This window comes from Bos grunniens, chromosome 5 (assembly GCF_055505025.1).
Source record: "Bos grunniens cultivar Pamir isolate PY7600 chromosome 5, Bosgru_T2T1.0, whole genome shotgun sequence".
Classification (NCBI taxonomy): Eukaryota; Metazoa; Chordata; class Mammalia; order Artiodactyla; family Bovidae; genus Bos; species Bos grunniens.
In genome coordinates, this window is record NC_141169.1 from 35409452 (window position 1) to 35531880 (window position 122429).

At 40.6% G+C, this 122429-nt stretch overlaps 1 long non-coding RNA gene across 6 annotated transcripts; it reads left to right on the forward strand.

The window, feature by feature from the left end:
• Window positions 1-29118: 29118 nt before the first annotated feature.
• LOC147371763 (uncharacterized) lies at window positions 29119-121009 on the forward strand. Of its 6 annotated transcripts, XR_015164823.1 has the most exons (4): window positions 29119-30880; window positions 31951-32077; window positions 33472-33557; window positions 119971-121009. It is a non-coding gene; the product is annotated as an uncharacterized LOC147371763 (long non-coding RNA). The 6 variants fall into 6 exon arrangements; XR_015164827.1 differs by lacking the exon at window positions 33472-33557 and having other exon boundaries at window positions 29121-30880; XR_015164822.1 differs by lacking the exon at window positions 29119-30880 and having other exon boundaries at window positions 30912-32077.
• The last annotated feature ends 1420 nt before the right edge of the window (window positions 121010-122429 follow it).

Consider the following 122429-nt stretch of genomic DNA (forward strand, 5'->3'; position numbering starts at 1 on the left):
GGAACTGGTTAACTCATATCTGCAAGATTGTGACTAGATAGGGTGCCACAGTTTAAGAGGGACATTGACAAAAGGAGAGCTGACCAGAGGAAGGTAATCAAAATGTTAGAAGGTCTGGAAACAATCATATGAAAAACAGCTGTAAGATCTTGGTTTATTTTGTGTGGAAAAGGGGATGGTGGGGGTCTGTGTTTACACAGGGAGATAACATAATGTCTATAAAGAATTTAGCACAAGGCACTATACATAGTAAACACCCAATAAATGCCAACTGTAATTGTGATTCCCGTAGAAGACGACTGTTCTATGTAGTCTCAAATAGCAACCCTAGGAACAATGCAATAACAATTAAGGGAAAAGCGAGTTACTTTGATATAGTGAAGGAAGAACTTTTTCTCAGAACTATACAAAGATTTAACCCATTGTTTCATGAAATAGCATAGAAATTTCTATTTTTATAATAGCTATAATAAGCTAAAGAGGCAAAACTAGTTGATATTATAAATCACCTCGTGGCTTCAAATCTAGACCATATTCTATCAATTGGCCGTTTCTGAATTACAAGCTTGCATACTAATAAGACCCTTCACTAGTAAGGAATATGTTTGTTGGCTGAGTGGGAGACATTTTTGCAGAAGGCATGACATTCTTTTCTATTTTTTTGGTCTCACCACATGGCTGGCATGATCTTAGTTCCCTGACCTGGGATTGAATGTGGGCCCACAGCAGTGAAAGTGCTGACCACAAGGGAACTGGACCATAAGCGAACTCCCATGACATTCTTTCCTTTCCTTTTTTTTTTTTAAAGGAGGAAAATATTTCACAGGAGAATGTTAGGATCATTAACACCTGCATGTGTGTGTTCAGTCACTTAAGTTTTGTCCGACTGCAACCCTATGGATTGTAGCCGACCAGGCTTCTCTGTCCATGGGATTCTTCAGGCAAGAATACTGGAGTGGGAAGCCATTCTCTTCTCCAGGGGGTCTTCCCTACCCAGAGATCAAACCTGGGTCTCCTTCATTGCAGGCAGATTGTTTACTGATCAAACCAGTCAATCCTAAAGGAAATCAATCCTGAATATTCATTGGAAGGACTAAAGCTGAAGCTGAAGCTCCAATACCTTGGCCACCTGATATGAAAAGCCAATTTATTGAAAAAGCCACTGATGCTGGGAAAGATTGAGGGCATGAGGAGAAGGGGGTGGCAGAAGATGAGATGGTTAGATCACATCACGGACTTAATGGATGTGAATTTTAGCAAACTCGGGGAAATAGTGAAGGACAGGGAAACCTGGCGTGTTGCAGTCCATGGGGTCTCAAAGATTCTGACACGACATAGTGACTGAACAACAACAGCAACAAAGCCCATAAGGACCTAGACAACAGAGTGAGTGAAGTTGCTCAGTCGTGTCCAACTCTTTGCAACCCCATGGACTGAAGCCTAACCAGGTTCCTCCATCCATGGGATTTTCTAGGCAAGAACACTGGAGTGGGTTGCCATTTCCTTCTCCAGGTGATCTTCCCGACCCAGGGATTGAACCCAGGTCTCCTGCATTGTAGGCAGATACTTTACCCTCTAAGCCACCAGGGAAGATCCAAGACAACAGAAGAGAAGAAGAGATAAGAGATTCAGTAAAAGCCTAGAAGATAAAAATTAAGTGGAAAAATTTTAATTAATTTAACAGAAGAGAGACAACTGAAAATGAAACTTTTATGGAGGGAGATAACCAAAAGGAACCATGGAACCAGAGCAGGGCTTAGACTGAGAGGCACCCTGGTACCAATAGAGTAGTGGTGACAGGCAGAGCTGACAAGGAAGATTAGTGAACATTTATATGAGAAGTATTTAGACCCGGGTTCCCTTCCACCTGGTATAGCTGGCTGGCTACCTCTTCCACACTCTGACAGATGACTGAAGGTTTATTCTCTCAAGAAATTGACCTAGCACAAATAGTAGGGAGATGCTAGAAGAAATATAGAGAGATGAAGTCATAGTAGAAAGGCAGCAGGCAGGAGAAAGCTGTCTGGATCTGTTGAAATGTTTACCAGATAAAGACAACTGAACTAACATGAGGAAGCACCTTTCAGAAACCCCAGAGCATCTCAGAAGCATTAAAGAAGCCTGTTCCTAGAAAAACCAGCAGCAATGGTCCTTGGAGAATCTGATAAGGGTTAAGAACCTTCAAGCTGAGTAGAAATGGAGAAAAAAAAAATGTAAGTTGCTGTTTAAATAAATGAGTATTATTGCTTTTAACCTCTACAAGCATAACTAGGTTTGGAATGAATGTCCTTCATCTACAGATAGTTCACAAAAGTGGAAATGTGAGTGCTAGGTAAATATAAGAAAAAATTTTCAGACCCACACATAGGCAAAGGAGATGCACATATAAACAAAGAGATGTCAGTTTGAACTGAAAATTAGCAAAAGAATAAGAAGAATGAGACTATCCAGCGCTGGCTAGAGCATGTTGAAATAGGCTCTGACATACTCCTGGAGGGAGTATAATAAGACTTTTATTTGAAGATGACAGTATGAATCAACATATTCGTATTGAATATGTTTTGAATATATTCATTCCCTTGGTCCATAAATTCTGGGAATCATCTAAGGAAGTAATTACAAATGCAAATAAACATGAATGATAGAAGATGTTTAATATCCATTAATTTTAACAATTAGAAATTTTAAATAAATGAAATGGTCAACAATAATATTCAAATAAATTGTGTTACCTTGCTGCAATGAAATCCAATGCAACCATTAAAGTTTATGTTTACAGACTTTGTAAATTTGAAATATTGATGGAATCATTTTAAACAGCATAAGCATTGTATATATTGTATGTTCTCATCTATGTGAAAAAACATTTGAAGGAAACATTCCAAAATGTAACAATTTACATGAGCATTTGGATAATAGATTTTGTTTTTGTTTTTTGAAAAATTGTTAGTTGAATTTTTAGATATTCTAAGTAAATTGGACTGCAAGGAGATCCAACCAGTCCATTCTGAAGGAGATCAGCCCTGGGATTTCTTTGGAAGGAATGATGCTAAAGCTGAAACTCCAGTACTTTGGCCACCTCATGCGAAGAGTTGACTCATTGGAAAAGACTCTGATGTTGGGAGGGGTTGAGGGAAGGAGGAGAAGGGGAAGACAGAGGATGAGATGGCTGGATGGCATCACCGATTCGATGGACGTGAGTCTGAGTGAACTCCAGGAGTTGGTGATGGACAGAGAGGCCTGGCATGCTGCAATTCATGGGGTCGCAAAGAGTCGGACACGACTGAGCGACTGAACTGAACTGAACTGAACTGAAATTTTTTAAAGGAAGATCTTTTGGAGGCTGCGCGGGCAGCTGCGACTGGCGCCTTTAGCGCGGGCGGCTGTGGCGGCTACCCCACGTCCGAGGTCAGGGGCAGCCCCCGAAAGTGTCAGGCTGTGACAGCGCAGAAACAGCCTAGAGGAGCTACCCCAGGCCCGAGGCCAGGGGCCGCGGCAGGGAGGAACGACCCCACCTCCAAGGAGCGGTGGCTGCGCGAGCGCAGGAGGGCCTAGAGGAGCTATTCCACGTTCAAGGTCAGAAGGGGCAGCGGTGAGGAGATACCCCTCGTCCAAGGTAAGGAGCAGCGGCTGCACTTTGCTGGGGCAGCCGTGAAGAGATACCCCACGTCCAGGGTAAGAGAAACCCAAGTAAGATGGTAGGTGTTGCAAGAAGGCATCAGAGGGCAGACACACTGAAACCATAATCACAGAAAACTAGTCAATCTAATCACACTAGGACCACAGCCTTGTCTAACTCAATGAAACTAAGCCATGCCCATGGGGCAACCCAAGACGGATGGGTCATGGTGGAGAGGTCTGACAGAATGTGGTCCACTGGAGAAGGGAATGGCAAACCACATCAGTATTCTTGCCTTGAGAACCCCATGAACAGTATGAAAAGGCAAAATGATAGGATACTGAAAGAGGAACTCCCCAGGTCAGTAGATGCCCAATATGCTACTGGAGATCAGTGGAGAAATAACTCCAGAAAGAATGAAGGGATGGAGCCAAAGCTAAAACAATAACCAGTTGTGGATGTGACTAGTGATAGCAGCAAGGTCCGATGTTGTAAAGAGCAATATTGCATAGGAACCTGGAATTTCAGGTCCATGAATCAAGGCAAATTGGAAGTGGTCAAACAAGAGATGGCAAGAGTGAACGTCGACATTCTAGGAATCAGCGAACTAAGATGGACTGGAATGGGTGAATTTAACTCAGATGACCCTTATATCTACTAATGCAGGCAGAAATCCCTCAGAAGAAATGCAGTAGCCATCATGGTCAACAAAAGAGTTCAAAATGCAGTACTTGGATGCAATCTCAAAAATAACAGAATGATCTCTGTTTGTTTCCAAGGCAAACCATTCAATATCACAGTAATCCAAGTCTATGCCCCAACCAGTAATGCTGAAGAAGCTGAAGTTGAACAGTTCTATGAAGACCTACAAGACCTTTTAGAACTAACACCCCCAAAAGATGTCCTTTTCATTATAGGGGACTGGAATGCAAAAGTGGGAAGTCAAGAAACACCTGGAGTAACAGGCAAATTTGGCCTTGGAATACGGAATGAAGCAGGGCAAAGACTAATAGAGTTTTGCCAAGAAAATGCACTGGTCATAGCAAACACCATCTTCCAACAACACAAGAGAAGACTCTACACATGGACATCACCAGATAGTCAACACCAAAATCAGGTTGATTATATTCTTTGCAGCCAAAGATGGAGAAGCTCTATACAGTCAGCAAAAACAAGACCGGGAGCTGACTGTGGCTCAGACCATGAACTCCTTATTGCCAAATTCAGACTGAAATTGAAGAAAGTAGGGAAAACCACTAGACCATTCAGGTATGACCTAAATCAAATCCCTTATGATTATACAGTGGAAGTGGGAAATAGATTTAAGGGACTAGATCTGATAGATGGAGTGCCTGATGAACTATGGAAGGAGGTTCATGACATTGTACACGAGACAGGGATCAAGACCATCCCCATGGAAAAGAAATGCAAAAAAGCAAAATGGCTGTCTGGGGAGGCCTTACAAATAGCTATGAAAATAAGAGAAGTGAAAAGCAAAGGAGAAAAGGAAAGATATAAGCATCTGAATGCAGAGTTCCAAAGAATAGCAAGAAGAGATAAGAAAGCCTTCCTCAGCAATCAATGCAAAGAAATAGAGGGAAACAACAGAATGGGAAAGAGTAGAGATCTCTTCAAAGAAAACTAGAGATACCAAGGGAACATTTCATGCAAAGATGGGCTCGATAAAGGACAGAAATGGTATGGACCTAACAGAAGCAGAAGATATTAAGAAGAGGTGGCAAGAATACACAGAAGAACTGTACAAAAAAGATCTCACGACACAAATAATCACGATGGCGTGATCACTCACCTAGAGCCAGACATCCTGGAATGTGAAGTCAAGTGGGCCTTAGCAAGCATCACTATAAACAAAGCTAGTGGAGGTGATGGAATTCTAGTTGAACTATTTCAAATCCTGAAAGATGATGCCGTGAAAGTGCTGCACTGAATATTGCTAGCAAATCTGGAAAACTCAGCAGTGGCCACAGGACTGGAAAATGTCCGTTTTCATTCCAATCCCAAAGAAAGGCAATGCCAAAGAGTGCTCAAACTACCACACAATTGCACTCATCTCACATGCTAGTAAAGAAATGCTCAAAATTCTCCAAGCCAGGCTTCAGCAATATGTGAACCGTGAACTTCCTGATGTTCAAGCTGGTTTTAGAAAAGGCAGAGGAACCAGAGATCAAATTGCCAACATCCACTGGATCATCAAAAAAGCAAGAGAGTTCCAGAAAAACATCTATTTCTGCTTTATTGACTATGCCAAAGCCTTTGACTGTGTGGATCACAATAAACTGTGGAAAATTCTGAAAGAGATGGGAATACCAGACCACCCGACCTGCCTTTTGAGAAATTTGTATGCAGGTCAGGAAGCAACAGTTAGAACTGGACATGGAACAACAGACTGGTTCCAAATAGGAAAAGGAGTATGTCAAGGCTGTATATTGTCACCCTGCTTATTTAACTTATATGCAGAGTACATCATGAGAAATGCTGGGCTGGAAGAAGCATAAGCTGGAATCAAGATTTCTGGGAGAAATATCAATAACCTCAGATATGCAGATTGATACCACCCTTATGGCAGAAAGTGAAGAGGAACTAAAAAGCCTCTTGATGAAGGTGAAAGAAGAGAGTGAAAAAGTTGGCTTAAAACTCAACATTCAGAAAACTAAGATCATGGCATCTGGTCCTATCACTTCATGGGAAATAGATGGGGAAACAGTGGAAACAGTGTCAGACTTTATTTTTGGGGGCTCCAAAATCACTGCAGATGGTGATTGCAGCCATGAAATTAAAAGACACTTACTCTTTGGAAGAAAATTATTACCAACCTAGATAGCATATTGAAAAGCAGAGACATTGCTTTGCCAACAAAGGTTCATCTAGTCAAGGCTATGGTTTTTCCTGTGGTCATGTATGGATGTGAGAGTTGGACTGTGAAGAAGGCTGAGCGCCGAAGAATTGATGCTTTGAACTGTGGTGTTGGAGAAGACTCTTGAGAGTCCCTTGGACAGCAAGGAGATCCAACCAGTCCATTCTAAAGGAGATCAGCCCTGGGATTTCTTTGGAAGGAATGATGCTGAAGCTGAAACTCCAGTACTTTGGCCACCTCATGCGAAGAGTTGACTCATTGGAAAAGACTCTGATGCTGGGAGGGATTGGGGGCAGGAGGAGAAGGGGACAACAGAGGATGAGATGGCTGGATGGCATCACTGACTCGATGGACATGAGCCTGAGTGAACTCTGGGAGTTGGTGATGGACAGGGAGGTCTGGCGTGCTGCGATTCAGGGGGTTGCAAAGAGTCGGACACGACTGAGTGACTGAACTGAACTTTGGAGAAGATCTGAAAAATGACTATTTTAAAAAATTAATCAATGTAAAATTCATCAGGGAAAGCAGATGTAATGAATTTGTAGAGGTATGATATTTTAAAATCTGGATTTTTTGGGGGGGAATTAGTATACAAATTGTAGTAAGCAGAATGATGGCCCACTCCTCCCCACCCAACCCCCCCACCACCACCAAAAAAAAATGTGTTCACCTGCTAATCCCCAGATCCTGTGAATGTTGGTTACATGGCAAAGGAGAATTCAAGTTGCAGATGGAATCAAAGTTCCTAATCAGGGACTTTCAGATGGGAAGATTATCCTGGATTTTCCTGGTGGCTCCAATATAATCACAAAGTTTCTCTTAAGTGGTAGAGGGAGGCAGAATGCAGAGAATGAGAGGAACGGCACCATGAGAAGGATTTGGCAAGACCATGCTGGTTTAAAGATGCAGAAATGGGATCATGAGCCAAAGAATGCAGGCGACCTATAGAAGCTAAAACAGGCAAGCAAACAGCTTCTCCCCTAGAGCCTTCAGAAGGAACTATCATATCGCCAACTTGATTTAGCCCCGTGAGAACCATTTTGGATTTTTGACCTCCAGAATTGTAAGACTACATTTGTGTTATTTTAAACCACTAAGTTTGTAGTAATTTGTTACAATAGCAATAAGAAACTCATACGCCAAGCATTACACCATCACTATGACAGAAGCCAAAAACACTACTAAAATAATAAGTTTGTAGGCAATATTTATATAATGACTTAAAGTATACAAAATGCTTTCAACATGCGTTAGTTCATGTGCTGCTCAAAGTAATGTCACAAAGGAAGAAATGCATCCCCCTCCTGATTTTACAAATGAGAAAACCAAGAGTTGAAATGGCAAAACAATTTGTTAGAGGTTGTATGGAGCCGGAGTTGGGATCCCAAGCCTGGTCTCTGACCCCAAATCCCGTGCTGTGGTCTATTTCTCACTATGATCCCCAAATGAGGTTAAACAAAAAGCAGCAGAATGTTTTGTAAAATGTGGGTCTCTACTTCAGCCTCAAGTATAGAAGAGAAAAAGAATCCTGTGAATAGCTGGTGGATTAAATTTATGGGATTTATTGTCTACAAAATTTTTGAACAGGAAAAATATAACCAAACCCTAAAGTAAAAGATAAAATTCAATCATTTCAAGCCTGTGATCCAAGTATTTTTTTCTTATCTAAATGGATAAATGGGGGAAATTCTTGGCGTCTAGGTGGAGGATGTCCATCTGTAGCTTGGTTCACCTGTCTGCTCACTGACATCACTTTGCCCCTTTCCTCTTCATGAGTTCCCCATCTTCTGCCATCAGATGATGGCAGAAGAAATAAAAGAAGATGAAATTCCAAAGCCAGACACATAGATCAATGAAATAGGATAGACAGCCCAGAAATAAACCCATGCACTCATGGTCAATTACTCTATGACAAAGGAAGCAAAATAAGGTGAAATTTAAGCCCTTTGTGGTGGTTAATTTCATGTATCAACTTGACTGGGTCATGGGTACCCAGACACTTGGATGTGTCTGTTGGGCTGTTTCTGGAGGTAATTAGCATTTGATTTGGCAGAATCAGTAAAGCAGATTATTCCTCCCAATGTGGACTGTTCTCATGCAGTCAACTGAATAGAAAATAAGGCTGAGTAAGAGAGGACTTAACCTGCCTGATGCTTGAGCTGGGACATCAGTCTTCTGTCCTTGAACTAGAACTTATGACTCCTGATTCTCAGGTCTCTGGACTTGGGAACACCACCACCAGCTCTTTGGGATCGCCAACTAAGCACTGGATCTTGGGGCTTAGTCTCCATAAGTGAGCCAATTCCTTATCATAAATCTCTCTCTCTATTTTTCTCTCTATTTCTCTGATGATCCCTGACTAGCACATCTGGGAGTAACTGAACATTTTTAAGAAGTCTAAGTGAGGAAAACCAGAGAAGGCAATGGGACCCCACTCCAGTACTCTTGCCTAGAAAATTCCATGGATGGAGGAGCCTGGTAGGCTGCAGTCCATGGGGTGGCTAGAGTTGGACACGACTGAGCGACTTCAGTTTCATTTTCACTTTCATGCATTGGAGAAGGCAATGGCACCCGACTCCAGTACTTTTGCCTAGAAAATCCCAGGGACGGGGAAGCCTGGTGGGCTGCCGTCTGTGGGGTCGCACAGAGTCGAACACGACTGAAGCGACTTAGTAGTAGTAGTAGTAAGTGAGGAAAACAGGTTCAAGTCCCAAGTAAGCTAATTTGATCTTCCTGGTTCCCTCTCGACTACTCCAGAGGGGCTGTGCTCCTGACATTGAATAAATCAAGGATATGCACCAAAAATGGAACAGCTGATGCTTTTTTGGAAAGCAAGAACAGACTGCCAGTACTGAGTTTACTCTACGAGGGCTTAGCCAAAACCTCCACTGCAGTTGTAGCCAGATCCCAAGGGCAGGAGTCTGGACCTGAGGCAAGGGCAGGAAAGAGTGTCTGGGGCAGGGTACCCCTCCACTGGGTAGTGGGGAACTGAGCCCAGAGTGTCTGTTGACTGATGTGTTATTGCATGTTTCTCACTCTTTCTTCTAATATTTTCTAATTATAGTCTCAACAACCATCATGGCCACATATTACCTTTTAATAAAAGATTGCAGATTCACGTGAAGAAAATGGGTCTGAAAGGCTGCTCCCTCTACTGTTTCCCTGCCTCCCTGCTGCCAGTCCCCTTGCCCTCAGTCTCCAGCTGTATCTCTGCCCTCCTGACTCTGCAGGCTTAGATGGTATAAAACTTGCCCTTCTTTCCCTCTCACATCTGGTGTGTGTGTGTGTGTGTGTGTGTGTGTGTGTGTGTGTGGTGGGTAGAGTAGGAGCCTCCTTCCCTGTTGTGTGGAATCCAGATGTGACTTTCCACTGATGATCACTGGGTTCAGCCATCTTGCTCTGCAGGGTTCTGAGGAGCACACTGCCTCACTGAGTTTCACTCCATAAACCCTGAAATGCTTCTGACCCATTCTGTAGGCCTCTGACCTGCTTTCTCCATCCTGCCCCATATTTGGAGGACCAGGTTTCTATGTAATGTCTAGCGTTCCAGTGCCCAGAGAGGACCAAAGCCATCCATCCCTGCAGTTCTCCTTGAACCACCAACCTAGGGCAGGACTTCCGGTGCCTTTGCCTAGACATCAGAGATATAGGGTACTTGCTGATCTGGCCTGATGTATTCCCAGTCTCTGCATATTTCTGCAATTGTAGAGACTGCCCAGGATGGCTACCATGGCAACCATTTGCCTGCACTGAAGCTTTCAGACCTTAAGCTTTTCCAGCTGATCAAACCTCTTGCATAAACCTGGCTTGTTCCCGGTACCATCCTGCCTTCTGGTGTGGTGTACTGGCGGTACCTTTTCCTTCTCCTGTCTGTTTTGCATCAAGCGTGGAGGTGAGTTAGAAATAATTGCTGAAAGTTTCCAGGAACATCATACAGGTCTAGAAAAAACTATCTCAGGGGAGAATTGGGCCACAGTCTGTCTCTTCCTGGAACACTTCTGGAGAACTAAGAATGTGTCGTTCCTGGAAACAGGATTTCAAAGGCTGCTATGAGGAGTGAGGTGGCTGTGAGGGTGGAGGAGAAGGACCAACAAGTACTGACCAGCTACACTTGCTAGGAGCTTTATATGTTTTGATTTGAACATTTTTCAGGGTACCCAAACGAAGCAATGGATATCATTTTATTTTACAGATGATGAACGTGAAACTCCGAAAGAGTGAGTAAACCAGCATGCTATGGTGTCAGGATTCAGAACTGCGTATTCTCTCTCCTGCACTTGTCCTTCAATTGTGTATTACTTGAAATGCAGGCTCTTACTTTTCTGGCTATAGGAGATGATGTATTGAATATCTTTCTCTGGAAATGGTAGAAAAGTGTTTTTCCTGATGTTTTGAGTTGGGGAAAAAAGAAAAAAGCTCCGACCACACTCTGGGAAGGTACCTTTTTAGATACACCAGGAGATTTTAGTAGTACAAAGAGCTAGCATTTGAGTTTGACACAAAGGAGAGGAGAGGGGAAGGCATTTTGTCTCAGAATCATTATGAAGTACAAGAAAACAATTGTACCATCTCAACTTTCCTACCTGGGAGGAGGGAGTGCCTAGTGTAAACTTTCTATGGGCCTGTCTTGCGAAACAACTCAGCACGTGATCTTAAATCACAAAGGCAGCTTTGTTGCTTTCTCGTGTGCCCTGCCGCCCCCTGTCGGGCCTGCCAAGCCGTGTGGAGCATGTTCTCGTCGTGCCTGTGCAGGGGCTTGCTGCCAGCACCAGCAGGTGGAACCCACTCCGAGGCCTCCCGGGGCTGGCCGTATGTCATCGCAGGTTGTCTGCTCTGAATTGATGAACCTTCAGTGAAGGCAGATGTGTGGCTTTTTCCAGGCCTTTCCAGAAGATAGAAAAAACAAAGCCTTCTATTGATTACGGTTAAGTCAAAATGTGTTTCACCTGGAGACAGTGGTTTGTCCTGAGCTTGTAATGAACATGATCTTCTAATCCAGTGTTTTTTTAAACCTTTCTCAGATTCCATATATTTTTGAAAAGCTGATAAAAGTGATTGAGCATTTACTCTAGGAAAAAAATAAACATGTGTCCCTCCAAACAAAATTTTATGTTCTTTCAAAGCATATATGAAGTCCCAGGGGTATCCGAATTACCCCCTCCCTCTAGTATATATCTATTCTAGTTTTCTTCATTTGTGAGAACATGATGCCTTCCTGAGTTTGTGGTTATATAAAACTCTATATTTATTTTGGCATTCATAAAGATGAAGCCTATCTGGGATACCTCTTATCAGTTTAGGACTCTACTGCATAAAATTCACTAATTAGGTTGAACAACTGATCATCTGTTTCAACAATTGAGGCTTAGTTATTTAGGTTCCTCCCAGATGCATTTTGCTGTTGTCACCACCGACTCTTGATCTAGTGGTTTGGGCGTGGTAGGAGAGGGAGAGAGGAGTCTATATCCGAATCAGTTGAGAGAGGGGTCTGTATCCGAATCAGTTGGAGAGATTTTCAAACGATGACCTTGTTCATCCTTCCAACACAGGACTCAGAGTTGCAGGCCAACCAGCCATCTTTGTCATGCCTAGTGGAAAGAGGAAGATTTTCTAGCAGGAGGTACAAGCTCTATTATAATTTGTGTTCCTTACTACAATTTTGTGCCCTAAGAGAGGGCAAGTGGTTCAGAAGAATCACAAAATCAGAGAACATTACACTTGGGGAGAACAAGATAAAAGTTATGATTGGGACTGGTAGCAAAAGACACATTGTCCATCTTTTTTTTTTTTAAAGGGTGATGTTTTTATTCAACAAAAGCGTTTTTATTCACTACAAAATGACCAGGATACATTGGCAGCAGAATCTGGAAAAACCTCCACCTAGCTTCTGTGTGAGCCAGCAGTCCCTCCCACACAGCCCTTGTGACTTAGGGTAAGGTAGCAGGCACAGCTCTGCATAAGATGTCTGACCTGAGGGTGGGAGTGTGGACTTGGCTAGTCCTGACCACACTGAACCTCCCCTCCTCCCTTTAAACAGCATGCTCAGGTCAGGTTTTCCAACATCCAGCATCTCCACCCCTGCCCCACCATTGAGGTCCTCAGCAGGACCAAATGTTCTGGCAACTTCTAGGAGAAAGTTGGCCTGGAAGCAGTGAAAATACATACACACACTATGTAAATATGAGTTGTGCAAAATAATGCAATGGATTGCATTCTATTTTTTCTATTCTCTTTTCCTGTATTCTAGTACCATTAAGTTAATGAGTTATGACCATAATTCAAAAAACAATTATGCAGGCTAAAGGTTTTCAGAATAAATTCTTGCAGTTCCTTGATGAAATGTCTCAGGGCTGCCTGTGGTGGGGGTGAGGGTGAGGGTGAGGAGGTGAAGGAAAATGATAGGAGATGATAGTGCATTTAACTCCCAGTACCTCATCCACTCCCAATCAGAGGAACTCCATTAAGCTTTTAAAAAGTTGTACTGGGATTCTGTATAATATTTTATTCTAAAAACACTGAAAATCACTGACTTAGCCCATTTTACAAATGAGAAATTTAAATCCAAGATGAGGTCACGTGTTCAAGTCATGACAGTACATAGTGACAGAGTCATACTGTGATTATTTTTCAATTTTTTGATCCATAATTCTTTTAATATGTGTATGTATTTGGTAAGATATCAGATGGTTTGGCGGAACTTATGAAGAAAATTAAGAATCTCCCACCCCTCTGTCTGCTTCCATTTTTAGACTTTCCTCATTATTTCTGTAACTCACATATCATGTTTGTCTGTCTCCTCCTTTCTTTATCACTTTCTGATGACCCTATTGACTCCCCACTATGAAAGGATGCTGGTTTAAGCTCCATTTTCCTATCACCCATCTCCTCTTTTCTTCTCCCTTCACTTGCATTTTCTAGTTACAGTATTATTTTTAGTTCTATAGTTGATTACCTCTGTTGTTTTAAGTAAAAACCATAACCCTCAATTTCTTTTTTAAAAATTTATTTTAATTGGAGGATAATTACTTTACAGTATTGTAAAGTAGTGTATATGTGGTTTTTGCCATACATCACCATGAATCGGCCATAGGCATACATGTGTCCCCTCCCTCCTGAACTCCCCAACCCTCTATTTCTTATCATACCCTGATCTTCTCGCCCCTGTTCTATTGCTTTTTCTAATGCACCACTTGCAGTACCACTAAAAACAATACCAATACTGAGACATTTTCGTTGACAGTAAGACGAATTAAAGTGTGATGTGCCTTCTTCCAGAAGCTAGAGAAAATTTACACTGTACTATTAGAGATAAAAAGTCAATGAGCATAAAGTTTGAAATAGGTGAATCCACAGGAGAATTTCTATAACTCTCTCACACAATTAGTATCTGGTCCCTAGGAATGAAGAACAGAATATCTGCCTCTTTCTACCCTCTGTCACATCTGGCTTTGTGCCTTCTGTTCAGCCACAAGGGTAAAACTCAAACTAGTGAATGAAAATTTGGACATGCCAGGTCTAGGTTCAAAATAAGTAAAAGCTTTCTAATAAACAGCCCTTCAAATATGGTTGGCGCTGCCATGTAAGCCAGTGAGCCCCCTGTCACTGTAAGAGTTGAAGCACGAGAGAGAGGATCGCTTGTCAACGCTTTTTCAGAAAGGGAAATGACCTTTAGGTTATTTTCATCCCTGAGATTTTGTGATTCTGTGAAATTAATGATACATCTCACAAGGTGAGTGAAGTTACCCTGGATCATACCTTCTCAGGCGGCAATATTGTCACCAATAGGACAAAACTTGGTTTGGGGGATGTGTGAAAATAGCTTCAATATTACAGGGATTTGTGGCCACATAAACAGGTATACACTGTATCTGTGGTATTCAAAGTTTATGAAAGGTAGGAATCAGCAATGAGAAGTCTACAAAATCTTGTGGACAGGGACAGATAGTGGCGGAGCTGAAAATACTGAAAAATAGGTTAAGGAGCACTGCTAGGCTCCACATTCCATTGGTAAGACAGTGTTGGTTGTGTCCCCTCCCTTGGGATGTCTTCTCTGAACCTCATGCCCTTTTGTCACCGTGTATAACAAGTAGCCCTCCTGGTCCCATAGCCTGTCCTGCAAGTTGTCTTAAGAGAGGCAATTTAGGGAGGATTGGTTAAGAAACCAGGCATTGCCTAGTTTGTATGACCACTGATGAATTTATGTAATCTCACCAAGTCTGAGTTTCCTTCTCTTTAATGAACGTAATGATAGTTCTTTGCATATGGGGTTGCTGGAATGTTTAAATTCTTAAAACTCAGAAGTGCGGTTCTAGAACCATTGGTTTAGCATCACCTGGAAGCTTGTTTGAAATGCACACTCTCAGGCTCCACCCCAGGTTTACTGAATCAGGATCTGTATTTTAACAAAATTCCCAGATGATGGCAGGTACATTAACATTTGAGAAGGAATTCGTTTAAATAAAGTAATGCTTGTAGAAGAGTTTATCCAAATACCTGGTGTTGAATGTTATTACCACAAATCTCTCCCTCCTGCACTACACTATCAGCTCCATGTCAGGACTTTGTCCTATTCATCTTTATGTCCCTAGCACCCAAAGCAATGCGTGGCAAGTTAATACATTGATTGAAAGTCTGTTAGATGAATAGATGAATGAGAAGCATTGTGGGAGAAAAGACAATGCTTTCTTCCTGAATATGGCTGGAGATGGTTTTCCTGCTCGTGTGTCCTGTTATCTGACTGACAGCTACTTCCCCCTTCCGTCTGTAAAGAAAGACTTTCTCCACTGGAGACTTTCTTCTTTTTGGTTTCCAGGGCATGCACATTTAATTAAGAAACTTTTACTGAGTGCCTTCTTTGTGTAAGTCTTGTGCTATGTTGAAGAAAACAAAGATGAGTAAGACACATCCCCGCCCTCTGCCACTGTGTGTATATTTGTGTATTCTATCACAAATCTCTTGCAATATACTCATTTCAACCTTATCTTGGCTTGAAAGATAAGGAGAGAACCGAAACATATGGGGTTTGTTGGCACACTGGGGCTGAATTATGAATACTGTCACAGACACAGGAACCAAAAGATTCAGACAAGAAAAACAGGCTTTAATAAAAGGTTCTGGAATTGAGACACCTTTTTCTGCACTGCCCCCCGACCCCCCGACCCTTGATGAACCCCTCTGCCTCCAAAATAAGCTTTCCTGCTGCAAATAGCCTTCAAGTTGTGGGAAACATCCTCCAAGTCACGTTTCTTTTTTTGTCCGTTTGGATGATTCAACACATTTGCTTCTTTTGTATTTGCTGTTTGCAGATAATTCTTTCTTAGAATAGGTAAGCCATCTGTTAAGGAGCTATCCTTAGCCCTCTGTGCAAACCACACACCTCCTTCGTAACAGTATCCACTGCAATGGGAGAAAACAGGCTTTCCTGCTCTCCTTTTCACTCCCTGTTGGAAGGTTTGCATCACTGGAAACCATCCAAGTTTTGTTTTTTTTTCTGTATAAAAGAACTTTCTGTATTGACTAATTTATTTGAAGTGATGTTTTCTCCTCGGGTACAGAATTGTATCAAAAGTTTACTGCTAATTATGCGTGATTGATTCCCTTTCTGAGGGCATTTTAGATCTCACTTTAGGGAGGAGCTGGGTCAACTCATGAAGAGGAACACGGAAACAGATACCCAGATGCCCTGGTGAGAGCCGCAGTAGTTCAGGGCACAGGTGATTCGGGGTGCCAGCCTTCCCTCTGAGTCAGCAAGATTCACTCTGTGGTTCTGTACCACCTTTCATCTAGGAAGTTGAAGGCTTGCCACATATGAGATCAACTGCTAAGACATTAGTATTATGAGTGTGCACTCATAATAGTGTACACTATTCTTTGCACTTAGAGACAGGTTAGAGGAGACAGGTTAGAGGATCGGGTTACTGCCCAGGTGTGCACAGTGGCTTAGAGCTCCCAGGAAGCCCTGCAGCTTTGCCTCTGAGTGTGGCTCCTGCATGGTGGAGAGACGTGGATTTTGGAATCACTTCCAGCTTACGATTTGGATCTACGTCTGTATGTCCCATTAGCCCCTAGTTCGACAAGTGTCATGAGTACTCCTGTTCCTTCTCCAGATTTCCTGTCTCAGTTGCTAGCATCACTGTACACCCAGTTGCTAAAGTCACCTGGATTTTTAACTCCTAATACAGTACCTGGCATGTTGTTGTTTAGTAACTAAGTCGTATCCAACTATTTGCGACCACCAGGCTCCTCTGTCCATGGAATTTCTCAGGCGAGAATATTGGAGTGAGTTGCCATTTCCTTTTCCAGGAGATATTTTTGACCCAGGGATCAAACCTGTGTCTGCATTGGCAGGAGGATTCTTTACCATTGAGCCACCAGGGAAGCCCCACAGTACCTGTCATATTTGGGGCCTACTCACAATATCTTGGGGCTCCCCGGTAGCTCAGACAGTAAAGAGTCTTCCTGCAGTGCGGGAGACCTGAGTTCGATCCCTGGGTGGGGAGTATCCCCTGGAGAAGGAAATGGCAACCCACTCCAATATTCTTGCCTGGAAAATCCCATGGACGGAGGAGCCTGGCAGGTTACAGTCTATGGGGTCCCAAAGAGTCGGACACGACTGAGCGACTTCACTTTCACTTTTTTCACAATATCTTTCCTCTTCTCCCATTTATACCTAACTACAAAAATTTCTTGATCCTCATGTTTAACAAGATTCTATAAATACAATACCTTAGATAACCAACTTCATTGATAAATGCACAATTATGCCTTATCAACATAATGATAAGTGCCATAAATGAGCAACATAATTTTGAAATCTATACAAATATGGACATAATATGGAATATTAAATATTTATTGTATAAAGTAAAACAAACTTCCAAATGAAATAGTAAAATGCTACCCTAAGACAGATATTATAATTTTTGTGAGCTTTCTATACTGTTGCTCAAATCTGAAGAGTTTATGAGATCAAGTCAGCATTCAAGACTGGCATTGCCCAATAGTTCTATTGCCCAAAAGAGCTTTCTGCAATTAAGAAGATGTCCTACAAATCCATGTGGTCTAAGTCATTTGTGACTATTGAGTACCTGAGCCTGGGCTAGCACCACTAAGGAACTGAGTTTTATTTTAATCAATTTAAATTTAAATGACTACATGTGACTGGTGGCTACGGTAATTGGCAGTACAGCTCTAGAAAGTCATGTAACTCTAGATAACCAAGGTGAATTCTGAGGACGAACTTTGAGAAAGTAATGGAAAATTTCCCCCCTCACTTTGCCTATAAGAATCCCCAGAATATGCCCCCAAACTCTCACATTTTGTAGATTGTAATGCACCATTAATTCCAAAATGCATTATTATTTTACATACTATTAAGAAGAACTTATATGCAGAGTACATCATGAGAAACGCTGGACTGGAAGAAACACAAGCTGGAATCAAGATTGCCGGGAGAAATATCAATAACCTCAGATATGCAGATGACACCACCCTTATGGCAGAAAGTGAAGAGGAACTAAAAAGCCTCTTGATGAAAGTGAAAGAGGAGAGTGGAAAAAGTTGGCTTAAAGCTCAACATTCAGAAAATGAAGATCATGGCATCTGGTCCCACCACTTCATGGGAAATAGATGGGGAAACAGTGGAAACAGTGTCAGACTTTATTTTTTTGGGCTCCAAAATCACTGCAGATGGTGATTTCAGCCATGAAATTAAAAGACACTTACTCCTTGGAAGGAAAGTTATGACCAACCTAGATAGCATATTGAAAAGCAGTGACATTACTTTGCCAACAAAGGTCCGTCTAGTCAAGGCTATGGTTTTTCCTGTGGTCTTGTATGGATGTGAGAGTTGGACTGTGAAGAAAGCTGAGCACTGAAGAATTGATGCTTTTGAACTGTGGTGTTGGAGAAGACTCTTGAGAGTCCCTTGGACTGCAAGGAGATCCAACCAGTCCATTCTGAAGGAGATCAGCCCTGGGATTTCTTTGGAGGGAATGATGCTAAAGCTGAAACTCCAGTACTTTGGCCACCTCATGCGAAGAGTTGACTCATTGGAAAAGACTCTGATGCTGGGAGGGATTGGGGGCAGGAGGAGAAGGGGACGACAGAGGATGAGATGGCTGGATGGCATCACTGACTCGATGGACGTGAGTCTGAGTGAACTCTGGGAGTTGGTGATTGACAGGGAGGCCTGGTGTGCTGCGATTCATGGGGTTGCAAAGAGTTGGACACGACTGAGCGACTGAACTGAACTGAAGAAAAAAATGCTGTCAGTTATCATTGTAAAATACCATTGACTGTCAGATATATCCTAATCAGAGAGTTTAAAGTCTTGGGAAAACTTACTCTTAGAATCAAGGAAAAATGGTACCTTAGTTATTTTGATGATTTCTGGGAAATTTCTTGGATGATTTTCAAATGTCAAAAATTTTTCCTATTAACTTTGAGTGTAATTTTGATCAATATTATAGAGAGATAAGATTGGGCAGTATTATTTCTATCTCAGTTTAATTTTTAAGGTCAAAATATCTGATAGTAGGAGTTGAAATAATAACCCCAAACATTAACAAATTGTTCCTAAAATGTTCATTCATTTCAAGAAATGATATATGTATGTTAATATTATGGGAGGATTTGATATGTTGGCACTTATTATTTTTTCACTTATTTCTCCCTAACATTTTTTTTACTTACTTTTACTGTTTCCTTTATTGAATATATTATACACCTTGCTAAGTGCTAGAGTGTGTGGTATGGTTAATACAGAATTCAACTGGCCTCAGATCTAAGTTATTATACATTATTTTACTTGTGACATTGTGGTATCATTTTTAAAGAATCCTAAGTCTTTATCTTTTAGCTCAAGGTGGTTTGAGGGGAATTTTTATATTCATCTCACCTTTTTCTCTAACCTTTGTTGAGATTCTCTGTAGTTCCCCCTTCCATTTTGGTGGTGGTGGTTGTTCAGTCACGCAGTTGAGTTCAACTCTTTGTGACCCCGTGGACTTCAGCATGCCAGGCTTCCCTGTCCTTCATTATCTCCTAGAGTTTGCTCAAACTCATGTCCATTGAGTCGGTGATGCCATCCAACCATTTTGTCCTCTGTCACCCCCTTCTCCTCCTGCCCTCAATCTTTCCCAACATCAGGGTCTTTTCCAATGAGTTGGCTCTGTGCATCAGATGGCCAGGGTATTGGAGCTTCAGCTTCAGCATCAGTCCTTCCAGTGAATATTCAGGGTTAATTTCCTTTAGGATTCACCTTCCATTTTAAAGACATCTTGAAAACCAAGGCAAAAATCTGGCTTCCATCATTAGAACCATCTTTGACTTTGAAGTGATTTAAACCCAAATGGCACGTCTTTTAATATTTAGAGCATTAAGCCCTAATCCATTCTGTTTAATGCTTTCACTGTATTTCTTAAGATGCAAAGAAAATGCCCTATCCTTCACCCAGCTGCAACAAATTAATATGTAATTTCAACCAAATAAAATCATTTTCTCCTGAAACTCACTCCAAATTCTCCAGTGCCTTGGATTTTTAAAAAAATTGTTAAAATGTGTGTGAGGTTTAACTAATATCTAAGGTTTTGCATTCAAGATGACCCATGACATCTCTTGGTGGCATTCTAAAACTTCTGCTCAACAAAAGTATTCTTTCATCCAAGAGAAAATTAAACTTTAGAACAAACAGCACAATGTTTGGGAATGATTACTTAAATCCCAGAATAAGGTGCAAGTGATAGAAAGAGGCCGCCGATGCGGCAAAACTGGAAACGTTTTGAAAATGAGTCATAGCGCTTTTGAAAACATAATTTGAAGAAGGGAAACAAGACAAAACAAAACAACACAGAGAGCCTGGAATGCTTTATTATAAAGGCAGAGAGCCAGTTCTTCACCCACTCTGACAGGACTCATGACAGTGAAAACAATACCTCCATACAGACACACACACGCCGCACAAGTTAAGTGTTGCTAATAGCATCAGTTGTCTTCATTACCGCACACCTGACGAGGCATCTTGAAACCCTCAGTGGTGCTGGCCCCTGTAAACGACCCCAGCAGTCCATAGGCAGCCTATTTTACTCCCTCAGAGAGAGTGGATGCCTGGCATATGCTAAGTAACCCTGTTTCATCCTATAATTAACAGAACCACAGTAAGTATCACTTCCAAGTACCTCAGGAAGAAAGACCATTTTGCAACAATTTCTCTCCCCTTACCATTTTCTTTTAGGAAAGCACTACTGTATTATATCTTGCCTTTTCTTTCTAATGTAGCAAGTGCTAATTACACCTCTTGGGTACACCTTGGCTGCTGTGTTAAACACATCTAGAGTTGTTTTCTTATTACCATGAAAAATACATTTGACTTGAAAGACAACCTGGGAAGGCTCTGAGGGCCATTGGGATAAACCTCCATAATTTACAGGCTGAGAAATTCAAGGAGGTTGAAAGATGGGATTGTGCTCAGAAAGAGCACAGAGTAAAGTCCCTATTGTGTGAATTTGTTTAAATGAGGAGATGAAATCAATATGATGTAAAGAAAAATGCCTCTGAAAGTAAGAGCGTGTGAGTGTGTGTGTGTGTGTAGGGGAGGTGGAGACCAGGGCCTTCCCAATCCACACTTCTCCAGCTCCTTTGACAATTAACCCACATTCCTCTCTGTTACTACTTAAGTGGGCTAGATTTTCAGTCCACTCACTCAGGTGTACAGAAATAACCTCTCATCATTTTTCTATAACCCAGTCACTGAAGTTTAATCTTAACGACTCAGCCCCTTTCCCTGGGCAAACTTTGGGGTGTGTTGTATTGGCAGCTAAGGGCCATTTGGCCTTTGTCAGCTGTCGCCCCAGGCATTCAGGCTGGTGTTCTTGTTCCTTTCGAGCTGAGCTCGTATGGGTCCATTTGGGTCACTGCTGCCGCTCCACCAGCCATGAATGCGCTGCTCTTGGGCACCTGAGAGACATTCTCAGCCTGTCCTGGGTGCTCCCGCTTAGCTGCTCCTGCAGGCCTTTCCTCTGCCCCCATCAGGCTGGCTTACAACAATTCTGGGGTCTACATTGGAAAGAAGGGCATGGGGTCTCAGAACCTGTCTGGAGCTGGTAGCATTGCCATGTGCCTCAACTCTACCCCAGCATCCTGATATCTGGGTTCAGGAAAGTGGCAGAAGATGGACTATGCATGGGCCCAGGGTTCAAGGCCTCTTTCTTAGGAACAGAATTATTTTAACTTCCCTACAGCCCCCATCTCCATTGCTCCTCCAAACCCCCACCCACCTCAGCTTTACTTGGAGATCATTATATATTTTTCTGATCTTTTGCCTTGTGCCCTGAGTTTACTCGGGGCTTAGGTTTATAAATTTAAAAAACAAATCATCTAAAATGCAAACGCTTTGGCTTTTGGCTGAATCTTCTTGTCCCTCAGGGAATAATGCTGCTCACCCAATGGGTGAAAAAAAGTTAGGGGTACTAGGAAATGATGGAGAAGGAAATGGCAACCCACTCCAGTATTCTTGCCTGGGAGAGCCCATGGACAGAGGAGCCCAGAGGGCTACATTCCTTGGGGTCGCAAAAGAGTTGGACATGACTTAGCAACTAAACAACACTAATTGAAAGACTTGTGCGCGCGCATGTGCTCAGTCATGTCTGATTCTTTGTGGCCCCATGGACTATAGCCTATTCCCTTTTTCAGGGAATCTTCCTGACCCAGGGATGGAACCTATATCTCCAGCACTGGCAGGCAGATTCTTTACCACTACCACCACCTGGGAGTCTGCGCTTGAGGAACTTGTTTCAGGGATATGTTTCAAAGCCTAATTTCTCTTGTGTGATCTTGGGCCATTTGATATATAATTTTCTGGGAATTATGGCAGTTGAGAACTTTTACTGGTAAAAGAGGAAATTGGGTGCTAAGCTTAGTGTGAGGATATTTCGGTACATAAGGGAAAAAATGGTCTTCCCTGGTGGCTCAGTGGTAAAGAACTTGCCTGCCAATGCAGGAGATGCAGGAGACACAAGTTTGATCCCTGGGTTGGGAAGATCTCCTGGAGTAGGAAATGGCAACCCACTCCAGTATTCTTGCCTGGGAAATCCCATGGACAGAGAGCCTGGTGAGCTACAGTCCAAGGGGTCACGAGAGTCGGATATGACTGAGTGACTAAACCAGCACCACTAGGAAATGAAGCGGATCGGTAACAGGAAGAATCAGAAAAATCTCCAAACATCATCCCATTATATTTTTCTTCTAAAACCATATCCTTTCCTCTCTACACAGAGTTAAATTCACGGAAGGCATAACGCAGCACATGCGGTTGGGACATATGTTCACTTGTGGAGAGGAAATATTTTGACTCTGTAGTTCTGGGCAGGCTCAACCGCTTGCCTCACCGCTCACAGACAGCAACTTCCCCTTTCTAAGAACATAATTACCAAGCCCTCTTTGTTCAAATCTCTGCTTGTATTTTATACTTCATGGAGTCTTTCTGGACTGAAGTCACCCGGTTTCACCCCAGGAAACTCAGTACTCCCGCTCCTGCTCGCCTTCCCTTCCTGGGGACAAGTTTAGTGCTGTGTCTGTGTCCCTTTGTTCTCTTCTGAGCACCAGTTTCTCTTTGGAGAACTGGCTACTAACAAGGACATGTGCATCACACTTTACAGTTCATAAGCCTCTTGTGCCTGGATAACGATCTCACAGGACAACGGCCCTGTGAAGCAAGGATCATTATTTTAAATGTGATTCATTGGAGGCTTTGGGGGTTATTAACGGGGTCTTTGTACTCAAGGAGGCAGGGGCTGGGTCCAGGCCTTAGCACTCAGGCCTCCTGACATGGGGTCCTCCTGTTTTCACTTGTATCAACCAAGGCGGATGTGAACTTAAGTGAGATCATTCATTCATCCAACAAACATCCACTGAGTGTGTCAGACCTGTGTGAAGCATGGGGTTATAAATGGTGATCAAAATAATTTCAGACTTTGCCCAGCTTATAATTAGAAAGAGACATGAAAAATAACCACACATATGTGTGTGCATGCTAAGTCACTTCAGTCGTCTCCAACTCTTTGCAACCATGGGAACTGCAGCCTGCCAGGCTCCTCTGTCCATGAGGTTCTCCAGGTAAGAATACTGGAGTGGGTAGCCATTCCCTTCTCCAGGGGATCTTACTGACTCAGAGATGTAACCTGCATCTCCTACATCTCCTGCACTGACAGGCGGGTTCTTTACCACTAGCACTACCTGGGAAACCCAATCACATATACATATTGTTTTAAAATGTATAAGGGCCTGGAAGGAAAATCATAGAGTTATGATTTTCACAAAGAGTTGCACATGACTGAGCAACTGAGCACATAGCAAGTGGGCCTGATCTAGTTAGGGATGAGAACTAGATCCCTACACGGAGGAAGATGGGAGATGTTGAGAAGGGTGAGAAGAATTTTCTGAGGAAGGGATATTTAAGATGAGGTCAGTAGGCACTAGCTAGGCAAAAAGAGTTTGCAGCTAGGATTCCAGCATTTGGAAAAAGATCCTGAGGCGGGAGGGAACCTGTTCCTTGAAGGATGTGGTCAGGCTGGCAAAGAAGGGTCAGTCTCTGAGACTTTGAAGAATATCTGGATTTTATTCTGAGTGCTATGGGAAGCCAAAGATGGGTTTTTAAACAGAAGGGAGTGTCTTGTGGGTGGAGAATGGGTTGAGAGGGAGCACCGGTGGGTGTGAGCCATCACTTAGGAGGTCACTGCAGGAGTCCAGGCGAGCTTGGATTCAAAAGGTTAAAAAAAGATTTGGAAGCTACAAAGAGCTGCTGCTTTCATTATGAATGTATTTATCTGTCAGGGTCTTGGGCAGGAAAGAGACTGCACAATCAAGTGGGCTAATGTGTTGGTAAAGGGACTAGTTCTGAAGCTGCGGTTGGAGCTGGGAAATGCATTGGGACTCAGTGCCCGGGCCTCTGGTTGCACCGCTAGGACTGCAGGGGCTGGTGAGGGGATGGTTCCAGAAGGTCAGAGGCACTGCAGGACACAAGCTGTGGCCTTCAGCAGAGGGATGCAGCCAAGCCACGGCACCCTGCATATATAAACATCTTCCTGTGTACCCGTCCTCCAGCACCTGTCAGTGTTCTTCACCAGCTTTTCCCAACTAGGGAGGAGGCTGTTGATGCAGCCCATGAGGGCAGGCTCCAGGGGGCATAGGGTGAGGGGCAGGAGGGTAGAGAGTAGGAGCTAGGGGCAAATAAGTCTCGCAACCACCATGCAGATCATGCATTTTTTCCTCTCCTCTCACACTTCCTCCCTTGCCAACACCAACAAAACGATAGATTCTTTGTAGGTGGAGATTGTTTTCTCTTTCTTTCTTAATGCATGACTGTGTCTAGTGATAGTACTCACCTTTGAAACAATAGGAAATTTTTCTTTTGATTTTTTTCTTCTTTTCAAGTATAATCATATTTAGTTTAATAGAATCCTGTGAAAACTTATTTTTTCACAAAGCCACAAGCCCCTGGCAAGGGTTTAAAGAAAGTTCTTACAAGGTGGGAGTTGGGTTCCTCTACCATTCAGATTTCCACTGGAGGCCAGTCCACTGGAGCAGCCCTCTGTGCCCCCTTGCTCACCTCTCCTTGTGTAGAATGGGCGCCTAGCCTGATACTGGACCGCAGCCTCAGATCCATGACTAATTTATTAAAAGGCTGAGAGCGTGAGAGGTTTGATTTCTTCCTCCTCTTTGCCCTGGACCAGCCCAAGGCTGCCACCCCCAGTAAGTACATCTGCCCGGTAGTCCCAAGCCTCCCTTTGGCCTTGGGTCCTGACATCTGGGGCTGGGAAGGGGACACTGGGTGCAGAGAGCTTGAGTGAGCCTGTCCGATTACATTCCTTAGTTCTGTCCTCTCATGCAGTCCTTGGTAGTAGAGCTGACTTTCCTATCTTCACCAATTCCTGAGTCGGTCTTCTTAATTAGTTCTAAATCTGAGTGGGGAAGGCAGGTATTTTTAATTGGACCCTCTAAAACCTCAGTGCTGGGCCCTGTCAGCCAGGAAGAAGAAGGAGCACTGTGGCAGGTCCAGATCTTTTGTAGGTAGCATAGAGAGAGCTCACAGGCTGGCTGAGACCTCAGGCTCTTGGAGACTGCAGGCATCACTTGGAGATAAGTAGTATCTGGGTTGTAAAACATCAGTCCCTATGGCTTGGAGAAGTGTTGGGAGTTTGGGCTTTTTTTTGTTGTTGTTGTTGCTTATTTTTTTTAATTAATTTTATTTTATTTTTAAACTTTACATAATTGTATTACTTTTGCCAAATATCAAAATGAATCCACCACAGGTATACATGTGTTCCTCATCCTGAACCCTCCTCCCTCCTCCCTCCCCATACCATCCCTCTGGGTCGTCCCAGTGCACCAGCCCCAAGCATCCAGTATCGTGCATCGAACCTGGACTGGCATCTCATTTCATACATGATATTTTACATGTTTCAGACAGACCAGTGCTTGAGTTTTGGCTCTAACATGCTGTGGCTGTGGGTCTTTGGCAAATTCCTTAAGCTTTTTGGACCTTAATTATCTCAACTGTAAAATTGGAATAATTACTAATATCTCTGTGGGAGAGCTGTTGTTAGGATTAACAATAACAATGTCTATGAAGTTCCTGGAACATAATAATAGCTCAATAAATTTATGGTCTTTACTTTTTATTATTGTCACAATTTAAGTAGTTTTCCTAAAACAAGCATAAGGTCCCCCTCAAAAAGGCTAAAAGGGCCCAGTATTCTTTTTCATGTTGCTAAAAGTTCAGGGTAGGAAGTTCTCTGACACAAGGAAAGAATATTCTGGAATACATACCTAAGATTTCTAGAACTTTTACCTCTGGTAATGAGATCTCGGACCACAAGATCAAATAATTGAAATACATCTCCTTTGTTATTAGGGGAGTTACTGGAATCTATATACTCTCTATTGTGCTGCACAACTTTTGATATATGTTATGCAAATAATAGCTTCTATGATTTCCACATGTATGTGTCTCAAATGGGACTTTGAACAAATCTTTTACGCATTGCCTAATTTAGCTGCTCTCTCAATTATGTGTCTTGTTATGCCTAGATGCGGAGAAGGCAATGGCACCCCACTCCAGTACTCTTGCCTGGAAAATCCCAGGGACGGAGGCGCCTGGTAGGCTGAAGTTCATGGGGTCGCTAAGAGTCGGACATGACTGAGCGACTTCACTTTCACTTTCCACTTTCATGCATTGGAGAAGGAAATGGGAACCCACTCCAGTGTTTTTGCCTGGAGAATCCCAGGGACGGCGGAGCCCGGTGGGCTGCCGTCTATGGAGTCACACAGAGTTGGACACGACTGAAGTGACTTAGCAGCAGCATCGGCAGCATGCCTAGATGTGCACCCAGGTATAAATAAATGAGTTGACTCTACTGCAGGGTTTGATCTATTTATTTGGAAACTTAGCCTTTTGTAACTTTTTACTTTTACAACAGTTACTTTTCCTACATTTGGTAAAAGTTACTAAACTGTGAAATAATTAGAAAGCAGTTGTCTAGAACTAAGAGAATAAAAAGGAAGCACAAAATCATTTATTCAGTTGTTTAATCAGTTCTAAGCAAGATTTTATTCTATTCAGCAATTGATTGCAATTTATGATTTATATGCTGATGAAGGAAAAGTTAATGGAGATTTTAATGAAAACAAATTGGTAAATAACAGAATGGGGTGTCTAAGGAGTTAATGCTCCTCGTATTGTACTTACTGAGTTTCTGGGATTTCCAAACCAGAGGATAGTTAGAAAAAAATCTGTAAAATAAAAAAAGGCTCATAGAACATAAAATCAGAAATAAGACATATAAGAGAAATAAATGAATGAGTTGTGTTGGGGGGGAAACATAATTGGCAACTGAACCATCCCTTTTATTGGCCCTATAAAGGCCATGTGGAAGGCCTGTCCTTACCCCCTAGAATATGGATACTTCTGTCATTTGAAAAATTTCTTTTATCAAGCTCACAGAGCCTAGATAATTTACACAGGCTAGCCATCAAGTAAATACTTGTTAATTTGGTAGATCCAAGTATGTTCTTGGGGAGGCTGATCTTTTGCTACTAGAGAAATAAGAATGGTGTTTGAAGGTAGGTCAGACCTGACCTGCTCATATTCTCTTAGCTATGGTTTCACTTTTTATATATTTAGTCAGTTAACACAGTGATTCAGTATATGTATTTGGATGTCTTGCTTGGTCCCAATTCTTTTGGAACCACACAAAATTCCAGAGAAACTTCGTAGTGGAACTGGAGAATTTGCTTCTCTGGCTACCTGTAGGGTCAATCAGTACCTAAAGAGGACGATTACTAAGTCATTAAAAGTGCTCCTGAAATTACGCTTGGTGAAATCTTACCAGTTGTCTGTGGAAGGGTTTGCTTTTGGTGGGCTGACTGCTAGTTAGTCTCCAAGATTCAGTAGAAATATCTCCTTTCTGAAGGTCTACCAAACTCTCCCTGAGGTTTTTGTTTGTTTCTTTTGTTTTTAATATTGTGCCGTTATTATCTGCTTAGACATTGTCATATTCTTTTGAACTTATTTGTCATCTGACTCAAGCTCCTTGACATTAGCCATCACTGGTCCTCAGCTTCATGCCTGGTAACCAATCAGGAATCCATCAGTCCTGGCAGGTGCTCTGTAGGGACTAGGCAAATAAGTGAATAACAAGAGACACAAATTCAATTCTTAAAGATTCACTGTAGTTATACAATACTCCACTGTGTGCATCTGAGAAACACTTCACTGGAATGAATGCCTACCTCCTGAGTTCTGTTTGGAAAACCATATCCAAGTGACTATTCTGGTTTTACAGGCTCAGGTATGTTAATAAGCGCTAATTTCCTTAAACTGTGGGTGGACCTGAGCTGTAAGGAGGTGTGGAGTCTAGTAAACCCCTCCCTGCCCTCAGATTGGGCATTTGAATTTTGGAAGTGAAAAATGGAACCATACCGTTGATGCACCTCTCAGTCAGTCCTGGAACTCCATCCACCTTTTTTGGGGTAGTTTAAGATTTTAATTAGAAAATATATTTGCTCCCTTCTTGCTCTCTATACACATCTCTGTTTAAAGCAATCACCCTGCATACAGTTAATTATTTGCCTCTGTGTCTTTAGGCCAGATGAGACTGTGAAATACTTGAGTGTGAGGCCTCTGTCTCATTTATTTTGATTTTTCTATAGTCGATGCAAGGCTTGATATATAGTATATAACCAAGAAACAGTTTTTGGTGGAAATGAATAAGGGCAAAGAGATTGAGAATAACTCTCTTTCTTTGTCACTGATCTCAAGTGTGTTTTCTATATTCACCTAGAATTTGAAGTTCTGGATCTCAGTCTTTCATCCAGAGTCAGGCTTTTACAGACAAACATTTACAATCCCACAAAAAAACTATTAAGCCTTTTGATAAATATTTATTGAGTGCTTGGTACATGCCAGGTGGTTTGAATACAAATATGGATGAGGCATGGCCCTGACCTTGATGAGTTCACCATATCATTAAAGAGCATATAATAGCAGTTATTAGTTAATGGTCATCCAGGCTAATGGCTTACTCAGAATTCAGCTATCACTAAGCTCTTGGGCACTCTGAGAAATTACTGGGATGGAGCATATACTTGTGTAAATCATGGCTTAAGGGGAATAAAGTGCCATAACCTTTTTCCATAATGGAATCGTTTTCCAGAAAAGTATCAAGTCTCAGAGTTATGAATATTGGAAGTTTTACCAATACAAACACTTTGGGAAACAAAAAGAAAAAGGAAAGGTATAGTTCTTAGTGTTACTCGGGCTTAAACAGAGTTTTTTTGTGTGTAACAAATGTCAGGTTGGCAGATCAATGGCAACAAATAAGAGCTTTTCAAGTTATGTTTTAAAAAGCACAACACATATGGAAAAAAGTTTATATTTAAAAATAACTTTTCAAACACTGAGGCTCTCTGGGAAGAATGATGATAACGTCATATTGTAGATTCAATTGTATTCTCAGGAGGGAGACCATAATTGCCTTAATGAAAGAAGAGAGGGGAAGCGTGTCCCAGCCATAATGTTGTAGCTGAAGTGCACAGCAGATTTCCCACTGATAACGTTAGTGCACGTCACTCTGATTAGTGGAGTTACATCTTAACGAGGGGTATGTCTAAAGACGGCAGGCAAGGTAAGCATTTCATCAGCGTCATCCTTGGAAATTCCTTAGAAGCTTAGTGTTGGAGACGATAGCGGCTTCCCAGTGCATCAGTTCTGCTAAATGGAAACTGCTTTTCCTGGAATTCCCATCCACGTCTGCTTCTGGATTAGGGTTGGCCATTGTGATTGCCTTGCATGTGATTTGAAACGCAGATGAGAGATGGCAGCCATGATGCTTGTGAGGGTGAGTTGAGGCCCTGGTTGCCATAGCAGATTATGCTTGCTGTTGCTGTCTACATCTAATCTTGTTGGCAGTGGGGCTGCAGCTGGGCCTGTGGCCCCTTCAACTTCACCCAGATCTCCATTAGCTTCCCTCAGTCCTGGACCAAATGATCCACAGTGAAAGGCACCACCTGCTTCTACGGATCCCCAACCTCAAGTCTAGAGATGGTAAGAGATAGATAACAGGTTCCATCTTGTTCTTTGGGTTCCTGTTTACCCTTGTAGGGTCCAGATTATCCTTGCCCTCCCTCACTTCACATCCAGTTTTCCTTCTCACTGCCAGTCTTCCTGACCTACAGCAACTTCAGACCCGTTTCCCGATGCCTGGACAACAGCTTTCCATAAACCTTTTACCAGCTTCCATAATTGTATAAGGTCTAATGCTTATGTTCCTTATTCTGTCTCACAGATGGTGGTTCTGCTCATATGCCTGCATCCTATCCAATACAGAGACTAACATACATCTTTTATTTAATCCACTAATAGGATTTCCCTTTTTCCTCCACGTCCTTGACCTCCATCGCATTGGGCATCTGGTGAAGTAGTTGGCTTGAATATAAGAACTATGTTGTTTTAAAAAATACATATCTTTAAAGCCTAGATTCATATTCTGTGCAGTCAGATGCACACTGAGTTCATTTCATTTCTTCATTTCGAATCTGCCTGCAATGAAGGAGACCCGGGTTTGATACCTGGGTTGGGAAGATCCCCTGGAGAAAGGAATGGAAACCCATTCCAGTATTCTTGCTTGAAGAATTCCATGGACAGAGGAGTCTAGCAGGCTACTGTCCATGGGATCGCAAAAGAGTTGGACATGACTGAACGACTGACACAGATGCACCCACAGTGAGAGACACGTACAAGCCCAGGAAAAACCAGACTCCTGTTGCCCTTCTTGGTCTCACTGCAGAGAATGGTTCATTGAGCTGGAAGAGTGTGCAAAATCAGCTGTACCTACGTAAGTTGTTTCTCCCTCTTTCCCTTTATCTATGTGGTTTCCTTTATTGCATGTGGTTGAACTTCAATCAGTTAAACACGGATATAAGGCAATTCCACTGTAAGCATACTGGCTTCTGCATCAGATGTTTTCTTCATTTCATTTCTAGTTTTAGTATGGATGACTTGTTTTTTTGCCCTCAGTTATTTCACCCTTGGGCACACTTGCTCCACAGAAAACTGCATTCCACTCTTTTCTTCAGTCTCCTCAGTCCCCCTTTCATCTTTTTTTGCTCAACATCTACAATTTGAGATTTGTGTGATTGCTGCTTCAAAGTTGAAAACTGAGCAAATTATAGCTGTGGATTTTGTTCCTGAAGTGACATGAGCATGTCCAGGCCATTTGCAGACTTCATGGGAAAGACTGGCAATCCTAAAAGTATTATAGAAGGATCATGATTTATCCTATTGTTTAGTAAGAAGAGCAGAGTTTCTTGGGAAGAGGATGTATTTCCATATTGTCACTTAAGAATTGTGTAAATCTTATAATGGGCTGTGAGTTTTAATTAACAAACTGCTTCCATTCAGGTTGGAATTCCTGATTTATTGAGGTTCTGTTTCACCTGCATTCCACTTAACTAAACCCATAAGCTTCAAGCTTGATTTACTGTCTCGTTTCCACTGAAAACACACTTCTCTTACAATATTTATAACTTTCTTAATAGGATAGTTATTGAAAAACAAGCCTTTGTTCACTCTGATGATACTCAAAAATTATAAAAATTCAAAATCTTTTTTTCATCTCCTCATTTCTCTGCGTGAAAGCCCACAGAGGTTCCCCATTGCCTAGAAGAGAACGTCTCAAATGTTTTTCACCTGATACATGTGCCAGCAATTTCCACTTGGCAGACAAACTCCCACAGAGCCTCTGGTCCCGAGGAGGTATACTCTCTGGATTATGTTTGTAACCCATATCCCTCTGGCCTCACCAGTGTAAATGGGGTCATGGTTTAACCTAGTGCCTCCTGATTGATAGTCTCCACCTGTGTGAGGGCAGGTTGCCCTTCTCAGGTTCCTTCTAATTTCTTCCAGGGGGTCTTCAGGAGTGCTTTACATGGGCTCCCAGCCCTCTGCTTGTCCTCTGCTGTCCTTCAGTTGCAACCCGTTTATCCCTGTCCTGGACACGGATTGATGCCACCCCTGCCATGCTGACTTCAAGGTGAGTTACTCCTTTATTACCAGATGAAGCACCGACACAGACCTTTTACTTAATTCCTCCCAGTTACACTGAAACCAGATTTCTGCTTGTTTTTTTTTTTTTTTTTCTTTTAATTGGAGGATAATTGTTTCACAATGTTGTGTTGGTTCCCACTGTATGGCAATGTGGATCAGCCATAAGTGGACATACACCCTTCTCTCTTGAATGTCCCTCCCACCCCACCCAACCTACCCCTCTAGGTTGTCACAGAGCACCGGGTTGAGCTCCTTGTGTTATCAACTCCCCACTAGCTATCCACTTGACATATGGTTAATGTAAATGTTTCAATGCTCTTCTCTCAGTTCGTCCCACTGTCGCCTTCCCTGTTGTGTCGACAAGTCTGTTCTCCATGTCTGTGCCTCCATTCCTTCCCTGAAAGTAGGTTCACCAATACCATTTTCCTAGATTCCATAGATGATATTGTTAATAGATGATATTGTTTTCTCTTCCTCACTTGCTTCACTCTGTATAACAGGCTCTAGTTTCATCTACCTTGGTTCAACTGACTCAAATTTGTTCCTTTTTAAGGTTGAGTAATATTCTATTGTGTATATGTACCACAACTTCTTTATTCATTCACCTATACATGGATATTTAGGTTGCTTCCATGTCCTGGCTATTTTAAGTAGGACTGCAATGAACACTGGGGTACATGTGTCTTTTGAATTATGGTTTTCTCAGGGTATATGCCCAGTAGTGGGATTTCTGGGAAACCAGGTTTTGATGTTAACCACAACTTTTACTAGAAGCCCAGGAAATAGGAAATGAAAGCAAAGAAATTTTATTAAATATAGAGGCTCTTGGAGCCATCTATTGCAGCCCACCATCATTTGGGGATGTCTTACTTAATGATTCCTTGGCTGTAGGGTTTCTTTTCCAACCAGCTGCCGGCCAGCTACCCTGCCAAGGATGCCAGCTGCCTTCACTCCCATGCAGTCTGGATATTCGGGTCTCCACGCCTGAGAGTAAAGCCATAAGAAGGAGTTTCCCCCTCATCCCCAACTTAAGGTCTGCCTTCCCTGTTATCACTCTCAGTCCCTGGATCTCCTTTTTCCCGGGGCGACTGAGTGGGAACGTCCTCTGCTAACAGGAGAGACCTCAGTGCCTACCACAGCTGGAGCTCTGCCTTCAAGGAAACCATAGCAGAACCCAACTGTCCCGCTTTGAGCAACACACACAAAGAGTTTATGTTTCCTTATGTTTTCCTTATGTTTCTATCTTCTGAATCATAGAGAAAAGAACAGTTTCCTCTTTTCTAATTTCTCAAAGTTTGTGTTGAGTAGTTTTAAACATGAGGTAAGTTGAATTGCACCAAACCTCATCAAGCTTCTCTTCATGCTTTTCCCATTATGAAGGAAAAATCGGGCCGACGTGTTTTTCCCATGGTCTCAGCTTCTAATGTTCTACTAGCAACTCCTCAGTCACAAGCCTACATGTCACTGTAAGACAAATAGCTTCTTGATTTTATTTGAAAACTTTTTTTTTTTTTTTTACTGAAATATAGTCTATTTACAATGCTGCATTAGTTTCAGGTCTATAGCAAAGCGATTCAGCCATATAGATATATGTATACCTACTATAAATATATTATTTTCAAGACTCTTTTCCATTATTGGTTCTTATAAGATATTGAATATAGTTCCTTGTGCTATATAAGAAGTCCTTGTTTATCCACTGTATATATAGTAATGTGTATATATTCTTGTTGTTTATCCATTGCATATATAGTAATGTGTATATATTAATCCCAAACTCCTAATTTATCCCTCCTCCACTTCCCCTTTGGTAACCATAAGTTTGTTTTCTAAATCTGTGAGTCTATTTCTGTTTTGTAAATAAGTTCATTTATAACATTTTTTAAGATTTCACATATAAGCAATATCATATATTTGTCTGTCTGACTTCACTTAGTGTAATAATCTCTGTCCATTTATTTTGCTGCAAATGGCATTATTACATTCCTTTTTATGGCTGAATAATATTCTATTGTATATATATCACATCTTTACTCATTCATTTGTCAATGGACACTTATTTTGCTTCCACATCTTGGCTATTTTAAACAGTGCAAGCAGCTTTTTCTTTAGATTGCAAAGTACAGTCTAGACCCATACTTAGAAGGAAACCCATCTCCAGAGGAAGTAATGTGCAGAATATAAATTTACTTTAAACATATAAAATCTTTTACTTAGACCCACAGCTTCTCAATGTTTGCATGTCATTTTCATAATAAAATAGCTCATTGATGTGTCAGTCAGTACAGACTAGGTTATGCTGTAATAACAGATAGTCCTGAAATACTGACTTAAAGATTTATTTCTCACTGATGCTACATATCTGCCTGAGGTTGGCATGGAAGCTTTTTTGTTGTGATTATTCAGGGACCTTGGAGGGAGTCATTTTCTTCTCAAACATTACCAGTCCCTCAATGCCCCAGGGCAAGAGGTTCTTGCACTGCCTATTTATTAATAAGTACTCCAACTTAGTTACACATCCCCCACTCAAACACAAGGAAGCTCCATCCTACAATGACCCTATTCTTTTCCTGACATTTGAAGCAATACACTCAGCTGTTTTAACATCTCAAAGTCACATAATAGTTCCAAATAAAGCCCAGATGTTGTACTAAAACAGAGCTCTACATGTGCAACTAATTTTAATCTTAATAATAATTGTATGAAGGAGGTACTATCATTAGCACCATTTTATAGATGAAGAAACTGAGATCCAGAGAGGATGAATAACTTATTGTGGTCATACAGCTGTAATGGTAGTGCTGGGATAGATAGTTTGACTTCATGGGCCATACTCTTAACTACTACACATCCAATTCAACTTTCCTCAACTGAGCTTATCATCTGCCTACCACGTTCCCATAATCCTGCATTTATTCTTTTTGAATTTTCCTAATTTAGGTAAACGGCACACTACCAGCGGTCTTGTTGTAAATGTCACCAATCTGGGACTTGTCCTTGGTTCCTTTCTTTCTGTCAAGTTCCATGTCTAGTTCAAACTAGCTCTCAAGGAAAGCTGATCTTTGCCACCCTCTTCTCTCTTCCTAGTACTGCAGTCCTTCTCTCAGTGATCTCTGGCATGCTGCCCCTATGGTCTATTCTCCACCAAGCAATCAGAATGAATTTTTAAGAATCTATATCTGAAGAACTTGATGTGTTATTCCTTTGCTAAAAATGCTACAACAATTTCCCAAGACATAAGGTATGATGTTTTATTATTGTTCCTTCTGCTGCTGAAACAGCGCCTTCCCCAACACACACACAGTCACACACACACACAGCTAATTACTGCAAATTTCAGCTTAACTGTAACTTCTTTACAAAGGCCTCCTTTTTAAATTGAAGTATAATTAGTATAATGTTGTATTAGTTTCTGGTGTACAGCAAAGTGATTCAGTCATATATGTGTGCGTGCGTGCTTAGTTGCTTAGTTGTGTCCAACTCTTTGTGAGCCCATGGAGGACTGTAGCCTGCCAGGTTCCTCTGTCTGTGGGATTCTCCAGGCAAGAATACTGGGGTGGGCCATGCCCTTCTCTAGGTGATCTTCCCAACCCAGCGACAGAACCTCGGTATCCCACATTGTAGGCAGATTCTTTACTGTCTTAACCACCAGGGAAACTCAAAAATACTGGAGTGGGTAGCCTATCCATTCTCCAGGGGATCTTCCCAACCCAGGAATCAAAGCAGGGTCTCCTGCACTGCAGGCAGATTCTTTACCAGCTGAGCTACCATATATACATATGTATATATACTCTTTCTCCAATTCTTTTCCATTACAGTTTATTAAAGGATATTGAATATAGTTCCCTGTGCTACACAGTAGGTCCTTTTTAAAATCTATTTTATATACAATAGTGCATATAGGTTAATCCCAAACTCCTAATTTATCCCCACCTTGCCCCTTTGGTAATCATAAGTTTGTTTTCTATGTCTGTGAGTCTATTTCCGTTTTATAGATAAGGTCATTTGTATCATTTTTTTAGATTCCACATAAAAGTGATATTATATGATACTTGTGTTTATCTGACTTACTTCTTATAAGGAAAGAGCAAATTAGCCAAGATGGTGTTGTCAACCTCTCTCGCCCCATGCTCTCTTGCTCTATGTTTTGTTTAGTTCAGTTCAGTTGCTCAGTCGTGTCCGACTCTTTGCCACCCCATAGAATGCAGTATGCCAGGCTTCCCTGTTCATCAACAACACCCAGAATTACTCAAACTCATGTCCATTGAGTGGGTGATGCCATCCAATCATCTCATCCTCTGTTGTCCCCTTCTCCTCTAGCCTTCAATCTTTCCCAGCATCAGGGTCTTTTCAAATGAGTCAGTTCTTCGCATCAGGTGGCCAAAGTATTGGAGTTTCAGCTTTAGCATCATTCCTTCCAATGAATATTCACGACCAATTTCCTTTAGGATGAACTAATTGGATTTTCTTGCAGTCCAAGGGACTCTCAAGGGTCTTCTCCAACACCACAGTTCAAAAGCATCAATTCTTCAGTGCTCAGCCTTCTTCACAGTCCAACTCTCACATCCATACATGACCACAGGAAAAACCATAGCCTTGACTAGACAGACCTTTGTTGGCAAAGTAATGTCTCTGCTTTTGAATATGCTATCTAGGTTGGTCATAACTTTCCTTCCAAGGAGTAAGCGTCTTTTGATTTCATGGCTGAAGTCACAATCTGCAGTGATTTTGGAGCCCAAAAAATAAAGTCTGACACTGTTTCCACTGTTTCCCTGTCTATTTCCCATGAAGTGATGGGACCACATGCCATGATCTTAGTTTTCTGAATGCTGAGCTTTAAGCCAACTTTTTCACTCTCCACTTTCACTTTCATCAAGAGGCTTTTTAGTTCCTCTTCACTTTCTGCCATAAGGGTGGTGTCATCTGCATATCTGAGGTGATTGATATTTCTCCTGGCAGTCTTAATTCCAGCTTGTGCTTCTTCGAGCCCAGCATTTCTCATGATGTACTCTGCATAGAAGTTAAATAAGCAGGGTGACAATATACAGCCTTGATGTACTCCTTTTCCTATTTGGAACCAGTCTGTTGTTCCATGTCCAGTTCTAACTGTTACTTTCTGACCTGCGTACAGATTTCTCAAAAGGCAGGTCAGGTGGTCTGGTATTCCCATCTCTTTCAGAATTTTCCACAGTTTATTGTGATCCACACAGTCAAAGGCTTTGGCATAGTTGATAAAGCAAAAGTAGATGTTTTTCTGGAACTCTTTTGCTTTTTCGATGATCCAGCAGATGTTGGTAATTTGATCTCTGGTTCCTCTGCCTTTTCTAAAACCAGCTTGAACACCTGGAACTTCACAGTTGACATACTGTTGAAGCCTGGCTTGGAGAATTTTGAGCATCACTTTGCTAGTGTGTGAGATAAGTACAATTGTATGGTAGTTTGAGTATTCTTGGGCATTGTCTTTCGGTGGGATTGGAATGAAAACTAATCTTTTTCAGTCCTGTGGCCACTGCTGAGTTTTCCAATTTTGCTGGCATATTGAGTGCAGCACTTTCATAGCATCATCTTTCAGGATTTGAAATAACTCAACTGGAATTCCATCACCTCCACTAGCTTTGTTCGCAGTGATGCTTCTTAATGCCCATTTAACTTCACATTCCAGGATGTCTGGCTCTAGGTGAGTGGTCACACCATTGTGATTATCTTGGTCATGAAGATCTTTTTTGTATAGTGCTTCTGTGTATTCTTGCCACCTTTTCTTAATATCTTCTGCTTCTGTTAGGCCCATACCATTTCTGGCCTTTATCGAGCCCATCTTTGTATGAAATGTTCCCCTGGCATCTCTAATTTTCTTGAAAAGATCTATAGCCTTTCCCTTTCTATTGTTTTCCTCTATTTCTTTGCACTGATCATTGAGAAAGGCTTTCTCATCTCTCCTTGCTATTCTTTGGAACACTGCATTCAAATGGGTATATCTTTCCTTTTCTTCTTTGCCTTAGTTTTCTTTTCTTAGCTATTTGTAAGGCCTCCTCAGACAACCATTTTGCCTTTTTGCATTTCTTTTTCTTGGGGATGGTCTTGATAACTGCCTCCTGTACAATGTCACAAACCTCTGTCCATAGTTCTTCAGGCACTCTATCAGATGTAATCCCTTGAATCTATTTGTCACTTCCACTGTATAATTGTAAGGAATTTGATTTAGGTCATACCTCAATGGTCTAGCAGTTTTCCCTACTTTCTTCAATTTAAGTCCAAATTTGGCAATAAGGAGTTCATGATCTGAGCCACAGTCAGCTCCCTGTCTTGTTTTTGCTGACTGTATAGAGCTTCTCCATCATGGCTGCAAAGAATATAATCAATCTGATTTCGGTGTTGACCATCTGGTGATGTCCGTGTGTAGGGTCTTCTCTTGTGTTGTTGAAGAGGGTGTTTGCTATGACCAGTGCATTCTCTTAGCAAAACTCTATTAGCCTCTGCCCTGCTTCATTCTGTATTCCAAGGCTAAATTTGCCTGTTACTCCAGGTATTTCTTGACTTCCTACTTTTGTATTTCAGTCCCCTATAATGAAAAGGACATTTTTTGGGGGGGGGGTATTAGTTCTAGAAAGTCTTGTAGGTTCAACTTCAACTTCTTCAGCATTACTGGTCAGGGCATAGACTTGGATTACTGTGATGATGAATGGTTTGCCTTGGAAACAAACACAGATCATTCTGTCATTTTTGAGATTGCATCCAAGTACTTCACGTCAGACTCTCTTGTTGACTATGATGGCTACTCCATTCCTTCTAAGGGATTCTCACAGTAGTAGATAGAATGGTCATCTGAGTTAAATTCATCCATTCCAATCCATTTTAGTTCCCCGATTCCTAAAATGTTAATGTTCACTCTTGCCATCTCCTGTTGACCACTTCCAATTTGCCTTGATCCATGGACCTAACATTCCAGGTTCCTATGCAGTGTTGCTCTTTACAGCATTGAACTTTAGTCCATCACCAGTCACATCCACAACTGGGTGTTGTTTTTCTTTGGCTCCATCTCTTCATTCTTTCTGGAGTTATTTCTCCACTCTTCTCCAGTAGCATATTGGGCACCGACCAACCTGGTGAGTTCATCTTTCAGTGTCCTATCTTTTATGTTTTGTAAATAATGACTATGTAACAGCTGAAATCTCTTATAGTACTGTGCATGCATGTCACAAGGTACTTGCCTGATTACAGTCTACTTTTATTCTGTAAGCACATATAAGCTCCATCTGAAAAAGCCTTTGGGGCTCTGTTATGGCTGCATTATTGTTGAATTTTGGTGGTAAGGTGGTATGGGTGTGCTACGGCTGTGTCTGCTGGGTCAACAACAAGAGGAGAGAATGCATCGTGTCTGCTGTTATGGCTGTCATGCCAATCAGGAGAGAATAGATGTGTTTGCAGTTCCTAGGACTCCTTGAGTTTTCCTCCAGGTTCCCTTCTTATGCCTTGCCTACCCTGGGTTCAGTGAACAGTGAGAAACAGCAAGACTATTGGCATCAATTCAGTTCAGTTCAGTCGCTCAGTTGTGTCTGACTCTGCGACCCCATGAATCACAGCATGTCAGGCCTCCCTGTCCATCACCATCTCCTGGAGTTCACTCAGACTCACATCCATCGAGTCAGTGATGCCATCCAGCCATCTCATCCTCTGTCGTCCCCTTCTCCTCCTGCCCCTGATCCCTCCCAGCATCAGGGTCTTTTCCAGTGAGTCAACTCTTCGCATGAGGTGGCCAAAGTACTGGAGTTTCAGCTTTAGCATCATTCCTTCCAGAGAAATCCCAGGGCTGCTCTCCTTCAGAATGGACTGGTTGGATCTCCTAGGCATAGTTGGCAGAATTAGCACTTCTCTTAGTATGATAATCTCTAGGTCCATTCATGTCGATGCAAATGACATTCTGTCTTTCTTTTTTTATGGCTGGGTAATATTTCATTGCATATATATATACCACATTTTTTTCCATTTATCTACTGATGGACATTTAGGTTGCTTCAGTGTCTTGGCTATTGTGTATACTGCTGCTATGAACATGGGTGCATGTATCTGTTTGAACTCGAGTTTTGCCTGGTTGTATGCCCAGGAATGGGATTGCTGGATCATATGGCATCTCTATTTTTAGTTTTTTAAGGAATCTCTATACTGTTTTCCACAGTGACTGTGCCAATTTATATTCCCACCAACACTGTAGGATTCTCTTTTCTCTACACTGTCTCCAACATTTGTTATTTATAGACTTTTTAATGATGGCCATCCTGACTGGTGTGAGGTGATAACCTCATTATAAACTTGATTTGCATTTCTTTAACAATTAGAGATGTTGAGCATCTTTTCATGTGCCTGTCATTATCTTTTTTGTCTTCTTTGGAGAAATGTCTTTTGAGGTCTTCTGCCCTTTTATTGATTGGATTAATTTGGTTTTATGTTATTGAATTGTATGAACTGTTTGTATATTTTGAAAAGTAATCTCTTGTTGGTTGTATCAATTGTAAATATTTTCCCCAGTTCATAGGTTGTGCTTTCTTTTTGTTTATGGTTTTCTTTGCTATGCAAAAGCTTTTTAGTTTGATTGGGTCCCACTTGTTTATTTTTGCTTTTATTTCTATTGCCTTGAGAGACTGATCTAGGTAAGCATTGCTACAATTTATGTCAGAGAATTGTTTTGCCTAGGTTCTCTTCTAGGAGTTTTATGGTATCATGTCTTATATGTAAGTCTTTAAGCCATTTTGAGTTTATTTTTGTGCATGATGTAAGGGAGTATTCTAACTTTATTGATTTACATACGGATGTCCAGCTTTCCTAACACCACTTGCTGAAGAGACTTGCTTTTCTGCATTGTATATTCTTGTCAGATACATACCCTTTTTAATGCTTCTGCACCGTGATGTTCTTCTTTCTAAACAGGTCTCAAGCATACATATATTGACTTATTCAGTGCTTATTTTCATCACTAGAAAATAAACTTCATGATGGTAGGGTGAATGTTTGTTTGCTGTATCTGTGGCAACTTAACACAGTGCTGGCAAACAGCAAAGAATTCAATGTGTATTTATTGAATGAGTGGATGAATGCATATTACTAGCAACAAATTGCTTGCAATTCACTTCAGAGTAGATGCTAACACTGCAGTGGAGAACCTCTGGCTGGGCATTGCTGAACTTCTTTTGCTTGCAAAATATATGATGCAGTGGGAGAAGTCTGGTTCTGATCTTAGATCTGAGTTCGGACAGCAAGTTACCATTGACATGGGTGACTGCAGGAAAGTTGTTTAAATGCTGTGTTAATACTTTCATCAGGAAACTGAGAAGAATGACCTCAAAGAATTGGCCTGGAAATTTAGCCATGTAATGTTGGTTCTCTTCCTTAGACTATTGGCCTAGAATCTCTCTGCAGCAATTCACTCCTTGCACTTTTCTAACGTCATCTTTTGCTGAAGACCTGAAAATGATAGTTCAATCTGTGTCCCTCTGCCTACCAGAAACATCATCCCTGTTATTTCTTGCCAATATTTGTCCATTCTTTGAAAATCCAGTTCAGAACTCACCTTTTAAAATAAAATTTCTAATATGCTTCTTTCTTCTTCTTCAGCATTTCAAGAGAAATTTGTGCTTGATCATACCTAGTGTTATGAATATTTCCAGTTGATTACCTGGATAGATTGCAACTCCCTGGTGGTGGCTTCTTTGCTTTGTATGCTACGAAGTCCTTTGTATGAAGCAGACAAGCAAAATGTTGATCCATTATTGTTTAATTAATTCATCTAGGAAGTAGGAGTTGTTCTAATCATATTTGTTTCAGGCCAAGTAAGTTGTAAGTTTCAGCCAGAACCATCTTAAACAGAAGAGAAGGGGCTTGTGTTGACAGGTTATGATGCAGTGACTTTTAGTCTTTATCTTCTTTGACATACATACTAACCCTGGGGTGTTTTTTTTTAAAAAGCTCAGATTTCTCAAAGAAGTTTTTCCAGTGAGACAGAATAATCAATCTTCTTTAGTCCATGTGTTAAAGCTGAACATACTTTAAAAAAAAAAAAAAAAAAACTTTGAAAAATACAAACTAATAGCAGGAAAAAAAGAAAAAAAACTCAACAAAAAAATAAATGAATGGGAATAATCCTGTATCTGTAAAATAAATTGACTCTACAGTTAACCCTCCCCCCGGCCCCCCAAAAAATCCTCCAAGTCAGATTACTGTACTGGTGAATACTACTTAACATATTCTGCTCAAAAGTCTTCTGGAAAGTTGGAGAGGAGCTAATACTTCTCAACACATTTGTGAAACCAGCATTATCTTGATAGTGCTCCAATATTCCTCACAAACACACACATCTGAAAGACCTTAACAAAGTAGTCACAAGTTGAGTCCAGCAATATAGAAAAAGACTAATAAAACCTAATCAACTGAGGTTTATCCCACAAAGGTAAGGCTGGTCCAACATTTGAAAAATCAATGTAATTCATTACATGGACAGTCTAAAAGAGAAAAATCTTATTATCATTTCAATAGATGTAAATAAGATTGATAAAATTCAAGATCTATTCATCAAATAAATAAATAAATAAACTCTTAGCAATCTGGGAATAGAAGGGAATGCCCCAGCCTGATAGAATACATCTACCAAAGAAATCTACAAAAAAAAAAAAAAAACACTTAATGGTGATTAACTTTTAGATCTTCCCACTAAGATCAGAAACAAGAAAGAATTTCCATTGCACTAGAGTTCTAAAAAAGTATAATAAGGCAAGAAAAGTAAATAAAAGATGTGTGTTTTGGAAAGGAAAAATTAACACTGTTTATACTCTCAGATGACATGATTGTATACATAAAAGATCCCAAAGAATCTAATTAAAAGCTATTAGATCTTATAAGCAAATTTAGTGAATTCTCAGGATACAAGAGCAATACATTTAAAAACCCAGCTGTATTTCTATACCCTAGGAAGGAACAATTGGAAACAGAAGTTTTTTGAAAGTACATTCAATTTACATGTGAAATAAGTACATTTAAAATAACATCCAGTACAGAGAATACTTAAACCTAACAGCAGACATAGAGAATAGACTTGTGAATACAGTGGGGGAAGGAGAAAGTGGGATGGACTGAGAGAGAAGCGTTGGCATGTATACACTACCATGTGTGAAATAGATGGCTAGTGGGAAGCTGCCGTGTAGCACAGGGAGTTCAGCTCAGTGCTCTGTGATGACCTAGAAGGGTGGGAGGCAGGCTCAAGAAGGAGGGGATATATGTATACATATAGCTGATTCTCATTGTTATACGGCAGAAACTAACACAACATTGTAGAGAAATTATACTCCAATCAAAAATAAATTTAAAAAGACAAACCTAACAAAATACATGCAAAATTTGTATGCTAAAGCCTAAAAATCATTGATGACAAAAACAATAAAAATCTAAATAAAGTGCTGTCCTATGGATCAGAAAACTCAGTTTTGTCAAAATGTCAATTTCTCCCAAATTGTTACATAAGCTAAGTATGCTGCTACTGCTAAGTCGCTTCAGTCGCGTCCAACTCGGTGCGGCCCCATAGACGGCAGCCCACCAGGCTCCCCATCCCTGGGATTCTCCAGGCAAGAACACTGGAGTGGGTTGCCATTTCCTTCTCCAATGCATGAAAGTGAAAGTGAAGTCGCTCAGTTGTGGTCGACTCTTAGTGACCCCATGGACTGCAGCCTACCAGGCGCCTTCGTCCATGGGATTTTCCAGGCAAGAGTACTGGAGTGGGTTGCCATTGCCTTCTCCAAGCTAAGTATAATTCCAATCAAAATCCCAGGAGACTTTTTGTGGAAAGTAATCAACTGATCCTAAAAATTATATGGAAGGGCAAAGGATCTACAATAGCCAAAACAATTTTGAAAAAGAAAAAAAGTTGAGGGACTAACTGTACCTGATTTTAAGACTTACTATAAAGCTACAGTCGGAGAAGGCAAGTCTGGGGTCACACAGAGTCGGACACGACTGAAGCGACTTAGCAGCAGCAGAAGCAGCATAAAGCTACAGTAACCAGGACAGCATGGTATTGGCAAAAGGATAGGCATGTAAAGCCTATAGAGAGTAGAGTAGACAGCACAGAAACAGACATAAATATTAACTGATTTTCAGCAAATATGCCAAGGCAATACAATAGAAAGGATGGCATTTTCAGTGAATGGTGCTGGGATATTTGAACATCCATTTGTAAAATATGTCATCCATATTGATAGTGCCTCATATTTTATTCAAATGTTACCTAGAAATGGATCAAAAACCTAAATTTAAGCTTAAAACTATAAAATCTCTAGAATAAAACACAGGGGAAAATTCTTCATGACACTCACTTAGGCAAAGATTTCTTAGAAAGGGACACCAAAAAATCCATTTAAAAAGTTGATAAACTAGATTTTATCAAAATTTAAAACTTCTGTTCTTAAAATGACATCACGAGGAGAGAAAAAGGACAAACCGCGGGACAGGTAGAGGACTGGTAACCAGAATACACAGGGCTCTCAAAACTCAAGGAAACCAACAAACCATTACTGTGGGCAAAAGGTTTGAGGAGATACATCATCAAAGAAGAGGTACACACAGCAAATAAGCGCATGAAAAGATGTCAGTGTCATTAGGTGGCAGTATCATTAGTGGGTGGAGAAATGTAGTTTAGAAGCACAGTGTGATACCACTGCACATCTGTTATAATGGCTCCAATAACGACAAACTGAAAACGCAAAATGCTGGTGAAGGTACTGAGTAACTGGAACTCTCGTGCATACGCTGGTGGAAACGCAAAATGTACAGCCTCTTAGGGGAAGAGTTTGATAGTTTCGTATAGATCCACAGAGAAACCTTTTCTCTTTTTAAAACAGTTTTATTCATAATAACCCAAGCTAAAAACAACCAAACAGCCAACTACTGTACGGGTAAATGAATTTTGGTACAGTCTTATAATTATAATGGAATATTATTCAGTAATAATGAGGAAGGAACTGATAATACACACAACATTACTGAATTATGTATTTTTTATTATTTTTGACTGTGCTGGGTCTCCATTGCTGCACACGTTTTCTCTAGTTGCAGGGTGCAGGCTTCTCGGTGTGGTGGCTTCTCTTGTCGTGGAGCACAGACCCTAAGGGCACATGGGCTCCAGTAGTTGTGGCTGGTGGGCTCTGTAGTGGCTGTTCCCAGGCTCCAAGATGAGGGCTCAATAGTTGTGACACACGGGCTTAGTTGCTCCCGTGGCATGTAGGATCTTCCCCAACCAGGAATGTGATCAGTGTCCCTTGCATTGCAAGGCAGATTCTTAACTACTGGACCACCAGGAAAGCCCAACATTATTGAATTTAAAAGCAATTTGATAAGTAAAAGAAGTCAGACTCAAAAGGTTTCAAATTGAATGATTCCATTTATCAATATGTGACATTCTGGAAAAGGCAGAAATACAAATTAGATCTTTGGTTCCCAGGGGCTAGGGTAGGACTAGGGATTGATTGCAAAGGAGCATGAAGGATCTTTTTAAGATGATGAAAGTATTCTCTACCTTGATTGCAGGATTGGTTACATGATTGTATAAACTCTCAAAATACAGAGTACCTTCTGAAAGATGAATAGTATTGTCTGTTAATTAGACACCAATTAAAAAAAAAAAAACATTTTACAGGCTTCGTAAAGAAAGCCAATGTGAACGAAATGATTAGAGAATCAAAACCAGCTCAGTGTGACCATTCCAATGTCTCTTCTGCTCCAGTTGCTGCTCTAAACACCTTCCTGCCTGGAGCTGGGCTTATGGTCACGAGCAGGTGGATTCAGGAGGGAAGGAGGAAACTCTGCTTTCTGAGCATTAGCTCAACACTGTTTGGCTGGGAATGCCTTGCTTCATCCAGGGAAGACAGCACCAAAATTTTAAAAAGTCCCAAATAAACAAAAAGCCAACCCCAAACCCGGCCAAACACAAAACAACTACTCTGCTTAAAAATAGTAATTAAAAAGAGAAATTTTCATCACATTTAGAGGGATCTGTCTGACTTTAATAGTTTTTAATTAACCCAGTTTGCTAATGAGTTAAAGCCATCTTCAGAAGGGATGTTTCTCTTTTTCAATTTTCACATTTCATTAAACCCATAAATTCTGCATCTTGGATGTTTTCTTCCCCACCTCTCAATGTGTGCATTTCAAAAGAAATAGTCTCATCCTTGAGGTACGAGGAAAACTTCCAGCATGTCTTGCCAAAAAACCCATTTGTTGGGGTAGAGAGCAATTGCACAACAATGAAAAATTGTGAGGTAGTACTCAAGAGATTTTTGCAGCTCGCCAAACTAGTGCAACAGCTGCAAAGGCATTCTAAGTAAAAGAGTGCATGTCAAATAGTATCCTGAATTTTACATTTTGGAAGACTTAGTCTTTTTCCCCTCTAACAGTCTCAGTACAAGATCTCATCAAGCATACTGCATATACATATTGCCAAACACATCTGAAAATTCAAAGAACAGCACCAAGGTGTTTTATTTCAGATGTTGGGCCCCACCATTTCCCATAACAGTTGATTATTTTCCCTTCTGTGCTTGAGGAACTGAGTGGAAATTTGGGTGATTCCCATGCCTTAGGATCTGGCATAAAAATATATGACAGCCATATTTCTGAGAAGTTTTTTTTTTATTATTTTCACAATTAGTAACTTTTTTTTCCCTGTTGTCAAGTCTTGTTTCCCATACTTTGACAGAGAAATACAATTGTTCTATTTAGAAGGGTACAGAAAATTGGTATAATCAGATCTCCCCAAAAGTCCTTGCTGGTTTCCAACAAATCACACCTTACCTGTACCAGATCCATTATTTTCTTATTTTTGTGAGATTAGTATGATAGTATTTAATTGCATGAAAGTTCTGGGAGATATGTGATTGTATGAAAAATAAGTCTTGAAAATAGCTACTGGACAGAATTACTGCCAGACACCCCACAGAGACTGAGCTAGAACTGTGTTGGAGTGTCTCCTGTGGAGGTAAGGGTCAGCAGTGGGCTGCCACAGGTGCAGGGGCTCTTGGTACAGCAGACCTGGGTATGACATAAGCCCTCTTGGAGGAGGTCGCCATTAACCCCACCACAGAACTGACAGAACTTATATTGGACTGGGGAAACAGACTCTTGGAGGACACAAACAAAACCTTGTGTGCACCAGGACCCAGGAGAAAGGAGCAGTGACCCCAAATGTGACTGACCCAGACTTGCCTGTGAGTGTTCAGGAGTGTTCGGCAGAGGCATGGGTCGGCAGTGGCCTGCTACAGGGTTGGGGGCACTCAGAGTAGCAGTGCATGCATGGGACCTTTGGAAGGAGGTCACCCTTATCTTCGTTACCTCCACCATAGTTTGGCCTCAGGTCAAAAAACAGGGAGGGAACACAGCACCAACCATCAACAGATAACTGGATTAAAGATTTACTGAGCATGACCCATCAACATCAGTTTCTTGCCTCAACTGCCAGGCACAGGAGAAGCTGTGCCACATCAGGAAATCTTGAAGGAAAGTTCCTCCAGCTTCCCCAGTGCCTGGCAGTTGAGGCAAGAAGCTGACATTGATGGGACTGAATTTTGTAGGACCTTCCCTTGGGAAGACCTTCCTAGGGCCGAGAGGAGCTACTCCACGTTCAGCGTCAGGAGGGGTGGTTGTGAGGTAAGGCGCAGCGGCTGCATTTTGCTGGAGCAGCCGTGAAGAGATACCCCACGTCCAAGGTAAGAGAAACCCGAGTAAGACAGTAGGTGTTGCGAGAGGCATCAGAGGGCAGACACACAAACCATTATCACAGAAAACTAGTCAATCTAATCACACGGACCACAGCATTGTCTAACTCAATGAAACTAAGCCATGCCCGTGGGGCCACCCAAGATGGGCGGGTCATGGTGAAGAGGCCTGACAGAATGTGGTCCACTGGAGAAGGGAATGGCAAACCACTTCAGTATTCTTGCCTTGAGAATCCCATCAGTATGAAAAGGCAAAATTATAGGATACTGAAAGAGGAACTCCCCAGGTTGGTAGGTGCCCAATATGCTACTGGAGAAATAACTCCAGAAAGAATGAAGGAATGGAGCCAAAGCAAAAACAATACCCAGTTGTGGATGGGACTGGTAATAGAAGCAAGGTCCGATGTTGTAAAGAACAATGTTGCATAGGAACCTGGAATGTTAGGTCCATGAATCAAGGCAAATTGGAAGTGGTCAAACAGGAGATAGCAAGAGTGAACGTCGACATTCTAGGAATCAGCGAACTAAAATGGACTGGAATGGGCGAATTTAACTCAGATGACCATTATATCTACTACTGTGGGCAGGAATCCCTTAAAAGAAATGGAGTAGCCATCATGGTCAACAAAAGAGTCTGAAATGCAGTACTTGGATGCAATCTCAAAAACGACAGAATGATCTCTGTTCATTTCCAAGGCAAACCATTCAATATCACAGTAATTCAAGTCTATGCCCCAACAAGTAATGCTGAAGACGCTGAAGTTGAACGGTTCTATGAAGACCTACAAGACCTTTTAGAACTAACACCCAAAAAAGATGTCCTTTTCATTATAGGGGACTGGAATGCAAAAGTAGGAAGTCAGGAAACACCTGGGGTAACAGGCAAATTTGGCCTTGGAATACGGAATGAAGCAGGACAAAGGCTAATAGAGTTTTGCCAAGAGAATGCACTGGTCATAGCAAACACCCTCTTCCAACAACACAAGAGAAGACTCTACACATGGACATTACCAGATAGTCAACACCGAAATCAGATTGATTATATTCTTTGCAGCCAAAGATGGAGAAGCTCTATACAGTCAGCAAAAACAAGACCAGGAGCTGACTGTGGCTCAGATCATGAACTCCTTATTGCCAAATTTGGACTTACATTGAGGAAAGTAGGGAAAACCACTAGACCATTGAGGTATGATCTAAATCAAATCCCTTATGATTATACAGTGGAAGTGACAAATAGATTCAGGAGATTACATCTGATAGACAGAGTGCCTGAAGAACTATGGATGGAGGTTCATGACATTGTACAGGAGGCAGTGATCAAGACCATCCCCAAGAAAAAGAAATGCAAAAAGGCAAAATGGTTGTCTGAGGAGGTCTTACAAATAACAAAGAAAAAAAGAGAAGTGAGTCAAAGGAGAACAGGAAAGATATACCCATTTGAATATAGAGTTCCAAAGAATAGCAAGGTGAGATAAGAAAGCCTTCCTCAATGATCAGTGCAAAGAAATAGAGGAAAACAATAGAATGGGAAAGCCTAGAGATCTCTTCAAGAAAATTAGAGATGCCAAGGGAATATTTCATGCAAGGATGGGCACAGTATAGGACAGAAATGGTATGGACCTAACAGAAGCTATTAAGAAGAGGTGGCAAGAATACACAGAAGAACTATACATAAAAGATTTTCATGACCCAGATAACCATGATGGTGTGATCACTCACCTAGAGCCAGACATACTACAGTGTGAAGTTAGGTGGCCCTTAGAAAGCATCATTACTAACAAAGCTTAGTGAAGGTAACGGAATTCCAGCTAAGTTATTTAAAATCCTAAAAGATGATGCTGTGAAAGTGCTGCATTCAATATGCCAGCAAATTTGGAAAACTCAGCAGTGGCCACAGGACTGGAAAAGGTTAGTTTTCATTCCAATCCCAAAGAAAGGCAGTGCCAAAGAATGCTCAAACTACCATACAATTGTACTCATCTCACACGCTAGCAAAGTAATGCTCAAAATTCTCCAAGCCAGGCTTCAACAGTACGTCAACCATGAACTTCCAGATGTTCAAGCTCGATTTAGCAAAGGCAGAGGAACCAGAGATCAAATTGCCAACATCTGCTGGATCATCAAAAAAGCAAGAAAGTTCCAGAAAAACATCTACTTCTGATTTACTGACTATGTCAAAGCCTTTGTGTGGATCACAACAAACTGTGGAAAATTCTTAATTTTTATAGATAGGAATACCAGAGCACCAGACCTGCCTCTTGAGAAACCTATATGCAGGTCAGGAAGAAACAGTTAGAACTGGACATGGAAAAACAGACTGGTTCCAAATAGGAAAAGGAGTACATCAAGGCTGTATATTGTCACCCTGCTTATTTAACTTCTATGCAAAGTACATCGTGAGAAACGCTGGGCTGGCAAAAGCACAAGCTGGAATCAAGATCACCAGGAGAAATATCAATAACCTCAGATATGCAGATGACACCACCTTTATGGCAGAAAGTGAAGAGGAACTAAAAAGCCTCTTGATGAAAGTGAAAGAGGAGAGTGAAGAAGTTGGCTTAAACTCAGCATTCAGAAAACAAAGATCATGGCATGTGGTCCCATCACTTTATGGAAAATAGATGGGGAAATAATGGAAACGGTGACACACTTTATTTTTTGGGGCTCCAAAATCACTGCAGATGGTGACTGTGCAGCCATGAAATTAAAAGATGCTTGTTCCTTGGAAGAAAAGCTATCATCAACCTTTGCCAACAAAGGTCCATCTAGTCAAAACTATGGTTTTTCCAGTAGTCATGTATGGATGTGAGAGTTGGACTGTAAAGAAAGCTGAATGCCGAACGATTGATTCTTTTGAACTGTTGTTTGGAGAAGAGTCTTGAGAGTCCCTCCAAAGGAAATCAGTCCTGAATATTCATTGGAAGTACTGATGCTGAAGCTGAAGCTCCAAAGCTTTGGCCACCTGATATGAAGAACTGACTTGTTGGAAAAGACTTTGATGCTTGGAAATATTGAAGACGGGAGGAAAAGGACAACAGAGGAAGAAATGGCTGGATGGCATCACCGACTCAATGGACATGAGTTTGAATAAACTCTAGGAGTTGGTGATGGACAGGAAAGCCTGGTGTGCTGCAGTCCACGGGGTCTCAGAGTTGGACATGACTGAGAAACTGAACTGAACTGAACTGATTACTGGACACGAGTTTGAGTAAATTCCAGGAGTTGGTGATGGACAGGGTGGCCTGGCGTGCTGCGGTTCATGGGGTCGCAAAGAGTCAGACACAATTGAGCGACTGAACTGAACTGAAGGAGCAAATATCTTTTCTCAAAATATCAGAACAACTTTTATTATAATCTATTTGTCTCAATTTCTTTTAACTTTTGCTTGATTTTTTAAATGTAAATTAACTGATCTGAATTATATTTGGGAAGACTTTCTATATGAAACAATCAAGAGTATGATTCTTACCAAGAAAATCTGATTACAACATAGAACACAAGGAAAGCTTCGATAACATAGGATTTACATATTCTAATAAGAGAGGGACCATGGCAATAATATCTCCCTTTCTTAGATATTTAAACTCAAGATTTCCAAGACAGAACACTTGGATTTAACCCTCCTGAACTTCTTTCTCTGTTATTATGTGCTTATGTTTAAAGTCATTTCCCCCTCTTTATTTCCTTCAGCTTCCAAATTTTACCCATCAACATATCTCAAATATAGCTCAGATCTGTCCAGTTTCCTACATCCCTGAAAAACTAGTCTAAGCCACTATCTTCTCTTTTCCAAAGAAGGGGTTGATATATTTGTTTTGAAAAGGGACAGATAGTTAATATTTTTGCCTATATTGACCATACATTGTCCATGGCAACTGCTCAACTCTGCCATTGTAGCACAAAGCAGCCATAGGCTACACATAAATGTAGCTGAGTTCCATTAAAATTTTATTTATAAAAGAAGACCATTGTAAGCAGTTTGCAGACAACTGATCTGGACAACATCAATAAGCTTTTCACTCTCCACATGCACTCTAGCTCCCCTCCTATTCCTTCATACTGCAGCCAGGCTGATCCCTTCACAACTCAGATCTGATCACTTCACATCTACCAATGACTTTCCATTGCCCTAAAGGTCTAAAATTCTTATCATGGCCAAAGACCCTGTACTTTCTTGTCTGACTACTCCAGCCTCATGTCTTTTTCACTTTCCATATTTCATTCATGAGGACCATTCTCCTCCTTGAAAATCTCTTTTCAACTGTTTCCACTCAGTTAACTCCTATTTACCCAAGTCTCAGTTTATATATCATTTCCTTATTAATAAAAAGATATTTGGCCACCATCTTTACTTGGGCTAATATAGCTAACTCAGCACTTACTTCATAGCAGATGCCATTAAATCATTTTGTTATTATTTACTTAATGTTTGTCTCATTAAATAATGTTATCTGAGTCTAAGGACCACATCTTGCTTACTGCTGTATTTCCTGAGTCCAATACAGTGCTAGATACATAGTACATATATCCTAGTAATACACCTGACTGCAAATAACTGAACCTGATTGCAATACCCAAATGAAATAGAGGTTTATCTTTGTCATACAGGATAAAGGCTGAAGATAGGCAGTCCTGGGCTTGTATGGTATCTCCATAATATATTCACATCTCAGTGTTACATGTCTTTTTCTTTATCGCTGTATCCTCTTGGTTGCAAAATGGCTGCCATTGTTTCAGGAATTGCATCTTCATTCCATACAGAGAAGTCAAAGATACTGCCAAATGACTCACTTCTTTTTTCTAATAGAGTGACTGTGTTATTGTGTTGCTTTAGTTGCTAAGTCATGCCTCACTCTTTTGCAACCCCATGGACTGTAGCCCCACCAGGCTCCTCTGTCCATGGGATTTCCCTGGCAAGAATACTGAAGTGGGTTGTCATTTTCTTCACCAGGAGATTCTCTCCTCTTTTTAAAAAACAAATTCTTCCCTTTTCCTTCTTAATGTCTAGACCTGATCACATGGTAACACCTAGTTGCAATTGAGTCTGGCAGATTACTATTTTAGCAGAACACATTGATATCTTGAAAAAGATGGGATTGTATTAGGAAGGATCAAAAGGAGAATGACTATCAAATAAACAAGTAGTGTCTGCCCTACTAAGCCTTCCCTGATGGCTCAGCAGATAAAGACTCTGCCTACAATATAGGAGACACAGGAGACTCAGGTTCAATCCCTGGGTCAGGAAGATCCCATGGAGAAGGAAATGGCTACTCACTCCAGTATTCTTGCCTGGAAAATTCCATGGACATAGGAGCCCTACTAGGCAAGTTCAATAAATATTTTTGAGTCACCTAATGATCACTATGAACAAAGCTAGTGGAGGTGATGGAATTCCAGTTGAGCTATTTCAAATCCTGGAAGATGGTGCTGTGAAAGTGCTGCACTCAATATGCCAGAAAATTTGGAAAACTCAGCAGTGGCCACAGAACTGGAAAAGGTCCGTTTTCGCTCCAATCCCAAAGAAAGGCAATGCCAAAGAATGCTCAAACTACTGCACAATTGCACTCATCTCACATGCTAGTAAGGTAATGCTCAAAATTCTCCAAACCAGGCTTCAGCAATATGTGAACCGTGAACTTCCAGATGTTCAAGCTGGATTTAGAAAAGGCAGAGGAACCAGAGATCAAATTGCCAACATCTGCTGGATCATGGAAAAAGCAAGAGAGTTCCAGAAAAACATCTATTTCTGCTTTATTGACTATGCCAAAGCCTTTGACTGTGTGGATCACAATAAACTGTGGAAAACTCTGAAAGAGATGGGCGTACCAGACCACCCGACCTGCCTCTTGAGAAACCTATATGCAGGTCAGGAAGCAACAGTTAGAACTGGACATGGAACAACAGACTGGTTCCAAATAGGAAAAGGAGTACATCAAGGCTGTATATTGTCACCCTGCTTATTTAACCCTTATGCAGAGTACATCATGAGAAACGCTGGGCTGGAAGAAGCACAAGCTAGAATTAAGATTGCCAGGAGAAATATCAATAACCTCAGATATGCCGATGACACCACCCTTATGGCAGAAAGTGAAGAGGAACTAAAAAGCCTCTTGATGAAAGTGAAAAAGAGAGTGAAAAAGTTGGCTTAAAACTCAACATTCAGAAAACGAAGATCATGGCATCTGGCCCCATCACTTCATGGGAAATAGATGGGGAAACAGTGGAAACAGTGTCAGACTTTATTTTTTTGGGCTCCAAAATCACTGCAGATGGTGATTGCAGCCATGAAATTAAAAGACGTTTACTCCTTGGAAGGAAAGTTATAACCAACCTAGAGAGCATATTCAAAAGCAGAGACATTACTTTGCCAACAAAGGTTCGTCTAGTCAAGGCTATGGTTTTTCCAGTGGTCATGTACGGATGTGAGAGTTGGACCGTGAAGAAAGCTGAGCACCGAAGAATTGATGCTTTTGAACTGTGGTGTTGGAGAAGACTCTTCAGAGTCCCTTGGACTGCAAGGAGATCCAACCAGTTCATCCTAAAGGAGATCAGTCCTGGGATTTCTTTGGAAGGAATGATGCTAAAGCTGAAACTCCAATACTTTGGCCACCTCATGCAAAGAGCTGACTCATTGGAAAAGACTCTGATGCTGGGAGGGATTGGGGGCAGGAGGAGAAGGGGACGACAGAGGATGAGATGGCTGGATGGCATTACCGACTTGAATGATGTGAGTTTGAGTGAACTCCGGGAGTTGGTGATGGACAGGGAGACCTGGCGTGCTGTGATAAATGGGGTTGCAAAGAGTCGGACACGACTGAGCGACTGAACTGAACTGAAGGAAGACTTCAAAACTGATTCAAAGTTGAAATAATTTTACCATAGAAAAAGAATGTGAATAACAGTGGCACTTTGACCTATATAAATTTTCTTATTTTTAACAAATTTCACACTTGTGCTTTATTTTCTAGGTCTTCATTTGCTGTAACAGTTTTCAAAGTTCAGGAAAAAGGCATTTAGAGGGGCAAAATCCAAACTTCTAACAATTGTTTGATGTTTTTGGCTTTTGCTTCTGCAGAGATTTTCAAACAACACTATGCTGGAATGGCTTTACTAATAGATGCACTCTAAGCCAACATTATTTTCTTTGGAAATACCTTATTACAAAATTATAATATATAAATATTTTAGCAGTAATAACATGGGTAATAGTCCTTAATGGCCTGATCTGCCTATGAGCTTCTAGTTTAAGGTATGGTGTTATTTTCAGGCAACACTATAAAATTCTGATTTTATGTTGTCTTGCTGTGAACATCTTCAAGTCAAATAGCAGTAGTGATGCTCTTCCCTTATTTAATTTTTTAATAGCTCCCTAACCTACATTCAGGAGAATCTTTCTATAAAATGTTACCAAAAGATAGCAAATCTTCTGCTGTCTGTTTTCCTTTTACTGCAAGCTTTTTTTTTTTTTTTTTTTGCAGTTCTGATTCAGTTTAGAAAAGTGAAAATTAGATTTTCCTGAGGTATTAAAGAATAGGAGCAAATGTGGTTTTAAGATCAAGGTACAGTATTAAGAATTTTACAGTGCTTAATAGCACTTGAGAATTTGTTATCTGGAAAACTGAAATCCTTTGAACTGTCTCTTGGTTAATATCAGTCTCTTGGTCAATATCCTGGAGCCATTGACCTGCTCAGCTCCCTGACCCCTTTTCCTGGTGAGTGCTCCCTGATTCTCTTTTGGGGAACCACCTCTCCCATTTTGTGCAGATGTGGCAGGGTTGCTAGGACTCAAGCCAGCACTTGGAGTCCTCTTGTAAGATTTTGCATCACATCTTTTGCGGTTGGGGTTCGTTTATCAAATCCCTGTCACCAAACAAGACCACTCAGAGGGTGTCCTGCTTCCTGTCTTTCTATGACATGACTCTCCAATGTCCCTTCGATTCTGTGAGCTGGTCCACATCCTTCGAACAAATTCCTCTTCGGTTGACTCCAGTGGTTACAACTGCAAAACCCTAGTGATACAATCCACTAAACTGGAATATAAGCTCCATGACGCAGGGGCTGTGGTGGACACTGCGAGAGAATGACCCAGTGCCCTTTCTCCTTTACCAGCAGATTTCCAGTTTTATTTGGTGTGGAAATATGTCCAGCAAAAATGTTCACCCTGACATTGGTTTACAGCTAGCAGTGACGCTGTTACAGCCAGCTATAGCTCTGGTCAATGACATGAGCAGAAGTCTGTTCGAGATTTCTGGGAAGCCTTCACTTTTCTAACACAGGCATTGCCACATCCTTCTCCGTTCCTCCTGCTTGACTGGAATGTAGATACAATTCCTGACAGCGTGATCATGATCATGAAACAGCAAGCAGGCATACTAAACCAGCCTGATGAGGAGCTGACCAGAAAGGTGGAAGGAAACTGGGTCCCTGATGGCTTCACAGCACATCCTACAGTTCTGGCTGTCTCACTTGTGATTTCTTAAGTGAAAATCATGGAACACTCTTTGGTAGTCACTGGAGTGGACTTTCCATTCCTTAGAGATATTCCGGTTCCTAACTGTTAGGGGTGCTTTGTCTACTTCTTTCAGTGTTTTAACCTCTGGCCCTGAAACAATATCTGGCATAGGGTCGTTGTTAAAATACATTTGTTGGATGAATGAATGATAATCACTAATGAGAACCCTCATTTCTGTGGATTAATCATCCCAATTTCACAAATGGGGAAAATGGTACATACATTTAATAGACTTGCAGTTAGTGGCTGTATCACTAATTTGTCCATCCTTACGCATGTAAATTGCAGAAAATAAAGCTGTCTGAAGAGAAAGAATATATGTAAAGAAGAGGATAAATCACTACTTATTACTAACTTCTGAGCCAGGAAATATGGAAAAGTGAGATATTTCAGAATTTGAGGCTCTATGTTGGTCCTTCATCCCATTGCCCTAGTATGTTTCTGTCAATAATTGTGCCTACTAACTTAAGCTTCGTGCTCGGTTGAATGTACAATACCTTGTTCTTCAGAGATAAGATAGAACACCTGGTCTGCAATCTGTGGGACATAAACTCTGAATTATTTCTCCAACAGCCATAAAACTTCAGGGCAGATCCACCTTTGTTACCTTGTCCAATCCTTCTTGTCATCATATTTGTTATGAATCTGTTTCTAAGCTCTACCCTTTGACTCTTGGCTCTATGAAGCTGGGGCTGGGACTCTGCACACCACTTTTTTTCTCCACCAGCTGGCTCCTGTTGAGTCCCACCAACAGGAGACACTAGAGGAGACTGGAAGGCAGGAGCAGGAAAGGGGGACTTGGTCCTTCTGTCTTTTTTTTTTGTTGGTACCACCAGTATCACCCCAGCAATCGCCCTTCATCCTCTCAATGGAAGTTTGTTCCAGTCCCCAACTTTGTCATTGGCTCCCCCGGAACTTGCCTCATCATCCCACATCAGAGGTACTAGGATCGTCAGAGCAGAGTCCCCTCCCCTGAGGTCTGAGTACCAGCTCCGTGGGGTGCTTCTTCCAACAGCAGAGGCTTTAAACACTCCCACCTTCTCCCTTTGTTTCCTGAGCCCTAAGGGAGAGAAGTTACCCTCTTTTGTGTTACCTTGGATTCCCTTTTGCCTTTCAGTACTCCAACACCATCAAACCAGGTCCTTATATCTTATTTTCTCAGCTAAATTAATGAGGTAGTTTCTCTTTACATAGCTTGACATAAACTGATATGTGTATCTTGTCTAACATAGCAGAATGGTGGCTGGTAGGCCTTGCCTTGTGTGAACAACCTCCTTTACATTGGTCTTTAATCACCTATATCCAACCTTCTTCTACCAAAATAGCTCCTCTTTATATAGTATTTGGCTTCCATGTAAGATTCTTGGGCCACAGGCTCAAAAAGGTTGGAAATCATGAAACTGAGCTAATTGATCCCTTGATAACTGAAAAGTGATTTAAGTAAAGAACTTAAGATATGTGTAGTTCATAAAAACTTTAAGTGGAAGTCGCTCAGTTGTGTCTGACTCTTTGCGACCCCATGGACTGTAGTCTGCCAGGCTCCTCTGTCCATGGAATTCTTTAGGCTAGAGTAATAGAGTGGATAGTTGTTCCCTTCTCCAGGGGATCCTTCCAACCCAGGGATCTTCCCAACCCAGGTCTCCCACATTGCAGGTGGATTCTTAACCATCTGAGCCACCAGGGAAGCCCAAGATTACTGGAGTGGGTAGTCTATCCCTTTTCTGGGGGAACTTGCCAACCCAGGAATTGAAGTGGGGTCTTCTGCCTGGCAGGTGGATTCTTTACCAGCTGATCTACCCACTGTAGTAAATAAAACTGAAAGCACATTAAAGAATATTAAATAGTTAATAAAAAACCAATACCTGTTAGGCTTTTGAAATCCAAAGCTGTTATCTCCTCAACGTCCTCCTAACTGGTTGTAATGATTTTGCCCCATGAAAATCCTCAACATCCTTCAAGACGCAGCTTTACTCCTATTCCTGTCTAGAGAGCCTCCCCTAACCTCCCCTAATAAGCTGGCATTCATCGCTCTCTCTGTAAACTTTGTGACAGAGAGTCTATTGACTCCATTATGTATGGCACTTGTTTTTGCTCCACAATGAGAGTATGAGTCTTTAAGGCAGAGAACAAGGACTTTTCAGTGGCATTTCCTGTTAGAGGCGGTACTTGGTTCTGTCTAACTAGATAGCAGGAAGTAGGGGAAAGAGCAGAGAATTGAGAATTAGAATATTTGATCTGATGTCAGGTATGTCGTTCATTCATCAATGTGCATGGAGCACCTTCCTAATGTTAAATACTTTTTGGGGTCTCAGTTGCATCATCTGTGAAGTAGAGAGAATAATGCCCATCCTATAGGTTATGTTTGGAGAAGGAAATGGCAACCCACTCCAGTACTCTTGCCTGGAAAATCCCATAGATGGAGGAGCCTGGTAGGCTGCAGTCTATGGGGTCGCTAAGAGTCGGACATGACTGAGCGACTTCACTTTCACTTTTCACTTTCATGCATTGGAGCAGAAAATGGCAACCCACTCCAGTGTTCTTGCCTGGAGAATCCCAGGGATGGGGGAGCCTGGTGGGCTGCCATCTATGGGGTCGCACAGAGTCGGACACGACTGGAGCGACTTAGCAGCAGCAGCAGCAGCAGCATAGGTTATGTTGGGATGTTTATAAAATAATTCATGTAAAACTGCTCTGTAGCTGTTAACTGTTATATCATAGTAAATGTTCTAAATGTACTTGTTGGATAAAATGTTATACGGTCAATGCTCTCAAGGCAATTACTCGAACAGATCTGAGTATTTTTTCTTGGTCAGTTTATCTCTTTAGGGCTTTATGATACTCTAATTTTGTTGTGTCACTCACAATTGTTAAGGGACTTAAATGTTCTCAGGAATGCTGGCTATTACCACCACATCATTGGACATGCAGTCAAATACCTGTGATATGGCCAGTACAAATTGTCCATCAGCTTTTGGAACTTTGCCAGGACCCCATTCAGCCAAAAAGCTCAGGCTTGAATTGATCAGACATCCAAGAAGTTACATAGAAAATTCCCTTAAAGGCCTGCAACAGAAAGAATTGAACAGGGATCAGTGATGACCTGACTCATCAATGCTGAATATGGGAATAATGATCCAGGTTGCTGAAAGCCTTGGCTTCTCTCTGTTTTGTCTCTTCTCTCCTAATTTTAAGCATAATTATTTCCTAACATCTTTTTTAGGGGTTCCCAGAATATAATGAACATTCTTTTATAAAATGTCCTATCTGAAAATGTTCTCTCCTTCCATTTAAAATATCTTTTAATGTAAAATAAGGATAATCTGATTTTGCTTTGCATCAGGGACCACCCATCTGAAGTGGTTCCAGTTTATATTTCTGGAAATTACCTAGAGCTAGAGAGTGGAATGCCTTAATGTGGGTTGCCTTGAAAGCTGAGCCTGAGATAAGGAATTGGATGCAGGTGGTTTGTTTAGGGGGTGATCCTAGGAAGCAGGAGTGAGGGAGTTGGGCATGAGTCAGGAGAGGAGGAGTAGTTTGCTGGGAGCATTGTGAGGAGGACAGTTCTACTGAGATTACCTAAACAGATAACAGAATGCCACCCAGAATTGTCCTCCTGAAAGACAGTGGTTCTTGCTCCCTATCAGTTGAGGGTTTCCTCATAAGCTCTACCTGCCCTGCATGTTCAGGCTGTATTCCTCATGCCCAGACAAATAAGCTTCAAAGTATAGTGCAGAATGTTGAATGCAGAGTCCCATTTGAGATGGAATACTTATAGCATGAGGTGGGAGAGCAGGCATGTAACCCTCCATAGCTGATGTCAGAGGTGGACGGAGAACATGTGGCAAGGACACAGAAGGACCCAGAAGTTACTTTTATGGGTACAGATTATCCTGACTATGAAATATCTACATGTAATTGGTAGTTGTTACTTTCAAAAACAACAATAATAATATCATCTAAAATGTATTGAGTATTCTGAATGCTAGGCTCTGCAACAAACATTTAAAAGTATTTCCTCCAGGTAAATATCATTTTTTATGGTTATTATTAAAATAACTCAGTGATATGAAATTAAATGTAACTATAATAATTTTGGCTAATTTTGTCATTATTTCTAGTAACAAAATATGTACATGTCCAATGTAGTCAAAGCCTGACTACTGAGTCAGGTTTTACTTTTAAATATCTAGATATTATGGGAAATCCCATGGATGGAGGAGCCTGGTAGGCTGCGGTCCATGGGGTTGCTAAGAGTCGGACACAACTGAGCGACTTCACTTTGACTTCTCACTTTCATGCACTGGAGAAGGAAATGGCAACCCACTCCAGTGTTCTTGCCTTGAGAATCCCAGGGATGGGGGAGCCTGGTGGGCTGCCGTCTATGCAGTCACACAGAGTCGGACATGACTGATGCGACTTAGCAGCAGCAGCAGCAGCAGAAGAAAAGAAAGGGTGGAGTTATATCCAGAAACCACATTCTGTGCAGAAACTTGTAACCCACTGTGACTAAATGTTACACATGGGACATGTGTTGGAAAAAAAATCAGGAATTTTTACTTTAGCCTACACCTGCTTTTCTTCTTCCTAATTTTTTTAAACCTTATACTTAAAAAAAAACCTCAATAAATGTTCTTTTTAATATCATGTATTTTTAATTTGCTGGTAGGAAGCATACTATTTCTGGTCATTTTGAATATTTTCACTTAACTCTTAACTATGGACTAAACCTGTGGACTAAGCCTACGGACTGGCAGTCTACACAACTGAAGGGCAAATGGCGTGTGCAAAGATGTTCTGCCTTTCTAATTATTCGGCAAATGTTTCCTCCACCTTCAAAGCTGGTAGCATAACATCTTCAACTCTCTCTCTGACTCTGATTCTCTTGTCTTCATCTTTCAGTTTTAAAGACTTGTGATTACGTTGGATCCACCTATATATAATCCAGGTTAATCCCCTGTCCCAAGATTCTTAGTTCTATCACATTTGCAAATTCCTTTCTGCCATGTAGGAAAGTGTATTTACATGATCTGGTGATTAGGATGTTGACATCTTGTGGGGTGGAGGTGTTGTTCATTCACACCATGTAACCTATAGGACACAGAGAGTCCTTATACAGTATACAGGTGGCAGCCCAATTGCTAAAAATTTCCCTGTTGGCCACCTGGTGAATGGGAACACCCTTGACGTGTCAGATGTTTAAAATGCAAATAAGGGCATTGGCTATGGTTGATGTTTAGAGGTTGTATTAATGCTCTGCAGAGATATGAGAGGCTGAGGGTTGTTAAAACTCTAAAGGCTAAATGCGAGAGCTTGAGGGCCTCTCCGTAGAAGCTTTTTGCGGGTTTGGAGAGGCCAGTGGAAGTGGAGATGAGAAGCAAGTGCAGAACTTGCTAGTTAAAATCAAGGAGCTTGGTAAACCTTTGGACACTCAACAAGCCAGGTCTATAGCACTAAGGGCAGAGTTGGGAAAGTTTAGGACTCTGATATGAGTGACAAGGACATCTAGGTGGAGGCTCACAAGGATTCTTGCCCTGTAGACTCCTTTGAACCCACAAAAGTTTCGGCCTACCTGTCTCTACGAAGGGAGCAAGCCCTTCCCTGTGTGGGAAGACACTGCAGAGACTCGCCTCAACAAGGCAGCACGTGCCTCTCTAAGGAGTAGCCCCTGCTGCTCTCCTGAATGCCAGTGTGATAATGAGATGAATTCCCAGCAGAAACTCCCTGGGGTTGTGCTAGGCCTGATAAGGAAGGAAAGATTACACCTCCAAGGAACTGCAGAGGCTGACTAGCACATGCTGGCAGGGGCCAGGGCAGTCTGCTGGGAATAGAGGGATTGGAGGCAGGAGAAGAAGGGGACTACAGAGGATGAGATGGCTGGATGGCATCACCGACTCGATGGACGTGAGTCTGAGTGAACTCCGGGAGTTGGTGATGGACAGGGAGGCCTGGCATGTTGCAATTCATGGGGTTGCAAAGAATTGGACACGACCGAGCAACTGAACTGAACTGAATCAAAGAGGCAGACGTAAAACTGAATAAATAAGAATTCACTGGCCTTAGGAAACTTGCTCAGTACATGGGGTTTAACCCTGGTAAGGATCTCAGGGGATGGCACAAATTTTCTGCTTAGAGTGGTTGTTAGAAATCTGGGCTGTGGCCAGTGGCCGCCTGGAAAGAAAAGAATGAACACAGTTCCTCAAGCAGACTACCAGCGTCCTGGTGGCAATTCAACTACACTGGGTTCCTTTCCTCCTGGAAAAGCCAGTGATTAGTCCTCACAGATACAGATGCCATGTTCTCAGTATGGGTTTGCCTTTCCTATCTGCGAAGCTGCAGCCAAAACTTATCTGGGAACTTACAAAATGCCTGATCTGCAGGCATTAAACCCAGGACAGTGTAACATCTGACCACAGGACCCACTTCAGAGCAGGTAGGTCAAAACCAGTAGACTTGGACATAAAAGGCAACGGATTCATTTTGATATTTGGCAAAACTAATACAATTATGTAAAGTTTAAAAATAAAATAAAATTAGAAAAAAAAAAGATCTAGAGAAGTATATATGTATATGTATATACATACATATGTATGTATATATATAGTATGATCCCATGTGTTTTTGAAAAACAGATGACAACTTGATGTCATATATGTATTTATGTTTGTTCATGTTTCTAGCAGCATGTAAGTGTCATGAAATGATACAAAGCAGTTCATTAACACTGGTTTCATGGGAGTTGAGATGAAGCAGATCAGATCAGTCGCTCAGTCGTGTCCGACTTTTTGCAACCCCATGAATCACAGCACACCAGGCCTCCCTGTCCATCACCAACTCCCGGAGTTCACTCAGACTCACATCCATCGAGTCAGTGATGCCATCCAGCCATCTCATCCTCTGTCATCCCCTTCTCCTCTTGCCCTCAATCCCTCCCAGCATCCGAGTCTTTCCCAATGAGTCAACTCTTCGCATGAAGTGGCCAAAGTACTGGAGTTTCAGCTGTAGCATCATTCCTTCCAAAGAAATCCCAGGGCTGATCTCCTTCAGAATGGACTGGTTGGATCTCCTTGCAGTCCAAGGGACTCTCAAGAGTCTTCTCCAACACCACAGTTCAAAAGCATCAATTCTTCGGCGCTCAGCCTTCTTCACAGTCTAACTCTCACATCCATACATGACCACAGGAAAAACCATAGCCTTGACTAGATGAACCTTTGTTGGCAAAGTAATGTCTCTGCTTTTGAATATGAGGGATGTCTAATAGAGGGGGAAGGACTGAGGGAGGGGGAAGTTTAAAAAAAAAGGTGTTTGTTGTTCAGTTGCTCAGTCGTGTCCAACTGTTTACAACCACATGGACTGCAGCAAGCCAGGTTTCCCTGTCCTTCACCATCTCCTGGAGTTTCCTCCAACTCATCACCATTGAGTTGGTGATGCCATCCAACCATCTCATTCTCTATCATCCCCTTCTCCTCCTGCCTTCAATATTTCCCAGCATCAGGTTCTTTTCTGATGGGTTGGCCCTTCACATCAGGTGGCCAAAGTATTGGAGCTTCAGCTTCAGCATCAGTCCTTCCAATCAATATTCTGGGTTGATTTTCTTTAGGTTTGACTGGTTTGATATTTTTGCAGTCTAAGGGACTCTCAGGAGTCTTCTCCAATACCATAGTTCAAAAGCATCAGTTCTTCAACGCTCACCTTTCTTTATGGTCCAACTCATATCTGTATATGACTAGTTTATGAAAAGACTACACTTTTATAAATATTATATATTATCCTATTTGTGCAAATTGCATGAAAGATGGCCACTTATGAACAGTGGTTATCTTAAAGTGAAGGAATTCCAACATGTACCAGCTTCTGCTGTCATCTGTTGCTTTTTGTTGATCACCCAGTCCTACATGGAAACTTCTGTCCCTTAGGCCACACTGGTTTTCATTTTTTCATCTGTGAAATAAAAGAACTGAACCAAACCTTTTGTGATATGCCAAGGCAGTAATAGGGTTCCTATCTATGTATCTATCACAGTTTAATTCAGCAAAAAAGTATCGAATGTATACTCTATGCCAGTTAAGTTGCAGAGTCCTGGGGTATGGAGATGAGTAAGACACAGTTTGATAGTACAGAGGGTGTCTTGGTCCAATTCAGGCTGTTCTAGCAAAAAAAAATCATAAACTGGGTCACTTATAGACAATATACATTTATTTGTCACAATTACTGTTGTTCAGTCACCCAGTCGGGTCCGACTCTTTACGACCCCATGGACTGCAGCACACCAGGCCTCTCTGTCCCTCACAATCTCCCAAAGTTTGATCAAGTTCATGTTCATTGCATTGGTGATGCCATACTGCCATCTCATCCTCTGATGCCCTTTTCTCCTTCTGCTCTCATGCTTTCCCAGCATCAGGGACTTTTCCAGTGAGTCAGCTGTTCACATCAGATGACCAAAATACTGGAATTTCAGCTTCACCATTAGTCATTCTAATGAGTTTTCAGGGTTGATTTCTCTTAAGATTGACTGGCTTGATCTTGTTGTCCAAGGGACTCTCAGGAGTCTTCTCCAGCACCACAGTTATAAAGTCTGGTAGATCCAAGATAGAGGTGCTGGCAGATTCCATATCTGGTGAGGGCCCACTTCTTGATTCAGAGATGCTACCTTTTTGCTGTCACCTTACTTGATGAAGGGGCAAAGGATTTTTCTGAGGTTTCTCTTATGAGAAGAGCTCTAATCTCATTTGTGAGGACCCCACTGTCATGATCTGTTCACCTCCCAAAGAGTCCATCTCCAAATTCCATCACTTTGGGGATTAGGTTTCAACATATGAATATTGGGTAGACACATTCAGACCATAGCAGAGGGAGAATTACATCTAGTAATAGATTAACTTAGTACATTGTTAGAAGTGCTATGATAAGGGTATTGCAGGGTGGTACAGAATCTCAGGGTGTGGTGAGGGGACAGTTTGGGAAGGGCAAATGGTACCCAATTGCTCTTCAGCTGTACATAGAGAAATGTCCATTTTATTTGCCTTAGGAATATACAATATGATCTCAACTACTTTAGGAAAAACAATGCCTAAAATAAAGATTGAAACGAAATGTGTCAAGAATGTGATAGATTTATGTGATAAATGTGATAGAATTATGGGTGGCATTCCCATTCCTTTATTCTTTTCTCTATTTTCCTATTTTTCTCCAATAAGTGTGTTATGGTAAATTTTGATTTTATTTTGTTGGATTATACAGCTCAGGATGGTAACACTTGCATCTTACATTCATGAAATGCTCTCCAATGAGTCACAATAGAGAATTTATTTTTACTTAATATATTCAACATGATAACTTTAAAAACATGGAGTTCTTGATGGATAAGTAGGAAAAGGTGTTCTTAGTAGTGAGAGCTTTGGAAGCCACCAGACAAGAACCCCGTTTCCTGGCTCTGGGACACTATGCAAACACTCCTGGTGCTGCTCTGTGTGTTCTGCTTTGACATAATCTCTTCTTAGAAAAGGTGTTTGGTGATCTGACAGTTATCCACTGATCTCACTGCCAGGTTTCACAAAAAAATTCTTCACAAAAAATGGAATCTCGCATAGTAATTTTAATTCTTTCCAGAGCAACCTTAAAGAGAGTGGCGTTTTTTGTATCAAGAAATGGAATCCCAAAAGTCAATTGACTTGGCCAGAGAATTTCAGAGTTAGCATTAGCTATTGCTATTCTTAGAGTCATCATCCATAAACCTTGAAAATACCTGCAGAGCTATTGACAAGAATCCCTTTCTGGAGATGCTGATGTTTGCTGATGTCCAGTCTGGGCTCTGGCATTACCCATCACTTACCTGGTACTAACCTCTCTCCTCTGTGATCTGCATGGCATCCACTTCCTCCACCATTAAACTCATCACATCTTACAAGGATTACATAATGTCTTTCCTAACAAAATATAAGATCTTTGACATAGCTTTCCCCCAGTGCCTAAGACTGTGCTGACACAGGTGGTAATTAAGTAACTGATATGTGTGCGTGTGTGCGTGCAGGCTCAGTCACTTCAGTCATGTCCAACTCTTTGCGACCCTATGGACTGTACCTTGCCAGACTTCTCTGTCCATGGGATTCTCTAGGCAAGAATACTGGAGTGGGTAGCTATGCCCCACTCCAGGGGGTCTTCCTGATCCAGAGGTGGAACCCACATCTCTTTAGTTCAGTTCAGTTGCTCAGCCATGTCCGACTCTTTGTGACCCCATGGACTGCAGCACACCAGGCTTCCCTGTCCATCACCAACTCCCAGAGCTTGCTCAAACTCAAGTCCATCGAGTTGGTGATGCCATCCAACCATCTCATCCTCTGTCGTCCCCTTCTCCTCCTGCCTTCAATCTTTCCCAGCATCAGGGTCTTTTCCAATGAGTCAGTTCTTCGCATCAAGTGGCCAAAGTATTGGAGCTTCAGCTTCAGCATCAGTCCTACCAGTGTATATTCAGGACTGATTTCCTTTATGATTGACTGGTTTGATCTCCTTGCAGTTCAAGGGACTCTCAAGAGTCTTCTCCAACACCACAGTTCAAAAGCATCAGTTCTTCAGCATTCAGCTTTCTTATGGTCCAACTCTCACATCCATACATGACTACAGGAAAAATCATACCTTTGACTAGACGGACCTCTGTTGGCAAAGTAATGTCTCGGCTTTTTAATATGCTGTCTAGGTTGGTCACAGCTTTTCTTCCAAGGAGTAAGCATCTTTTAACTTCATGTTTGCAGTCACCATCTGCAGTGATTTTGGAGCCCAAGAAAATAGAGCCTGTTACTGTTTCCATTGTTTCATTTACCATGAACTGATGGGACCAGATGCCATGATTTTAATTTTTTGAATGTTGAGTTTTAAGCCAGCTTTTTCACTCTCCTCTTTCACTGTCATCAAGAGGCTCTTTAGTTCCTCTTCACTTTCTGTCATAAGGGGGGTGTCATCTGTATATCTGAGGTTATTGATATTCCTCCTGGCAATCTTGATTCCAGCTTGTGCTTCATCCAGCCTGGCATTTCACATGATGCATATAAGTACTCTGCATATAAGTTAAATTAGCAGGGTGACAATATATAGCCTTGACAAACTCCTTTCCCAATTTGGAACCAGTCTGTTGTTTCATGTCCAGTTCTTACTGTTGCTTCTTGATGTGCACACAGATTTCTCAGGAGGCAGGTCAGGTAGTATGGTATTCCCATCTCTTGAAGAATTTTCCATAGTTTGTTGTGATCCACACAGTCAAAGGCTTTGACATAGTCAGTAAATCAGAAGTAGATGTTTTTCTGGAACTCTCTTGCTTTTTCAATGATCCAGTGGATGTTGGCAATTTGATCTCTAGTTCCTCTGCCTTTTCTAAAACCAGCGTGGGGACTTCCTTGGTGGTCCAGTGGCTAAGACTCCATACTTCCAATGCAGGGGGCTCAGGTTCAATCCCTGGTCAGGGAACTAGATCCCACATGCCACAACAAAGACCCATAGCAGGCAAATAAATAAATAAATAAATATATATATATAAAATAAATAAATTAAAAAAAATTAAACCAGCTTGATATCTGGAAGTTCACAGTTCCCGTACTATTGAAGTCTAGCTTGGAGAATTTTGAGCAGTACTTTGCTAGCGTGTGAGATGAGTGCAATTGTGCAGTAGTTTGAGCATTCTTTGGCATTGTCTTTCTTTGGGATTGGAATGAAAACTGACCTTTTCCAGTCATGTGGCCACTGCTGAGTTTTCCAAATGTGCTGGCATACTGAGTGCAGCACTTTAGCAGCAGCATCTTTTAGGATTTGAAATAGCTCAACTGGAATTTCATCACGTCCACTAGCTTTGTTCGTAGTGATGCTTCCTAAGGACCACTTGACTTCACACTCCAGGATGTCTGGCTCTAGGTGAGTGATCACACCATTGTGGTTATCTGGGTCATGAAGATCTTTTTCGTATGGTTCTTCCGTGTATTCTTGCCATCTCTTCTTAATATCTTCTGCTTCTGCTAGGTCCATACCATTTCTGTCCTTTATTGTGCCCATCTTTGCATGAAATGTTCCCTTGGTATCTCTAATTTTCTTGAAGAGATCTCTAGTGTTTCCCTTTCTATTGTTTCCCTCTATTTCTTTGCATTGATCACTGAGGAAGGCCTTCTTATCTCTCCTTGCTGTTCTTTGGAACTCTGCATTCAAATGGATATATCTTTCCTTTTCTATTTTGCCTTTCTCTTCTCTTCTTTTCTCAGCTATTTGTAAGGCCTCCTCAGACAGCCATTTTGCCTTTTTGCATTTCTTTTTCTTGGGGATGGTCTTGATCATTGCCTCCTGTACAGTGTCACAAACGTCCATCCATAGCTCTTCAGGCACTCTGTCTATCAGATGTAATCCCTTGAATCTATTTGTATTATATTGTACTGTACTGGCTATATTGACAGGCAGGTCCTTTCCTACTAGCACCACCTGAGAAGCCAACTGAGGTATAAATTAATAAAAATAAGCATGTGATGTTGGGTCATGTAGTGGCTAACACATATAGTGTTAAACACATATTAAGTGCTTACAGTGTGCCAAGCACTGATTTTAAGTGTTTTGCATTCTTCCAACAAGCCAAGGAGGTAGGTATTATTATTAATCTTAGTTTACACATGAGGAAAATAAAGAACAGAGGGTTGCTTTCCAGATCACACAACTAGTGAGTGGTAGAATTGAGACTTGAACCTAGTTAGATTCTGCAATCTGTGCTCTTAACCACTATTCTGGACTGCTTTTAAAGTCATTTAACCTCTCTAGATTTTACTTTTTAACAGAGAAATTGATTAAATATTAACATACCAACCAATGAATGGTTGGAAGAATTAACAAACAAACAGAAGTGTGCATAAAGTTTGTATACATTAGGTATTATTACTTTCATTGTTATCATTAATATCACTGATACTGTCAACCATTAAATATCACTTGTATACCAAAAAAAATAAAATATTTTAGTTACAAAAACACATTGCTGAGTAATTGATAATGTTAGTTAGCTGTGGCTTTTACATTATTACTTTTTTAGACTTTATGAATGACTTTGGGAAAATAATTACTTGTCACGTTTTTGAACCTCTTTCTCTCATCCTACAAGTGGCGTTTGTTGCCTGTCCGACTCTGTTCATCAATTATAGAACTTGATATTATTCAGGAGATGTTCGGAGGGCTCTGGGGTGGTGATGGTGCAAGCAGATTTACAAGCCTTTTTCAGCTGAGGAGGGAGAGAGTCTCCCCCTAGTGTTGGTCTTTGTGCAAAAGTATCCAAACCCCACTTCAGATTCTTCGTGTTCAGTTGTGTCCGACTCTTTGTGAACCCATGGACTGCAGCCCACCAGGCTCCTCCATCCATGTAATTTTCCAGGCAAGAATACTGGAGTGGGTTGCTATTTCCTACTCCATCAGACTTTTCACCAGGGCTTTTCATTTTCATCTGATTCTCACGACTGAAGTGTGACTTTTGGGGGTAAGAGTTCAGAGTCCCAATTCTATAGCAGCATAGGAAGGGATTTATCTAGCATATTAAGTGTTTTATATGAGCTATGGATGAATGTGGCCACACATTGTCAAATAGCTATATATTCACATACATGTTCTGCCCAATTTTCTTTGAACCATTTCATTTTAAGATGTTTGCTTTTTTACCAGTTCAAGATTAATAGTAATTACTCTACACTCCAGGAAAGGATTGACTTGAACAACACTGGATAAGAAAGGAAATTAGTTTTCAGTGGGTACCTACTAAGTGACAAGCTCCTTAGCAATCATCATCTTTGCAGTCCACATAATGAGTTTTAGGGCATGTACATGTAGATATGAGGACTAAGGTTCAGAGAGCTTTAGGGCTTACCTAAAGTTATGACACAGCAAATACATGATAGCCGTAGCCTTCAAGCTCCACTTCAGGGCTGTGTCCTGTCCTTTACATCTGCTGCCCTTTAATGCTCAGGAGGCCCAATGTGGCATCTCAGCTGTTGAAGCCTCCACCAAGTAGAGGCTGATGCCTTATGTTTCTCCAGATTCTTTTTTCCTTTGGTTAACTTACCAGTTTTCTAGCTTTGGGGGCTCTGTTCTTTAATATTTAACTGATAAATTGCCAGCGTTACTATTTATAGATAGTATTTCGGTTTATGAATAATATACTTTTTTGATTCACATGTATTTTAAAGACATAATTATTATTGTGCTGAATGATGATTGGTCATATATGGTAAACAGTTGACATACATGACTAATAAATATGAATTTCCAGAGCCTAATAAGGTTTCTGATTTTGCTTTCTACATATTTGGCCACTTATAAAAACATCTATAGAATTTCCTGATACCAGGTTCCAATTCATATCATTTTTTCAATTTACATTTTTATTTTTTGGACAATCTCTGCTGTACAGTCATGTGTACTATATAAAGTGTACACTATAAAGTGGCTCAGCTATACACATGTAACAGTCTTTTTTTATATTCTTTTCCATTATGGTTTATCATAAGATATTGAATACAGTTCCCTGTGCTATACAGGACCTTGGTGTTTATCCATCCTATATATAATAGTTTACATCTGCTAACCCCACACTCCCACTCCTCCCCTCCCCCAACACCCTCCCACTTGGCAATTACAAGTCTGTTATCTGTGTCTGTTTCATAGATACGTTCCTTTGTGCCATATTTAAGATTCCACATATAAGTGATATCATATGGTATTTGTCTTTCTTCACTTAATATGATAATTGCTAGTTGCATACATGTTGCTGCAAATGGTATTATTTCATCATGTTTTATGGCTGAGTAGTATTCTATTGTATATATGTATGGTGTGTAAATAATATTCTTAGGATCTTCATCTAAAAGGGTGGTGCCATGGATAGAACTGTAGGAAATTAGAGCTGGATGGGGCATTATTTAAAACATTCTTGTTTTAAATAACCTTAGTATGTGGAGATCAAATCTTTTGAAACCTGGGTTTGTGATAGCAAGATAATGAAAGCAATGCTTACTGGTGAAAAAGAAGGAGTCTTGCTATGTCATAAATCACAGCTTTTCCATTGTATACGTAGAGCCTGCTCAGCCAAGATTTATGATGTGCCTATGTATTTTCTTGTATTTTCCTATAATTTCGTATTTAACTGGCAGTAGGGAAGTGAGGGGAAGGGGAAGAGGGGAGATATTTGGCAATTGGCCAATTCTGTGAGCAGGTTTTGTTTTTTGTGGTTCTGTATTTCAGTGAATAAAGTATCCCATTCATGTAGCCTGGACTGTTATAAGCTGGCATTGAGTGATGGCCAATTACAAGTTATTCACATTTGGATCGATATCCCAGACATGAGCTCATTAACCCCCAATCCCATTATCTCACACATGTGGAGCAGATTGTTTTTAATGTGATGACATTTTCACTGTCTACAAACCTGACTTCTGATGTAGTAAAAAGCCCCAGCAGATAGGAGCAGAAATAAGCAGCTGTGTTGATATCTACACAATGAGTGAAATAACATGTACAAATTAATAGATGCCTGCTTATACCACTTAGGGGTTCAACTTGAAAGTCAGTGACCTTGGACTCATCTTTTTCCCCAGCACCTTAAGATTCCAGCTCATCCTGGCATCTAGAAACCTCTCTTCTTTTAATATCTGTAGATTATGAGTCCCTGTCTTCGGGAAGTTTCTTTATTTTCCAAGACATTGGTTTTAGGCCCACTGATACTGTGGCTTTAAGCTATTTTAATCTTCTTTGTACATCTCCATAACAATTTTAATTAATGGGCAGATTTTCTTTAGAGATAGAATGCTCCTACCTCCTAAAGATAAATCATCCCAGCTATTAGAATCATTTATTCACATGCTATCCCATTTTCCATCTCTGCAGGAACAGGCAAATTTTTCTTCAAACCATTATCTTTACAGCTAATGAATTGAATCCAAAATTAACTCTGAATTACGTGGCTGCATCTCATACTTGTCCTTTGTTTAGGGGGTCCTCTTTAAGGTTGGCTGCCTGATCATCCCTTTTGTAATTCTCAAGAAAGGGGGGAAGCTTAGTATTTTTACTAAAAATACTTAATTAAAATAATCAGACTGTTGTCTTCCAGTCTCTCCCATGATACCATCTCCAGTGGTTTAAAATTTAAATTTAAATGTCACAACATTTAGTATTACAGAATTGTGTTTCCCCTGTCTATAAAATGGAGGAGAATATATACCCAGCCTACTCACATAACTATTGTGAATATTAAATGCATTTGCAAAGTGTAAAATGCTAAACAAAACATATATGCATTTATCAGTGGTTCTCACCTTAGGGTGCTTTGCCCCCAGTAGAACCTTTAGCAATGTCTGGAGACATTTTAGGATGTCAGAACTTGGTAGAGGGGGATGCTGCTGGCATCTAGTGGGTAGAGGACAGGGATGCTGCTAAACATCCTATAATACACAGAACAGCTCCCACAGCAAAGAATTACTTGACCCCAAATGGCAATAGTACCAAGGTTGAAAAACCCTGAATTAAAAGACTCTGATATAAAAAGCACAAACTGAAGCTTGCTCAGTAGTCATCCTCTCTCTTCTCCTCTCCCACGTGCAGTGGTGCTTATCAATACTTTCCTAAATAGTTTTCTCTTTTGTGGGCAAGCTGAATGAGGGAACAAAATGCTAATTGAAAGTGCGACTGCTTCACAAGGTTAGTAGGCAGAGGGAGCAAATTTGATAAACATACTTTGAATATTATTAATTAACAAATATCAGGTAGATGAATTTTGGTTGCTGGAAGGGCCAGGATGAGCAGTTATTCTATGTTTTGATTTCCATGTTCTGGTTTATCTTTGGTAGAATACCTAGTCCTTAAAGAAAACATCCTCAAACCCAGGGTGGTGGTCAGAGGAATCTGTTTCACCTTCTATAGGTCAGTGACTAAGTCATCAAGACAAAGTGTCTAATCTCTTTCCCTGTTAGTTGCTATTTTAATAGCAATGATAGCATCTATTGAGCAATTATAGGGTTCAGGGACTTTGTATACATTATTTTGTCTTCACAATAACCTGAAAAAGAGTTATATCATATTAGTCAAAGTTTTAGATAAAATTTAGAAATAAAACTTTCTGCAGTTGAAGCTCGCTTCTGCTGCTTGTTTAGTTCTCCTGAAATGGTCAATCACTCAATCAATATTTGCTCAGAAGTTTCTATCTGCAGAGCATTTTGAAAATTAAGAGAGACTTCTTTCAAGAAACATGAGCTTTGGCTTGAACACTATAGCCCAGATCTTTAAACTGGATAGTGAGACCTCCCTGGTGGTCCAGGAGCTAAGATTCTGTGCTCCCAATGCAGGGGACTTGTGTTCGATCCCTGGTCAGGGAACATGATCCCACATGCCACAACATGCTTCAGTTAAAGATCCTGTATTATGCAATTAAGATCAAAGATCCTGCATGCTGCAACCAAGATACAGCCCAGCCAAATAAATACATAAATATTAAAAAAAAAAACTGTATAGCTAATACATTCTCTCTCTGCATATTTTATAATGATCGTGTAACATTCCAAAGAGCAATAAAATTATTTCTATTTAAAATACACAATAGAAATTAATAATAGCTCAAGAAAGCCATGTAAAATATAACTTATTACAAAGTGGCAATAATAAACCAAGTAATAGCTCATATTAATTGAATGTGTCTTGTGTATCTGGTATGGTTCTAAGCCTTTTACTAAAATGAACTTATCTAATGATCACAACAGTTCTATGAGATTAATCCAATCCTTAGTCCTGTTTTGCAAATGAGGAAACTGAGGCACAGAAAAACCAAGTAATCTAATGTCACAGAGCTCGTATTTGGTTTAGTCAGGACTTGACTTTCAAATATTCTAAAATCAATAATTTTTCTGGGTATGATTAGAATCCATTTCCATTGCATTTTGTAGACAAACTCTTCATGTGGAAAAAAGGTTTTTCTCTTTTGTGTATGAACAGAGGAGAGAGGGCGTAAGAGGTTAGAATAGATGTGCATTTTATTGGTCATTCAATGTGCATTCTCAAACACCTGCCACATTCAGGCAGTGTTCTGGAGACACAAGACACACAACGTCTTGGCTTCCATAGAGTTTACATCTCAATGGTGAAAGTCATCAGAAGCAAATAAAGTGGGAAAATGTGGGGAACACAGCATTTGACCCTTAGGGATATAACAAACCAGGGGTTTAGAGAGCTGTATGAAATGTATATTTTGTAATCAAGTAAAGTGTTACTTTGATAGATAACAGGAAGAAAAGTGTTCTAATGTCAGACCCATCCCTGATGCTGTATTATTAAAAGAAGGAAATTAAACTCAATGGCACCAAAGGGAAAATGGTAAAAACGATTTTCTGGTCACGTGTTATTAGCCATAATAAAATAGATAGAGGGATGGTAAGTGGGGGAAAGGACTGGGTTATTCATATCCTCAAGGCATAGCACAGTTTGCAGGAGATGAAAGCTGCTTCTTCTCTCCAGCTTAACTCTTTCCTGGGCTTTACATAACACCCAAAAATGTATTTGTGGGTTTGGTATTCCTGGGGGCATAAAGTCCACCTTAAATGATTCTCATACAAGCCTCAGAGTTATTTTCTGTTGTCCTTGGAGACAGAAAATAAGCTTTTACCTCTCTTCTGGATTCATTTTCAAAAATGATTCTTGGAAATGAGTTTTCCTTAGACACATTTATATATAATGACAGGCTAATATCTTATACACCATTACTGTATGTAATAACAGTGTGACAAAACCGACAAGAACTAGACTCTAGATGTAAGGCACTTAGCTGTGGAGGGAGTTATCCAGCAGAAAGGATGAGCATCATCATACTGTGTGGTGTCTTAATGGTTACTGAGTGATGAATGTGGACATCTCCTGAGGCAAAACTTCAAATAATTGAAATTTGTCCTTATGGCCCTACTTTTCTTCTCTGACACACGCTTTCTCACTGCCATGCCCACCCTGCCATGGAGAAAAGTCCTAGTCCAGAGACCTGACACTTGGTAGATGATCGATAGCTATTACAGAATGGACAGATGGACTCGTTCACTGTAGGGGATAAGGAGATTTCTTATCACCTGTTTAAGTTTGGGACAGTGCTTATGGCAGGAGTGAAGTGTTAATGATGGGATTTTAGGGATTAGGAAGTGGATGATTTCAAATGGAAAGGACTTCTTTCTAGTACCCTTCAGCTCCTTGTGCAGCATAGCTCTGGGGAGGAGAAGTCGAGTGAGCAGACTGAAGCTGGGCTGTCTTGGATTGCATCCCAGGCTCACTTTCTAGCTATGTTGTCTGGTGCATTTTCCTCAGTTGTGATATGGGCTCGTCAACCTATCTACCTCATAGGGTTGTTTTGCAGATCAAATGAGTTAATTCCCATAGAGCCTGCCATATAGTTAGAGCTTGGCTCACGTTACCTCCTCAGTTGCATTGTATGTCAAGAGGATTCATGGATGATGAAGGTTCCAAAGAGAGTGAGCAGTGAGGAGGGAGCTCTTCCTACCTACAACCAGCACAGGACTTGTGTGGCACCCTCTCTCCTTCCCCTTCTTGTAAGAGCCCAATTACACGGCAAGTCATTTTCTCCCCACTGGATAGATAGGGACCATCTCCTCTTGTTCCTTGCTCATGCTACTCCACTTGCACTGCTTCCTTCTTTTCCTTAAACACACTGTACATGAGCCCCAGCTCCGCTACACCCCAAAGCCGGGCCTCATACTAGCTATTTCCTCTGCCCAGAATGCACTTCCTGAGACATCCCCGGGGCTGATTCCTTCACCCCTTCAGGTTTGTGCTCCAACATCACCTTCTGCTTGAGTCTCACTCTGACCCCCCTATAACAGTTGCACCCCCCTCTTACCCTCACTGTTCCTAATACCATTTACCCTGCTTTTTAAATAATTTTATTTTTTATAGTTGATTTACAATGTTGTGTTGTGTTAATTTCTGCTGTACATCAAAGTGATTCAGTTATACATATATATATATACACACATTCTTTTTCATATTCATTTCCATTATAGTTTATTACAGGATATTGAATATAGTTCCTTGTGCTATACAATAGGACCTATATTATTTATTATGCATATTGCTTATGCATTAGAAAGTAGGAAGTAAGCTCCTACAGGGCAGGGATTTTTGCATTTTGGGTTCATGATGTATCCCAGGTGCTGTGACAACAGTCAGCCATCTAATAGGCACTGGACAAATGTTTGGTGAATAAATGAATGAATGAATTACAAAACAGTTGCAAGTCAATAAAAATATAAAGTAAAAGGAGAGCCCTTGCAGTCGCCTAAACTAGAAAATCTGGGGTTCATCTTTGAATCCTTCCCTTTCTTTCCATATCCAGCTAATCATGAAGGCCTGAGATGTCTGCCTCTGAAACATCCTTCAATTCACATGCTTTTCTCCATTTCTAAACCTGCTGCTTCATTCATTCTTACCAGCTTTTCTAATCCGAATATTCTGTCTTCTCTTTCAGTTCCTTGCTACATTCTGACTCAAGAATTGTTTATGTAAAATGCAGATTTGTTTATGTCACTGCAGTGCTTAAAAACTTTCAATGCCTCCCTACCAACGCAGGATAAAACCCAAATGGACTCTAACCTAACAACTCTGCCACTGACAAGCCATGTGAGGAAGGCAGAATAATCACCCTCCATGTACCACACACAGAAAGATGTCCATGCTGTAATCCCTAGAACCTGAAAATATGTTAGGCTGCATGGCAAAGGGGAATTAAGATTATAGATAGAATTAATTTTGCTAATTAATTGACATTAAAATAAGGAGATTATCCTTATCTGGGTGGGCCTAATATAATCACAAGAGTCTTTAAAAAGTGAAAGCATGAGAGGGAAATATGACTACAGATAAAGGTTAAGAGTGATGTAATAGGGAGTTTACTGGCAGTCTAGTGGTTAGGAGTCTGCCTGCCAATGCAGGAGACACAGGTGCAATCCCTGGTCTGCAAGGATCCCAGATGCAGCAGAGCAACTAAGCCCATGCACAGGTACTGAGCCCAGGTGCTGCAACCACTGAAGTCAGCTCGCCTAAAGCCTGAGCTCCAAAAACCAATGAGAAGCCAGCACACCACAATGAAGACTCATCCCGGCTCACCACAACTAGAGAAAAACCCACACACAGCAATAAAGACCCAGCACATCCAAAATAGAGAGTGATGCAATATGAGAAGTTGACCATCTGGCTTTGATGATGGAGGCCACCACCCAGAAGCTGAAAGGCAAGGAAATAGATTCACCCATGGAGCCTCCAGGAAGGTATGCTGCCCTACTGACACCTTGATTCTAATGGAGTGAGATCTGTATCAGAATTCTGACCTCTAGAACTGTAAGATAGTAAGTTGTATTGATTTAAGCAACCAAATTTTGGGCAATTTGTTATAGCATGAATGGAACATACTGTAACTTTTTTTTTCTTGCCTCTTTGAGGCTATACTGTAAAATGGAAAACATGATACCAACCTTTTAAGGCTATTGTGAGCATTAAATATGATGCCGTTGACCTCAGAACAGTGTGGGAGTTGAGGCAACAATCCTCTATGAAATTTAAAATCTATATGTAATTTTATAGTCAGCCCTCTGTATCTGAGTTTCCACACCCATGGATTCAACCAACCATGGATCATGTAGTGCTAGAGTACATATCATTGGAAAAAATTCTGTATAAGTGGATCCTCACCGTTCAAACACACGTTATTCGAGGGTCAACTGTATTTGCAAAATGCCTAACCATGCCCTACACATAGCAAGTGCTGAGTAAATGATAGCTTTTAACTCTCATCATCATTTCCTTCCAAGCCACATTGTCATTTTCCAACCCATCATTCACTCCTTGATATACCTACAGGAAATGCTTTCCTAGTGAACTTCTCGTCCTTTAGGACTCAGCTTAATAATTCCCTCATTGGACAAGTCTGTTCATCCCACTTCCATACCAGGCAAATATGATCTGCTCTCTGCTTCCTCAACTCCGTGATGGTACACTAACCACGTGCGGTATGTTTTACTATTCCTAGATGCTTGGGTGAAGGTGAGGCAAGGAAAGTGCCTAGGGTACAAAATTTAAGGAGACACTCATTCTCCAGTTTGTGCCAGCGTCTTGTGTACCTCACCCTAGTCTTCCTGGTTAGTCTCATTTTATTGAGGATGAGACCCAGGTGCAGGAGATGAAGTGTCTTGCTGTCAGGTCGTAAAGGAGACAAGGTCTGTGTTCTGTCCTTACTACCCACAAGCCCTTAGAATAGATTCTGGCACACAGATGATGCTCAAGAATGAATAAGATGGGTGGCAAGTTGACCTGATATTTGATGTTGTAAAAATGATGATGATGATGATGATTTTAGTAAATATCCAACCTCTACCGCATGTACTCTAAGTGCCCTGCATACAACTCTCCTTACAGCAACTGAATGAGTTAGGCACTATTGAATACTTGTCTCACTCAGAATAAGAAAAGGCTAGTCATCCACCTAACACAGCTCTAAAGTTTCAAGGATCTAAGTGTGTTTCAAAAACCTCTCTAAGGAGGATAGGGCTGTCTGATGTCAGCAGGGCTGAAGCAGGAATGAAATATTTGAGGAGGCATTGAAGCTGAAGCATAGCAGACATGTCAGCTGTGTTCTTGTGAAGTGTGTTTACTCATCTGTTAGGAGTTGACTCTAATGCAACTTTACTTTTGGTGTAATAAACTGTATTAACTTTATGCTTGAGTGAGTTATCTCTCAAAATAGAAAAATGTGTATTTCCAGGAGTCTTCTTTCATTTACACATGGAAGTCTATGTGAGTTTAAAAAATGGATTTTAGGAGCCTCAGTGATGGCTAAGAAATTGCTATTTCAGTCTTGAAAATTGCCTTTTCTACCAGAAACACCAAGCAAGAAATCATACCATCTGATTTTTCTGGGTTGGAAAAACTTACTCAGACACCAAGATAGCCTCTGAAGTTTGATCCCCTTTCCTCTTGATAGTATGATAAAAATTAAATCTCAAGTTTCATCATCAGAATACCTAATACAGAGGAGAACCTTAGAACCCAAATTGTATCATTACTTTTCAAGAAAGAAGGCACCCAAGGTTCTTATTTCCTTTATTGTGGTGAGATTCAGATAATTCTATTGAAGAGTGTGGTGGAAACTAGGCCTAAATAAGCTTGTGATTTTAATATTAGCTTCCTGTATGCAAAGAGGTTAATCTCCTATCTTTAGACCACAGATATGTTACTTAAAACAGCTACAATGATTTGTCTATATCCCTTAATTTGATTAGCCCAAGTTCTCCAACAATGCCCATTTATTCTTCCTCTTAAACAGTACAACTGTGGAAAGTCATCAAATTCTCTCCAGTTTGGGAAGAAGTATATTTTTCCAATGATTGTCTTTTGCCCGTGATTGCATATACTTGCTGTCAACATAATTTTTGATCACCTTGTGGTCATCTGCCACCTACTGGCCCTGCCTCTACTGCTTCATCCAAAGCATGTTTTTTTTTTCCTTCTTTTTAAAAGCCCCTCTGACAATGCTATAGGATGTAATGGACTTTTACTGAAAGGCAGGGACTCAGTGAGAAATTAAAGCATGGAACAGGATGCAATCCAAAAATGAATATTAGAATTTATGGTTTCCAAATAGGATGTAGAAAGCTGGAAAGAATGTTGCTCCCATTCTACCAACAAGAAAAGCTTTAATAATTGACAAAACCATAAATTTTCTTGAATCTGTCAGAAAAATTGAGTTCACAGAGAAACTAGCCATCCTGAAGTCAAAGGAAGGCCAGGGTTCCCCAAGGAGAGGCAGGGTGCAGTCCTGGCACAGATCAGGAGCCACCGTGCCAGCAGGTAAGAAGAATTAAGTTAAATGTTGTAATGAACTGCTAGCAGCTAAGGATGGGTTAGTGTGACAATACAGAACACCCAGACACCACATGAGCAAGGAAAATCTACATCTACTCATAAGCCCTTCTTTACCAATGCTCACAAGAAAGATTAAGTGTAGGTGGAAACCTGGAGAAAGGCAACATCTGTGATGCAGGATTAGAGGAGGAAAACAGTTCCTTCTATGGAAAAGCCATGACGCTCTGCCTGGATCCTTTTTTATTTAGAAGGATGAAGTCATTAAGGCCCTGGAGGGAGAGCCTGAAACCCCTTAAGACACTGAACACCTCTGTGGTTGAAGGGTTAGTAGGAGGGGAAAAAGCCCTCCATTTCAAGGGAAGGGACAAGAAACCAACTGACCTAGGCCTTTAGAGGTCTCTTATGCCTCATACCTGGGTGAGAGGTAGGATTATTAAAAAAGTCTTACCTCTGAGATGCGGGGACACAGAGTTTGCTTAAGAGTGAGGCTGGATGCGGAGAAGGCAATGGCACCCTACTCCAGTACTCTTGCCTGGAAAATCCCATGGATGGAGGAGCCTGGTAGGCTGCAGTCCATGGGGTCACTAATAGTCGGACATGACTGAGCGACTTCACTTTCACTTTTCACTTTCATGCATTGGAGAAGGAAATGGCAACCTACTCCAGTGTTCTTGCCTGGAGAATCCCAGGGACGGGGGAGCCTGGTGGGCTTCTGTCTATGGGGTCGCACAGAGTCGGATACGACTGAAGTGACTTAGCAGCAGCAGCAGCAGCAGAAGCAACTTAGCAGCAGCAATAGCAGAGCCTGGATGAAGACAACAATCTCCTTCCTCTTTCCCCCATCCCCCACTCCCAACAAGGTGAAAAGCACCAAGAAATAAGCAACAGCAGTCTTCTTGGGGAGGGGCAGGCCTTTTCTAAGGTACAGGTCCAGAGGTAAGATGTAAAGCTGAATAGGAAGTTTTAGGAATGTTGAGAAAACCCCTCTGCCAAGCCAGTCTCCACATAAGTACAGGTGAAGCTAGAGGAGTTTGAAAAGAGTGGCACATTGAAGATAATCAGAACAGAGATAAAACCTAAACCCGGCTCAACCCCTGACTAGACCCACTATCTCCCTCTTAGCACCACGTCCACCTCCCCTACCACGCACGTGCACGCGCGCGCGCGCACACACACACACACACACACACACACACAGCCGGAAGGCTGAGAAGGAGTAAAACTGTACTCATTTTCAAATTCCAGGCACAAATACTATTTACCTCAGTCTCTACTTTGTTATATATGATGTCCAGCATTCAGTGAAAAATTACAAACACGCAAGAAAGAGAACTCACTGTTAAGAGACAAAATTATCAACACAGTCAGATTCATAAATGACTCAGATGTTGGAACTATTGAACAGAGAATTTAAAGCAATTATGATTCATGTGGTAAAGGTTCTTTTGGAAATAATGCACAATATACACAGTCAGGGAGATCGGCAAACACATGGAAACTATAAGAAATAGCCAAATGGAAAAAGAACCTGAAGGTAGATCTATAGAATTTACCTAAACTGAATATAAAGAAAGAGAAGTGGGAAAAAAAGAAAACTATAACTTGGTATCTAAGATCTCTGGAATGATATTAAACAATCTAAGATATGTGGGGTTTTTGGAGTCCAAGGAGAAGAGAGTGAAGATGAGATAGAAGAAACCTTTGAAGAGATAATGGCTGAGAATTTCCAAAAACAGTGAAACAATTAAACAAAGAAACCCAGAGAATGACCAAAGGGATAAATTCATATCTAGACCATCATATTCAAGCAACTAAAAATCAAAGATGAGAAGAAATCTCAAAGGCACCCAGAGAAATAAAATACATTACATACAGAAGAAAAAAATAAAAATTCACACGTTTTAGCTTGCTAGGGATGCCATAACAGAATATCACAGACTAGGTGGCTTAAAAAACAGAAGTTAATGGTCTCAGTTCTGGAGGCTGAGGGACCAAGATCAAGAGGCTGGTAGAATTTCTTTCCTCCAAGATCTCTTGCCTTGGCTTTTAGATAGCCACCTTCTTGCTATGTCTCATGTGGTCTTTCCTCTAAGCATTTGCATCTCTGGGGTCGCTATGTCCACATTTCCCGTCATTTTAAGGGTACCAGTAGAATTGGATTAGAGTCCACCCCAATGGCCTGATTTTAACTTTATTTTCAAATACAGTCATATTCTGAGATAATGGAGATTAGAGCTGCAACATATGAATTTAGGAGGGACACAATTCAGCCCACAACAATTGACTTCTCATCAGAAACTAGAAGACAATTGAGCCTATAAAGTGCTGAAAGAAAAATAGTCAATCCAGAATTCAATGAAAGTATCAAAAAACAGAGAAGAAATAATGAAGCAAAGTGTTTTGGTGAACAAAAAAAAAAGCTGAGAGATTTCTTTGCTGGAAAACCTCCATTACAGTAAATGTTAAAGGGAGCTCTTGAAGTTGAAGGAAGATGATATCAGATAGAAACCTGGATCTACATGGGGAAATGAAGATCTTAGGAAAGTAAATATGAAATACATTTTTCTTATTTTTACTTGCTCTAACAGGCAAATAGTATCTGTAAAAATGTAGCAATATAGTTTGGTTTAAAAGTAAGATATATGAAAACTTCTTTAAAAAGATGGGAGGAAAACTATGGGAGTATACTGTTGCAAGGTTAAGTTCTGATACTAAACATGAAGCAATCTTATTTAGAGTTGTATACATTATAAGCCCTAGGGTAACCACTAAAAATTTTCCAAAAATGCCAATTGTGGAGATATAAAGCAAGAAGAAAAATGCAGGAAGAAAGGAACCCAGAATAGACAAAGCAAATAGAAAGCAGCTAGCAAAATGATTGACTATCAATCATATCATTAATTACATTAAATGTAAATGATCTGAATACACGAATGAAAAAACAAAGATTGGCAGAATGGATTTAAACAATGACCCAACTGTCTATAAGAAACTCATTTCAATAATAATGACATGGGTAGATTGAAAATGAAAGGGTAGAAAAAGACAAACCATGCAAACACTGATCAAAAGAAAGTTGTAGTGGTTATATTAATCTTATACAAAGTGAAATTCAGAACAAGGACTGTTACCAGGGATAAAGAAGAAGATTATGTGATGATAAGGGGGTCAGTGTATCAAGAAGGTACAAAAATGAAAGTGTTAGTTGCCCTGTCATGTCTGATTCTTTGCAATCCCATGGACTGTAGACTGCCAGGCTCCTCTGTCCATGGAATTCTCCAGGCAAGAATACGGGAGTTACCAGAGATAAAGAAGAACATTACATGATGATAAGGGATCAGTGCATCAAGAAGATGTAACAATCCTAAATGTGTATACACATAAAAATAGAGCCTTGAAAATTGTTACAGCTAGAAGGAAAAATAGGGAAATTTACAATTACAGTTGGAAGCTTTAGTACTCCTCTCTCCTCCATAATTGGTAGACCAAGACAGCATAAAATTATTAAGGATATATAGTACTGAAAGAACTCTATCAACTATGACCTAATTGACATTTATCATACAATAAACCCTTCATGGGAAATAGATGGGGAAACAGTGGAAACAGTGTCAGACTTTATTTTGGGGGGCTCCAAAATCACTTCAGATGGTGATTGCAGCCATGAAATTAAAAGACGCTTACTCCTTGGAAGCAAAGTTATGACCAACCTAGATAGCATACTCAAAAGCAGAGACATTACTTTGCCAACAAAGGTCCGTCTAGTCAAGGCTATGGTTTTTCCAGTGGTCATGTATGGATGTGAGAGTTGGACTGTAAAGAAAGCTGAGCGCCAAAGAACTGATGCTTTTGAACTGTGGTATTGGAGAAGACTCTTGAGAGTCCCTTGGACTGCAAGGAGATCCAACCAGTCCATTCTAAAGGAGATCGGTCCTGGGTGTTCTTTGGAAGGAATGATGCTAAAGCTGAAACTCCAGTACTTTGGCCACCTTATGTGAAGAGTTGACTCATTGGAAAAGACTCTGATGCTGGGAGGGATTGGGGGCAAGAGGAGAAGGGGACGACAGAGGATGAGATGGCTGGATGGCATTACCAACTCAATGGACATGAGTTTGAGTGAACTCCGGGAGTTGGTGAGGGACAGAGAGGCTGGGCATGCTGCAGTTCATGGGGTCGCAGAGTTGGACACGACTGAGCGACTGAACTGAACTGAACTGAACTGAAACCCAATAACTTTCCCTGGTGGCTCAAGACAGTAAAGAATCTGCATGCAATGTGAGAAACCTGGGTTCCATCCCTGGGTTGGGAAGATCCCCTAGAGGAGGGCATGGCAACCCATTCCAGTATTCTTGCCTGGAGAATTCCATGGACAGAGGAGCTTGGCAGGCTGCAGTCCATAGGGTCATGAAGAGTAGGACATGACTGAGTGATGAAGCACAGCACACACCCAATAGCAGCAGAATACATTCTTTTCAATGCACGTGGAACATTCACCAAGATAGACTATATTCTGGGCCATAAAGCAAACCTTTAAAAATTTAAAATAATTGAAATCATACAAAGTAATTTTTCTGATCATAATGGAATTAAATGAGAAGTTAACAATAGAAAAATATCTGGAAAATCCCCAAATATTTGCAATAAATCAACACACCTCTAAGGAATCCATGTATGGATCAAGGAGAAGGTCATGAGGAAAATTAGAAAATACTTTTATTTGAATAAAAGTGAAAATAAAGTATATAGAAATTTGTGGAATGCACCCACAGCAGTATGTAAAGGAAAATATATAGCATGTAAATACCAATAAACACATTTTTCCTATTTTTCTTTCCCTATCATTTTGGCCATGACCTCTGATACTGTATCCAGTAGTAGGTAACACTGGTCTCCTTACCTTGTTCCTAATCTTAAAAAGGATGGGGAACACATGTATACCTGTGGTGGATTCATTTCGATATTTGGCAAAACTAATACAATTTTGTAAAGTTTAAAAAAAAAAAAAAGTATGACTCTAAAAGTCCTTCATTAAGTATGGCATTGTGGGTTTTGGTATAAAACTTTTACCAAGGATTTTTTTTACTATGCATAGCTTGTTATCATTATTATTATTTTTTATCTTAGTAGGCATTAACTTCATCAAATGTTTTTCTGTATAAAGTGAAAGTCGCTGTCATGTCCAACTCTTTGTGACCCTATGGACTGTAGCCTTCCAGGCTCCTCTGCAAGGAATTCTCCAGGCAAGAATACTGGAGTGGATAGCCATTCCCTTCTCCAGGGGATCTTCCCAACCCAGGCATCAAACCCAGGTCTCCCACACTGCAGGTAGATTCTTTACTTCTGAGGGAAGCCCAAATTGAGATAATCACATTATTTCCCCTTTATTAATGCCACAAATTACAATAATATATTTTCCTATATTGATTTTCTGATGGTGTTCCTTACATTCTTGGCTATATTATTTTGATGTATTTTATTGTTTGTTCTATAATTTTATTACATAACTAATTAATCTATTTTATGCATTAGATACATTTAACATTGTAGATGGTGATTGCAGCCATGAAATTAAAAGACGCTTACTCCTTGGAAGGAAAGTTATGACCAACCTAGATAGCATATTCAAAAGCAGAGACATTACTTTGCCAACAAAGGTCCATCTAGTCAGGGCTATGGTTTTTCCAGTGGTCATGTATGGATGTGAGAGTTGGAGTGTGAAGAAAGCTGAGCGCCAAAGAATTGATGCTTTTGAACTGTGGTGTTGGAGAAGACTCTTGAGAGTCCCTTGGACTGCAAGGAGATCCAACCAGTCCATTCTAAAGGAGATCAGCCCTGGGATTTCTTTGGAGGGAATGATGCTGAAGCTGAAACTCCAGTACTTTGGCCATGTCATGCGAAGAGTTGACTCATTGGAAAAGACTCTGATGCTGGGAGGGACTGGGGGCAGAAGGAGAAGGGGACGACAGAGGATGAGATGGCTGGATGGCATCACGAACTCGATGGACGTGAGTTTGAATGAACTCTGGGAGTTGGTGACGGACAGGGAGGCCTGGCGTGCTGCGATTCATGGGGTTGCAAACAGTCAGACACGACTAAGCAACTGAACTGAACAGAACATTGTAGAATTTGTGACTAATATTTTATTTAGGATTTTTGTACCTACATGCAGAGGCAAAGTGGAACCATAATTTTATTTTTATATTCTCCTTTCTGTCTCCCTCTTCAGCTGTCACCATCTTGTCATACTTTTTCCAACAAAGTTGCTTCTCCCATCTTCTTTCTTCCTCAAATCTAAAAATCTTTCTTCTGGGAATTTTGGTACAAGCAGAAAATTTTTCTTAGTTACTATGCTGAGAAATTTAGTTTCCTTAACCTCAAGTCTCATTCCAAGACAAACCCAATGTGTTGTCATTCACAGTCAAAATCCCATTAATGTGTTTCCCTAGGTTCCTTTTTTAAGCTCTCCAAAGAACCAGTGGAAGCTTTGAAATGACAGCTTGTCTTTAAATACTTCAAAATTCAAGATCATATTTAAGAACAGGCTCAGGTTGGAGAACTTTTGCTTTTCTTTCCAATTTACAGTCACTGTAAGTGGAAGGGGCACCAGATTTTATCCATTTCCAGAGCAAATACTTGGAGGTGTGCCCCGATCATTACGTCACAAACAAGTTGGTCATTCAAGTGGAAAAAGGATATAATGAGGAAAGCAGTCAAATGCTGAGTTGAAAGACTTGTGTTTTCATTTCTTTAAAAGAAAAAAAAATTTGTCTTTCATTTCTTGAATGGAGTGCATTCATTCATTCTTCCATTTAACAAGAATTTTAGGGCCTACTATGTGTCAGGCATTTTTCTAAGGCTGATGCTAAAAAGCAGAGAACAAAACAATAAAGGAACTGGGTTCATGGCGTTTACCATGGAGTGAAAGAGACAGACTCCAACGTATACATACATAGTTTAAAACAAGGTAGGAGAAGGCAATGGCAGCCCATTCCAGTACTCTTGCCTGGAAAATCCCATGGATGGAGGAGCCTGGTAGGCTGCAGTCCATGGGGTCGCTATGAGTCCGATGCGACTGAGCGACTTCACTTTGACTTTTCACTTTTCCTTGGAGAAGGAAATGGCACCCCACTCCAGTGTTCTTGCCTGGAGAATCCCAGGGACGGCGGAGCCTGGTGGGCTGCAGTCTATGGGGTCGCACAGAGTTGGACACGACTGAAGCGACTTAGCAGCAGCAGCAGTCGTAAATGCTTGTGAGGGAAAAATGGTAAAGAAACAAAAAAAGTTGCATGAAATGTGTTTATGAATTATGGTTTAGAAAGGGCTCTCTGAGGCCTTCTTTTTTAGTCCTTATTCTACTCCTTATTACATATCTTTCCTTCATCTCTAAGGAGTTGACATTTGAACCAATACCTGAATGAAGTGAGGTAGCTTGCCATACAGATGTCTGATTGAAGAGTTGTCCAGGCAGAAGGAAGGAGAGATACCCTGATGCGTGTGTATGCTTGACTCTTGTGAGGAACAGGAAGGTGGGAGGTGTGGCTGGAGCAACGTGGGAGAGCAGAGATGCAGGGTAATTGGGTTTGACACACAGGCTGGGGCCAGATGGTATAGGACCTTGCAGGCTCTAACAAGAGGCTTTGAGGGTGCCTGCTTTCTCTGAAATGCCTTGGGGGACTATTCTTGGACATTTACAAATAGGAACATGCTTAACTGTAGTCTCCAGTGGAGTCTGGGTTTGGAGGACATTGTTTTTTGTGTGTTTTATTGTTACAAGAACGCCTTTGTGCAGGTACAAGGGGCAATTATATGACCTGGGTAAATGCTCAGATTCATTGCTGGCCCTGCAAATACCCCAGGAAGGCAGAGGCCTGGGATCAATGTAGGTAAGGGCTGCTTCAGGGGGATTTGGATGAATATTATGTGCTTTAGTTCTGGGTGCTGTAAATGGGGTCACTCTGGAATTAAAAAACAACAACAACAACAACAACATTATTTTTTTCATCCACATTACTACTGGTTTCCCTCTTCTAGCAAAAGAGACATCTGTTTCTATGTGTAGAAAAAGGCTTAAGGCTCTGAATTATAGTGTGGTAATTCATGCTTAACTGTTTGAATGGCTGCATAGCCCTCAGCCCTGAATCTACTAATGCATAAGATACTAATTATTAGACTCTAGTTCACACTATGTGAGTTCTTATTGCTTACTTTCTTGTAGGATACAGATAGCTGGGAACATATAGTGCCTTTGAATGACCAGCGTACTCACTCAAATAACGTTAGGTAAGCAGTTCTGCACTGAGGAAGAAAGAGTAAAGAGAAATAACAAAATGGCCTTTGAGACACAGGGATTGTTTCCCAGAAAGTGCATTAACTAATTGATAGGGGTGGCTAAGGTACACAGCCCACTCATATGAGAATTCTCTATAGAAACTTTAGTTCCTCTAGTGAGGAAAAGGCCTTGTAAACAAAACATACAATCTTTAAAAGAGATTATAAAAAGCATTGACATTTGCCTGTGAATTCACCTATAGATCTGTCAGGCCTTTCGTGATGGATTTGGGAAACCTATTATTTTGCCTTAGCCTAAGGAAAAAACTGTGGTAGCTTTTGATGGTTCAAAAACTAGAACTTGTGAAACCATGGGAATAATACGAATTGGTAGAAAACAATAACATTCTCACAGCTGGACCATCTGGTAGATTATTCAGACACAACCATGTACATCACTGAATGGCTCTCATAAAACACCAGATGAAGATAAGAGCTGGCATCTACTTCTAATTTTCCAAGGCTTAAATTGTCTTTAGTTTCTAAGTTCTGGAAATAAGGACTTCATTTGCACTGGTCTCAGCATCTTCCAAAATGTAATCTTTTAAAACAAATTATGATGCTAGTAAACTTTAGGATGAGAACTTTACATCATTGTCAGTAAAATGTGTTCTTCATATAAATGTCATGTACTCTCTTATATACTGTAGTACTCTCTTATATACTGTATTAAGAACACCTTCTGCTTTTATTTATCTTGTTTTTTAAAGCTCTTCTTTCTTTAGCGACTCCTTTGTGGTGCTACTATTATATAGCAGTCATTGTTCTAGATGTTTTGTATAGTCAACAAACACGTATTTATTAAGGGTCTCCTGCATGACGAAGGGCTTGGGGATGCAGCTGTGCACCAAACAGACTAGATCCCTGCCCGATGAAGTAGTTATTTTTAGCATTATTTTGTAGGTGAAGAAGCAGAAGCCCCATGCATTTAAGTAATTTGCTTTAAGTGACAGAGTCCTGAGGAGCTGTCTGCTTTGAAAACCCATGTTCTAGCCATTATGTTTTGTTCTCTTGCTTGGTTTAATGCCTACAGTCTTTGAGATTCAATTCTATAATTCACATTTGGGACTTTGAACACCATAAAGCACACTGTTTGTGAAAGTGTTAGTCGTTCAGTCGTGTCTGACTCTTAGCAACCCCACAGGACTGCAGCCCACCGGGCTTCTCTGTCCATGAAATTCCCAAGGCAAGAATACTGGAGTCGGGAGCCATTCCCATTTCCTACAGGGAAAACATAGGCAGAAAGCTGTCATTAAATGCAGCAATATTTGGGGGGACTTGTCTCCTAGAGTAATGGAAATAAAAACAAAAATAAATTGGACCTAATTAGACGTAAAAGCTTTTTGCACAGCAAAGGAAACCGTGAACAAAATGAAAAGACAACCTGCAGACTGGAAGAATATACTTGCAAATGTAGCTGCTGACAAGAGATTTATTTCTAAAATACACAGACAGCTCATACAGCTTAATAACAAAAAAACAAATACCCAATCAAAAAATGGGCAGAAGACTTCAACAGGCATTTCTCCAAAGAAAATATACAGATGGCCAACAGGCACATGAACAAGTGCTCAATAATGTTAATTATTAGGGAAATACAAATCAAAGCTATATTGAGGTATCACCTTGCACCAGTCTGAATGGCCGTCATTAAAAAGTCTACAAATACTAAGTGCTGAAGAAAGTGTGAGCAAAGAGAACCCTTCTACACTGTCGGTGGGAATGTAAATTGGTACAGCCACTGTGGAGAACAGTATGGAGGTTCCTTAGAAAACTAAAAATAAAGCTACCATATGATCTTTCAGTCCCACTCTTGGGCATATATCCAGAGAAACTCTTAATTCAAAAAGAGCCATGCGGACACCTCCACGCTCTGGTGCGGAGGGGCACCGGCTGCGGGAGAGCCCTGGTGGCGGTAAAAAAAAAAAACAAAAAGAGCCATGCATCCCAATGTTCATAGCAGCACTATTTGCAATAGCTAAGACATAGAAGCAACCTAAATGTCCACTGACAGGTGAATGGATAAGAAGATGTGAGATATATGTATATACTCCATTCCATTGTGTATATATACACAATGGAATATTATGTGGCCATAAATATATGTATACACACACATGTTTATAATGGAATATTACTGAACCATATAAAGAATGAATAATGCCATTTACAGGAACATGGATGGACCTACAGATTATCATGCTAAGTGAAGTAAGCCAGACAAGGAAAGGCAAATATTATGTGGTATCATTTATATGTGAAATCTTTAAAAAATGATACAAGTGAAGTTATTTATAAAACAGACTCATAGACATGGAAAACAAATTTATGGTTACCAAAGAGAATAGCAGGAAGAGAGTTAAATTAAGAGTTTTGGGATTAATATATGCACACTATTGTATCTAAAATAAGCAACAAGGACCTACTGTGTGGTACAGGGAACTATATTCAATATCTTACAAGGAAAAAGTCTGAAAAAGAATATATATAACTGAATTATTTGCTGTATACTGAAACTAACACAATATTGTAGATTAACTATACTCCAATAAAAAAATTGTTTTAAAAAAGCAAGAACAAAAATCCATGAGTCATAAAGGGGAGTGGGATGGAATAAGAAAGCTTTTTTAAAAATGAAGAATGCCAACTAAGTTGTAGACAGAATAGAAAATCACTATTTTATAACCCCACAACTTAATAACTGAGTGAGTTCAGTTCAGTTCAGTCACTCAGTTGTGTCCAACTCTTTGCAACCCCATGAATCGCAGCACGCCAGGCCTCCCTGTCCATCACCAACTCCCGGAGTTCACTCAGACTCACGTCCATGGAGTCAGTGATGCCATCCAGCCATCTCATCCTCTGTCATCCCCTTCTCCTCCTGCCCCCAATCCCTCCCAGCATCAGAGTCTTCTCCAATGAGTCAACTCTTTGCATGAGGTGGCCAAAGTACTGGAGTTTCAGCTTTAGCATCATTCCCTCAAAACCCAGGGCTGATCTCCTTCAGAATGGATTAAGGATTAATAATCTTAAAACCACTGGGTAAAAGTTTTTGGGGAACTAGTTATTCAGAATATCACCCCACAGATTACTCACTTGTTATAAAGGGAAAAGTTACCTTTCAGTTCAGTTCAGTTCAGTCGCTCAGTTGTGTCCGACTCTTTGCGACCCCATGAACTGCAGCATGCCAGGCCTCCCTGTCCATCACCAACTCCTGGAGTTCACTCAGACTCACGTCCATTGAGTTGGTGATGCCATCCAGCATAACCTTTGCTGCTGCTGCTGCTAAGTCGCTTCAGTCTGACTCTGTGCGACCCCACGGACTGCAGCCTACTAGGCTTCTCCATCCATGGGATTCTCCAGGCAAGAACACTGGAGTGGGTTGCCATTAAGGGTCAAACTTAGCATCTCTAATGAAAAGTAAGCTCATTTTATATGATGCAATAAGGAATACACAGCATTGTCTATGTAGTACTTTTGCAATATTTTGACTCTAATCATGAGGAAACAACCAAATCCAGAATCTAAAAAAGATATGCTGTGGGACAGTTGGCCTAGGTTCTTAACCAAAAAAAGGCCATGAAAAACAAAAAGACAGCCTATTATATATTAAAACAAACTAAAGAGGTGTAATAACTAAATGTAATGCTAAAACCTTGATTGGATTCTAGATCAGAGATTTAAAAATAGTTATGAAAGACATTTTGGTGTCAAGTGGGAAAATATAATAATATTGGATTATATTTCTTTAATGTGGGATTATGAAGGAGACTATTTTATTCTTAAGATAAACTTGCTAAAGTATCTAGGGTTATGTGTCATGACTTCTGCAATTTAATTTTAAATGCTTCAGCTCAAAATGTGTGTGTCCGTGTGTGTGTGTATGGAGAGAGCGGATTAAGCAAGCAAATGTGACAAAACATCAATAATCTGGGTAAAGTGTGTAAAGATTTTTGTATATTATTCTTTTAACTTTCTGTGTGTTTGAAAATTTACAAAATTAGAAGTTGGGTGGAAAATAAAAACACTGGAGTTTTAAACAGACAGAGTAAAGCAGCAATGTAATGCTTCTGGTAGCAAAGCTAAGCAAAGATCGGATTCCTTCCTTTGGTTCTAGAAGAAGGTGCCTACTCCACAATCCCTAAATAGGCATGTTTTTACTTCTATTGATGAACAGAGTTTAATTAATGTCTCTGAATCCAAATCTCTAGAAGTAGAACCTAGTTAATCTAATTTTGGTTCGAATTCAGTCTAGTTCTGGATGAATCACTGGTAATCAGGGTGTTTGGATCTTTTTTTAGATAGCAGAACCTTGTGGTGGGGCATGTCCCTGAACACGGGAGGAAGATTGAAGGTACTTGATGGTCAGTCTCCATGGAAGGGGCCCTGTGTGACAGAAGCAGGGCTCATGGATTTTATTGGAGTAAAACATGAGTACAAGTTTGCCAGTTCAGTTCAGTTCAGTCGCTCAGTCGAGTCCGACTCTTTGCGACCCCATGAATCACAAAACGCCAGGCCTCCCTGTCCATCACCAACTCCCGGAGTTTACTCAAACTCATGTCCATCGAGTCGGTGATGCCATCCAGCCATCTCATCCTCTGTTGTCCCCTTCTCCGCCTGCCCCCAATCCCTCCCAGCATCAGGGTCTTTTCCAACGAGTCAACTCTATGCACAAGGTGGCCAAAGTATTGGAGTTTCAGCTTTAGCATCAGCCCTTCCAATGAACACCCAGGACTGATCTCCTTTAGAATGGACTGGTTGGATCTCCTTGCAGTCCAAAGGACTCTCAAGAGTCTTCTCCAACACCACAGTTCAAAAGCACCAATTCTTTGGCGTAACTCTCACATCCATTCATGACCACTGGAAAAACCATAGCTTTGACTAGACAGACCTTTGTTGGCAAAGTAATGTCTCTGCTTTTCAATATGCTGTCTAGGTTGGTCATAACTTTTCTTCCAAGGAGTAAGCGTCTTTTAATTTCATGGCTGCAGTCACCATCTGCAGTGATTTTGGAGCCCCCCAAAATAAAGTCTGACACTGTTTCCAGTGTTTCCCCATCTATTTCCCATGAAGTGATGGGACCAGATGCCATGATCTTAGTTTTCTGAATGTTGAGTTTTAAGCCAACTTTTTCACCCTCCTCTTTCACTTTCATCAAGAGGCTTTTTAGTTCCTCTTCACTTTCTGCCATAAGGGTGGTGTCATCTGCATATCTGAGGTTATCAATATTTCTCCCAGCAATCTTGATTCCAGCTTGTGCTTCTTCCAGCCCAGCCTTTCTCATGATGTACTCTGCATAGAAGTTAAATAAGCAGGGTGACAATAAGCATCCTTGACGTAACTCCTTCTCCTATTTGGAACCAGTCTGTTGTTCCATGTCCAGTTCTAACTGTTGCTTCCTGACCTGCATATAGATTTCTCAAAAGACAGATCAGGTGGTCTGGTATTCCCATCTCTCTCAGAATTTTCCACAGTTTATTGTGATCCACATAGTCAAAGACTTTGGCATAGTCAATAAAGCAGAAATAGATGTTTTTCTGGAACTCTCTTGCTTTTTTGATGATCCAGCGGATGTTGGCAATTTGATCTCTGGTTCCTCTGCCTTTTCTAAAACCAGCTTGAACATCTGGAAGTTCCCGGAACAGGTATTGCTGAAGCCTGGCTTGGAGAATTTTTAGCATTACTTTACTAACGTGTGAGATGAGTGCAATTGTGCAGCAGTTTGAGCATTCTTTGGCATTGCCTTTCTTTGAGATTGGAATGAAAACTGACCTTTTCCAGTCCTGTGGCCACTGCTGAGTTTTCCAAATTTGCTGGCATATTGAGTGCAGCACTTTCACAGCATCGTCTTTCAGGATTTGAAATAGCTCAACTGGAATTCCATCACCTCCACTAGCTTTGTTCCTAGTGATGTTTTCTAATGCCCACTTGACTTCACATTGCAGGATGTCTGGCTCTAGGTCAGTGATAAAACCATCGTGATTATCTGGGTTGTGAAGATCTTTTTTGTACAGTTCTTCTGTGTATTCTTGCCACCTCTTCTTAATACCTTCTGCTTCTGTTAGGTCCATACCATTTCTGTCCTTTATCGAGCCCATCTTTGCATGAAATGTTCCCTTGGTATCTCTAATTTTCTTGAAGAGATCTCTAGTCTTTCCCATTCTGTTGTTTCCTCTATTTCTTTTCACTGATCGCTGAGGAAGGCTTTCTTATCTCTTCTTGCTATTCTTTGGAACTCTGCATTCAGATGCGTATATCTTTTCTTTTCTCCTTTGCGTTTCGCTTCTCTTCTTTTCACAGCTATTTGTAAGGTCTCCCCATACAGTCACTTTGCTTTTTTGCATTTCTTTTTCTTGGGGATGATCGTCATCCCTGTCTCCTGTACAATGTCACGAACCTCAGTCCATAGTTCATCAGGCACTCTATCTATCAGATCTAGGCCCTTAAATCTATTTCTCACTTCCACTGTATAATCATAAGGGATTTGATTTGGGTCATACCTGAATGGTCTAGTGGTTTTCCCTACTTTCTTCAATTTCAGTCTGGATTTGGCAAATAAGGAGTTCATGATCTGAGCCACAGTCAGCTCCTGGTCTTGTTTTTGCTGACTGTATAGAGCTTCTCCATCTTTGGCTGCAAATATAATCAATCTGATTTTGATGTTGACAATCTGATGATGTCCATGTATAGAGTCTTCTCTTGTGTTGTTGGAAGATGGTGTTTGCTATGACCAGTGCATTCTCTTAGCAAAACTCCATTAGCATTTTCCCTGCTTCATTCCGTATTACAAGGCCAAATTTGCCTGTTACTCCAGGTGTTTCTTGACTTCCTACTTTTGCATTCCAGTCTCCTATAATGAAAAGGACATCTTTTTGGGGTGTTAGTTCTAAAAGGTCTTGTAGGTCTTCATAGAACCGTTCAACTTCAGCTTCTTCAGCGTTACTGGTTGGGGCATAGGCTTGGATTGCCATGATATTGAATGGTTTGCCTTGGAAATGAGTTTGCCAAGTAAAGAAAACTTATTGAATAGCATATTTGGATACAAATAGATTGTGCTTAGGCATTATTCTCTATCTTTTTAGAGGATACTGATCATAATTCATTTAACTTCTAGGTTATTGAGACTTCCCATTGACCAGTCATTGCTAAAAGAGTGGTACAATCTACATATTAATAAGATGTAACTCTCAGAAAAGAAAACAAAGAAGAATACCCATCCAAAATATGTGCATATTTGTTCATTATTTTCCCATTTATTGTTTTCTACTGATATTTTCTGATATGAAACACTCACAAAGGTAGAAATTAACATGCATGAGATAAAATTAATTATAAATTAGATCATATTTCCTTCTCTCACTCAATTGTTTTGTTATGTACTCTACTTTGCAACCACTGTCAGTGCTTGATGCTTAACACTGATACTCATGTATGGGTATCTAGATGTATATTTCTTTAGCAACACCTGAAAAAGCTTTGTTTGTTTGTGTATTTATTTTTTATTTTTATTTTTTTAAATATAATCTTATTTATTTTAATTAGAGATTAATTACTTTACAATATTGTATTGGTTTTGCCATACATCAACATGAATCTGCCACATTTGTGTGTATTTAGACAATATATTTAATTTTATTTATTCATGTTTGTATTCTTTTTTTTTTTTTATGACTACTTTGATTTTTGCCTTATCTTTGTTCTATTTTGGAGACGATGTAACTCACTGTACTGGAAGGAAAGAACCATCCTAGGCACTAGTTTTCACTTGAAATAAAATTAATATCTTGTTCTTTCAGGAAATAGTAAGTGAGGGTTCATTCTAGTTCTTGGTCAGGCTGTGGTCTCGTCCCTGGGGCCTGTAAGACTGCATCTCACAGAATGAAATCAGGCCCAAAGAGAAAGGAACCAAACAGGTGAAAATGTGAAACCAGAAAACCAGTTGAACTTACTCCCAAATAGATACATAAATAAGTCTCTGTTCTCCCCAGTTCTTGGGCAATGGCTACCTTCCTCTCTCCTTAGTCTGCAAACTCCCTAGATGAGTTCTATAAGTAATGGTTACCTCTATTGTGGGGCCGTTAAAATCATTTTTAGTAAATTCTCAATGGGTCTTGTTGTTCAGTTACTCAGTTGTGTCTGCCTCTTTGTGACCCCATGGACTGCAGCACGCCAGGCTTCCCTGTCCTTCGCTATCTCCTGGAGTTTGCTCCAATTCATGTCAATTGAGTCAGTGATGCCATCCAACCATCTCATCCTCTGTCACCTCCTTCTCCTCCTGCCCTCAGTCTTTCCCAGCACCAGGTCTTTCCAGTGAGTCAACTGTTTCCATCAGGTGGCCAGAGTATTGGAGCTTCAGCATCAGCATCAGTCCTTCCAGTGAATATTCAGGATTGATTTTCTTTAGGATTGACTGGTTTGATCTCTTAGCTGTCCAAAGGAAGAGTCTCCTCCAGCATCACAGTTCAAATACATCACTTCTTCGGTGCTCAACCTTCTTTACGGTTCAACTCTTAGTTCAATGGGTCTGTCTCAGCTACCTTAAGTGGAATACAAACTCTGGTAAGACATGTAGTTGTTTTACAAAACTCCACCTTAATTTTTAAATTAACGTTCCAGAAATTAAATATTGGTATTAGTCCCAGAATAAGCCATAACATTTTTTTAAAAAAAAAAACATTCTGCCTCTATTTTGGGTTACCTTCTTGACACTGTCAAAAGTTCAGGGAAAAAAAAACAGAAGTAAAACCAATGAATCATTGAAGTAGTCATTGGTAAAAGTTCATCACACATACACACAGAAAGCTTGCAAAGTGGGTGCATTCAAACCAAAACATGGAATGAGGCTCAGAGGTATATTGTTATAATGCAATTTATCTAGAGTGGAGATAGTGCTTATTCTGCAGTTATTGGTCACAATATTATAATTTTCTTAAAGAGAGTTGTTTAGTGGTTACTTCATATTAATTTTGGGGAACAATTGAAGTTTCACTTATGATTTTCAGAGGCATAAGCAAGAAGTGACTCAGGTCAAGTTTGCCTCGCTTGTCTTGCAAAATAAGCTAAATTAAGCTTCGCTTGTATGACCAAACTGTTTTTTTTTTTTTTTCTCTTTTAAAATTTATTCCCCATCCTGAACCCTCCTCCCTCCTCCCTCCCCATACCATCCCTCTGGGTCGTCCCAGTGCACCAGCCCCAAGCATCCAGCATCGTGCATTGAACCTGGACTGGCATCTCGTTTCATACATGACATTTCACATGTTTCAATGCCATTCTCCCAAATCTTCCCACCCTCTCCCTCTCCCACAGAGTCCATAAGACTGGTCTATACATCAGTGTCTCTTTTGCTGTCTTGTATACAGGGTTATCGTTACCATCTTTCTAAATTCCATATATATGCGTTAGTATACTGTATTGGTGTTTGCCCTTCTGGCTTACTTCACTATGTATAATAGGCTCCAGTTTCATCCACCTCATTAGAACTGATTCAAATGTATTCTTTTTAATGGCTGAGTAATACTCCATTGTGTATATGTACCACAGCTTTCTTATCCATTCATCTGCTGATGGACATCTAGGTTGTTTCCATGTCCTGGCTATTATAAACAGTGCTGTGATGAACATTGGGGTACACGTGTCTCTTTCCCTTCTGGTTTCCTCAGTGTGTATGCCCAGCAGTGGGATTGCTGGATCATAAGGCAGTTCTATTTCCAGTTTTTTAAGGAATCTCCACACTGTTCTCCATAGTGGCTGTACTAGTTTGCATTCCCACCAACAGTGTAAGAGGGTTCCCTTTTCTCCACACCCTCTCCAGCATTTATTATTTGTAGACTTTTGGATCGCAGCCATTCTGACTGGTGTGAAATGGTACCTCATAGTGGTTTTGATTTGCATTTCTCTGATAATGAGTGATGTTGAGCATCTTCTCATGTGTTTGTTAGCCATCTGTATGTCTTCTTTGGAGAAATGTCTATTTAGATCTTTGGCCCATTTTTTGATTGGGTCATTTATTTTTCTAGAGTTGAGCTGTAGGAGTTGCTTGTATATTTTTGAGATTAGTTGTTTGTCGGTTGCTTCATTTGCTATTATTTTCTCCCATTCTGAAGGCTGTCTTTTCACCTTGCTAAGAGTTTCCTTTGATGTGCAGAAGCCTTTAAGTTTAATTAGGTCCCATTTGTTTATTTTTGCTTTTATTTCCGATATTCTGGGAGGTGGGTCATAGAGGATCCTGCTGTGATGTATGTCAGAGAGTGTTTTGCCTATGTTCTCCTCTAGGAGTTTTATAGTTTCTGGTCTTACGTTGAGATCTTTAATCCATTTTGAGTTTATTTTTGTATATGGTGTTAGAAAGTGTTCTAGTTTCATTCTTTTACAAGTGGTTGACCAGATTTCCCAGCACCACTTGTTAAAGAGATTGTCTTTAATCCATTGTATATTCTTGCCTCCTTTGTCAAAGATAAGGTGTCCATATGTGTGTGGATTTATCTCTGGGCTTTCTATTTTGTTCCATTGATCTATATTTCTGTCTTTGTGCCAGTACCATACTGTCTTGATAACTGTGGCTTTGTAGTAGAGCCTGAAGTCAGGTAGGTTGATTCCTCCAGTTCCATTTTTCTTTCTCAAGATCGCTTTGGCTATTCGAGGTTTTTTGTATTTCCATACAAATTGTGAAATTATTTGTTCTAGCTCTGTGAAGAATACTGTTGGTAGCTTGATAGGGATTGCATTGAATCTATAAATTGCTTTGGGTAGTATACTCATTTTCACTATATTGATTCTTCCAATCCATGAACATGGTATATTTCTCCATCTATTAGTGTCCTCTTTGATTTCTTTCACCAGTGTTTTATAGTTTTCTATATATAGGTCTTTAGTTTCTTTAGGTAGATATATTCCTAAGTATTTTATTCTTTTCATTGCAATGGTGAATGGAATTGTTTCCTTAATTTCTCTTTCTGTTTTCTCATTATTAGTGTATAGGAATGCAAGGGATTTCTGTGTGTTGATTTTATATCCTGCAACTTTACTATAATCATTGATTAGTTCTAGTAATTTTCTGGTGGAGTCTTTAGGGTTTTCTATGTAGAGGATCATGTCATCTGCAAATAGTGAGAGTTTTACTTCTTCTTTTCCAATTTGGATTCCTTTTATTTCTTTTTCTGCTCTGATTGCTGTGGCCAAAACTTCCAAAACTATGTTGAATAGTAATGGTGAAAGTGGGCACCCTTGTCTTGTTCCTGACTTTAGAGGAAATGCTTTCAATTTTTCACCACTGAGGATAATGTTTGCTGTGGGTTTGTCATATATAGCTTTTATTATGTTGAGGTATGTTCCTTCTATTCCTGCTTTCTGGAGAGTTTTTATCATAAATGGGTGTTGAATTTTGTCAAAGGCTTTCTCTGCATCTATTGAGATAATCATATGGTTTTTGTTTTTCAATTTGTTAATGTGGTGTATTACATTGATTGATTTGAGGATACTGAAGAATCCTTGCATCCCTGGGATAAAGCCCACTTGGTCATGGTGTATGATCTTTTTAATGTGTTGTTGGATTCTGATTGCTAGAATTTTGTTTAGGATTTTTGCATCTATGTTCATCAGTGATATTGGCCTGTAGTTTTCTTTTTTTGTGGGATCTTTGTCAGGTTTTGATATTAGGGTGATGGTGGCCTCATAGAATGAGTTTGGAAGTTTACCTTCCTCTGCAATTTTCTGGAAGAGTTTGAGCAGGATAGGTGTTAGCTCTTCTCTAAATTTTTGGTAGAATTCAGCTGTGAAGCCGTCTGGACCTGGGCTTTTGTTTGCTGGAAGATTTTTGATTACAGTTTCAATTTCCGTGCTTGTGATGGGTCTGTTAAGGTTTTCTATTTCTTCCTGGTCGAGTTTTGGAAAGTTGTACTTTTCTAAGAATTTGTCCATTTCTTCCTCGTTGTCCATTTTATTGGCATATAATTGTTGATAATAGTCTCTTATGATCCTTTGTGTTTCTGTGTTGTCTGTTGTGATCTCTCCATTTTCGTTTCTAATTTTATTGATTTGATTTTTCTCCCTTTGTTTTTTGATGAGTCTGGCTAATGGTTTATCAATTTTATTTATCCTTTCAAAGAACCAGCTTTTGGCTTTGTTGATTTTTGCTATGGTCTCTTTTGTTTCTTTTGCATTTATTTCTGCTCTAATTTTTAAGATTTCTTTCCTTCTACTAACCCTGGGGTTCTTCATTTCTTCCTTTTCTAGTTGCTTTAGGTGTAGAGTTAGGTTATTTATTTGACTTTTTTCTTGTTTCTTGAGGTGTGCCTGTATTGCTATGAACTTTCCCCTTAGGACTGCTTTTACTGTGTCCCACAGGTTTTGGGTTGTTGTGTTTTCATTTTCATTCGTTTCTATGCAAATTTTGATTTCTTTTTTGATTTCTTCTGTGATTTGTTGGTTATTCAGCAGCATGTTGTTCAGCCTCCATATGTTGGAATTTTTAATAGTTTTTCTCCTGTAATTGAGATCTAATCTTACTGCATTGTGGTCAGAAAAGATGCTTGGAATGATTTCTATTTTTTTGAATTTACCAAGGCTAGATTTATGGCCCAGGATGTGATCTATCCTGGAGAAGGTTCCATGTGCGCTTGAGAAAAAGGTGAAGTTCACTGTTTTGGGATGAAATGTCCTATAGATATCAATTAGGTCTAACTGGTCTATTGTATCGTTTAAAGTTTGTGTTTCCTTGTTAATTTTCTGTTTAGTTGATCTATCCATAGGTGTGAGTGGGGTATTAAAGTCTCCCACTATTATTGTGTTATTGTTAATTTCTCCTTTCATACTTGTTAGCATTTGTCTTACATACTGCGGTGCTCCTGTGTTGGGTGCATATATATTTATAATTGTTATATCTTCTTCTTGGATTGATCCTTTGATCATTATGTAGTGACCTTCTTTGTCTCTTTTCACAGCCTTTGTTTTAAAGTCTATTTTATCTGATATGAGTATTGCTACTCCTGCTTTCTTTTGGTCCCTATTTGCATGGAAAATCTTTTTCCAGCCCTTCACTTTCAGTCTGTATGTGTCCCCTGTTTTGAGGTGGGTTTCCTGTAGACAACATATGTAGGGGTCTTGTTTTTGTATCCATTAAGCCAGTCTTTGTCTTTTGGTTGGGGCATTCAACCCATTTACGTTTAAGGTAATTACTAATAAGTATGATCTCATTGCCATTTACTTTATTGTTTGGGGTTTGAATTTATACACCATTTTTGTGTTTCCTGTCTAGAAAATATCCTTTAGTATTTGTTGGAGAGCTGGTTTGGTGGTGCAGAATTCTCTCAGCTTTTGCTTGTCTGAGAAGCTTTTGATTTCTCCTTCATACTTGAATGAAATCCTTGCTGGGTACAATAATCTGGGCTGTAGGTTATTTTCTTTCATCATTTTAAGTATGTCTTGCCATTCCCTCCTGGCTTGAAGAGTTTCTATTGAAAGATCAGCTGTTATCCTTATGGGAATTCCCTTGTGTGTTATTTGTTGTTTTTCCCTTGCTGCTTTTAATATTTGTTCTTTGTGTTTGATCTTTGTTAATTTGATTAATATGTGTCTTGGGGTGTTTTGCCTTGGGTTTATCCGGTTTGGGATTCTCTGGGTTTCTTGGACTTGGGTGATTATTTCCTTCCCCATTTTAGGGAAGTTTTCAACTATTATCTCCTCAAGTATTTTCTCATGGTCTTTCTTTTTGTCTTCTTCTTCTAGAACCCCTATGATTCGAATGTTGTAGCGTTTAATATTGTCCTGGAGGTCTCTGAGATTGTCCTCATTTCTTTTAATTCGTTTTTCTTTTATTCTCTCTGATTCATTTATTTCTACCATTCTATCTTCTAATTCACTAATCCTATCTTCTGCCTCTGTTATTCTACTATTTGTTGCCTTCAGAGTGTTTTTAATTTCATTTATTGCATTATTCATTATATATTGACTCTTTTTTATTTCTTCTAGGTCCTTGTTAAACCTTTCTTGCATCTTCTCAATCCTTGTCTCCAAGCTATTTATCTGTGATTCCATTTTAATTTCAAGATTTTGGATCAATTTCACTATCATTATTCGGAATTCTTTATCAGATAGATTCCCTATCTCTTCCTCTTTTGTTTGGTTTGGTGGGCATTTATCCTGTTCCTTTATCTGCTGGCTATTCCTCTGTCTCTTCATCTTGTTTAAATTTCTGAGTTTGGGGTGTCCTTTCTGTATTCTGGCAGTTTGTGGAGTTCTCTTTATTGTGGCTTTTCCTCACTGTGTGTGGGTTTGTACAGGTGGCTTGTCAAGGTTTCCTGGTTAGGGAAGCTTGTGTCGGTGTTCTGATGGGTGGAGCTGTATTTCTTCTCTTTGTTCAGTCGCGCTGTGGGGAGGGAGGGAGGGATGCTGCAAACAAATAACACTGGCGTGCGCTCGCAGTGCCTCAGCCACACTGGGTCTGCCCCCGCTCACGGCGCGTGTAGCCTCCCTGCCCACACTGCTCGGGCTCTAGGTTGTTCCGCCGGGAACAATCCGAGGCTGGCCCTGGGTTGCATGTACCTCCCAGGTCCAAGCCGCTCAGGTTCAGGCACTCGGGTAGTCCTCAGAGGCGCAGACTCAGTTGGGCCTGAGTTTTGTGCTCTTCCCAGGTCCGAGCAGCTCAAGTGATGAGGCGTTTGGCGAGCGCCAATGCTGCAACTTATCGCCTCCCCGCCACTCGGTTATCTGGGTGTAAAACCGGTGCACCTTCTCAGGCAGATGTTAACCGTCCAGACCCCCAAAAAGTTTTAGTTAGCAAAGAAGCCTGCTTACAGTTTTATAGATAATGTCTCTCTGGGGCTGCGATTGCCTCCTTCCGGGTCTGGCTGCCTCTCACCAGAGGGGGAAGGTCTGCAGCCGGCTATCTCTGTTCAATTCTTTGTTCCGTGCGCGGGCCTGGCGGTGTCTTAGGTTGGGGCTGGCTTTTCGCGTGGTAGATATCCCACAGTCTGGTTTGCTAGCCCAAATTATTTCGCTCAGATAGTGCTCAGGGTATTCAGGCCAGATTCTTACTCTAAGCGATGCAGCCCGCGCTGCGCCTCCTGCCCAGCCCCCGCTTGCTAATGGCGCGTGCAGGCGTCTGCGCTGCTTCTCTGCTGGGGGAGTTACGGTAGGACTCGCAATCTTCGAGTTTTAATTGTTTATTTATTTTTTCTTCCTGTTATGTTGCCCTCTGTGCTTCCAAAGCTCGGCACAGATTCGGCAGTGAGAAGGTTTCCTGGTGTTTGGAAACCTCTCTCTTTTTAAGACTCCCTTCCCGGGACGGAACTCCGTCCCTCCCTCTTTTGTCTCTTTTTTTGTCTTTTATATTTTTTCCTACCTCCTTTCGAAGAGTTGGATTGCTTTTCTGGGTGCCTGATGTCCTCTGCCGGCATTCAGAAGTTGTTTTGTGGAATTTACTCGACGTTTAAATGCTCTTTTGATGAATTTGTGGGGGAGAAAGTGTTCTCCCCGTCCTACTCCTCCGCCATCTTGAGCAGGCCCATGTTTGTATTCTTAAGTGAAAAATACTGCAAAAGTCTCAGTCTTGAAGACAACTCTGTGCTTTTGAACTATCAAACTGTGGTGCTGGAGAAGACTCTTGAGAGTCCTTCGGACAGCAAGGAGATCAAATCAGCCAATCCTAAAGGAAATCAACCCTGATTATTCATTGGAAGGACTGATGCTTAAGCTGCAGCTCTAGTTACTTTGGCCACCTGATGCAAAGAGCTGACTCATTGGAAAAGACCCTGATGCTGGGAAAGATTGAGGACAGGAGGATAAGGGGGCGACAGAGAATGAGATGCTTAGATGGCTTCGCTGACTCAGTGGGCATGAGTTTGAGTCAACTCCAAGAGACAGTGAAGGACAGAAAGCCTGGCATGCTGTAGTCCATGGGATTGGTCATAGCTCAGTGACAGAACAACTTTATCCTGACTAGGATTATGTTACAAAAATTCTGAGATGATTTGGGGTGAGCATTCTCAGCTCAGACTCCAGGAACATATGTACACTCAGCAACTGCACAGTTATGTTCTTTCTCACTGTATGTCTTCACTCATGTTATTCTTGTCTACAATTTTCTCACCATTTTCTTTCTGTCTACAAAAGTCCCACCCAAGCCAAAGGGCCTATCTCTATAGTTCATCTCCTCGTAGAGTTCTTTTCTTATCTGCAAAATATCTGTTAACTTTCTCCTCCCCTAAAATTTTGCCCTCAATTTCGCAAGGTGTTATGTTGTTTAGGTGTTATGTCGCAAGGTGTTTATTTCATATGAATCTTCAAAAAATTCTTTCTTTTTACTTTAAATATATTATAATCTGAAGAAGCTTTTAATTTTATTTTTTAAAGCAGAAATGGAAACTTTTAAATTCATGAATTAATACTTCAGAATAAATTAAAGTTAAAAGTTAAATTTTTTTTTTAAAGTTAAACTTCTTTGTGACCCCCACTTTGGTGGTTTAGTCGCTATGTCGTGTCCAACTCTTACAACCCAGTGGACTGTAGCCCACCAGACTCCTCCATCCATGGGATTCTCCAGGCAAGAATACTGGAGTGGGTTGCCACTTCCTTCTCCAGGGGATCTTCCCAACCCAGAGATCGAACCCAGGTCTCCCGCGTTGCAGGCAGACGCTTTAACCTCTGAGCCTCTACTTATAGGGTCAGAATAAATTATGTGTATTATTTTCCCCTATCAATATCTTAAGGTCATCAGTATCTGTGAAAGTGTTAGTTGCTAAGTTGTGTCCAACTCTGTGACCCCATGGACTGTAGCCCACCAGGTTCCTCTGTCCATGAAATTCTCTAGGCAAGAATATTGGAATGGGTAACCATTCCCTTCTCTGGTGGAATCTTCCTGACCTCTTTCCTCAGAATACAATAGGTACCTTAGCTTGCTTTCCTTCCCATTTATTTTCTGCTTCTCTCTCCCACCTCCCCTCCATTTTGGTATACACTATAGTTTTCACTGAGTTTTCCTCATAGCTCAGTGAGTTAAAAAAATCTGCCTGCAGTGCAAGAGACCCAGGTTCAATTCCTAGGTCTGGAAAATCCCCTGGAGAAGGAAATGGCAACTCACTCCAGTATTCTTGCCTGGAGAATTCCATGGATGGAGGAGCCTGGCAGGCTACAGTACACTGGGTTGTAAGAGTTGGGCACGACATAGAGACTAAACCACCAAAGTTTTCATTATGTACTTTCAAGGGTATATTACTTAGTCATTATTTAGTTTAGTGATCTGCAGACTTTTTGTACTGGATCTTAGTCAAAAGACCAAGAAGTGATTATCGACTTTTTGATCATGTGCCCATATTAGTAAACAAACAAACAAACAATTCCACCTGTGACCATTTGCATGTACACACAATTTTAAATTGTTACCCTATATTAATAGATTGTGCACATTATAAAAGTTTCACTAAGATGAGATTTTTTTTAAGAAAGGATATTAAAAATAAATGTAAGTAAATGTTTTAATATCTTCTTATAGCACATCACCTGTATCCATCAAGGTATTGGCATGCACGATTGTGGAGGCTGGCTGGTCCAAAATCTACAAGGAAGCTGTCAAGCTAAAGACTCAGGGAAGAACTGATGTTGTAATTCAAGTCCAAAGGCAATCTTCTGGCAGAATTTCTTTTTCTTCAAAGATGTCAGTCTTTTTTCTTAAAACCTTCAACTGATTGAATGAGGTCTACCCACATCATGGAGGGTAATCTGCTTTATCATGGCATCTGGTCCCATCACTTCATGGGAAATAGATGGGGAAACAGTGGAAACAGTGTCAGACTTTATTTTTGGGGGCTCCAAAATCACTGCAGATAGTGACTGCAGCCATGAAATTAAAAGACACTTACTCCTTGGAAGGAAAGTTATGACCAACCTAGACAGCATATTGAAAAGCAGAGACATTACTTTGCCAACAAAGGTTCATCTAGTCAAGGCTATGGTTTTTCCTGTGGTCATGTATGGATGTGAGAGTTGGACTGTGAAGAAGGCTGAGCACCAAAGAATTGATGCTTTTGAACTGTGGTGTTGGAGAAGACTCTTGAGAGTCCCTTGGACTGCAAGGAGATCCAACCAGTCCATTCTGAAGGAGATCAGCCCTGGGATTTCTTTGGAAGGAATGATGCTAAAGCTGAAACTCCAGTACTTTGGCTACCTCATGCGAAGAGTTGACTCACTGGAAAAGACTCTGATGCTGGGAGGGATTGGGGGCAGGAGGAGAAGGGGACAACAGAGAATGAGATGGCTGGATGGCATCACTGACTCAATGGACGTGAGTCTGAGTGAACTCCGGGAGTTGGTGATGGACAGGGAGGCCTGGCGTGCTGTGATTCATGGGGTCAAAAACAGTCGGACATGACTGAGTGACTGAACTGAACTGAACTGATACCATTGTTAACCTCATTGAAAAATACCTTCAAAGCAACATTCAGACATGTTTGACTAAGGATCTGTGTACAGTGGCCTAGCCAGGCTGACGCATAAAATTAACCATCATACCACCCTAACCTCTTGAGTTGACCTGGCTTTCATTTGTCACTTTGAAGTTCATTGATTTGACAAACAGTAGTATATACCTATTTACGCTATTTCTTTCTCTCTCCAGTTTTACTTTCTCATTGGATTGCTTCCCCTAAGTGTACTTTCAAAGTGATTCACATAGGAAACTTCTTGACTATGCTTGATAATATTTTTATTATGCCCTCACATTTAAAAAGTACTTTATCTGGACGTAGAATGGTAGCTTCAGTGAATTCTGTTTTCTACACAACTTTGAGAACATTACTCCATTATCATCCTGTCTTGAGTGTTGTTTTAGAGAAATCTAATAGCAATCTGATTCTTGCTTGTATGCGTGGTTTGCTTTTCTCACTAACAGTCCTTTAGAATGTTCTCTTTGTCCTTGATCTTAAATTTTACTATGATGAATCTAGTTGTAAGCTTTTTTTTTTCTGGTGTTTTCTATGAGTTCTAGAATCTGTGAGTTCTTTAAAGTTGGGGTCTTACATTTCTCTTTCATTCTTGATCATTATTTCTTCTAATAGTTCCTGCCCTGCCTTCCTACTCCAATCTACTTTTATCTCCTACTATGGCTTCTATTATATTGATCTTGACATTTTTATTACTTTCCTCCATATCTTTAAATTGTTTTTTATGTTTTCTCTCTTTTAGTCCTTTATGATGTTTTTCAACCTGGTTTTTTGGCTAACCGATTTGTTCTTTGGTTCTATTTATTCTGCCACTCAGTTTATTGAGTTGTTTTTTATATCAAGTGTCTTCAATTGGTTTTTCCTTCAAATTGCTTCTCCTGGCTCATGTTTTAATGCCCTCTCTAATGTTTGATCTATTCTCTGAGGATTTTTATTTTACATATTTTAATTCTTGTTCTATCTTGATATTTATTGAGATAATTCTTGTTCTAGTCGATAAAAATCAATTCTGCTTTCTCTTACACAAGTTGTATGATTTGTCATTTTTCTTTCACAGGACTTATGCTCCTTAGGTGTCTTATTTAATCCTCTTGGGAGTTCATGTTCACTGTGGTCTACCATGTACCTTGGCTGATGCTGTGTATGTGGGGACAGACGAGCAGAAAGCACAGGGCTTAGCTTGAATCCACCTAAATGCAAGGGGGGAGAGCAGGAATTAGGAGGTAGGATCTCTGGTATTGCAATCATTCTTTTTTCTTAATTGCTCAGCCATATCTGACTCTGCGACCCCATGGACTGTGGCCTGCCAGGCTCCCCTGTCCATGGAATTCTCCAGGCAAAAATACTGGAGTGTGTAGCCATGCCATGGCTTCTCCAGAGCATCTTCCCAACCCAGGGATCAAACCCGGGTCTCCTGTTTTGCCAGGCGGATTCTTTACCTTCTGAGCCACCAGGGGTCATTGTCTTTCATCTCCCCCTAAACACACACACACGCACACACACACACACACAGACATACGCACACATACACATACAACAAGTGTTCTGTTCCCCAGGGAACCTCCCAGTAAAATCTTGCCACTGCTCTTTTGCCAAGGCTATCTCCCCATATTTTAATTGTCTGACCCATAGTGGGGATCAGAGAAGATGCATAGGGGCCAGCTAGGCTGCCTGTACCTGCTGCCATCACATCCCAACCAGGATCTACTGCTCCCCTGATTTTATTCCATCCTCTGGCTAGAGTTGGGCTGATGTTGCCATTTTCAACTTCCACAGTAGCCATAGGACAAGCCTAGAAGAATGTGGGGCCTACAAAAGAATTATGGGGCCTATCCATCTCTGTAGCCACTGCTGCTCAAAATCTAGTCTTTAACTGAGAGCGTTCAATTGTTTTCACTTTTTCTGGTTCAAGGGTTTTTGTCCTGACCTCTGTTTAGGCTGTGAATATTCTAAAGTTATACATAAAATTTGAGACTATATGGATGAGGTTTGTAACCTTCATCTTATATTGAAAGGAACCTTCATACTTTGAAAAGATAAGCTTTAATACCCCAGTTATTACCACTCCTATTTGCTGTTTCACAAATGGATTTGCCAGAACCCCTGGGGGTGGACTCTTCTCTACAAAATGTGGGGACAGATTACCTGTAGGAGGAGAAGGAGGAGAGAAATGCAGTGAACACAGGCCAGTAGTCTAGTGGTAAAGAGCATGGGTTTGGTGACTAGATTCCCTGGGCTTCCCTGGTAGCTCAGATGGTAAAGCATCTGCCTACAATGCAGGAAACCTGGGTTTGATCCCTGGGTCAGGAAGATCCCCTGGAGAAGGAAATGGCAGCCCACTACAGTATTCATGCCTGGAAAATCCCATGGACAGAGGAGCCTGGTGGGATACAGTCCATGGGGTCGCAAAGGGTCAGATACGACTGAGCAACTTCAGTTCACTTCTTCCCTGGATTTTGAATCCTGCTTTGGCCATTTATTCTGTGCTTATTCACAAATTACTTAGCCTCAGTTGTTGTAAAATGGAAATGATGATCTTTAATATATCATAGGGCTGCTTTGAAACAAAAGAAAATTAAAAAATAAAAAACACATAGCCCAATGCTGGCATCAAGTATGTAATTGCAATCAGTTTTATTACTACTAAAGCTCCGAAGTTTCTAATTTAGGGGAATGAGAGGACTATGGTGCCATAAGTATTCATCTTTGTATTTTGTATAGGCCCACTCCAGTGCCTTCCACATCAGAGGAATTCTTAAAAGGTTTGTTGAGTGGGACACAATTAAACCTCTGGATTGAATTCTGGAAGCCTATGCCCATCCTCTGATTCAGTTGACAAATCTTTTTCCAACTCACCCTCTCTACTTTAGGACACTCCATTAGACCTCTGCAAACCAGAGAGTCTGGGAACCAAGCTGGGGGCATGATAGGATAGGAAGAGAAAAACTAGGGAGGTCCATGTTTATGCATTAGTCAAACTACTCTTTTAAAAACACCTAAAGGACTCAGATCATGAACTCCTTATTACCAAATTCAGACTTAAATTGAAGAAAGTAGGGAAAACCACTAGACCATTCAGGTATGACCTAAATCAAATCCCTTATGATTATACAGTAGAAGTGAGAAATAGATTTAAGGGCCTAGATCTGATAGATAGAGTGCCTGATGAACTATAGAATGAGGTTCGTGACATTGTACAGGAGACAGGGATCAAGACCATCCCCATGGAAAAGAAATGCAAAAAAGCAAAATGGCTGTCTGGGGAGGCCTTACAAATAGCTGTGAAAAGAAGAGAAGCGAAAAGCAAAGGAGAAAAGGAAAGATATAAACATCTGAATGCAGAATTCCAAAGAATACCAAGGAGAGATAAGAAAGCCTTCCTCAGAGATCAATGCAAAGAAATAGAGGAAAACAACAGAATGGGAAAGACTAGAGATGTCTTCAAGAAAATTAGAGATACCAAGGGAACATTTCATGCAAAGATAGGCTCGATAAAGGACAGAAATGGTATGGACCTAACAGAAGCAGAAGATATTAAGAAGAGGTGGCAAGAATACACAGAAGAACTGTACAAAAAAGATCTTCATGACCCAGGTAATCATGATGGTGTGATCACTGACTTAGAGCCAGACATCCTGGAATGTGAAGTCAAGTGGGCCTTAGAAAGCATCACTACGAACAAAGCTAGTGGAGGTGATGGAATTCCAGTTGAGCTCTTTCAAATCCTGAAAGATGATGCTGTGAAAGTGCTGCACTCAATATGCCAGCAAATTTGGAAAACTCAGCAGTGGCCACAGGGCTGGAAAAGGTCAGTTTTCATTCCAATCTCAAAGAAAGGCAATGCCAAAGAATGCTCAAACTGCCACACAATTGCACTCATCTCACATGCTAGTAAAGTAATGCTCAAAATTCTCCAAGCCAGGCTTTAGCAATATGTGAACTGTGAATTTCCTGATGCTCAAGCTGGTTTTAGAAAAGGCAGAGGAACCAGAGATCAAATTGCCAACATCTGCTGGATCATGGAAAAAGCAAGAGAGTTCCAGAAAAACATCTATTTCTGCTTTATTGACTATGCCAAAGCCTTTGACTGTGTGGATCACAATAAACCATGGAAAATTCTGAAAGAGATGGGAATGCCACACCACCTGACCTGCCTCTTGAGAAATCTATATGCAGGTCAGGAAGCAACAGTTAGAAGTGGACATGGAACAACAGACTGGTTCCAAATAGGAAAAGGAGTACGTCAAGGCTGTATATTGTCACCCTGCTTATTTAACTTCTATGCAGAGTACATCATGAGAAACGCTGGGCTCGAAGAAGCACAAGCTGGAGTTAATATTGCCGGGAGAAATATCAATAACCTCAGATATGCAGATGACACTACCCTTATGGCAGAAAGTGAAGAGGAACTAAAAAGCCTCTTGATGAAAGTGAAAGAGGAGAGTGAAAAAGTTGGCTTAAAGGTCAACATTCAGAAAATGAAGATCATGGCATCCAGTCCCATCACTTCATGGGAAATAGATGGGGAAACAGTGTCAGACTTTATTTTTTTGGGCTCCAAAATCACTACAGATGGTGACTGCAGCCATGAAATTAAAAGACGCTTACTCCTTGGAAGGAAAGTTATGACCAACCTAGATAGCATATTGAAAAGCAGAGACATTACTTTGCCAACAAAGGTTCGTCTAGTCAAGGCTATGGTTTTTCCTGTGGTCATGTATGGATGTGAGAGTTGGACTGTGAAGAAGGCTGAGTGCCGAAGAATTGATGCTTTTGAACTGTGGTGTTGGAGAAGACTCTTGAGAGTCCCTTGGACTGCAAGGAGATCCAACCAGTCCATTCTGAAGGAGATCAGCCCTGGGATTTCTTTGGAAGGAATGATGCTGAAGCTGAAACTCCAGTACTTTGGCCACCTCATGCAAAGAGTTGACTCATTGGAAAAGACTCTGATGCTGGGAGGGATTGGGGGCAGGAGGAGAAGGGGATGACAGAGGATGAGATGGCTGGGTGGCATCACTGACTCGATGGACGTGAGTCTGAGTGAACTCTGGGAGTTGGTGATGGACAGGGAGGCCTGGCGTGCTTCGATTCACGGGTTCGCAAAGAGTCGGACACAACTGAGCGACTGAACTGAACTGAACTGAAAGGGTGAGAAGGAAATGAAAATGTGTTAGTCGCTCAGACATGTCTGACTCTTTGTGATCCCAAGGACTGTAGCCTGCCAATCTCCTCTGTGTCCATGGGATTCTCCAGGCAAGAATACTGGAGTGGGTAGCCATTCCCTTCTCCAGGGGATCTTCCTGACCCAGGTCTCCTGAACATGCAGGCATATTTTTTACTGTCTGAGCCACAGAGAAGCATCAACAAAAGGTGAATCATGAAAGTTTTATGTAGCCTAAAATAAAATGTATTTTTTAAAAATATTTTCTAATGTAAGTCTATGAACAAGCATTTTGAGCACTTCTTGTATTCAGAGATTGCTATGGGGAAAAAAGGGTAAAAGCAGCAAATACCAAAGACATTGAGAACTTGGTTTCTGTCTGTATGAATCAGGATGTGTTGGTGAGAAATAGGACTAGTAGGATGTGTGTATATTTAGAAAGAGATTTACTTTAAGGAATTGACTCCTGTGATCATGGAGACTGGCAAGTCTAAAATCTGCAGAGTGAACTTGCAGGCTGGAGGACCAGGGAAGGGTACATGCTGTGGTGCAAGTCCGAAGGCTATTGGACTAAAGACCCAGGAAAGAGTCGATATTCAAGGTCAATTCCCTGTTCCTCAGAAAAAGTCAATCTTTTGTTTTATTCAGGCCTTTAACTGATTCAATGAGGCCCACCCACACTATAGAGAACAATCTGCTTCATTCAAAGTCCACTGATTTAAATACTTATCTTATTATCCAGAATATGATCCCTCAACACCCAGAATAATGTTGGCCCACATATCTGGGCACCATGGCCCAGCCACATTACACAGAAAATTAACTATCACACTTTCTTAAAGTAGTTAAAGAGAAAAGCTTGTGTTCACACACAGAGCAATAAAGAAGAGTGAAAAAGGGCAGGTTTTGGATTCTAAAGACTTGAGTTCAAATCCTGATTCCACCCTTCATTAACACAGTGGGGACCTTGGGGAAATACAACAGATGCTCAAATCAGGCAAATTTGAAATTATGGTGAATTTTCACTTTTCTAGTGAGAGGGCCTCAAAAATATGTTTTTGGTCAACTTAAATATACAAACATAAGAAAAAAGATTTAATTTGAAGATGTAACTTATAATATTTATATGTTTGTTTACACACACATGTTTAAATTCTGTTACATATGAAATAATGTTAATTTAGAGGTATTGCTTTTTTTCAGTCTCACATTTCATGAAATACTTAGACTCAAACTCTTCCCAGGTATCTTTGTCATTCCTTTGGCCACTCTCTGAGTTGCTGTACACCATCTTTTGGAGTATATCTTCCCATCAATCCAATTGTGAAAAAATGAAAGCTTCCTGAATCTAGTTGATGCTGTCACTAGAAAATGTATCCCACTCTGTAAGTATAAATTTGCATAACATTGGGAGAGTGGATTTTTAAATTCATTAGGTGAACCATAATTATGTTTTAATGTAACCTCTTAGAGTGATTAAAAATACCTGAGTCATGAATTTTATTAGTGGTCCCACAGGAGTGATTAATAAATCTGGGTTAAATATCTTTGACTCTTAAAAAAAAAATCCTATTAGATTACTTCCACAAGCATCAAAACTAGCACCAGTTATGATCATTTCAGGTAAATATGTCTTTCTCGTACTGTTCTGATGTTCAAAATTCAGTAACTAAAACAGTGCCCCATAATATGGGAGAACTTTCTATGGAACTGAATATGAAGGGACTTTTTCTGGCTGACAATTTGGGGAGGATATATTATTGGACATATATAGTATTTATTTTTATTTTATGGGGACAATGGCAATAATTACTTCATTGGGTTGTAATGAAATCCAAATGAGATACTTCAAGTAAATTCATGATAAAATGCCCAGTGCATTGTAACTTCTCTAAAAGGTTAATTATTATTATTTAGAATAGCAAGTAGAAAGGGATAACGTGGAAGCAGTGACAGATTTTATTTTCTTGAGCTCCAAAATCACTACTGATGGTGACTGCAGCCATGAATTTAAGACATGCTTGCCCCTTGAAAGGAAAGCTGTGACAAACCTAAATAGTGTATTAAAAGCAGAGACACCACTTTGCCAACAAAGATCCATATAGTCAAAGCTGTGGTTTTTCCAGTAGTCATGTACAGATGTGAGAGTTGGACCATAAAGACGGCTGAGCACCAAAGAGAAGAATTGATGCCTTCGAATCGTGGTCCTGGAGAAGACTCTTGAGAGTCCCTTGGACCAACTCAATGGACATGAATTTGAGAAACTCTGGGAAATAGTAAAGGACAGGGAAGCCTGGGGTCCATGGAGCCACAGAGTCGAGCGTGACTTAGAGACTCAGCAAGAATAAAGTGACAGTGTATTATAGATGCTCCCTTCTTATTCCATAGTGACTGAGAAACAAGAGGGAATGGACTTGGAATTCTTTTCTTCTTTCTCCAGTATAGATTAGTTTCCAGGCTTGGTTTGACTCTGCAGTCTTCCTCAAGTCTGTCAGATTTCACCAGTGTCTGTATGGCATCACGGATGTGATCACCAGTTGCATCCTCCTGCTTGTATCTCACTAAGAAACTATAAGAACTGGTTACACCCTTACTTATCTTGCTGTATTCAGACAGTTATATTTCCTAAGTAACAGCCCGCTACTTGTAGGCAGTTTAGACTTATACACCAGGATCAGAATTCTGGGAGTAAGATTATTGTGTGTGCTCAGTCGCTCAGTCATGTCCGAGCCTTTGCGATTCCATGGACTGTAACCTGCCAGGCTCCTCTGTCCATGGGATTTTCTAGCCAAGTATACTGAAGCGGGTTGCCATTTCCTACTCTAGGGGATCTTCCTCACCCAGGGATCAAACTCGTGTATCTTGTATCTCCCGCGTGGGTAGGTGGATTCTTTACCACTGTGCCACCAGGGGGTATGACTAGTTACCATGAAAATAGTTTTCCTCCCCAGAAAGGGTGCAGATTTCTTTCTTTTCCTCAACTCCATAAGCAAAACTGAGCTAGATAACAACAACTTTAGAAATCTTTTTTGTTAAAACCTCTCAAAATACAGATAAAGAGAGGAAAAAATCCCTGAAACAACACTGATAAAAGTAACAGTGGCAAAGTCATTATTTTAACACCTCTTTTGTTCCAGTTTCAAAGGGAGTGGGAATCACTCCTGTCACCCTGTTGGTCTATTTTTATCCTGAAACTATGAAAAGACCAGCCAATTACAAGAATGACAGCCAACTTGGAATTTTTCCCGTAACTGTTATCTTCTTCATCCCATAAATTTAAAGATCAATCTGAGAACAACTTGTGTTGCAGTGTGATTCAAGTTAAGTGTGATTATTAGGATGAATCAGGAGAACCTGACAATGTGATTTCTTGTCACATTAAAGGAAGAACTATCCTTATGGTTCATAGAATGAAGGGTACTTTCAGGCAATTTGGCTCAAGTAGGAGAATATTTCACTATGAGAATGGATTTTAGTTTGACGTGGACAGCAGGCAGACAGATGTGTATCAAATAGCATCTACAACATGTGAAAATTAATTTTTCACTGCCAGTAAGATATAAATATAGTAATATTTCTCATTTTAAAGTTTCATTTACATCAACTAGGAATGCGATATATTAGGGAAAAAAATTCACAGTCTGTAAATAGTATTGCCTTGAGTCCTCATCTGTGGGTAGATGGACAAGAGTGGTTGGGATTCCTTTCTCTGAATATAAGCTTAAGTTGACTGTCCCTGCAACATTTACATTTGGTTGTCTTGGAAGCACACTTTTTAATTGAAGAATGGTTGATTTACAGTATTATGTTCATTTCTGCTATATAGCAAAGTAACTCAGTTATACACACATATGCGTTCTTTTTTATATTCTTTTCCATTTTGGTTTATTCCGGAGACTGGATGTAGTTCCCTGTGCTATATGGCAGGATCTTGTTTATCCATTCTAAATGTAATGGTTTGCATGTGCTATCCCCAAACTCCCGGTCCATCCCTCCCTCTCCCTCTTCTTGGCAACCACAAGTCTGCTCTCTGTGTCTGTGAGTCTGTTTCTGTCTTATAGGTAGGTTCTTTTGTGCCATGTTTTGGATTTCATGTATAAGTGACATCATATGGTATCTGAGTTTTTGTTTCTGACTTACTTCACTTAGTATGATGATCTTTAGTTACATCCGTGTTGCTGCAAATGGCATCAGCTCATTCTTTTTTATGGCTACGTAGTATTCCATTGTATGTATATTAAACACACACACACACAAGCACACCACATCTTCTTTATCCATTCATCCATCAATGGACATTGAGGTGGTTTCTCTGTTTTGGCTACTGTGACTAGTGCTGCTATGAACATAGGGGTGCATGTATCTTTCTGAATTATAGTTTTGTCTGGATATATGCCTAGAAGTGGGATTGCTGGATCAAATGGTTACTGTATTTTTTGGAGAAAACTTCTTACTGTTTTCCATAGTGATTGTACCAACATACATTCCCAACAATGTAGGAGGGCTCCCTTTTCTCCACACCTTCTCCAGCATTTATAATTTGTAGACTTTTGAATGATGGCTGTTCTGACTGGTGTGAGGTGGTCTCTCATTGTAGTTTTGATTTGAATTTCTCTAATAATTAGTGATGTTGAGCATCTTTTCATGTGGTTTTTGGCCATCTGTATCTCTTCTTTGGAGAAATGTCTATTTAAGCCTTCTGCCCATTTTGAAAGCATATTTTACTCATCATCCTCTCTCCCAAACTTGATCCTTTTCCTTCATTTCTTCCTTTGTACATGGCATTTTTATCCATTTAGTTGAACATAGATTAAACTCAGAAGTCGACTTAGATACCTCACTCTTTCTTACCTCCTTATCTAATCCATCTTAACTTTTCTGTAACTGTGCTTTTTTCTCCATCTCCACTGTTACCACTTTAGTTGAAACACTATCAGAAGTCACTTTTCTTATTGCCCTAGCCTTGTGTTTTAAAATGTACCTAGTATTTGTTTCAGTTGGGTATGGTAAGACCTGCTGATAGAGATGACTGTTGTGAAGGGTCTATAGTCACAGGTCTCTAGAAACAGGAAGCGTGACATGCCACGAAGGGGGCCCACATGGGGAAGCACCAGGACTGGTCAGGAGCAGAGGGAGTGAGGGGAAATTGTGGGCAAGAGCCTTTACTGTGGTTTCCATGGGAAGAAATGGGTGAGGCAGGGTAAACAGGCATAAGAAGTGCTACTTTGAAAAATTCCAGTGGGCTTTGAGACATAGCAGATATCCCTGGTTGTCTGATACCTGTTCCTCGGGTGACTGGGGCAGGTGGATAGTGGCCAGGCCTGTAAGAGCTGGTAAAGATGGTTGGGGGTTGGACTTTGGTTTGGTTGGTTTGCATGTGAGAGGAACACTGGCAAGGGAGTCCTTTACTGTCTTTAGAAATTATCTCGAATTTCTAGATAATTCTAGAAATTATCTCTTCCTGGGAAGAGCAGTATTTCCAGGATCAGCAAAGTGGACGTTTGACTCAAATGTCAAAACCTCATAAACACCTGGTTAATACACCTTGTAACTAGTCTCCTTGTATCTCCTCTCCCTAGCCAGAGTGAGAGATCCTTTACTAATACAAGTATGAGAACATTTGCTTCTTAGTCCCAAATCCATCAACATTCCCCATTGTTCTTCCGAGGAACTGATGATATGGTCCCTACCTACTTATTAAGCTTCATTTTGCACCCTCTTCCTTTTATGAACCCTAGTCATGCTAGCTTGCTTTCAGCTCTTTAAATGTGCCACATTCCACCCGCCCCCCAACCAGCCCTTGGCGTGTACAGTTCTGTCTGAGTGGAACATCCTAACTCACTTCTTCCCTATGTTGCCACCTAACTGCTCTGGAGCTATCAGCTTGAGCACCACCTCCTCCATGAAGACTTGCCCCCATCCCTGGATTTGGTAATGACACATTCCCTGTTTTAGACTCTCACTGCATTTCCTGATCCTCCTCCAGTGTACTTGTACTTATCAAAGCTTGTGATTATATACTGATTTGTCTGATTAATATCTGATTCCTTGGATTCATGAAGGCAGGATTGTGCCCATTTGATTCACATTTTGTTCCTGATTCTTAGCAGAGTACCTTCATAAATGTAGAAGCCTTTAATAAATATATGTTGAATGACTGAATAAATGTCAATTCTAGTTTAGGATATAGACAATATATTCAACTTAAATACTGAGTTGGAAAAACAGAAAAGGTCTTCCTGAGACTGTTTTTTAAAAAGCATGTGAAGCCAATATATAATTGCTCTGAGTGATGTGTTATCGGAAGTGATGGGAGCCATATCAAACTGTCTCTACTGGGCATTGTGTGTCATGGCAATAAGACATCTGACATGATTTTGAACATGAAGGAAATAGATTGTGAAAAGTCATAAATATATGGAAGGTTTTCCCCTTCTCGTGAGGATCATCGGAAAATTGCTCTTAGTGGCCAGTGGCATGTTTTATGGTTCACTCTTCAGGGAAGATAAGAAAACGTGGTCTGTGGAAAGATCTTTTTAGATCATATAAAGAAAGAGAAACTTTGACTTGCTTTTCTTTGCATTGTGCTTTATAAAAATTTATGAGAATGCTACACAATGTTAACCACTTCCCAGATGTTTATTATGAGGAAAGAATCCTAAAAAAAAAAGACAAAAACAAAAAAAAGCAAGCAAGCATCTATACACTGGATTAGTTAAAATTAGACTTGAGCTCTGGATACTCTAGAAAGAGTGATAGGATTTCAAATTTTAAAAAATATAGAGATTGTCAAATGTATAACCTGGAATAACTAAAGTGCCACAGAACAGAGCAGACAATTCCCTGTCAAGAAGGCTCTACTATTCTAGCGGGAAATGTCAAAGTTTTTTTTTTTTTTTTTTTAATATCATTTCAGAAGGCACAGTGGAATTTTAAAATCTTTTTTTATAGAACAACTTTCTACTTCCTCACGTATCTACTTCTTCCTCTCCAGGGCTTATCTTCTCTTTGCATAGGGGAAGTAATACAAAATTTTGATCAGATGAAGCAGAGAATTGAAGTAATAAACCAGGTTGGATGTTGCAACTGGATGATCATGATGGCTGTGGTATATACTTGACCGGCAGGATTCTTCTGTGTGTCCTGCAAAGGGTGTGAAGTTTTGTGAATCATTTGCAACACTTGAAATTAAAAGACTACACATTACCATTTATACTTTAATTGAAAAATGTGACACCATTGTAGTCCTGAGCTTGTGTTTCTACAGCAGCCCTGTTGCTGTTGCTGAGTGGAGCCTTTAAACAGTGCACATGCTTGCCAGCGTGCCAGTATCCCTGCATGGCCCTTGTCACATGTTTGTATTAACTGTCTGGCCCTGCAGGCACTTGACTTTGTGATTCTTAAAATATACGATACAAGCAATTACATTAATTCTCCGTTTGCTCTGACTGTAGTGAAAGTGAAAATGCCAGTTGCTCAGTCGTGTCTGACTCTTTGTGACCCCATGGACTGTAGCCTACCAGGCTTCTCTGTCCATGGGATTCTCCAGGCAAGAATACTGGAGTGGGTTGCCATTCCCTTCTCCAGGGGATCTTCCCGACCCAGGAATCGAACCCAGGTCTCTCACATTGCAGGCAGATTCTTTATCATCTGAGCCACCAGTGAAGATCTGACGGTATAGAGGGTCTTTTTTTTTTTTTTCTTTTAAGATCTTTTTTGAAGGGGACCATTTTTAAAGTCTGTACTTAATTTGTCACGATATTGTTTGTTTTATGTTTTGGGTTTTTTTTTGTTTTTGGCTGACAGGCATGTGAGATCTTAGCTCCCTGACCAGGAATTGAACCGGGACCCCATGCATGGAAGGCGAAGTCTTAAGCCACTGGACCAACAGGGAAGTCTTTTTATAACCGAATTCACATCAAGAGCTCCCTCCTGAAATCCAGAAGACTAGCACAATTTACAGTGAGCAGAGTACAGTGACTTATCTTGTGGATCACTTCTCTGTGAAACTTTAAATACCTAATTCCCTAAGATCTTATTTTCTTAAAGATTTTTAAAAACTTCTTACAAAATTGTCAGATGTTTGTCTTCATATTTGTGGCAAAAAAAGAAAAATTACTGGGTTACTTAATTCCTAAGATATAAAAGATGACACGGTGGCTTAGTCACTGAGTCATGCCTGACTCTTGCGACCCCATGGACTGTTGCCTGCCAGGCTCCTCTGTCCATGGTTTTCCTAGGCTAGAATACTGAAGTGCATTGCCATTTCCTTCTCCAGGGGATCTTCCCAACCCAGGAATCAAACCTGGGTCTCCTGCATTGCAGGCGGATTCTTTACCTACTGAGTCACCAGGGAAGCCAAAAGATGGCATGCAATGGCTATTTATAATGTCAGAGGACCACTGCCCTATTTTTTGAATACCCTAAGTAACTTAGCTTGTGACTACTCTAAGAATATAAGAAAAATCACAAATGGCAAATGATGACCTCAAAGCTAGTTCATGACTATTTGTTTTACCTTTCATTTCTACATTCACTTTCAAATAACTGGCATTAAAGTTAGAATAATTAGGCAACCTAGAACAACAAGGCACTCCAGTACTCTTGCCTTGAGAATCCCATGGACGGAGGAGCCTGGTAGGCTATAGTCCATGGGGCTGCTAAGCGTCGGACACGACTGAGTGACTTCACTTTCACTTTTCACTTTCATGCATTGGAGAAGGAAATGGCAACCCACTCCAGTGTTCTTGCCTGGAGAATCCCAGGGACAGAGGAGCCTGTTGGGCTGCCTTCTATGGGGTCGCACAGAGTCGGACACGACTGACCCAACTTAGCAGCAAAACAACAAGGAAGTAGAACCAAAATATGTACCAGGAGAAAATATATATAAATCAATCAAGAAATACACCATATTTGTTGCTTGTATTCCATGCAATGAAACCTTTCAAATGCTAGTGCGTCCCTACTCTTTTTACTTATTTACATAGTGATGAGAAGTTGAATTCATGAAAGTAGAAATTAGATTATTTTTCCATTGTATCTTTAGCACAGAGAAACTAGAACTTGATAAACATTCAGTATAAACATATACACACACACAAATGAGCTATAGTCATTCTTGTGATAGAAAGATCAAGGTTATTGAAGTAAACTTAGAGACAAACTTAGAGGTAACTTAGAGTATTTAAAAAACCCTGAATTTAATAATTGGATAAATTGGCTTGGTTTATGTCCCCAAACCCTTAAACTCCAAAAATGGATATCTATCCACCCTCATCCATGAACCTTTGATTCTATGAAAAAAGCACCTCTTCTTGTGCCATTCTTTACATTTAACCTTAGAACATTCCTCTGTATTCAGTAGTATCTTTTATCTCAGTAATTGCTTACTGGCAAATTATTCTCAGCCTCAATATTGAGATATATTCTCAGCCAATAATATTGTCAGCAAAAAACTTGTGTGCAGGGCTACTGATTTGGTTTGGTCTTGCACAAGGCCGTCTGGCCAAGATAACTTGAAATCTAGTGTCTTGGTGGTTGTAGAAAACCTTACCATCTGATCTGGCTTTCTAATTGATCACCTTCCTACTTCTCTTGTTACTTATCTTGTGCTTTGACCAGTGTGGCTGCCTCAGCCCATTTCTAGAAATTATTTGCTTAGGTGTCTACACAGACTTGAGCTTTCTTCTGTTTCTAATTCTACATGGAAGGAGGTTAGACGTCATTGCTTAATTCTAACAACAAGTGAAAAACTTAACCGATTGGAAAATCAGCAATTCTTCTAGGATCTGTTAGAAAACAGAAGATACAAGGCAAACTGCTACCTCCAAGTTTGGAGAGACAAACAGACTAATTTAAGGAGACACGGCTTACTGGAGCAGAGCCTCACAAGCAGAAACTGCTATAGGAACCAGTGCTGGCTCTAGAAATCCTGAACTGTAATGGGTAGATATTAACCAAACTATATTAATAATTACTTTGAACAGCAATGTTCTAAATGCATTAATTGAAAGTGAGTGATTGCCAGAACATATTAAAAAATAACATCTATATATATATATATTGTCTACAAGAAACTACCTTTAAACATAAAGACTCATGTAGATTAAAATAAATGGATGGAGGGACTTCTCTGGTTGTCTAGTGGTTGAGGATCTGCCTTGGAATGCAGAGGACACAGGTTCTATTCCCGGTGGGGGACCTATGAGCCCACATGCCACAGAGCCCATGCATGCTCCGCAACTACTGAGCCTATGTGCTCTGGA